A 144,179-nucleotide genomic window follows, 5' to 3' on the forward strand; every position below is an offset into this window, starting at 1 on the left:
AGGGGGAGGGCCACGATAAGCTATGGTCGCCACAACGTCTCCCGCACATCAGTCCTCTTTTTATCTATCCAATGGAAATGCAATTGCCGATACATTTGGTGTCAGCGGTGTCACAGGTTCTGCCAATGTGAAGCACCGTGTGTCGCAAACTACCAATGAGTCTCCGGCTCCTGTTTGTTTCATCAGTGTAGACTCCCAAAGTCTTTCCACGTTTGTGTATAGCATGAAGGCAAAAGAGGTTTGAGTTCGGAGTTTTCCTTCTCCTAGATAGGTAAACAACCATAGCTAGGAAGCCCCTCTTGCCAGAAGCTTACTGGTTTAGGAATCAGTTACTCGCCTTCACCGAGTCCCCTGTTACGGAAAATAGTTCCGCCGGATTGACGGTCCTTGACTTGCAGCACCAAACTGCTGGCAGACAACTAAACCGCTGAAGGCATAAATATTTTAACTTGTAAATCTTGATATAACTTGAATAACTTATTTTAAGAATAACACTTAATATAACTTCTATCACAATATAAACAAATTCAACTTGATATCAAATGCAATAAATATAGTAGATTTTATTAATAATATAAAATGGTATTTTGAACAAAATCTACCTCACTACAAAAGAAACAACATATCTTTTCAGTCTGGCGTTCTGAAATCGTCTGTCCTGCTTAAGACCACTGAGGTCTGAGGACAATGCGACTTATCTTGCATCATTCACACTGCACAGCTAACCTCTTTCCACCGTCACTATAGAAACACATACAAACTCCAAAACACGGATTCGATATTCGAGTCACACGTGACGGCCAGGAGTTGGACTGGTTGTCAGAGGTTATTGAGACGCATGCCACTAGGAAGCATTAACGAATTATTGGTATTGTAGTGCTTATATCCATTACCACTTCCGGCAATGACAATCTTGCAGAACCTGGATAAGTATTCTTTTTTGAAGTAACGTCTGTATTTTATAAGATAAGTATTAAAAAGATCAAAGCAGCCATTATATACTTGAAGCAAGTTGAAGGCATTTACTCTGCTCTATAAGTGTTTCCCGAAATGTGTTCCGCGGAATCCTGGTGTTCCGCAAGGCCTGAATAGTTTTTCCAGGAACAACTGGAATAATTAACCTGTAGGCCACCCGTAGGCCACCAGGTGAATTAATCTCTCTAAAAAAAATAAACAAAATGTTCCGCTAAATACCCAGAATGAACGACGGGTTCCGTTAGAGGAAAAGAAATTTTGGGAAACACTGCTTTATAGGTATCTTCGAATTAACCAGAACGCCAGGATAAGCCCTTACAATTTTAATAGAGAACTTTCTTGGTAAATAGAAGCAAAGAATTACACTAAACTGTCTGGCTAGAACTGAACTGTATATTACAGGGCTGTCTCAGTACTATTTGTAATTTCGTTTTTATTACAATGGAGTGACACCGACCTACATAATATTGACAGGTTAACAAGAAAACTTATTTACAATCAAATTTCGATTTTTAAATCCCAAGTTTTACATTAAAGGAGAGAGTGGGGAGATATGGGCCACCATTTTTACATTTTTTACTAAAAGTTACATAAAAAACATAAACAACAACTCAGAGATGTTTTTTTTTATAGTTCTGAATAAAGTAGTCATTTATTTCAATATATAGTCTATAAAAAAATATTCATTAGAAAAAAAAATTAAAAATACCACCCCAATAGGGGGAGAAATGGACCACATGTGAGGAAAAATGGACCACCTGCAGAAGACACAAGAAGTTTAAAGAAATTAATTATTCTTTTTTTATTTTTCAAAGATACATCAAATGAGATATATCTTTCAGTTCTTTTTGTACTTTTGCAATTTACTGGTGGTGGCAAAATTGTTTTAACTTCTGACTGTCCCAATGTCTTCTACTGTCGGCCCAAAAAATAACAACTTGTCAACCATTTTCCCCACTCTTTCGCAAAAAATAAACTTCTATATCGCCATCCTCATCATCTTCTTTCATAACCTTTACCAACTCAATATTTTGTTTTCTTTCCCGCCTCAAGCTGACACCAAACATGAGATGGCTTGCCTGGACGTGCGGCTTATCTCCCTTGGAGGGGTGGTGGCTGTGCACTACAGAGCATCAAACAAATTGTGTCAAACGCACGTTTTAAAAAATAAGATAAACATTAGCTCCACTGAAACTGAAAAACGAAGAAAATATGAAATTTTTAAGTTTTGAGATTAGGAGAGCATGGAAGCTGCCTACAGTAACAATACACTCTGTTGTTATATCAGACAAAAGGATAATAACAACCGACTTATGGCGTTCAAGGCCCTTAACATCCCTGAAAATATTCCGTTGGCTGCCAGAGGGCGGTGCTGCTGCAGGCCTGCCACATCACCAGGAAATTCCTCAAGGGACACTCTTTAAAAGACTACAACAAATGTTGATCCACTTCAAGGAAGCATGTTATTATTTTATCTATATTTATTTTTATTATAAAAGAGACTTTAATGCATGTATTACATGACCCAAAATTTTTAAAATCACATTTGCCAATCTCTGACCCTTGCGAAAGAGATGCTCTGGCTATCGTTAGAGCTCTGCAACAGATATGATTAATTTTATACAGGTCATGCATGCTTTCTTAATAAACGCCATTAAATATTTATGTTATTTATCCGATTACAATGGATAAAAAAAAATACGATCATGACTCTTGCAATTTTTTCCCTCCCTATTAAAAAAAACTGCTTAAATATTCAAATGAGGAAACAATAGAGACACGCTCAGATATCATGGAATTTTTTTTTTTAAAGTATGAAATCACTTCGTTGTCATATTTCATAATTTCTCAATTTAAAAAATGCGACAGTATATACTATTTATAGTGATCAGTGTGAAACAAACATACACGGATTGTCCTTATGTAAATACATTCGAAATCAAAATAGAACTATATAGAGATAGAATTGGCAAATGGACACCTAGTCGAAAAGTCCAGCAGGGAATCGGCGCCGAATGCCTATATCCAATTGACCAATGAAAATGATTTTATCTAATTGCTAGTCGTGGACCGGAAGCTCTTAGACCCTAGTCCTGTCTGAAAGTTCCGCAATAGCAGAGACAATCGCATTCAATTGGGTCGTGCCATATACGTGTAGGCCGCGCTGACCACAGGGGATTTCTTCATATTCCAATACTGTTACCTCCACAATGTCATGTAAGGACCACCATACCAGATTTCCTACTTTTATACTTTCGCATTCAACTTTGGCTAAAATTTGGCTACTCAGAATTCAGGGAACACCCCTTGTCTCCCTCCCTGCTGGCGCCCATGCATGATGATAATAATAATAATAATCTTTAAACTTACATGAATAAATGCATACGTACGTACAGATAGATAGGCAGATGGATAGATAGATAGATAGATAGATGGATAGATAGATACGTGATAGATACTTGATAGATAGATAGATAGATAGATAGAAAAAGAGAGCACAACAGAGCAGTGGCGTAGCAAGGTACTCGTTGGCCCGGGTTCAAGTATGACGGTGGGCCACCTTCACCTTACCCAAGATTATGACAAAAGCATATCTAGTGGTCTCGAGTGCATCAGTACATTTTATAAACGTCATTTCTATGTGGGTAGGGTTAGTGCCTTCTGAAAGTTATGGTGTAATGACAGTTTACTATGAAAATCACGTAAAAAAAGATGAGTATTTTGGTCATTTTCAGCAATTATTATGACAAGGTTATTATTAAATGCATTTTTTACATAATAAATAATATTTTTAAATGTTACCATTGAGTAAAATGCGTGCAAAATACGTTGAACTATTTGAAACATGTAAAAACTAAAAATCGTTTTTTTTTGTGTGTGTTTCATCAGCAATTTTTGATAAATAGGGTTGGTTGAATTACATCATGATACTAAACGCTTACCGTATACCACGTCTAGAAGGTAACTATCGTGTGCTTAATTTTAACAACAAAAAATGTTTAACATATATTCTCTAATCCAAGTAGAAATGTCACATGGTTAAGGAGAAGCTCTGAAAATAAGCAGAGATATAATAACATCAGGAATGACCGATTTAATGGTTTTATAAAAATACATAAGAATTTAAAATATTCAAATTATTACATTCAACACATTTTGTTTTTAGTGCTCTCATGAGCCCCTATTGGTCATTGGCCTGGGTTCATTGAACCCCTTCGCCCCATGGATGCTAGGCCACTGCAACATTAAATACCACTAGGTCGTGGAAACGCCTCTGTATTCTTTAGAAAATGTTACTGCAGGAAGTAATTAAATACTGCAGCAAGCTCCTAAGTTTCAATGTATTTGTTCCAAGCATGAGAAGAATGGCCAGATTTGTGTTTTTCTTATCACTTTATCAGTTCATCTCATCTTCAATGGGTAATACATTTTTTTTTTTGGTCTGATTTTTGCCTCTGTTCGACTCAACTCTTTCTCTCCGTAATTATTCTCCTCTTTCGATAGTATCATTCATTTCGCTCATTTGTATTGCAGTATCCTGTTATGATTAAACTTATATAACTTTTTTATCTGTTATCAGAAAATGTTATATTTGGTATTAACTTGAATCATGCTCTTTTTACACAACACAATTTAAATTTTATGAATCCAAAGATCCATTTAATTTAATGGGGATCAGATCAACGTTGTCATCGTTAATTAGGAGAAAAAGAGTTAGGGTCTATTCTACACAGTAAGATCCCGATAAGGTATTCTATAAATACATTAGATATATGATTAATAAACCAAACTATATAGGTTATCATCTTATAACTTGTATTAACCGATGTTGTTGCGACGCTTAATTTTTACATTTTGGTTATTGTTGTGCACTATGCAATAGGTGTCTTATTTAGTGTTACTGATAGATAATTGGTTTTGCAATTATGCATAAATTCTTAATAACAAACTTACAAGATATATTTGTCTTACGAATTTGTGAGATGTGCTAGGACGAGGCTTTAAAGGGATTAAACTCGTTTGTTTTCCTGGTCATCAACTCATTGGATAGAATTGATCTATCTGATGTAAACATTTCATATGTAACGTTTGAGAGAAAATAGTGCGAACGTATGATTTGTTTCTATAGTTATAATGTAGGCCTATTATTAATGCACAAATTGTAAGATAAATTTTGTCATGGATAATACAGATTAACATTAATATTATTAATTTATTATGCTCACCTATCAAGGGGGTACCTCATGGGGGCTCTAGTTCGACATTCGACTCTCGCAGAGTTGTATTTCTGAGCACTTAAAAGAAGCACGGAAAACCTCCCAAATACACCCTCCCTTTCTAGACTTGGTCCATTAAAGAGATTGGATCCTAGCGCACTGAACACTGTCACATATAAGTACGAAAGTTCCGCTACATAAAAGCTATTTTAAAAAATACTTGTTAAGAAATGTTTTCTATATTTTTTTTCTGTTATGTAGCGACGCGAAACCACACAGTGTTATTCTAAAAGACACCTTTTGGTATTTTTCAATCATCCTTATAAACATGGATAATTAGTTTTGAGTCGAAATATTAAACGCTTCTTGGTCTATAAGAAGGTGTGGTGGCCTAGTGGTAGAGCGCTTGGTTTACGAATCGAATGATCTCGAGTTCGAATTTTGGTGAATACTAAAATTTTGAAGGCGCAGTGATTGAGTGGTAAAGCGCTTGGCTTCCAAACCGAGGTCCCGGGTTCAAATCCTGGTGATTTTTTTATTTCGGGATCTTTGAGCGCCTCTGAGTCCACTCAGCTCTAATGGGTACCTGACATTAGTTGGGGAAAAGTAAAGGCGGTTGGTCGTTGGTCACATGACACCCTCGTTAACCGTAGGCAACAGAAACATCATCATCTACCTTATAGTCAGCAAGGTCTGAAGGACGAACTTTATTTTACTTTACTAAAATTTTTAAACTTCGGGATTCTTAGGACGTTCCTTGCCCACCCAACTCTAATGGTACCTGATATACTACTAATGGAATAAGGGCGCACGGTCGTTGTCCTGGCCACATGGCATCATCACATTGGCCATAGAAAGAGATATACTTTACAGTATCAGCCCTCATATGTCGCTAGATTTGATTAATGTACCTTTTTCAGTCTATCTAACTGTTATTAAATTTTTACAATACATTTACATTCACAGGTGAAACTGTAAACCTAGAAAGGAGTGAAAGAGCTTCATTTGTTCCTAATTTAAATGTTTCCTCTCAAAAAATGTTGGAAGTAACCCGAAGCCAGATAAACGCAACATTATCAAATCTTGAATCAAATGTTCTTTCCTCAAAAGAGGCTGGTTTCAAAACTTGCAACCTCTCAATAAATTTTATGAAGTCTTCAGGGCGAAGATGTGGATGCAGCCAGAGCCTCGATCTCGATCCAGACGCAGACGGCAACATGTACAGCTATGCTGAACGGTGCGATGATAATACAAACGACTTTCAACATCCGGCTGTTTGCCGCTGTGACCGGATGTGTTGGCTGTACGGTGACTGCTGCCCAGATTTTTTCGGTGTGGGCTTGAAGAAAGATGTCACGGACTCAGAGGACTCTCTTCTCAAATCTGAACTCAGTGCTGCGATAACGTTTAGCAGATTTACATCTTTTTATGAAAAATTTCATTGGTTTCGTTTGTCCACGTGTGAGCCTATCTGGCCCGACTTCCAACACAGCTTTTACCTCATCACAAAGTGCAGCGAGGAAGTTGAAATTAAAGAAAGATTCGATTTGGTGTTTAGAAATGTGAAGCAATCCTCTTCTGTAATTTCTCAGATATTTCTAGAACTTTCCAAAGATGAGATAGTAGATCGATGTGAAAGGAAAAAGAAAAGCTTGGATGATCCCTTTAACTACATCCCCATAGCTATTGATAAACTTATGGGAATTTATTATTATAATATATTCTGTGCCATCTGCAACGCGAATGATATCAATAGGTCAAAATTATGGACAATTGAAGTGATTTCTGACCAGAAAACTAAGGCACAAATCTCGAAAACCATTTACACGTTATACGAATTCAATCAATTCATGCGCAATAACTCGATTCGCTTAACAGAGCCTCATTTTGCCACAGCATGTTTTCCTGTTCCACACAAAGAAGAGTTCCCTAACACGGACTTCCGCCATGCTGTCAACTCGTCTCAGCTAGCTACGTCTGTAAATGTCGAAGAAGGTGGATTGGGTTTACTCTGTAGTCGATATCGCTTGCTGATAAAAGAAAACGGCATGTTGTTCAACAACCCACATTGCTATGCTCTACACAGCGGCCAGAATGCAACAGATTTTAACATTTCTTTTGAGTTTGTGGTTAAAATGGCCAGTAACTCCTCAGTCTGTTACCCTAAATTGGCGAAAGAGAGAGAACCCGTGTCCTTACTTTTTTTGCTGCACAACCGCAAAAGCAATGACGATATGAGCACACAAATTATGTTTAAGGACAAGACGTGTCCTGATAACAAGACGTACGTCCCGTTTTACGACACATGCGTCACGCCGTATTGTCCTGACGGTACCTGGTTCATTAACAACTCATGCCGAACACAAGGCAAGGTCAAGGCTAAGGAATTAGAAATTGAACTTGAGAACTCGTGGCCAGGCGCTAGCATCAAGAAATACCAATTTACACCCCTTAAGAATACCCATCGACAACTCACGATAACTTACGCACTGTTAAACACACTTAACAGTCAAAGATATCTCCTAAAACTGGAGAGCTCTTCCGAAAGCAGAAATCAAAAAGTAAAACTAAGCCGGATTAGCCGGAAGGGGGAATTTCTTTCGGAATGGTTCCAGCTTGCAAAGCCAAAATCCCTGGAAGAATTAAAAGACATTTTTACAGAAATGATCAAAATATTTTTAATGCTGTATATTGAAAAGAAAAGGACACTTATTACAGACGTTGTCATCTACGCCTATATAGACTCCACTGACGCACACTTTAAATGGAATCACGGTCAAAGTATCATGATAAGTGTACAAGGTATCACCACACGCGTGATACTAGTAAACGAAGAGATAATGTTGGCGAAGCATATCACGATGTCCGATGATGTGGTAGTGAATCCGTGTGCTGTGGTCCTGGGTCGAATCCCCACGGGTCAAGGCGTAGCGTACGATACGTGCTTGTCAATAAAGGCAGAGCTTAAAAGGGAAGTGTACTTCGACGACTTAGTCTCAAACACCATTGAGGAGGGCGGGGATGTTAAGGTCTTAAGCAACTTTGTGATTTCGTACAGGTCTATGGCCAACATGGTCCCTCTCAACAGGAGCATTCGTCTAACCAAGACAAGTGCAAAAAACAAAATGGCGAAACATTTGCTGGAGCCTGAACTCTTTAGTCAGCACGAGCTAGGGGAACACATGTGCAGCCAGGGAGACAAACTCGTAACCAAGGAGACGCAAGTGTTCACTAAGGGCCAGGGGTTCGAACTCTACACCAAAGGTCCAGCGAAAATAAAGTTACCTAATGTCGAGTATTGGATTGAGTATTTAATGTCCAAGCAAAACAGCTATTATATACACACACTGACCTATGCTTTTTGTGAGCTATTACCTTTGCAGAACAGGTGTTCTGCTGGTCAGTTAGTAAGCATTGACCGCTCCAAGATATTGCAACTCGGCGGTAGGCTGATTGTCACAAGTAAGGCTGACGCGTTACTAAAGTACATTAACCGACTGAACCGCTCCATCGCATCGTTAAATGAGACGAGAGTCAACGAGATTCTCGACACGTTTGCCTCACAGCACGCAGAATCATTGGATGTGTATACGGAGAGATACTACGTGATCACCTCAAGTGACGTCACAGTGTGTACTACTTTCAGACTGACATTCCCGCAAAGGAATTGTGGGAGCATAGTCATTGAAATCTATTCGCTACATAATTGGCTTACAGTTACGTCACTGTTGATGTTTTTATTAATAGACTTATGCACGTTTCCGCCTTGGTAAATGTAAAAATCAAAACCGGAAAAGGAAAAAAAACAGATTCGCTGTAGTAGTATAAACATATTTGAAACTATGTCAAATTAATTGTATTGTTATATGCTATTTCTTTTATTCTGACGATTAGATTATTGCTTTATTATTGAACATACAATTGAATGACCGAACACTAGAAGGGTCAACCATAACAAAAGATGGTGAATCAATAAAAAAGATAAAAGACCCATGGTATGAGCAAACTGTGGAAAATCAGGAAGATTGACAGTAGCTTCCAATTAAAATTAAAACGGCATTCTTTACTAGTGGTTACCTGTTCTCCCATATAGTTGTGAATCTTGGACACCGAACACTGAGGCTGACAGAAGAATCCAAGCCTTAGAGCAGGGGTTCTCAACCTGTGGATCGCGACACCCTTGGGGGTCGATTGACGATTTGCCATCGAAAAAATGGATTGTAATTGTCTATTCTTCTGTTGCTGTATGTATGTGCGGGGGGAGGAGGGGTCGCGGCAGAGTTGGGGATTGTAAAATGGGGTCGCCGAGCCTAAAAGGTTGAGAACCGCTGCCTTAGAGAGTAAATGCTACAGAACAATGCTGGGCATCAGATACTAGGAAAAGAAGACAAATGAGTCTGTACATTTACTTTCAACAGTGGTTACCTGTGCTCCAATATAGTTGTGAATCTTTGACACCGAACACTGAGGCTGACAGGAGAATCCAAGCCTTAGAGAGTAAATGCTACAGAACAATGCTGGGCATCAGATGCTAGGAAAAGAAGACAAATGAGTCAGTACTTTTACTTTCAATACTGTGTCTGGTAAAAGGAAGAACTCCTCAATACTGTGAAGAGACGAAAACTGAGCTGGTTTGGTCCTGTTGTAAGACATGACTCACTGTCTAAAGTCATCCTTCAAGGTACAGTGGAGGGGGCACCAAGAAAGGGACGTCCAAAGAAAAGCTGGACAACGTCAAAGAATGGACCGGCCTCTCTCTTGATATCCGGCTTAGAACAGCTGTTGACTGGGTATTTTTGTTGATTGATTCAAATTTTGTTCGGAAATTGCGTTAAGTATCAACTTGATCGGAGAATGCGTGAGGGAGAAATAGCGTTAACAATTATTTAAGGGGACTAAACCAAACAAATTTAGCCATGTCTGTGAATACTGAAGTATTAGTTTCCCTTGTCGCTATTAAACAAAATAATGAATTACCAGTAATTAATTGTCCAATTTGTTACTTTTTTTTTATTGATTCATGTCTTGTCTATGTCAACCTCGTCCGAGAATGAGTGTGCGAGAGATAATGTGTACATACTTCCCGACAGACAATCAGGAATGGATTGATTTAAGCTTTGTTTTAAAAAAGTACATCTTTATCTAGCTTCTCTCATTTAGACGAGCATCAACATTCTTATAGTTCAGTCTAATCGCATCTCACACTCACCACCACCCCCCCATCTCAATTTGCTCCCTGTGGCGTAGAAACCATGGTGCGAAGGGGCTCACTGCGCACGGGCCCCACGACCAATAGTGGCCCAAAACGATACGGAGGTGCCAAACGGGCTCTTGTGAGGGACAACAAAATTCAAAAAAGCAAATTAACAAAATCGATTATTTCAGTATGAACTCTGTTAAATTGAGAAAACTCTTAAATTGTCAGTTCCGCGTTTCATTACATTTTAACTTGTTAGTTTTTAATAATATTATTATTATTATTCACGGCCGATTTGTAAACAATGTGAAAGTACGATGAGAAAAATATGTTTCTTTTTTCATATGTAATATTGTTTCTTTAATATTACAGAATGTAGCCACTAGTTAAAATACATAAATTAATTTTATGAGAGGACAGAAGTTTGAGAATTTTTTCAAGCATCGGGAAATAAATCAAATATAGTTGGATGACAACACACTATCCATAAAAACGTTTGTGTGTGTATGTGTCCCAGAACTGTTGGACTTCAAAACTTCTGAGATCAGGCATTTCGTGTGAGATGTAAGTCCGTGTGGATTGTATTGCTTAAAATGTATGCGGACTTTCATGCGACTAGGGCAGGAAAAAGGACAAGCAAATGAAAGCAAGAACTATGAACAATTTCTGAACAAAGCTTTTACATTTTTCAAAAACATTAATGTTTCTTGGAAACTTCGAGCTTCCATAGAAACTAAAGACTAAAAAAGGAGAAAAATCTGACCCAGGAAACTACAGACCAGTATCACTTACCAGCATCACATGTAAAATTCTAGAACACATAATATGTAGAAACATCATAAACTACTTAGACAAACATAATGTCCTCACCCCATACCAACATGGCTTTTGGAAATATAGATCATGTAAAACACAACTAATAGGACTAATTGATGATTTTTCAAAAGGTTTAGATAATAGTGAACAAATAGATGCTATCTTACTAGATTTTTCTAAGGCTTTTGACAAAGTTCACCACCATAGTTTGCTTAAAAAATTAAAATATTTCGGCATTAATGGTCCACTGCATCAGTGGATTAAAGATTTTCTGATAGGGAGAGAACAAACTGTAATAATAAATGGCTCTAAATCAACACCGATAACAGTAAACTCAGGTGTACCTCAAGGAACAGTCTTGGGTCCACTACTATTTTTAATTTACATAAATGATTTACCAAATTGCATTACTTCAGGAACAAAAGTCAGATTATTTGCAGACGATTGCATTATATATATAACAATAAAAACAACACAAGACACATATATTTTACAAAGAGAATTAGATGAATTACAGAAATGGGAATCAAATTGGAGCATGTCTTTCCACCCAGAAAAATGTCAGTTGTTAAGAGTAACAAAAAAAACTAAAACAAATTAATTCCACTTATCTTATTCATGGCAAACCAGTAACACAGACTAAAAACGCAAAATACCTAGGTGTTATAATAAATGAAAAACTGTCATGGAATCCACATATTGATGAAACTACAAAAAAATCAAACAAAGCATTAGGATTTATTAAAAGAAATTTCTATAAATCAAATAAGAACATAAAACTAAAATGTTATTTAACCTTGGTTAGGCCAATAATAGAATATGCATCCTCCGTTTGGGACCCCTCAACTCAAGAAGACATCAGACACAAAATAGAGCAGTGAGATTCATAACAAACGAATATTCACATTTGACTAGAGTAACACCTTTAGTAAAATCACTAAATTTAGAAAGCCTTCAGGACAGAAGGCTCAAAAGTAAAGTAGCAATCGTACATAAAACACTGAACCATAATCTTCAAATACAAAAACAAAATTTAATAAAATACTCTGAAAGACACAAAGATAAAGGCACATGCCTCGTCCCATATGCTAGGACAAATTTGTACAAATACTCCTTCGTCCTTAGTGCTATTAGAGCATGGAATGGGTTGTATGAGCTAGCCAGGAAACGTCTGTATTATATAAGATAAGATAAGTTCCCTTCGAAAGAATCCCAATATCAAGGACTTCGACTGTGTTTACAATAAAAGACAATAGTCAACTTAATGATCGTCAAGTTTGCATAATTTCTGAACATATTTCAATGAACAGTGTCAATGATCATGAACTATGTACAATTTCTCAATAACCTTGATTGTTCGACAGTATTATATGGTCTGGGTGTGGATGCGTTAACCTGTTTGTCTTGTCTGTTATTGTAAGTGAAAGTATAATATGAATAAACCACATTAAAAATAAATTCTCTTAGGTTGAGTGAAATAGCAACAATTATTTGAAAAAAAAAGTTGTTCTGATCTGATAACATTTCATCTTTTAAATCAATAATACGAAATAGGATAATGTCTCTTACATTAATTCACGCTATTTTAGAAATGTGTCTTTGGACGCTCTACTGAGAGGATAAAGATCTTAACAAAGGAGCCTTAAAAACTTGTCTCCTCAGAAGTGGATGCTAACATTCTGTCAGGACAACTGCTCCGTGGGACGGGACGTCCTTAGGACCTTGATCTTGTTGTCCTGAGCCCTTTAGAACAAGTTTACTGATTCCCAGTACGAACTCAAAATATTGGAAGATTCAACATGTGGCTCGGAGTACAAGCAAGTTACATTGTTGACTAAAGACATTAACGTTTCAAATGGCCCGGAAGTTTAAGAATCTCGTTCTTGCTTACACCGATGAGGAAAGGTGTGTACCTTAGGTATTGTTTGTCTTATTTATTGTCTGTCTTATGTAGTGTCTGTCTGTCTGTATTGTCTGTCTTATGTGTTGTCTATCTTATGTATTGTCTGTTTTATGTATTTTATGTTGTGTGTACCTATTGTCTGTCTTATGTATTGTCTGTCTTATATATTGTCTATCTTATGTATTGTCTGTCTTATGTATTGTCTGTCTTATATATTGTCTGTTTTATGTGTGGTCTGTCTTATATATTTTATGTTGTATGTACCTATTATCTGTCTTATGTATTGTCTGTCTTATGTGTTGCCTGCCTTATGTATTGTCTGTTTTATGTATTTTATGTTGTGTTATGTATTGTCTTATGTATTGTCTATCTTATGTATCTTCTGTCTTGCATATTGCCTGATTTATGTATTGTCTGTCTTGTGTGATGTTTTCTTGGAAATAGGTACACTATGGCTCAATGTGGGTTCAGTCACACTCATGCCCTACAGTGACTTGCTACGCCACTGTTTAGACTTACATCTCTACCTAGGAGACCTACAATTACTTTGTACTCTTGTTTCCACAGTCCTCTTATGAATCAATATCAACATGTACATATTTGTTTTGGTAGCAGACGACTTTGTCGGCCATGTTAATTCACAATGTTAGTTTGCTGTGCATGTAATTTAGACTATTTATTTGTTGCTAATTTAATTTAAAGATGGTCATTTGCTGAGCATTCATTTAAAAAATGTTCATCTACTGTACATGTGGTTTAAATTTTAATTTTAAATGTTCATTCGTTGTGAATATATTTAAAAAATTGTTACATTGTTGTGCATTCGTTAAAAAAAAATAATCTTCATCTATCGTGCATGTAAATTAAAAATGTTCAATCGGAGTGAGGAGGCGCGTTTGTTAAGCGGTAAAGCTCTTGGCCTCAGACCCGGGGGTCCGTGGTTCGAAACCTGGTGAAGAATGGGATTTTAATTTTGGGATCTTCAGGCGCCACTGAGTCCACTGAAGAATTGTGAAGGCGGTTGGTCGTTGTGCTTGGCCACATGACATCTTCGTTAACCGTAGGCCACAGAAACTGACCTATAGACCACACGTTCTGAAAGGGGAACTTTACTTTTTCTGAATAAAGAATACAATTTTAATTTTCACTTTTTGTGAATTCAGTTAAAAAATGTTCATCTGTTGTGCGTATAATTTGAAATGTTCATTTATTGTGTATGTAATTTAAAAATGTTCATTTGTTGTGAATGTTTTTTTTTTTGGAATAATCATTAGCGGTAAAAAAAAATGTTTATCCCTTGTTAATTAAATATAATAATTTTTATGTTATTGCATGACAAGCATGTTTAATATAGTGATCAATGTGTTTTTTTTTCTTCTTTATATATAGAAAGGAACATCCGAAACATGTAAAAATTGTTTTAAAACATTTTACAAACAAAATAAGAACAAAGAGGTCCATCCACCGGCTTGGCTGAACAGATCTTCTGTATATAAAGATTGGTCTCAATCAGAGCAGGGTAAAACTCTCAATCATAGAAGGGGAAATACTCTCAATCAGAGCTGGGGGAAACTCAATCAGAGCTGGTGAAAACTCTCAATCAGATCAGGGGAAAACTCAATCAAAGCAGGGGAAAGCTCTCAATCAGAGCTGGGGAAAACTCTCAATCAGAGCTGGGGAAAACTCTCAATCAGAGCTGGGGAAAACTCAATCAGAGCTGGGGAAAACTCTCAATCAGAGCTGGTGGAAACTCTCAATCAGAGCTGGGGGAAACTCAATCAGAGCTGGGGAAAACTCTCAATCAGAGCTGGTGAAACCTCTCAATCAGATCAGGGGAAAACTCTCAATCAGAGCAGGGGAAAACTCTCAATCATAGAAGGGGAAATACTCTCAATCAGAGCTGGTGAAAACTCTCAATCAGAGCTGGGGAAAACTCTCAATCAGAGCTGGGGGAAACTCTCAATCAGAGCAGGGGAAAACTCTCAGAAATAGAACCCCATCCCCATAACTTTGTTCAGGAACAAAATGGAAACCTGTACCACTGTACAATTCTTTCACACTCTCGACTTTTTCTGAGATAAAGTTCAGTCTTTTGTTTTCATTTTAAATTCAATTAATTATGCATGCACTTTAAAACTAGAGAAAAGAAAATGTTTTCATATTATTTCCTCATCTTTTGTTTCCAGCATTTGTTTCTTCGCGAATTCAGTTGTTTTCTTTGTAATACCGCTCGAATCTTTATATTAGTAAAGGTTAATTATGTTTATTGGCCTTGTTTACTCTGGTCATTTCTAATATTTGTTTTCAGAGGTTCTAAACATTTTGGATAGCTCAGTTTGCATTTGTGATTAATTAGATTCATAGCGTATTTCAATTAAGGCGAAAAACATGCATCGCGCACAACCGCAGTTTTCTTTTTAGTGGGCCCCCGATAGGGGAAAAGACGCTAGTTTTGTGTGGCCTATTTGTCAGTCCGTCCGTCCCATTTAGATCTCAGAAACTAGAAGAGAAAATGAAAATCGGAAATCATAATATTTTATTTTTTTACAATGGTATTGCTAAGCTAAGTAAGTTCTGTCATACTAACTACTACATTTACACACAAAAAATGTACTATTTTTTAAAGAGAAAAAAAAGTTAAATGTATATAAATGGAACTTATTTTTAAACAACAATTAATAAGTAGTTTTTCATATTGTTGCGTGCATTGCAATATGGAAAAAGAGTATGGAACACTCAACCAAAGGGAAATTTTTTTTTTTTCGGAAATGTTTTTTCCTAAGGATTTAAATAACAATTAGATCAATTAGATATTCATTATATCATTATATCAGTTAGGCCAGGTTCACATCTAACCTTATTTTTACCTATCCTCTGGCCTGCTGGATCGCTAGGGCACCACACAAGACCTGACAACCTTCTTTCTCCATTCTTCTCTGTCATTTGTCTTTGATAGAATTTCATTCTGATGTCCTTTCTGAAAATATTGAAAACTGCCTGTTTACTTGTCTGGGTGGACACTTCGGGGGGCGATTTTGACTTTGTGTTTCCACACAAACTGTCTTTGTAACAGTAACATTGTTTTCATGCTTTTGGAAGAGATGATTTGAGACTCTTAAACCCTTGCTCAAATGGAATTTAATGATAATGATGATAGTCATGATAATATGATATTATTATGATGATAGCAAGATGATTACTATGTGCCATCACGTTTATCAAAGCATTGGCACAGCACCGCGCCATTTACCTGAAGACCCTAAAAAGCGCAACTTTGACGTGAAAGTCATAAGAGTTCACATCATGCCACAAACAAACTTCTGTAATCCCATTTTAGACACACCTAAAATACTTAAATATTCTGTCCTCTGGAATGGGGTACGTCCTTAACGATATAGCTAACAAAGAGAGTGAGAACCGTTGAAATAAAAACATCGCTTGGTTCAGGCTTGATAATAAGCGATGATGACAAGATAAAGATCAGGGTCAACAACTTTGAAAGGAAAATTCTATAAAATACTAGAATTAGATCGCAAGGTCTGAAAGAGAACTTAACCTTTTTTTTTTTTTTTACAATGAGATATCTGAACAAAAGAAAAAGTCAACATAATTAACTTCGGTACTTTAGTTCTATTTAATAGAAGAGCGGGGAAAAAAAAGCATTGCTCCCAACTTTCAAAGTAAAATCAGTGGCGTATTTGTATTGGAGAACCACACATTCATTCATTTCAAATCAATGCATTGATAAATTTAACAAAAATCTGATAAGTAGTACATCTCCAGTGTTCAAATACTAGTAAGGGTTACTTGTTTGGTAGACTTTGAAAAACGGTTTTGAAATGCTAAAATTTATTTTGAGCCTCTGGCATCTGAAAGTTTCTGTTCCACTTCCATCAACATCTTCCAAAAACTCCCCATTACGTCATCAAATTGATAGACACCAGAGTTCATATCTTACCGTTAATAATTGTTTAACTTGGAAATTCAGCTTTAAAGCCATTCGCTTCAAAATCCTTTAATTATTTCGTAAATTGTGTTTAATAGTGACCATCCACAGACATCTTTCGTTGACCAGAATGCTTTTCTCTCATCTGTAGTGGACTTCGGTGTTAAAATCTACCAGAGTCACTGGCTTGGATATGAAAGTCCATCATCTAAAAGGTATTAACAAAAAAAGGAAATATAAAATTGTCCCATTGGAGCTCTTTGTTGGGAAGGTAGACAACGCCTATTCTTCTCATCATGAATTATTCAAATGTTAGTCACTGTCTATTGGTATTTATGGAGAGAATAGTCAAATATATAAAAGAAACAAAGTATAGGGAGTTTAATGTGACATCATAGTCGTGATGGATGTGTATTGGTCTTTGGTGTTGTTATACTGTACAGTGTGGAGAGTATTAGGTAATTCTTCCTTTTTATCTTCCTTACCTTTCCTTCTGTCCCTTAATTTTCTCTCTTTCTCTTCACTCCCTCTTTGTCTCTCTGTCTCTCTCAGCCTCTCTATTTCTCTCTTTCTCTGTCTCTCTCTTTCTCTCTCTTTCTCTGTCTCTCTCTCTTTCTTTGTCTCTCTGACTCTTTTTTATCTATGTCTCTCTTTGTCTTTCATTCTTTCTCTCTATCTCTCCAGGCTTCTGTCTTTCTATCAAGTAATCACACATATCCAATTCATCTTTACTAATGCTTTCTTCTCTTGCCAACTCGAAACTTATACAGCGGAAAACTCAACAAATAAAACTTCGCCGTACAACAAAGACGAGGACACATATAACAAGGAATCTTGGGATGCCACCGACGACTCACACAGCCCTTCAGATCTAGCACAAGATTTGAACCATTTTTCTGAAGAGTTCCTAACTCCTAATAAAGCCACAAACGGTTTTGAAGACTTTGGTCTTTCCATCAAAAGTTTGAAATCCCAAACACGTCAATGTTCCAGCTTATTTAATCCTGAAACACAGGCAACAGTTAATACTCGGAAAATGTATTTTGAGAATTGCAGAAATCAACTAAATACTTTCGAAACGCAGCCCATCTGTCTTTGCGGGTCCCTTTGCTGGTTGAACGGCGTCTGCTGTGCAGACTACTTCAGTTTAATTTTAAAAAGAAATGCGTTTGATTCCGAAGACGAACTTTTAAGAGCCGAGGTTCAAATTTCTGAAATTCGCAGCAGTTTTCGTGGATTCCGTTCTTTCTATGATTTGATTAGCACGCTTAGATTGGCAACCTGCGAGCCAATCTGGCCAGATTTTCGGCGCAGGTTTTACCTGATTAGAAAATGCAGCCAGGAACTCGATGTAAAAACAAGGTTTCATTCGCTCTACAGGCAATTAAAAAAATCCCCTTCAAAAACGTCAAAGATATTCATTGGACTATCAAAAGATGAAATAACTGACTATTGTGAAAAAAAGAACAATAACATGGACCCATACCACAATATACCAATCATTTCTGGGCCATTTAATGGTATTGATTATTACAATATATTTTGTGCAGTCTGCAATGCAGTGGAAATGATGGTAATGTGGTCAACGAAACTGATTTCGAATGATGGAAATAATGTGAAGAAAACTTTGATAATACAATCCCAGCACGATTTTGAGAAGCTTTTAAATAATTATACAATAAGGCTTCAAGAGCCCCATCCTTCGTCTGAATGTTTCTTGGATGCATCTAGTTCTAGTGCTCCAAGAAGTAATAAGAAACAGAGTTTCGCTGCCCGCAAATCTCAGGCTACAGATCGTCAAAATTCTACAGTTGATGAATTACTTTGTACTAGGTATCGACTCTTGATTAAAGAGAATGACACCTTTTACGACAATCCACATTGTTATGAGATAGAGAACGACTTGGTTTCTGACATCAGCTTTGACTTTATTTTGAAAACGACAAACTCATCTTCCGTCTGCTACACTCATCAAAAAGAAAAGCAGGAATCCGATCTGTTTCTAGGGGAGAGTATTCTGTTCAGAACCCAAGATGCTGAGGATGTCCATGTGTATTACATTCGAAACAAAACGTGTCCCGAGTCTGCAGCGTATGTTCCGTTTTACGAGGAATGCGTCACGGCGAAGTGTCCGCACAATACAGTATTTGTTGATGGTCGATGCCAAGACGTTTTAGTCTCTTCAGAATTTGTCGTTGAGGTCAACAGTTCAAAGTTCAAGCCAGAAAATATTGAAAGAACGTCTATGAAAAACTTACGCTCTGAAATAACAATCACCTACATATTGCTGAACACTCTGAATAGCAAGAGATATTTACTGGCTACTTTTAACTCGTCTGCTAAAGTAAGTCAAACTATCAAGCTAAGTCGAGATAGTAAGCAATACGAGTTTCTGTTGGAGTGGTTCGAGCTAATGAAGCCAAAGTCTTTGAGCATACTAATTAAACGCTACCAGAGTTTAATTAAAGACTTTATCTTTCTTTACAGTCAGCAACTGAGACAGATCAAGGAAGTCGCGGTCTACGCTTACGTAGATCCAAACTTTGCTGCATTTGGAACCAAGCCATGCTATTCACAAGTGCTCAACTTAATTGTAGACGATACCCGAACACGTCTGGCATTGCTTTGTGAAGAGCTGCAAATGTCAAAGTTCATCACAATTAACAGCTCAACAGTGATAAATCCTTGCGCTGTGATACTAAAGAACTCTACCAAAAAGAAGAATTTTGTATACGATACGTGTTTCACTATGACAGCTGAGCTACCAAGCTACAACTTCTTTGACGACTTAGTATTCAAAGGACTAAAGGAAAACTTTATGGACCAAATTTCTGCAGAACAAAACAGTTTTCTGATCTTGCACAAATCTATTTCAAGCTTTATGTACGGCAAAGTTCCACTCAACATCGAAAGTTTCAGAATGTCTCAGGAAAACGAAAAGGCCAGAATATCTCAGAACAATGAAAAGGCCAGAATATCTCAGAACAATGAAATGTCCAGAATGTCTCAGAACAATGAAATGTCCAGAATATCTCAGAACAACGAAATGTCCAGAATATCTCAGAGCAATGAAATGTCCAGAATATCTCAGAACAATGAAATGTCCAGAATATCTCAGAGCAATGAAATGTCCAGAATATCTCAGAACAATGAAATGTCCAGAATATCTCAGAACAACGAAATGTCCAGAATATCTCAGAGCAATGAAATGTCCAGAATATCTCAGAACAATGAAATGTCCAGAATATCTCAGATAAATGAAATGTCCAGAATATCTCAGATAAATGAAATGTCCAGAATGTCTCAGAACAATGAAATGTCCAGAATATCTCAGAGCAATGAAATGTCCAGAATGTCTCATTGGACTGAAGAAACTAATACAGTTGATAACAAACTTGCTGCTTTTAACCCTAGAGATTTGCAGACTTTGGTTTGTTCAGTGGATTTCAAGTTGGAACAGATAGAAACAGACATTTTCGCGGGAGACACCAAAAGAAAAATATACAAGGAAGGAACTGGGTCGTTACTTGTACCAAACGACAACTATTGGATTGAGTATTCAATGCGTAGACACAATAACTCATACCGACACACACTGACCTACTCCTGGTGTGAACTGTTGCCTTTACACGACAGATGCTCGGTAAATCATTTACTGAACATTAGTCAATCTAGGACAGTGCATCTTCAAAACTGGTTAATTGTCACCGCCAGCTTCGCCACGGCTGAAGCTTTCTGGGAATTCGCCAACAGCTCCCACGATGCTGTTACGTTCAATAACAAGACTGCCTATGAAGGCGTGATCACTAAGTTTTGTTACCAGTATGGCGTGGATGTAGATGTGTACTTGGAGGGGGATTATATTAAAACAGATGACGGTCTCACAGTGTGTACAAGTTTGAGACATTCTTATCCTCTCAGAAATTCTGAAGTTGGCAGCGCCTTTAGGAATTTCTATTTGATTAGTTTGTGCTTGTTATTTACATCATAGGCAGTTCTACTAGTGTGAACTATAACATAGACGTCATGGGCGTAGCCAGAATTTTTTCGGGTGGGATTATTTTTTTCTCCCCCCACCCCCGCGATATATATATGTTGGGGGATTTAAACTAAAAAATCTCTAGAGTTTTTTCTAAACAAACTCAAAACCACCTTAGCTAAGCTCATACAATTTGCTGACTGTAGTTTGCTTTAGAATAATATTGAAAAGGGGTTTTAAACCTCATAACTATTTGTAAGGGGTTTTAAACTTAAAGCCTCTGGAGGAGTGGGGTTTAATCTCAACACAACGCTCATAGAATTGTTTGTGTGTCGTTTGCTTTTTTTAATATTGAAGAGGTGGATTTTAGCTTCATACCCCGCTGGAGGGGGTTTTAACCCAAGACTCGAAACCCTCTGAATGCGGTTTAAACTTAAGGCCCTCTTGAGGGGGGTTTCAAACACAAGCCCCTCTTGGTCACGCTCATATAATCTAGTGACTGTTGTATGCTTAAGTCTTATATTGAAGAGGGAATTTTATTGTAAAAAGAATATTCGGAGGGGTTTTTAAACTCATAATTCCTTTGGCTATGCTCTTGGAATTTGGGGATTGTCGATTGCATTTTTTTTTAGTTGTATAGAAGATGAGGTTTTAACTGCAAAACCCCATGGAAGGAGATTTTAAACTCAAAACCATTTTGGCTCATAAAATCAAAGCATAAAATCAGTCACAAGATCCCCCCCCCCCCGGACCTCATTTCATTTCTATGTGTTTTCAATTTGTTAGAACTAGAACTAGAACTATATTATCCTTAAGAGTAACCATCCATAGCTCTCTTGTTTTATTTGCAACAGTTGTCGTTGGAATTACCAGCATATGTGAGTTCAACAAAACAAAAAGTCCAACAAAAGTAAAAATTTTAATTGCTGTATTTAACTCTTTCTCTCCGTAATTATTTAACCACATTCTGGTGGAATCAACGCTGATATCGTCAGTTAGGAGAGAAAGAGTTAATCAATTTTACACGTTGATAGACAAATATATCATGTAAAGTGTTTGTAAAGGAACGATAACAACGATTATGCCAATACGAAATTAGATTAAAAGAGTTATCTCCCTTGTACTCTACATTCTGCTTTTCAGATTAGCAAGGGACTTAATCTAGTCATACGCCTTATTTATTCACCAGTGAGGAGACAGTCATGACCCTAATCCCAAATTTCTATGCGGTGGTATGTTGGAATAGAAGTAAAACAGTCCTGTTAAAAATCCTGGTGAAGTGAATGTATAAATCTGCTCTGAGTCTATAAAATTCTCATTATGACCCCATAGACCCAGACTTACAGGGCGGTTCGCAAAATGTGTCTAAGCGGCAGTGGCGTAGCTAGGGTGGGGGGAGGAGGGGGAGAATTTGAAAATCCCCCCCGGGCCCCACTAGAGGAGGGCCCCAAATGAGTGTTTTTTACACTAAATATTAAATATTATGTAAAATACAGAGGCCCCCCAAATGTTGGAAAATTCCTAACTACGCCCTTGCTAAGCGGCTTATTTAATTATTTAAACTCTTCAATGTATACATGCGGGTATACTCGTTGATAAATATTGTCTTATTAGATTATTGTACTTCAAAAAATTATAGAGGCCAAACCAGAGTTTTTCCCATGTGGCCATTTAGCTTTCCCAAAGATATACATAAACTATAAAATTTCTAGGAAAATCGTTATAGCTCTTTACAAGAACCTTGTCCAGGCAAGTCTTAGTTTCCACTTTCCATGAAGAAGTTGCAATCTGAATAGAGGAACTGTAATAAATGAATGGACGTTCACTCTCATTTTGTGCACCATCTTAAGTAGAAGTTAGTAGGGTTGTAATAGATGAAACTGGTTGTGCTTGTTATGTGCATTTCAATTATAATTTCAATCTTGATGGATAACAAGAAATATATAGAATTTAGAAAGCAAATTGTGCCATTTAAAATTAATTATGTCACTAGTTAATTTTAAATTAAATAATTTAATGTTTGTATGGTAAGGGAACATATGAATATATTGTTTTTATTGTTGAGCGTATGGAAAAAAAGTGTGTGTGTGTTGGGCAGGAGCAGTAAAAGGAATTATCTCCCCTGCAGTCGGTTTTCCCTCAAGGTTTCACTGAGAAAATATTTACACAATCGCTTTAACTCTGCCGGATGTTTTTTGTTGCTCTAAAATACAAATGTGTTATAACTCTAGGTTATCATTATCTCCAGGGCCGGATTTACCTATAAGCAACATAAGCTATGGCTTAGGGCCCTTAAGAAATATTTAGCACTGAGATATAATATCTGGACTTTTAAGAACCCCATAACTCATTTTCATTTTTTTTTAAAGTGTAAATACGGCACTGATAAAGACGAAAGAGAATCACAAGTCTGCTGCCAACTCTGGTTATAGGAGAAATCCACCATCTCTCTCTCTCATTCGCTGATAGAAAAAGAAAAAAAAAGGATGTAATATTTCTGATTTAAAAAAAAAACAGCAACAACAATAACAAGTTGTTACTAAATTTAGACATACACTGGAGCGATTCAATGGCAAGTTTGAATCTTGAACAAAATAAAATTAATTTTTAAAATAAACTTCCTTCGTCCACAGTCCTTTGATCAACTTGTTTAAGTCTCATATGACATTTAATGACAAATTAAAACATTTGCTCTTGCCCATAAACTTTCTTTTTGAAACCCAAAAGTCGCTTGAAATGTCGTGAGATCCACGATAAAGATGACGAGAGTGCCCCTTAACCTCCTCCCCTCCCGCACCCTATAGAACAAAACTATTTGATTAACCTTCAAATTTGTGTTTCAAAAGCATCTTTACATAAATTCGTTCCTTATATCTGCGAATTTAGACGTCCTGTCGTACTTTATAATCCCATTCATTTAACATTTCGGGTAAACATGTTTTAATTGTACTTTATATCCCATTCATCTCGCGCTTCTTTCATTTAAATAGCTAAATTTAAATCTTACAGAAGCGTTTAACAAATCGGGTAAACCCGTGTCTATAGTATTTGATGTGGAGAAAAACTTGAAAGGAACATTTAGATGTAAATACAATCCACTAGATTAGTAATACACAAACTAAGTCCCGCAGGCCGCGGGTAATGTCCGGCTAGTATATATATATAAAGTAATAAACAATTCAGACACCAACAAAAATGTGTGTGTGTGTCAAAATGTCTTGTTTCTGTTGCAAACAGTGAAATAATATAAATATTCCCTCCTTTAATGCGACGACCCTGCTTGATAAACAAGTGTTGACCTCTGCTTCAACTCTTGCTCCCTAGCGGAGCTACTGGCCAGACGTTGTCACAGCGAACAAGGAATGACTTTCTTACTTACCTGTACAGTTGTATGACTTTTTTTTTTACTTACCTGTATACTCAAATGCCTTCTTAACAGAACGAATAAAAAAATCGTCCCCATAAATCAGCAAAATAATTGTACTACAGACTCAAGAGTGTCACCTGTTGCCTCCGTCTCTCCTCCCTTTCCCCGTGTTTTACCCTTTATAAGTTCTTTCTTTAACCCCTCACCAACGCTCCTGTTCTTTCCCCACTCATCCTAGCCAGTAGAATAGGAGGATACTTCTCACTGACAACCTGTGAATGGCTGTGACCGGCCAAGGTTGAAATCTAATAACTCTATCTTTAGATCCGAATCTCCCCCCCCCCCCCCACACACACACACATCCACTCCCATACCTCTGGTCGATAAAAAAAAATTCTAGCCTACAAAAATTTCCATATCAATCCACTGACGGCTTTCTAACTAGGGTCACCAGTATTTATTTCTATGGTGGGAGAGTTCAAAAACACCGGAAATGGAAAGTGCAGCCGACTTTCGGCTAGCAGACGAGAAACAAATGGAAACATTGTCAAGATAGTGAGGATTAATAATAAATCTAGAAGATCTAAAACTACATCTAGACTTAGAGTCTAGATCCAAATATCTAGAGTTGGATCTAGAGTTTCTAGATAATGTCTGGGTTTTTTTTTTTCATATCGGATTAAAACAACAATGAGGTAAATAATACTTAGTAATACTAGACTTAGAAGTACTTTAACTTAAAAAAAAAATTAAATAAGCTCTAATCTATTTATATCGAATATTTTTTTACTTGTTGAACTAATCTGCATAAGTACATTTAAATTTATATTATTATATGTTATTATTATAGATCTATATCTACAAAAATCTAGAGATCTAAATGGGATCCAGATTTAAATCTAGATTAGATTTAGAGCTGATAAATTTGTAGCCTAGTTGTAGCCTACTAGACATCTAATATTAAAGAATGTAGGCAGTGGCGTAGCAAAGGATTTGGGGGGCATGCAGGGCTTGGCCTCTTTAGATCCCCCTGCATTTTGACATTCGACATCATGACATGAGATAATGACGTAGATCTAATACTTAATGTTTAATGTAAAATTCAAATTCCTCCCATCCCCCCATCATAGCTACGCCACTGAATGTAGGCTAATAACATAACAGACTTAACTGACTACTAACTGATCTGCATTATCAAAATTCTAGAACAAATAGATCTACGACTAGATGTATAAAAATATTGTAATTAGATCTAGATCTAGATCTTCTTCTTATAGATTTAGTATATACATTTCTCTCACAAATGCCATTTAAGAAATACTGTCATGCAAGCTGCATATAATATGGATTGATTACTTTTGTTAATTAAAATAGATATTACTATGGAATTCGACGTTCAGAACAATGCAATCCAAAACTTTTATGCGTTATCTTCTTAACCGAAATAATTACATCTACGCATATCCATGTATCAAACTATTCGTGCATATTAATTAGAGACCCATAGTACTCAGTTAAGTCGTTGGTTTCCAAACAACCCGACCAATGATCTAATGGCAGTAGCGAAAAAGAAGCACTTGTATAAATTTGTCCTAGAAACATGGGATAAGAATGTGCCTTGAGTCTTTCTTAGTATTTTATTGCGTTTATATTTGTAAATTATTGTTTAGTGTATCAGAGCTACTTTAATTTTTAGTCTTCTGTCCTGAAGAGTCTCTAAGTTTAGGGATTTTACTTATATAGTGGGAGAAATAAAATGCACACAATTTGTACCTGACAGACGGAATGAGTTGATATAAGCTTTGTTAAAAGTCGGATGGGAAATTCTCGCGTATTTCACTCTTTCTCTCCATTATTATTTTTCCACGTTTCGAAGGAATTCTTCATTTTACTTATGACTATTTCACTCCCCTGTTATGATTAAGCTTCAATAGCTTTGTTTGTTATCAGAAAATGTTTTATTTGGTCTAGAATTAAAAGGGAATGCATGCTCTTTCTATCTAACACATATTCAAGTTTTAAAAAATTAAATTTTAATTTAATTTAATGATGTCAAATCAACGATGGGATCGTCGATGAGGAGATAAAGAGTTAACACGGGAAAACCAGCCAATGGTCTTCGCTGTGCAGACGATCTAAGAAAATCTCCACCTCGCGTTTTTAATTGTTGCAACACAAGGGAACCAATTAAAAGTACGCTATAATTATAGTCGTATCAGTGAAGATTGCAATATAATAATAAGACATCTTTTTAGGTCAGAATATAAAGAAATAATGCGGTATCTATACTTGGCTTCCGAGACCCAGCGGCGACCTATATATTTTGCAACAAACGAGGAGGCTGAAAAAGCAATTGCACGCGCTCAATTGAGGTCCTCTTATCGCTGTCTTCGCCGATAGGACATCTTTTTCGTGTGCCTAGTTGTTTTTTTTTTGTGGTGTTTTTTCAGCATAACAAGTATTACTGGAAGGCATAATATTAATTTAAAGGACATTATAACGTATTCGTTGTCTAGAGCATTCATTGTTTATGTGTACAAGATACACCACGATTTCAACTGGTTTACAACTATATGTATCACGATGTGTACGGGGTCATAACTTTGTGTACAAGATACACCACGATTTCAACTGGTTTACAACTATATGTATCACGATGTGTACGGGGTCATAACTTTGTGTACAAGATGTGTACGGGGTCATAACTTTGTGTACAAGATAAATCACGATGTGTACGGGGTCATAACTTTGTGTACAAGATAAATCACGATGTGTACGGGGTCATAACTTTGTGTACAAGATAAATCACGATGTGTACGGGGTCATAACTTTGTGTACAAGATAAATCACGATGTGTACGGGGTCATAACTTTGTGTACAAGATAAATCACGATGTGTACGGGGTCATAACTTTGTGTACAAGATAAATCAAGATGTGTACGGGGTCATAACTTTGTGTACAAGATAAATCAAGATGTGTACGGGGTCATAACTTTGTGTACAAGATAAATCAAGATGTGTACGGGGTCATAACTTTGTGTACAAGATAAATCAAGATGTGTACGGGGTCATAACTTTGTGTACAAGATAAATCAAGATGTGTACGGGGTCATAACTTTGTGTACAAGATAAATCAAGATGTGTACGGGGTCATAACTTTGTGTACAAGATAAATCAAGATGTGTACGGGGTCATAACTTTGTGTACAAGATAAATCACGATGTGTACGGGGTCATAACTTTGTGTACAAGATAAATCACGATGTGTACGGGGTCATAACTTTGTGTACAAGATAAATCACGATGTGTACGGGGTCATAACTTTGTGTACAAGATAAATCACGATGTGTACGGGGTCATAACTTTGTGTACAAGGCGTAAAAATTAAGAAAGTTAAGAGTTTTTTTTTTTCAAAGTAAATAAAATCACACCAGAGAGACCTTAACAGTGTGTTCAGCAGACGTAGAAGAAACCCCTGTCTCCGAGTCAGTGGTGACAAGGATGGTCAGTGATTAGGACGTGTGTATGGTCAAAAACTTAGTGGACATGTGACCATTATTGTGTCACAAATAAATAGACCGACAAAGGTTCTAACTCTTACCCTTTGGTTCAGAATCATCGACTATAAAATCTAACTATTTCTACAATAGTAGGACCGTAGCGATAATAATAATAATAATTGTAATCAGTGTTTTTTTTTTGTTAAAAATATAAGTGCCGGTACTCAGTGATGGATTGCCTAACTTTTAACTACTAATAAATTAATAATAAACGTTAAAATACAAGAAAAGTCTTTTTTTTTTACCCACATTGAAAACGGTGACGGTACGCCGTACCGGTGCGTACCGTCACAAAAAAGCACTGATTGTAATAATACAACATAATAGTAATAATGGTGGCGAAGTGGCTGAGTGATTAAGCGTTTTGCTTTTGAACCTGGGGTCCTGTTCTCGAATCTCGGTGATGACTGGGATTTTGAATTTCGGTATTTTAGGGCGCCTCTGAGTTAATGGAAGTTATCTAAAATAACAGTATACATGGGTGTTATATCAACCGAGGGACAGTGAGAACTGACCTCGAAAACACATTCGAAGCTCTAAGCAACTCTAAGAATATCCTCGTTACCTGTCATAGGGCTGATAGGGCAGTACTGCGGCATTGTCAGAAATTTCCTCAGGGGACACTTCAGGGGACTACAATGTTTCCCCTTAACAAAGCTCGACCCCGATGGTACCAAAGAATGAAAGTTAAATCCTATACTGGGACAGGCCTAACTTGACCGACAAAACGGTAGATTTTAATCGCCCTGATCTGCTGCTCGTCGATAAAAAAGAAAAAGACGCTACCATTATTGATATCGCCGTACCATTGTCTTATAATTTAAGAAAAACTGAGATAGAAAAACAACGAAAATATGGGAACCAAGGCTTGGAGATTGAGTTTATGGAAATTATCTAAAACAACAATATACCCCATTGTCATATCAACCGAGGGGAAAGTAACAACTGACCTCACAGATACCTTCAAGGCCCTTGGCAATCCTAGGAACATTCTCGTTGCCTGTCAGAGGGCGGTACTACTGCAGACCTGCCACATCACCAGAAAATTCCTCGGTAGAAACTGATAAAGGGACTACGATGAATTTTGTTTCCCTTTAACGAAACTCGACCTTGGCAGCGCCAGAGAATGACTACTCGTTCATTTCTAACATAATAATAATAATAACTGACCTCACAGATACCTTCAAGGCCCTTAACATTCCTAGGAACTTTCTCGTTGCCTGTCAGAGGGCGGTACTGCACCAGAAAATTCCTCAGTGGAAACTGAAAGGGACAATGAATTTTGTTTCCCTTTAACGAAACTCGACCCTGGCAGCGCCAATGAATACTCATTAGTTTCTAACAATATAATAATAATAATAATAATAATAATAATAACAATAATAATAAACATACTTGTTTTGTTTTTTAATTCTAATCAATAAGAAAAGTGCAGTATTTCACGTAGATAAGCGAACCGAGCTGTGACCTACTTACTTTGAAAAAATCAACACTGACAAAGGCTTTGTCTGCAATTTTTTTTTTTGACACGGACGATTTGCCAACTTATTGGCTTTTTATGTAGAGACTTCGAGCCTCCATTGAGTTGATTTTAAAAAAGTACCTATAGAAAAAGCTCCAGCTTTCATTTCATCACTGCGAGTGTAGGTGGCCTTTTGGCATGCATGGGTCAATACCACTCTTTTTAGACCAAATATCTTCTACAGTTGTACAATACAATAATTACTACGTAAAAAGAAATATAATTAGCATTTATACTAAGTCTTTTAACTCTTTCTCTCCTAATTGACGATACCAACGTTGATTTTATCAGAACGTGTTAAATAATAACGGAGAGAAAGAGTTAAGTAAAAGGTGTTTCTGAATCTACTTAACTCTAATGGTACCTGACATCAGTTGGGGGAAAGCAAAGGTGGCTGTTCGTTGTGCTGGCCACATGGCACCCTCGTTAATGGTCTGAAGGTCTGAAAGGGGTACTTAAGTTTAAGTGCACGTTCACACAACTGGGGCACTCACAAACACGAATAGGGCCTACAGTGAGGCCCCTAATAACATAGCATGCAAGTGCTTATATGTCAGGCTAACACGAGCCAATCAAATCTCTGCTCCTGTCTGCTTACAAGCTACAACATTCAATAATTCGCTCGCAGAAGTCGTTCCTTTTTTGTTTTACATAGTTACGATTTTCTTCACCCGACGACGTAGATTTAGAAATTGTGCGAGAGCCAGACAAGGAAATTTGGAAAGGAGTTGTCAAGAAAGGTAAAGCAGGGGCAGGACCGGCCGTGGGGAATTGGAGGCCTTAGGCAAAATTAATTTGGTTTCCTCAAGTGAAATATAAAAATAAAAATAAACCCAGAAAACATAAAATTAAATTTTAAAAAATCAGAAAAAAACAACGACAACAAAAGTCTTCTGTTATAAGTAGCCTAACAAGTAGATGTAACCATTTGTCAATAAACATTGAGTCATAATAGAGATTTAGAGCTAGCCCCTACTAGACGTAAGTGTCCTACTGTACTGCTACATTTGAGATTTGAAACAAGTTTCTTAATGTTTTTATCATGTACGAGCGCCCCCCCCCCCACCAATCTAAGGCCATAGGCGACTGCCTACTTTGCCTTTGCCCAAGGCCCTGGGTCTTGTCAACATCGCTTTGATCTCCTAAACGTAATTCATTAGTAAAAATACATAGACCGCCCGCAGCTGTTTATTATGTGCAGCCCTGCAAGCCCAATGCAAACAGCTAGATTTAATCTAGGTTGTAATATACAAGTGCAAGTGCAGGGTCTGTCAAGTAAAAAAAAAAAAAAGGGGGGGGGGGGTAATTCCGGTAACATTACCTGCTCCCCCTCCCCCCACTCCCATTATACGTATTTCCCTTGGGGAAAACCCGTATTGTTTCCTTTTATGTTGAGCGTATTAATAAAAATATAAAGAAAAAATAGTCGGGACTAAATAGAGTGTTGGCTACGTTGATTTGTAGAAGCCACTGGAAAAATTGATGAAAAAACAACTGTCCCGTAATGATGATATCAGTCTATCCTTCATGGTTTAAACAAAAAAAATAATTTGTTGCAGTTGTGTTCACTTAAAATACCTCTAGTTACATTATACATATATTTTCCGTTCGTTTTTAAGCGTTTAGGATTTATTTTCAACAGAATCAAATTTATTTATACAAATTATATATATATATATTTTTACTGATGCATAGTCAAGGTTATTGAGAAATTGTATATAGTTCATGATCATTTACACTATTCATTGTAATATGTTCAAAAACTTCCAAGAAACATTAATGTTTTTGAAAAATGTGATAGCTTTGTTCAGAAAAAGAAATTGTTCATAGTTCTATACATTATATCTTTTTCATCATTTCCTCTTTCAGGTGCTTAAAATTTTGATTGACCAAAAAGATGTCTTTATTTTAAAATGGGTATAAAAAGAAGACTTTGTTTTAAAACGGGTGTACATAAATTGAAGAGAAACGCGTAAAATGCTGGATTGGATCATCTGAGCTATTTTTAGCTCCGTTTCCCATGATGTCATCCTCATCGACTATGAAACCAAAGACAAGGATAATCAGGGCTCCTCCTTTAGACCTTCCCTTCGACGTTCCTTCTCTCTCCTTCTCTCTCTCTTTATTTCTTTTTTTTTTCTTTTAATGAAGGAGAAAAATGAACAAAGAACTGGACAATGAAGTCCCTGTGCCGGACATCGATTTGTCGTGTTGAGGCTGTTCGCATTGCTCGCCTGCCCGCTGCTGCCAGCCTCCACCAACTAATACTACAGAGACTACACACAGCGGTATTAACCCCCTCCCCCCCCCCACCCACACACACGCGCACCGCACATCTTTTTTTTTATTTCTCTCTTCCTAAATCACGTAATGATTTGAACAAAGACTTGGTCAATCGATCGTGTAAACCCAGCAAGTTATTTTCTGTGCTTGTGCTATATCTTTGTTGGTGAAATTTTCAAATACATCTGTCTCTATTGACTCTCTATATATTTACGTGTGTGCGTGAACGTGTGATTTTTGGATTATCTCCCCCAGTTTTAAAGGATTTCAGCTTCTCGCTCAAAGGTATAGTATTATAGACCTCCAACTTGTGCATAGCAATTTTTGGCGGGATCTTTTTCATCGAGAATGTTACTTGGATATACTTTATATGGTATTTTTTCACGGGAGTGTTGTAGGAATTTCATAGATATCATAGGCGCGGTGGCTGAGAGGTTAGGCACTTGGCTTCCGAACCGGGGGTTTGAATCCTGGTGAAGACCTGGATGTTTAATTTCGGGATCTTCGCGTGCCTCTGAGTCTACCCAGCTCTAATGGGTACCTTACAATATTTGGGGATAAGCAAAGGTAAAAAAAATGCGGTTGGTCGTTGTGACAACCAGGGGCGTAACTATTTTCCATCACTTGGGTGCCCGGGGGGTTTGACCTCTTTGGGGGCCCTTGCATTTAGCATAACATTTGATATTTAATGTAAAAAAAACAAATTCATTTGGGATATCCCCTCAAGTGGGGGCCCGGGGTATTTTCAAATTCTCCCCCTCCCCCCCTCCCCACCCTAGCTACGTCACTGATGACACCCACGTTAACCATAGGCCACAGAAACAGATGACCTTTACATCTTCCGGGGCATAGATCGCATGGTCTGAAAGGGGAACATTACTTTTCTTTCTCATAGATACCGTCTTGTTATGTTTTCCAGATATTTGTCTGAATAGACGCTCAAAATGTATATATAACTATCAAGTAATGTATAAAATATACTATCCTTGCATCACGCAATGCTAATATGTTTCATGTAGTAATTTATAGTTGTATATTTTTTTGACATCCTACTCAAATCATGCCATTATTAAATATTACTTGACTAAAAAAGATGTGACTTGCAGTGATATAGGACTTTTTGGTTTACCTAATGTGACCATTTCATTTCAACTCGGTTTGACCCCTCAAAAAAAAAAAAGATGACTTTATCTCGAACTTCACTACATCTCCAAATGGATCGTTATTGTATACCCTATTTTTTTCTTACATTCCTGCTTTTGTTCTAAAGATACGTGGCGAGGCCTCTTGAGTTCCTTTGACCTGTGGAGAGGCTTTCTCCCAAAGACCAGTTTTGAGAGATTAGTTATTTACTCATTTCTCTATCTGAAGAATCCTACTTGAAAAGCCATTTGAACAAACTCGTTGGTGTCTGGACTCCTTGATCCCCTGCTTTGTGCCCTCGAGTTATGCGAGGCCTGAGTACGAGCACCCTGCGGAGACATTCATGCTGTTATCATTACACATACAAGTAAAACTCAAATATTATTAGTTACGTTATTATTGCTGAGTGATCAAAATATCATAAACAGACAGTGAGTAAATAAATGCATGTGATTTTTTTTTTACAAAGCTTATATTAACTTACTCTGTCTGTCTGTCTGGTAAAAAGTGTATGCTCGTTATTTCTCCCACACACATTCTCTGATCAAGCTGAAACTTCGCACAATTATTCATTGACATAGACAAAACACGAATCTTCAAAAAAAAAAAAAAAAAAAAAAGACAATACTTCAGTATTCACAGATATTGCTAAATTTGTTGAGTTTAGTCCCATTGAATAATTGTTAACGCTATTTCTTTTTCACGCCTTCTCTGATCAAGTTGATACTTTAAACAATTATTTATTGTAGCTAGCAAAATATTAATCAATAAACAAAAATACTCAATTAGTCAATTAATTATTGGTAATTAATTATTTTGTTTGATATCGAATTAAGGAAATAGCGTGTATAATATTGGTAGACAAAGTTTTAAGGACAGAGTTCTTCCCCTTTAGATTGCTTTGTTGTTGTTTTTTTAAAAGGATTTTTTAAAAATTTTGCTTATATTTTTTTTATTCTTCTTCTTATGCATAGACAATGTATTTGATTGGCTATGACAAAGTATATCTTTCTTCAATCAGCTGGCTCAAAATGAACCTTTACATTTTGTTTCACTACTTCTTAAAAAAAATAGTTTTTGTAAACGTCATAAAATATTTTATTGTTAGTATTAGTTTTTAACACGTGCCCTTATGATTTGTAAGAAAAAGTGGTCGAGAGAAAGAAAGAGAGATAAATAGAGAGGAAAGAAGGAGAGATAAACTAGTAGTGTGAACAAGAGAATATATTGGAAAAAGAGAAATAAAACATGTAGAATAAGAGATAGAGGGAGATATAGAGAAGGAGAGAGAGAGAGAGAGGGGGGGGTGGGAGAGAGATTCTTCTTTGTAATTGTCCTCAGGGTGGAGTCGACAACTCTTGGAACACTATAGCCATGGAGACCCCCCTCCTGCCTGGACTATTCTCTGGGAGGGATCCAAGCAGAAGTTTCGTCCCTTTGACTGATGGCTCAGATGCTAAGACGCTCGGGTTAGAGGCGAAGCCGAAGGCCGAACACACCGGGGTAAAAAATCCACATATTTCTTCTCTGTTCCACATTAGCCGTGCTGGTATCAACCTTAAAACGAACCATTTGAGGAACGGTGTGTGTATAGTGACATTGTTGTTGGGTCTTTCTTCCATCCCGCTAGTGACCTAGTCTTTGGGTACTTCATTCTTCGAAGTCAAATGTCAGTGAATATAAAAATCTCCTTCGTTTAGTCGTAACAGCATATTTAAGGGATGTTATGTTGTGGATTTATTATTTCAGTGGTTTTGTAAGAATATAGACCTATGTCAAGTAGTGCTGCAGTGAATTATTGAATTAATGTTTTGAAGGCATCCATGCTGCATTAATTTTTTTAAGGCATTCATTAAAAGAATAAAGAAAAAAAGAATATAGAAGTTTCTTCAAAGTGTTTTAGTCATTTTAGTCTGTTTTTGCCACAAAGCATTGTATATGTAAACACAATCATAAAATTGTCACAAATCGACACTAAAAACAGAATCGTCACAACTTGATCCAAATGAGTTGGGCAGGTCACACATTACAAAGCTATTTATCATTAGTTCTAAATAATATTCAGTCATTAAACTGTATCCGTTTTCTCAGCATCAGTAATCGCCTTTCAATCCGAAATCTCAGCCTATCGATTCTATTCACTGATTGGCCAAACGCCTCTAACTCAAATGCTTTCACTCACATATTGGGTGATAGTCAAAAAAATTCAGATGTAGTCTCCTACAAGTCCGGCCCTACCGGTAGTTGTCGCCCATTTAGGCTATACGTATTGCAACTGTTAATTTGTCAAATATTCAGCAAAGAGTTTGTCACTTTGTCCGACGATGTAATGTGTTGCGTGTCGTTCTAGTTGAAACTGGGTCTGGGGTGTTATTCTATCTTGGTTTTTACTATTTCTTTACTTCTATACCATTACCGACCACATAACATTAATTATATAGTAGAGTCTCTTATCTTGTCTCTTTTTTCGTCTCTTAGCTAATTCGAGTTATGTTTTTTAATCTATCGTCGCGTCACTACAGAAATTCCCGATTAAGCTACGCGCCAGCCTATTGAATCATTACATTTGTATTCGTCAGTTTGCATAATAGATCTCTATTATTTTATACAACTATTGACATGTCAATGTATCTTGTTTATATTTCGCAAATAGTTTGTCAGTTTCTGTGTCCGTTGATAGATTGTATTCGCGTGTTACTTGTATCACTATTCTCTAATAATATCGTATTGACGTCTAGTTATCAGACTAAGGGACTTGACTATTAGTCACTTATTTTTATTGCCAGTTGCCAGCAGACGAGAGAAATCTAAAAGCAGTGTTCACACATAATCTTCATACAAGCTAAACGAAACAATACATGCACTTCTATGCTATACAATGAAATGTGGAAATGAACCTAGAATCTGATAGACATAATGCATTTTATTACACAATTTTAGAACAGCGTATCACACTGTAGTTACTTTTTTTTTTTAAACTCCATTATCTATTTAGTGATACTTTGGAATTAATTGTTGAAAGAGTTCATGCTCGTAAGGTTCTAGATCATGTATATGGGTTCTTTGCAGTGAATGTTAAAAAAAAAGGTCAGATTAATACAAAGCTTATATCAACTCAACTCTGTCTGTCTGGTACAAATTTTGAACACGTTATTTCTCCCACTTCCCATTCTCGGATCATGTTGAAACTTTTGCACAATTATTCATTGTCCCTGACAAAACACGAATCGATCAAAAAATAGTGATAATTAATTAATTTTGTTTGATATTAAAAAGGAAATAAATCTTACAGCATTGAGATATATGTAGCTGTAAATGTAGAGCTCTCTCCCTATGATAAGCCCCCCCCCCTTTTTTTTTTAAAAGTATTTCTTATATTTTGCTTGTTTGAGTCTCTTCTGAAAGAGACATCCAGAGAACTCTTAACAAAGCTCGTATCACTCAGATCCTCTTAAAGACCCCAAGAGTCACGGCCTGGCCTCGGTAGCCTCGTGAAGTACTTGCACTGTTCTTTTCATCTTTGGCCTCACACACTAGGCCGTATTGTTATTGGTATTGTTATTAATACATGTAATACATATGAGTTTACGTATATGTACATTCCGAAGAAGAAAAACAGGGAGGGGAGGGCCAAAAAAACCCCCAAAACTATTGATCATTGAGTTTAATAAAAACCAGATTAGAGGTCACTTTATTGATTGGACTCACAGAGTACAATGTATCCGAGTCCCGTTTTTTTTTTATTTATTGTAAGGTTTGCTTGATCGGATTATGTTGAAAGGAATGTACAGATGCAGCACAGGAAACATTTCACGATTTGTTTTCAAATAGTCTGCTAAAGAGCCAAGCTCTAGGCGTGACTGTTTTGAATCACAGTGTAATAAAAGTTTTTATTCTTCTTTGATGGATTCACAATCTATAAAGGTTTCGCTTTAAAAAAAAAATGTAATATTCTTTGACAGCGTAGCTACAAGTCAGTAGTTTCCAACCTATGGCCCGCGGGCTATATCCGGCCTCTTGAAACGTCTTCCCTCATGGTTCCAGTTGGACTTTTTTGGTGAAGAAGTCCGTGAGACGTTGGAGATTTATATGGCGCGAAAAACGAAACAAGTTGTCCACCATGCCCTGATTTAATAATTTATCAAACTAATGAAATAAAAACTGAAATGGATTTTCATTTGATCTAGAGCTCATTAACAGCATGGACAGTTTGATTAAAAAAAAAATAAAACAAATTATATAGATTGAATGAAAAGACAAGATGTTTCATGGTGGTACGGCCGGCCTTACATAATTTGAGGCCCTAGGCGTTATGAATTTGGTGGTCCCAATTAAAAAAAAAAAAAAAAAAACAGCCAAAAACTGAAATTACGCTATAACGTTGGGCACACGTTTCGCTATTTCTTCTCTAAAAGATTCGTCTTGAGTCCTGTTCGAGGCCCCAAACAATCGGAGGCCCAAGAAGGCAGCCTAGTTTGCCAATGCCTAAGGCCGGCCTTGATGGACTTCCATCTCCCCGATCGTAATCAGAAACAATCAATATCAGATGTAGATGTCCACCTAAACAAAACGGTATAAGGCTGGAAAAAAACAAAATGAGGCATGAAGCCCCCTCAAAAAGAGGCGTAAGCCCGTAGAAAAAGCATAAGCTCTCCCCAAAAAAGTTTAATGGTGTATTACTATTTCTATATCGCTTTTAAGATTGATGGGCTTGGTGAATCGTCTCTTGGTTTATCTTTGTACATTTTTTTTTTCAAATTTATCAGCGTAAACAGCATTAGTCACCATAGCAACCGATTCGTCCCGTCTCAGAGGGGAAGCCACTCTGAGCTCCAGCGTTCAAACACTCGACAATTGAGGTATGTCACTGCAGGCATGTGTGTACCAATTTTTTTTTAACGCGGGGTGGGAAGAAAAAAAAAGGGGGGGGGAGAGAAAATGATAAGTACATCTTCAATAACGAGACCCCCCCCCTTTTTTTCCCCCTCTCTTAGTATGCTTCTAAATGACATGTTAGATGACACTTGTGTAGAGTGATTCATTCTCGGTTTGGACAGAGCAAAAGGTGAATGACATTGTCGTGACATTGATACACAGTCATGGCTACTGACACCTCACTCCCCCATTCACCCCCCCCCCCCCCACGCCAAGTGGTGAGGGTTGTCTACAACTGCCGATATGTTATGAGCCTCGTAATGCTACATTATAATGGCACGTTTCATATGTATAAAGCATACAACCATTCACAGTGAAAGCCTCAACAAACCAAGAGCTCTTGCTTTGATCCTACAGTGAGTCAACCAGTTCAGAAAAGAGACGCAAGGTGGGACACCACAATTTCTTACTAGCGATTACCTACCGCGCGAACTATTCACAAACCGCGAATTGACAATCTCTTTATCACGCTTGCTTAGTCATTTATCACTTTTTTTTCTCTGTTAACGAATTCATATTTTGTCTCGCAACAGGCAGAGAAGAACAACTTTAGGAATCACGCAGTACAAGCATTAAGACCTGATGTGACCGCCTCCTATTGACTTCGTTTTTAGTCAGCAAACACACAAGCTGACCTAAAAAAAAAAAAAACAGCTAATCTTAATCGTAGAAGGAATGTCCCTAAAACGAGAAACGCAAATAATGTGTTAAATAGTCTCCCAGCGAGAGGCAACTGACATCCTTGGGACGGATCTACCTAGCAACTAGTCACGAGGCCATCGTTGTGTCGGGGGCACCCTTGATGTAAGCCTACCATCTTTGTTAACAAAAGTGTGAAGGTTGGAAAAGAAAATGATTGGCTGTCATCGAATCATAGCGAGCTACTCGCTATCAAGGAAAAGGTAAACTGAGAAAATAAATAATGACGTCATTAAAAAATAGAGTGATTCAATTTACTCTCGACGAAACTTTGTTATTTCTTCACTGTCCTTCAATTGAAAGATTGGAACAGAAAGTTACAGAAGAATAGATCAAAGGGTTTTCACATGGACTGTTTTTATTGGCTTGCGGGCAGATTATAAGATTGGTTTTGATATCATGAATATATAATCAATTAAGAGGCGTTTTCCAGTGTTTGATTTTCCACAAAGGATTAATGGTTTAAGCTGAAGCGAACCTGACAAGGAATTTGGAAACAAGTTTTGCTTGACCACTCCCCGGCGTCTTTACCGGAATTGAGATGTAGCTGTAAATTGTAATACGCGTGATTTCACCATTGTGATGTTGTAGATGAGGCTTACACAGGCTCAGCACTGATTGGAGCGGAATAAGTCGCAACGATGACATCTATTTATACCACTCCCGTCCGGCCGTACGCCTCCATTATGGTGAGGCCCGTCAGGTCCGCAGGGGACGGTGAGTCTGCGACCTCCTTCGGAAACAGTAACGAAGATGTGAGGGTGAGTAGAAGTTTTTTTTTTTTCTTTTCGATTTATTTTTTAACCGTGGGGGCGTGATGGTTGAGTGGTAAAGCACTTGACTACTGAGCCGGGATTTCTTGGGTTCGAATCCCTGTGAAAACTAGGATTTCGACATTCGTGATTTTTAGGGCGCCCATGAGTCCACCCAACTATAATAGGTACCTGACTTTAGTTTTGAAAAAGCGGTTGGTCGTTGCAGTGGCTACATCACACCCTCGTTAACCATGGTCCAGAGAAACAGATGACCTTTACATCATCTTCCCCACAGATCGCGAGATCTAAAAGAGGTGCTGTACTACTTATTTTTTAAAACAATGGCTGCGACTTGACCTAACTAAAAATCTTTTGTTTTATCACACCGCGCCTTCTCTTTCAGTCTCTTATTAGATCCACGTCCTGCGGATAATTATTATTATTGTTGCTGTTATATAGCGCGTCTTATATATATATATATATATATGTGTGTGTGTGTGTTTATTCTTTTGTGGTCTTGTTGGAAAGGAGTATCTGGGAGAAGGTTACCGTGCTGCCTTTAGGAAATACAACTCTACTTGGGTGAATTTCTCCAATTGAAAATTGGTATGCATTCGAGATTCGAACTCGAATCTTCTAATTTTCTCATTTATGTTGCCAAAGTGATTTATACCACCCACTCATACATAATATATCCTGCAAAATTAGTATTTTATATAACACCATACAGTTGGCCATCATACACATTTTATTCTTAATTTCTTATGTACTTCTTGAAAGGGGTGAGGCTTGTGGATGTTTATTAAAGAAAAAATGAACAAAGGGAGATGATACCTAAATTTGATTAAATGAGGGGGGGGGGGGAGCGACCAAAGGGTTGTTACTCTTGTAAGCTGTCACCCCTTTAAAATAGATAGGCTATGATCGCTTACACCTGAGATTGGTCATTTATTATCGCAGTCAAATAAACCTACTTGTTGTTAAATAAACAAAGGGGGATAATAGAAGTTAACATATTGTTGAAGAAACCTGTTTTATCTCTTTGTTTAGGCAATGTGCATGCTTTTTCTTGGACATATTTTTTTCGGTTCTTGCTAAAAAAAAAAAAAAAAAACATTTTAGGACACAAAAAAAAAAGAATTGACCTATAGGTTGAAGGTCATGCTTAGTTATTAGTTCTCCTGTTTCTGTAACCAAATTTAACTAGAGTAAAATATTGCTAGCATAACGATTATATGATCTTGTTACTGCTTCTCTTAGAAATGAACGCAAATTCTAAAATAGATTCGAATTCGAGATACTCTCTCGACCAACCGACCACTTGCATATACTTCTTGTTAAGTCCCGTGTCCAAACCTTTAGTTCTACATGCATAACTAGTGTCTGCACGGGAACATACAAATATGTACAAACTATTGTCAACGCTTTGTCTGCATGCATGCGAAGAAAGTTTGGAAACAGAAGACAAATGACAAGAAGTCCCGCCTTATATATTCTTATGTAAACATAAACACACACAGATGTAATATGTTTGCTTTTCTCTCCCTCCCTTTTTTATATCTTAGTGCTGTCATTGGCAATAGGCCTGAACAATGTTAATCTAATCTCTCTCTCTCTTTCTTTCTCTCTCTCATTCTTTCTCTCTCCTTCTTTCTTGTTCTCTTTTTCTCTCTCTCCCTCTCTTACTTTCGCTCTCTCTCTGTCTATCTGTCTCTGTCTGTCTCTGTCTCTCTCTCTTACTTTCTCTCTCTCTCTCTCTCTCTCTCTATCTGTCTCTGTCTGTCTGTCTCTGCCTCTCTCTTACTTTCTCTCTCTCTCTCTCTCTCTCTCTCTATCTGTCTCTGTCTGTGTGTGTGTGTGTCTCTCTCTCTATCTGTCTCTGTCTGTCTCTCTATCTGCCTCTGTCTGTCTGTCTGTCTGTCTGTCTATCTGCCTGTCTGTCTGTCTTTCTCTCTCTCTCTCTCTCTCTCTCTCTCTCTCTCTCTCTCTCTCTCTCTATATATATATATATATATATATATATATATATATATATATATATATATATATATATATAAATATATATATATATCTATATATATATATATATATATAAATATATATATATACATTGATTGGTTGACTTATGTATAGAATTAAAGACATAACGTAATAAAGACAAGTGGTAGATCTAAAAGTTCATATGTTGAAGCCACTGATACAACTTCGGTATTAACAACATCTCTAATCATGGTGTTGACGTTGTACGTCTATAAAACAGTATTCGGTTCATATTCGATCCGAATTAGTCAGCAGCCATAACAAACTAATGCTCCTCCACAAGGTTTACCGAGCTTAGCCTCTTGTGGGCTACCGCAGTACCGAGCTCATTGCACTTGACGGGAATGTAATTAAAGGTTCTCGTGCAACAATGGCAGTTATGAAGGAATACTTTGAGGCGTCCCTCGTCAAGCCCCTTACCAGTCTGTGTTGGGGTCAGGGTCAATGGAGGCGTTGTCTCCGAAGCGACCGTATGTAAGTGAGCCTCTTGTTAGATAATGGGTGGGAGGGAGGGAACTCTTTATGGAGTAAGGGAGGTAAATGAAGAGCCAATTACTGGCTCCTGGCTTTCTCAGTAATCATGAATCGTTAGGTGCTTCGCCTCTATTTTATTTGTTAGACACTCAAGGATCCTAATCTAATGATATCAAAGATATAGTACAAATCTTATCGTTAATTACCGTGTGCATTATATTATGATGTATGATTTTGTGCAGACAAATGGAATATGTATCTACTTTTTTTTAAAGTTAAAAATGTGGTTTACGAAGACAGTAATATATTTTGAATGCATGTAGTAAAAATAACATTTATTCAGACTATAGAACTATTGCATCATTACATAATCTAAATTTAGAATACCATAATACGTACAAATGGAAGACAGTATATACAGAATTATTTTTTCAGCGATATAGTGGAGATAAAATACAATTCACAGAAAAACTGGATACAAAAGAGGAGGTGGGGAGATATTATGGGTCGCCTATGTAGCTTACTCAAAATCTATCTATCTATCTATCTATCTATCCATCTATATGTCTATCTGTCAATCTGTATGTCTATTTATCCATCTATTCATCTATCTATCTATCTATCTATCTATCTATCTATCTATCTATCTATCTATCTATCTATCTATCTGTCTATCTGTCTGTCTGTCGGTCTGTCGGTCTGTCTGTCTGTCTGTCTGTCTCTCTCTCTCTCTCTATTTATCTATCTGTCTGTCTGTCTGTCGGTCTGTTTGTATGTCTGTCTCTCTCTCTCTCTCTATCTATCTATCTATTAGTCTGTCTGTCTGTCTGTCTGTCTGTCTGTCTGTCTCTCTATCTATCTATCTATCTATCTATCTATCTATCTATCTATCTATCTATCTATCTATCTATCTATCTATCTAGCTATCTATCCATCCATTTATATATCTATATCTAAAATATCTATATCTATAGTTATTGTGTTTTGCTTGGTGTAATGCACAAATTGTAAAACAAATTTTCTTATGGATAATGAAGATTTTATAAATTTACATGACACGACAAAAGGAAACTTTTTGAGATACGCTGGTTTAGAGGTTTCTTCTGCCCCAAATCAAGAGTGTGTAACCTTGACCCACAAACCTAAACAAGAAGCCATTGTTTTGTCATTAACAAAGGTTCACTATGTCGTCTGCTATGTGAATTTTTGGCGGGCATTTAAATATTAGGTACGTATTTAATTAACAGATGAGATGGTCTCTTACTTGAACTTGGAATGCTGGGAAAATATGGAAATCAAATTCGATGCATTTTTTAAATTATTATGTACACGTTAGTTTACAGCCATCTGTACTAGGTTTCTAGTCTTAACACGCTATATGGCCTATTGGAATTGGGGATTTGTGTATAATGCAGAACAGAGATTTAGAATAATCTAGATCAGTGATGCCTAAAATACGGCCCACGGGCCATATCCGGCCCGCGACGTGGTTTCATCCGGCCCGCCGAAACGTCGGTACATATTGCTTACAAAGTTTTTCTCTGATGGATTGGTACCAAAACATTTAAAACTTGTAGGTTTATGCAATGGGGGAGCCGAAAAAACTAAAAGTGGAGTCTGAATTTAGAATCTACCAGGAAAAGTGGATGGATCTTTACCTATTTTTTTGTGGGACATGATAATAAACCAGCAAATTTATTTTGTAAAGTGTGGCTGTTATGAAGCACAACATAGAAACAGATTATAAAACATTCTTAGTTGGACTTCGAATTAAAGATGATTAAACTACGCCTAAAGGATCGATGGGGATATTTGCTAAGAAGAGACAAGAATATGAGTCGTTTGGTAAAGCTATCTACAATGTTGCTCACATTTTAAGTAGAGAAATGAAGCCAGTTTCAGACGCTTTATGATGATAGACTTCCAATATCCCATTGATTAATGTAAAATGCAAAAGTTTCTAATAAACTTGTTTTAGGTCAATTTCATTTCATTTTTGTACTTTTTCGGTCATGTGGCTCACGACAGAGGTGTCGGAAATCAAAATGGCCCGCAGGTCGAATTAGGTTGGGCATTACTGATTTAGATCAAGACTAAATGCTTGGAGATTATTTGAAGGGTATTAGAATGTTTTTTTTTTTTTCTGTTATGTCATTTGTTTATTTTTAAAAGCTGTTTTAAAACCATAACAAGATATTTAATTTATTTTATTCGTTTACTCTTTTTTTTTTTACTCCCTCCTACTTGCTATCTCACTTCTCATTTGCATTGTCCTCGACTCTCACTTTTAATTTTCTCCCTTCTCATCTCTCTAAGCGCTTCTTTCTCTTTACATCTCTCTCTCTCTCTCTCTCTTTATCTTATCTCTTCTCTCCTTTCTCTTTACGCCTATATCATTTCATTTCTCTCCTTTCTCTTTACATCTCTTTATCTTTTTTTCTCTTTCTTCTAGGGTATCTCTCTCTCTCTCTCTTTCTCTCTATTATATATATATATATGTACATATATAACAGTAGGTCAACATACATGGTCAGCAGAACTCATGCCATAAATAGCGTTTAGGATCAGATTAACTAACTCGGTTACCACCTGTTAACTGTGTCTATGTTGGGTTTAGGATTAGCCCAATTATCGTCCACCAATTTATTGCCCTCGTGCACGCCCCAATGTCCCTCTCAACGAAGTCCCACTTGAGCCTCGTCATTAGACACAGCCACCCATCAAACCATTGAATCTTCCCCCCCCCCTTTTCCAGATGACACACGAGAGGGAGAGTACCGTTAGCTTCGATCTCAAGTGGTCCTTCTGTCCAGTGGGCTCGGTTAGGTCGACCCTCTGTGGTCAAGAATCATCATCCGGGAACAAAACGTTCTCAAATGCTCGGCTTGCTCCAGGCTGAAGTAAATCGGCAATGAAAATATTTGGGCCCTGGTGTGATGGGAGGTAGAAGCTATACACCGCGTCCTTGAGACACAGCTACTATGAAAGCGTCCCAGTTATTGCGTTACGCAGACGTGACTCCACTTAAGTTTTTCTTTTGTCCTCCTAAACTTCCTGCTATTTAGTATTGCTACCTTGAGAAGAGGGAACACGACCGGGGAGGGGGGGGGAACACGACCGGAAAGGTGGGGGGGGGGGAGGGGGGAGACTGATTCTTGCTCTATTAATTTAGGGCCAGATATGCATTTTATTAATAGTTTTTTTCTCTCTAAATATTGTAATTAACCAATCATTTTAACGTGATAGTTGACTTATAATTCACTGAATTGAGTTTTATATTTAACATTTGTATCAAATAGCCATCTAGATGTTTGTTTAGTTGTGAATGTGTGCGTGCATTTCAGGGGCGTCGACCAACGACAAGTTCATTAGGTAATAAACAAAAGCGTTTCTCTTGTTTCGTTTGCTTGTTTGACATATTTTTAAGTGTTCCTTCAGAATTGATGATTATTACATCCTAGCTGAACCTCCCGTAGAATGGCAGCGGGATGGATGCAGGCAGGATTCAAACGTGGGACTATCGAGAGGACAGTCCAGAGTGCATACCACCTGACCAGGCAGTCATCTTTTGTTAGTATATAGGAAAAATCGCAGTGTATGACTCTTATAGTAACGTGCGTTTGTATTGAGTGAAAGAATCCATAACATCTGACGTGAAAATAGAATGGAACACATTCTGATGAAACTTTACATAGATCTTTCAGAATCTCGGTATGTACGTTGTGTCTACTTCATCGTTACGAAACATGTCCGAATCATGTAAAACATTTTACAAACATTATACAAATAATGGAGAACGAAATAAAACCTAATATCCAGAGTAAAATACCCAGCGTTAGCAGCACTGCTCTTTTCGTTCCAAAAAAAAGAACTAAAATTTGAATTTCCCGCTGAGCAGAGTTCACACAATGACCCCCGCCTGTTTAAACAAAGAGGCAGACGACAATGGCGACACGTGTCAGCTGCTAGACATTACATTTATACCTTTGAGAAATGATTTTATTGAAGAATGAAAAAAAAAAAAAAGCTGGGGTCTTGTGGGGTCACGAGAAGACAGTGTGTACATCTAGACACATCTGTGTGTTGACACATGGAACACAGCGTGTTGTCAACACTACGTGGAGTGTTATGTGCCGGTGAAAACATTTCTTGAAATTGTGTTTCATCGCAAGATTTTGATATGACTTTGTGTATAGGGGAAAAAATTCTCAAATTGTTCATGTAGTAAAAATTCTGTTTGGTTTGATGTACAGACTACAGGCTGTGAATTGTGTAATTTTTAAATGACTTTTATGCGTGTGTGTGGAAATATTTTGCGTAAGTTCTGAACAACATTTCCAACTTAACTCTTTCTCTCCTATTTGACGATGCCAACGTTGATTTGACCCCGTTAAACTAAATCGATTTTTTGGATTTATTAACTTTAATTTGTATTGATAAAAAAAAAAGCATGCATTCCTCTATAATTTGATACCAAATGCGACATTTTCTGATAACAAATAACAAATTAATTGAAGTTTAATCATATCAGGATAGTGAAATACAAAAGAGCAAAATGAATAATTCTATCGGAACGAGGAAAATAATTACGGAGAGAAAGAGTTAAAACATCGTGTTTTCTTTTTTCGTTTCGTGTTGTTCACTGATCTCATTTTTGAAGGGATTTATTTAAAGTTGTAATTAAATTATAATAAACCGACGAAACAGTTAAACAAAACTAGACCTTCGAATTTCTTTAAGTCATTCAAGGCATTGTCTTCGAGTTTAAGATTAACGAAGTGCAGTATTTCACGTGGATACACAGACCCACATCTGACCTACTTATTTTGTTACATCTCAAGTAGACAATCATTAACTGCTACTAAATACAAAACCTGATTTCCTTTTCATACAAAGGTCGTAGATAAAAATGGAGAGAGCTTTAACATCCTACAACATGTCACATCAAAGCCCTAAGCAAAGATATGCAGTGAGTCCCGTAGCCACGGTGGCATACATCCGCTCACAAATGAGGGGAAACAAATCTAAACAAGATCCCGCGAAAAATGTCTGGAAGCAAAATTTAAGCGGACGTCAGCAGAATATAAATAGCCGTGATAGAATCGATTCAAGAAATGGATTAGTGAATGAGTTATCGATCCCGGCAATGGATGAAACCAATCCTGTGTTTGGAATCGACGCCAGCAGATGTCCAGTATTTGAAAGAAAACTTCCCAACTCCGGAAAAAGTAAGGATTATAGGTTAAACGATCTTGACCGAGAGGAGACAGCTACGGGAGATGTTTATAAATCCCAGTCTCATGGGTCCTATAACTCACAAACAGTAAATCAAGACTCACCGAACAATATAAAACAGAGAAAAATTTCTGACGCTCAAATTGACGGCTTAAAAGAAACAGAAGCACTACAAAAGGTGAACAAATCTGAGACAAAGGAATTTGTTCAAAATTGTAGAATTCAAGAAGCGTCTTCTGCCCAACAACGCATGGCAACCAATCGTTCGGCTGAATACAGGGAACGCCAAGCAAGCGTTAGATTCAATAAAATCACTGCACAACTAAAACATATCTTTAGCCATAGAAATCAACCTTCCAACAAAGTGACAGACAATGAAAAAAGAAATTCAACTTACGGACACTTTGATGGTACGTTAGTCCCTAGAAGCCAACAAGTTTATCCAGGAATTCCTCCTGGAGACCCAACTGCAAACCAAACGCATCTTCCGCGTTCTTCTTTGGAGGTACAGGAAGTCACCAGAGAGACGTATTATCCTGATGCTAAGCGTATTAAAATTGAACCGGAAATCTCCCACGAAGAGGTGCAGCTACGTCGCTTTAGTCAGCCTTTAGGCCAGCAGTTACATTCTTGGAAAGACAACACAAAATCGGATTGGTGTGATCCTCAAAAAGAACCAAGCCGAAGATGGATAATGAAAAAGGATGCAGCGCAACAACGAACTGTTGCTAAGGACGAATATGGCCAAGTTCAAAGGTCAACTTTGAGACGAGATGGTGCAGAGGGAGGCACTTTACGAAGCAACAAATCAACCCATCCAGCTAGACCTAACACTGATGCTCTTCCACCTGTACAACCTGCATCTGGTGTTGGAAGAATGCCGAAATCTGGTAAGATCATTTTGTTTTTGCGTACACTATTTTAGTTCTATTTTTATAAAAAAATAATCTATACACACTTTATTTAACATATACTTAAAATTTAATTATAAATAATGATGATTCTATCTTGTTACAATAAATATTTATATTGTCTTTACAGAATCTCTCACTTGGGATCCAGGACAAACTGCCCTGACGTCTACACCTATGAAACCCCTACCAGTTCAAGCTGCACCTTCCGTCACCACAGAGAGCCAGAGTACAAAACTTAGTGCCGACCAGCGTGGCAGACCAGCAGATCACATTGTAAGATACGAGAACAAGAAGGTCACTTTAACACAGGCTGCATCAAAACCACCCATCTGTGTCTCAAACTCGGGCAAGGTAAAAATAACCAAAATATGTAAAGACGAAAACAACTACACTCCAGATCCCCTGCTGCCCAGACTAAGAACCGCCCTGTCTAATGCATACACACAGTTTCAGAGAAGGGCGAGAAACCCAACGATCCATCTACCTAATTCTGTGCCAGCTGAGTTTGGAAGAACTAAACTTCAGAGTAAAGAAAAGTTAAAACCAGTCAATTTATTTCCAGATCTACATGTACAGGGTTCTGCCACTACACAAAGTGATAGATTTGAACAATCGAATGCAGAGACCCATTCTCGCGAGGCGAACAAATTTGGAAGCAAAGAAGAATGTAAACCAAAAGCAATCTTGCTAAGCAGAAGCAATGTACCACAATTATCTACAAATAGACAGCAATTATTGTCAGGATCCATAGCTGAAAGACACTTCAAGACATATCATGGGGATAGTCTACGGACTAAAATGGTCAATGCCGTGAAGAAACAATCTTACATCGAGGCTGGACATTCAGAGGCTGGACGGTCAAATCGCTTGCCTTCACCTCAGAGACATAGAGCTTCACTGCCTCTTGGCAACAAGACATCTGCTCGTGTCAGACACGCCAAGTCTGTGGACATTGCTGCAATTTACAGTCAGCTCCCTCGCAGTACAAGAAAATCCAGCGACCTTGACTCGCTTAAAGAAAATCGACATCGAGCTCAATTAGAACAACAGACTCGTCAGCCAGATATTCCGGAAAGCAACGAAACTACTGGTAATGGCTATAGTTCTCACGAGAAACAGACGCCAAATGATGGCAAATACAAATTTTCTCTAAATGACTATTCTTCTTATCAAAACGAAGAATTCAGACCTGGAATGGAGTTTCTTAAAGACCTGGAGAACACTTACGGAGATAGCGGAAGCCCACTGAACGCGATTACAAGACAATCTCCGCTTTATGTGAGAATCAACCCACAAAACAATAATCCTGATCGACGCAAAAGTTTACCACTTTCCAATTTACAAACTACGCAGCGGCCAGACTCTCATCTCTTACTCCCGTCTGCTCTCAAGAGGTCAAGTGAATATCTCAAAAGGTCAAGTGAATACTTTAATACAGGTATAAGCAACGTTTCGAACCAGTCGATCGCATTGCATAAAGCAACGCCGTTGAACATCCCAAAAGATTCGGTGAGTGCACCAAACTATGACTTTAAAGGCTCTAAACAACATGAGGTGACAGAAAACTCACATTTGAAGCATGCGCAATCTGTCCGATATTTCCAAAGGCAGCATCCAATACGTGATGCCTTACATTCACAGCTAAACATCATCCATGAGCAAAATCTCCCTCAAACTTTTCATGTCCAAAACAGTCCGACAGATTTTAAATCTTGTAATGGCCCAAATTCATACCAAAAACCAGCGGACAAGGTTTCAACCTTCTCACCGTCCGCTCTTCAACTTGAAAATGAATGTTTCTATGAAGCGGATTCACAAACGTCTCGGGTGTGTGAGAAGGCTAGCGGACGTCTTGCATCTCGCAATGATTTTCCCAAAGGGATATCCCAAAACCTGGACGGCAGCCTCCATCAGAGTAAATCTACAGTTCACTTGCTATCTACGTCGAGGCAAACTTCCAGCGAAACTTTATCTTCGGGCTACAGATCTCTAGACAGAAAAGAGAATCGTCGACGAAGTAATCGACTTCCAATGCTTACTACGGAAAACAATGGCAGAATCGAAGCCAACGATTCTTCGAATGACAGAGTGTTTGAAGGACCAAACTACGTCAATAAGATAGGTCCTTATGACATGCCAACTAATCTCGTTGACGACCCGGGAAAAAATAACGTCAAAACTTATAAATTTGATTCCCGGGGAAAGACAAGAACATCAGACTTTCAGTTTGAACGAACTGAGAACTATAAGGATAAAAATGACTATATTAGCAGCACAAGACCATACCGTGCAAGTCTTTCCACCTCGGTATCTAACACTCGAAAGACGGCTAATGAAAATGTCGCTAAAACACAAATGCACGAGAGTGCACTTCCGGTGAACTATGATGAGCTACCAAGGTCTATAGACGTAATAGTCACGGACCCAGCTTTTTCTAAGTTGGAATCGGATGAGTTGGCATCTCCATCGGTAATGTACCGCAGTTACTTTATTTTATTTACTATGTTTTACTATGCAACTTGTACATAAGTAATTTCATTTTGTAATTATGCGTTCGCGAATAGAAGATATTGCGGTTGTATAACTAAAGTGTCTGACTATTATCAAAGACAACTCGTAATAATTGTGTCATTTGCGTGAACAGAAGAAAACAAAGAAAAAATTATGAACACCCCCCCCCCCCCAAAAAAAAAGGGGGGGGGGTTTCAAAAAAATACTGGGGAGGGGAAAACACAATACGAATTTTTTTTTTTTATGTTAAGCAATGATTTTAAAAAGCTGGTTGGAAAATATGGTTCAAATGTCGAACAAATTACTTTAAAAAAAAAAAGAGAGGATTTGAAGGGGAGGGAATGACATATTAACAGTTCACTGTTTGAGTTTTTTTGTTTTATTTTTTGCTGGCCACTTGCGTTGAGGGTTCATAGGCGATATTATTTGAAAATAAATGGTGGGGTGAGCTTGAAAATGCTTTCAAACGTTTAAGTACCATCTGATTTTTTTTTAATTTTTTTAAAAACCTTTAGTCATTGGAGAAAAAAAAAGATCAGGGAAACACTTTGTTGTTACGTGTAACAAATGACACAAAAAAACTGCGGTCGTACGTTTTTTACAAAGCTGTTATCAATTCCGTCTGTCTGGTGCTGATTTTGAACACGTTTATTTCTCGCACACCCATTCTCGGATCAGGTTGAATGTTTACATAAGTATATTGTACCTAAAAAGACAATAATAACAATAATCTTTATGGTCCGTAAGGAATTGTCTTACTATTTGTGCATTACACCAAACAAAAAACATTATAACTATAAGAAACCAAAGTGTACATTCACACCAGACTCACTCATAATTTACATGTGACAAAGTTTATACCAGATTGTTCTTATTTAATGATTTGATTGCCAGGGGAACAAAAGAGTGTTTGTGTCTGTTTGTCTTTGCTATCTGTGTCTTGTTTCTCTTTTGTGATGGACAAAAATCCTGACCGAAAGGGTGATTTTTTATTTCTAGAATTTTTTAGCTTTTTTGTGGATGTTTGTCTTTAAAACTTAAAATTTTGCTGAATCAATATGAATCAATAAAAAGAAGCAATTAGCCAATTAATTAGGCGTACTGGTAGGTCTTAATGTTCTCTTGAAAGTTTACGCTAAAAAACCCAAACCAAGTAAAAACCAATCAGTTAATGGGCACAGATATAGATGACCTTTACATCATCTGCTCTATAGATATCAAGGTCTGAAAGGGGAATTTTTAAAATATTTTTTTTTTTACAATTAATTATTGGTATTTAATTATTTTGTTTGATATCGAAAAAATGGAAATAAATTCTACCGAAGCAGGACGTTTTGGCGCCGCCGTTTTGGCCCCGCCGTTTTGGCGCGAAGGTCGTTTTGGCGCGAGCCGTTTTCGCGACGGGACGTTTTGGCGCGAAATACATTATGTACGTTTATTGTATTATTTCTTTTAAAAGAATTATTCATATCTATGCATTACATGAGTGTTTGTGTTAAGACATATTTTTCACGTACTAAATGTAAATGTGTGTTTGTTTTTCACATCATTTTCTATAATAAACATTTTGGCTTGTGTATGTGTGTTTATTAAGAGGCACACTTTTATTTTCAAAAACGTTTTTTAAGATATTACTTTAAAATTAAAAACAAAATGAAACGATGATAGACTAAAAATTGATGCAATTATTTGTTTACATTAACATTGGTTTATTTAATAACTGTATGGTATCTCCAACTATACATACCAAACACTTGCTAATATAAGTAAAATATAATACATGTACCATGTTTCTCAAAATACTTCAAGTTAATTATACATAGACACCATGGTTATTTGCCTAAGTCGCTGGATCGCTGGAATTCAAGGGTTCATTAAAAAAAAAAGCTACGTGCTTATTAAATTATCGTCAAATGATATCTCGCGCCAAAACGTCCCGTCGCCAAAACGGCTCGCGCCAAAACGTCCCGTCGCCAAAACGGCGGGGCCAAAACGGCGGCGCCAAAACGGCGGCGCCAAAACGTCACGTACCGAAATTCTACATTATTGTGCAAATGTGGAGTTCTTCCCATTTGATAAGCTTCTTTTTTTTTCAAGTATTTAACATTTTGCTGGCTTATTACTTAAGTGTCTACGTGTGAAGCTTTGCATTGCAATAAGTTAACTTAAGCACATTCCGAGTATATCTTTGCGCAGTTTTCATATATTACCGTCGTGCAGCTTTAGAATATAAAATCACGGTTTTATTAAGGTTCAACTGTATCTACATTTGTAAGTATTTGTAACTTCTAGTCTCTGAAAAACAAAGAGATACTCTCCTGGAGTTTGTGACAATGTCTGTATATCAGTGACGGTGACTGACCTACATTAACCCCTGGGATTTCCCTTTCGCTCTGTCCCCCATGTCTGACATAACGCTTAGCTTGTACTCGACCCTGACATTTAACCTTTACATGCTAATGTATGCCACTCTTTATCGTTGTTGGACCTGATGCTCTCCCTTTCAAAGTTGCTTTCTTTTTGTTTTATTTTTTGTTGTACTATTATTTAAAAATAGAAATCTATAGTATAGGAATATAACAGTGTTGAGTGCCGAATTAGGAAACAAATTTATCACACAATAAGTTATGTCATCATCTTGGCTTGACTTATTCCTTTTGACTCCAAGTGGAACATAGGGGCCACTACAGCACTTCGCCATCGGGCTCTGTTCTGGGCGATTCCCCTCAGATGGTTCCATGTCCTTTCTGTCATCTTTGTCTTTTGGTCTACTGATCTTCTCCATCTTTGTCTTTTGGTCTACTGGTCTTCTCCATCTTTGTCTTTTGGTCTACTGGTCTTCTCCATCTTTGTCTTTTGGTCTACTGATCTTCTCCATCTTTGTCTTTTGGTCTACTGGTCTTCTCCATCTTTGTCTTTTGGTCTACTGATCTTCTCCATCTTTGTCTTTTGGTCTACTGGTCTTCTCCATGTTTGCTTTGGTCTTCCAGCCTTGCTTTTCCCCTGTGGGTTAAGTGAGTCAAGTGCTCGTTTCGCAATGCTTTCTGTTTGTCGCATTGTATGCCCAACCCCCACCCCAAACTCATTTGCGTTTTCTGATTTCTTTCTCTGTCTTTTTTTTTTTCCCTCAGATTTTGTTTGAAATATAGTCCGGCCGTCTGACACCAATTATGTAACATAAACTTTTGTTTAGTAAATGTTTGGAGCGTGTCCGTGTTTCTATTTCGCAATAGTTAATGTACCATATGAATGAATTTTCACGTTTGCCATCCTCTATTGGGATGTAAATAGATTTCTCCCTAAATGAAGTGACTGGAGGCGCGGTTGCTGAGCGGTAAAACGCGTGGCTTCCAAACCAGACGTCCCGTGTTCAAATCCCTGTGAAGACTGGGATTTGAGTCCACGCAGCTCTAATGGGCACCTTACATTATTTGGGGAAAAAAGTAAAGGCAGTTGGTCGTTGTTCTGGCCACATGACACTCTCGTTAACGTTGGTCCACAGGAACAGATGACAATTACATGACCTATAGATCGCTAGAACTGAAAGGGCAACTTTACTATTGAAGTGACTAACAAATGAAATGTATTTAAATCTAGTTACTCCTAATATTGATTGAAATGATTCTGAACAAGCAGAAATTCGTTAATTAATGGCGCTAGTATTTTAAATGATTGTTAGATGATTTCTTAGACAAATTAAATGGTATGAGATGAAAACTGACTTGATGCTAGTTGAAAGAGTCTTCGCTGTGAAATCCTTAAAACTTGTATATAGTTCCTCATCGTCGTCTCCAATGACGATTGTGTCGGAGAAAGTTTGGCGTCACTAATTACGCAGACGTATCTTTCCCGCCACGGTAAAGGGGAGACGAGCCGCTAATACCTTGTGGATAAACCAGTAATGCTTGGCTTCGTTAGCTTGTCTTTCAGCGGTTCTTAACTTTTCGAAACATGCTGATCTTTAATGCAAACTCGTGCCCCCAATGCTAATTCATTGTTTTATTTACACTCACTGACCTAGAAATATTTTACTACAATGCTTGTCTATTAAATTTTTTTTTCAACTCTTCGGCGTTCTCATTATAAAGTTTCAGGCTTCTGATTGCTTCCGTTGGTATATTTCATAGGCAAGGGTTTCCAAGTCAGGAATCTCTCCATTATTTTGTTTTAAAAAGGGTGTTCTGGTGCCAGAATTTGTTTAGGCTAATCATTTCAATTTACCTTATTAATTTCTATTTACATGAAAAGAATATTGTGGTATTTAAGAAAGAATAATGTAATAAATACTGATAATCTCTAGGTCTAATACATTAGGCCTGCCAGCATAAAAAAGTATATCACATCCACAATATCGTGAAATAATCACTATACCTAGGTGTAATTTCAAATATCTTGTCATACACATTAATACGTTTTCAAATAAAATGTGCTGCTTTTAACTATTTAAATGACATTTCTTATAAACCAAATTCACATTTCTTTTCGCCAAGCTCCCTCCCCCCTCCTGCCACCTACTTAAAAAACTTTTTTGGGGTTTAAACTGCCCCCCCCCCCTTTTCCTACCAGTTGCCAGACATCTTGCTAATTATTTTTACACGATAGTGAAGAACTTACGGTTCTTTTAAAAATAGCATATAAATGTGTGAATCCAATTACTACACTAATAATTATTTTTTTTTAATTATTATCTTTGATTGTAAACGAGTATCAGCGGATGTTCCAGGAACAAAATGTTTGGGAACCACTGGTTCACTCTGCTAAACTTACGTCCTAGACTCTGGGAGACCGGGATTAGATTATCACACAGTTTCAGAGAGGGGGGAAACAAGGAAGGGGTGAGGAATGGTTTAGACTTGGTGACGATGAAAGAAGAGGGGGAGGGGTGTTATAGTGATGTGATACCCCCCTATCTAAGGATGCGGTCCCCTGTGTGTTAAGTATACGTCAGACCTTTTTATACCACCGTTCGTAAAGTAGGCTACAGGGCCGAGTCCACCCGGCTTCACCAACAAAACAAGCCAGTGATTCAGCCATGGATCTCCGTGGAGATAACTAGACGGCTATCTGTTCATTGCTTTCTTTTGCCTTCTGGATATTTGGAAAATGTTTCTCTCATGTGTAGAAACACGGTGTTTGGAAGATGGAAATAAAAGAACCTAGACCAGTTCACTAAAGTTTTCTCGTCAGCCGTATGTAGACTTGATTTTGTATACTCATTTAAAATAACAAGCGCCTGTGATATTTTAATGCTTTTTAGTATAACAAAGGCTAACAAAGATGACTTTTAATACATGTAAAAAAAAATCTAATTTATTAACTGAGTGATTTTACATTGATGTCCATGCAATTCAATTCCTCGTTCTAAAATGTTTATACCAGGAATATCATTAACGTAAATGTGGTGAACATCTCGAACTCGTTTCGGATTATAACTCCTATACAGATTACCAAAAGTTGTACTATATTTACGCATTGTGTGATCAGTCATTGTTGAAGAAGCCAGTTCTGAATTTCCAGTAAATGATTATTTATAGGTTAAATTCAATGTAATATGTTTTAGGAGGCGCTCTAAAAGTTGTATGCAAAATGACTATAAATACTCTATCAATAAATCTCAACAAATGGCTGTAAACATGGACTGTTGTGGTTTGAATATATATATAAAAGAAGACATAAAAGTTGATACTGTGCAAGGTGCCCAGTAGTTTAGGTGAAGGAGGGACCATAAAGACAGTAGTAGCCACGGGCGCAGGTCGTAAAAATATCAAAAGGTTCTTGTAAATGTAAAGCCCTGGTCCAACTTGTCCAACTGGCTTACTACATGACTTGATCGAACGCTGTCATGTCTTGTTTATGTTACGAAATTATTTAAATTGACTAGATAACTTGTTGTCTATAGTGCATCCTAGGAAGTTAAGGCAACTGTTGCACATTTATACATTTATCTATTGTCTAGTTTCTGTAATTGCAATTATCAGAGCGAAAAGCGAATCACAAAGACTTTATCCTGAGAATGTAGTCTCAAATGCCTACTCCCTTTTGTTTATTTCAAGTTCCGTATGTTCTTGGCTTAACCTCTCGCAGATCGACGTGGGATGCAGCTGGCGGTGTTCGAATCCTTGAGCATTGAGACGATAGTCCAGAGCGCATACCACTCTACCAGGCAGCTAATCTTCAAATATAAAAACAAAATGTAATAAAATACTCAGAAAGACACAAAGATTAAGGCACATTCCTCGTTCCTAATGCTAGGACAAATTTGTACAAATGCTCTTTCTTCCCTAGTGCTATTAGAGCAAGGAATGGGTTGCCTGAGTCAGTCAGGAAAACCAGTGACTTGGCATAATTTAAGTTGTTAGTTAACATGCATGACTAGATGCATGACGCGTAGAACGTAATAATCTTCTTTTTCGAAGTAACGTCTGTATTATATTTTTTTTTCTCGTAGAGTTAAAGACTTTTTAATAAAGTCAAAACCAGTGACGTAAACTTTAAATGCGTCTGTTTGATGGGTTGGATAGTCATACTGCCTTGAAAAGGTAGGCAATGTAGGTCTATTGTAGATTTGATAGACACCTTGTGTAGATCTAAATCTCACTAATCAATTAGAAATTATTAGAATTTTTAGCTTAGAGCTTTGAGAAAAAAAAAAGGGAGAGGTTATTTGTATGAGTCTACGTTTAATTATTCGACCTTTAGAGTTGCTTTGAAGAAAAGCGCAGATCTACACACTTAGCGGGGATGCATAGGATGGGACCGTGAAATAGAACTTGTGCTTACGTACGGACTTACCGAAAACCTAATGATTATTTCCTCATCGTTTTGACATACCACTCATACAGATTTCTAATATTGACTCATCTAATTAGAGTCTGAACATTGGGGACGAGTGCTTCATTTTATGTTGCCGTGGAAACACCCCCCCCTCCCCCCGCACTGATTATATAAACGTCAAGACCTCTTGTCAACTTTACCTCCATGTAGATTGTAGATCTACATAGATCACGTGACTTAGCTCCCATTGGCGTGTTTCCTGTGTATTTGACTAAACTCGATCCACCCTTTTACCCATTTCAAGTCACTACAAGGTAGTAGATCTAGTAAGTTGACCGTCGTGTACTTCTCGGTATAAGCCCTATTTATTCAATGGATGACTGCAGTCTGTTCGCAGGTCACAATTTATAACAGGAGGGACTTGGTGTCAATAGTTCTGTTATCAGTTAAATTAGCTCACCTGGACGCCAACGTCCTAGACACTTCTGTTGATACAATGACAGAATGCTCCGTAATAGAATCTAGAACTGTGGGTAATCAAAAGATTTCATGCAATAAAACCCCCGAGCAAATGCTAGGTGAGACCCAACTATACTTCAAGGCTGTTGTATTACAGGAGGGAGCGGTGGCTAAGGGTTAAAGCGCTTGGCTTACTAACCGCTGTGTCGCCGGTGAGGACTGGGATTTCGTATTTCCAGCTCCTCTGAGTCCACCCGAAGGCGCCGGTCCACCCAAACCTAGCGGGTACTTAACATAAGTTGGAGAAAAGGAAATGCGGTTGGTCGTTGTGCTGGCTACATAACACCCTCGTCAACTGTGGATGGATCAATACCTTTACTTCACCTGCCCCATAGATCACAAGAACCTGAAAAAGGGGGAGCTCTTGTAATGTAGGCTGAGATTGATTGTATTAAACCTTAAGAGTTCTGTAACGATATTAGAATAAATTACATCAAGAAACTTAAATTCTATCTAATAGTTATACTCGTGTCTGTTTTTTAATGACTAACTTTCTCTCTCGTGTACCCGATGTTTAGCGAAGCGATAGACCATGAACTATCAAAATGTTGAATGGAAGTGAATGCTGAGAACATTATTTGAAATGGTTCCCATAACTGCCTGCGTAAAAAAACGAATTGGAACGAAACAGTACACGACTCTTAGAATGTTTCGTACCGTCATTACGTAACTAAGCCTGTTATCTTATCTTATAAATTACAGACACTGCTTCAAAAGAGATGATAATTACGTTATTCCAATTCCTCCATTCATCTTGCACATGCAAGGGCTTAAATGTCTGATGGATGGACGTTATTCTTGAAAATGTAGACATTCACTTATAACCAAGATTTCTTCTAAAAGTGGGTGGGGTGAGTCGGGATAATTATTTTGTTTTACTTTAACATTTATTAATTATTAAAAGCAAAATGATCGCTCTATAAGCTGTATAAAAGAGGAAAAAATATAGTTTTTGTTTCTATAAAAAGATTACTAGTTATTGTTGTCTTAGAGGCTGGGTGGCATAGCGGTAAACCGCTTAGTTTTCAAACCGGGATCCCGGGTTCGAATCCTTGTGAATACTGGGATTTTTTATTTCGGTATCTTTCGGGCACCTCTGAGTCCACCCAGCTCTAATGCGTACCTGACATTAGTTGGGGAAAAAGTAAAGGCGGTTCGTCATTGTGCTGGACACATGACACAATCGTTAACCGTATGTCACTGAAGATGACCTTTGCATCATCTGCCCTATAGATCACAAGGTCTGAATGGGGAACTTGTACTTTAGTTTACTTAGTATTGTCTTAAATCGTCACGGACGTCTCTATTGCATCATCATGACAAGACAGTGGGTGTTGGTTCAGCGAAAACATTACAATGAATTCATTGATCATTACGATCTGCTCACGTGCATTTCAGCATTAATTTAGACCGACTTCAGAATGTCAGAAAGACAGCCTGGTATTACATACATAGCATTCACCACAAAACCTTTAAATGAATCTGCTGTCACAGAAGAGCCTCTCTAAATCACGTGGTAAGAGTTACTTACCTCCAACGCCTTTGTCCTGACTGGTTCTGCAGACTTGCTCTTCGAGCTCATTTTCTATTAATCCATCTGTTTTTGGCTGCTGAGCTGTTGGCTGTATTGCTGAGTGCACCATTGGAAAAACAACAACCCATTGTCCTATTCACGTAATCTCTCTAGCTTAAGACCTTTACATCTTAGTCTTAGTGATCCAGTGTTAGTTATAATTATCAGTTCATTATTTTTTTAGAGTCAGGTTTGCCTTGCCACGCAAAGGCAACCATCAAGTTAAGTTTGTGTGTAGTAGAGCTAATTTCTTATAAAGTTTGTGGCTAGTAAAGTTATTGTCTGTTACAAAGTTTGTGGATATCATGCTATAGTTTGTCATAAAGTTTGTGGATATCATGCTATAGTTTGTCATAAAGTTTGTGGATATCATGCTACAGTTTGTCATAAAGTTTGTGAATATCGTGCTATAGTTTGTCATAAAGTTTGTGGATATCGTGCTATAGTTTGTCATAAAGTTTGTGAATATCATGCTATAGTTTGTCATAAAGTTTTTGGATATCGTGCTATAGTTTGGCATAAAGTTTGTGGATAACGTGCTATAGTTTGGCATAAAGTTTGTGGATATCGTGCTATAGTTTGTCATAAAGTTTGTGAATATCGTGCTATAGTTTGGCATAAAGTTTGTGAATATCGTGCTATAGTTTGTCATAAAGTTTGTGGATATCGTGCTATAGTTTGGCATAAAGTTTGTGGATATCGTGCTATAGTTTGTCATAAAGTTTGTGGATATCGTGCTATAGTTTGTCATAAAGTTTGTGGATATCGTGCTATAGTTTGGCATAAAGTTTGTGGATATCGTGCTATAGTTTGGCATAAAGTTTGTGGATATCGTGCTATAGTTTGGCATAAAGTTTGTGGATAACGTGCTATAGTTTGTCATAAAGTTTGTGGATATCGTGCTATAGTTTGGCATAAAGTTTGTGGATATCGTGCTATAGTTTGGCATAAAGTTTGTGGATATCGTGCTATAATTTGTCATAAAGTTTGTGGATAACGTGCTATAGTTTAGCATAAAGTTTGTGGATAACATGCTATAGTTTGGCATAAAGTTTGTGGATGACGTGCTATAGTTTGTCATAAAGTTTGTGAATATCGTGCTATAGTTTGGCATATAGTTTGTGGATATCGTGCTATAGTTTGGCATATAGTTTGTCATAAAGTTTGCGGTCATTGTGCTATAGTTTGGCATAAAGTTTGTGATTAGTAAAGTTATAGTTTGTTACAAAGATTGTATAAACTACTTTTATATTTTATAGTTTGTTCTAAAGTCTCTGGCAAGCGGAAGTATCTACGTGGACGTCTATTGTCTCCCTTGTTTCAATGAATCTATCACTTCCCCCAGTTTTATCAATGAATGATCTCCCATGGTTTTATTCTTTTAACATTGAATGACAACTCCCACAATACTTAGCGCCAACCCCCCAGGAGGCTTCAGTTTCTTTAATTAACTTTTCTGTTCTCACAGTAGGTGAAGCCGTAAATTTCTAAGCGTCTGTTTAATTAAAACTTTTTTTTTCTTAATGAACGAACAAGAGGATTGATCGGAGCAAAGAAACGAATTAACTTTAGGGAAAGAAGAGCTTAAGGTAGACCAAATGCCTCGTAAGAAATGATTAGGGCGAAGGTACCCTGCTTGAGGGCGGTGTTACCCCCCCTGGAACAATGGTTACGTCTTCTGTGAAAGAAAGTCACAGTTAGAATGGAACCCATGACATCGAGAAGGGTGTTAGGAGCCCAGCTTGGGAGTATATCCGTTTCATCTGAGGTAAGTCTGTCTTCTTTTCACCTAGTTTTTTTTAATTCCCATTCGTATATTAGAGACGCCCCTGTAAATCACACATCCCGCCATCAAATGTCAAATGTTTCTGTTTTGAAGTGCCAGATATGAAGCCATGAAAGTAGATTCACACAAATTTACACGTTCAAAATTATTTGGCCAAAATTTAGAATGTTATTTGGCCAAAATTTAAAATGTTATTGACTGTCTCTCACTTTTTTAATTACTCACAACAAATTAATTAATAGAAATATTTATTATTACATCAACAAAATATAAATATACATATATAAACATAAATATATATTATTCAGCCATGTTTAAGATCAGTCAAGCTTTTTACAATTTACAAAACTGTATTGGAATGTGTAAAATAAAGTTTTCATTCCTATAACAGGGTTAAAATCGAAAGGATGAACTAATGTACAAAGTCTTTGTGTAATTCCATAATTTGAATTAACAGGTAAAGAAATGTAATATCTTGACCTGCTTACATGAGATCCACTATTGTAAACCCCCATTCACATCTCAAAGAACCCCAATTCATTTTTGTTCACTTTTTGTACTCTATGGAAGTCGTCGTAGACCCCCCCCCCCCCCCAAGGGTCTATATTAAACCACTTTGGGACTCACTGATCTAGATCTATATTGCATAACGTCAAATGAAATAAAGATCAAGGGAGATTGCTGTATATTTTTGTTAAATCATACCATTTTTTTCTTAGGAAAACACAAGTTACTCGTCTTGGTGTAAACATTTTTATTTATATCCAGACGTCTGGAGATCCCAACAAACCTGGGCTTAACACTTGGTTTTCAAAACTGTTTATAGTCCCTTTAATGTTGACATTCCTTGTAGAATTGATATCACTCAAGCCCTGCCTGGATTAGTGGCTACTAATCCTTTGATCCTCTCGGGTGGTAGAATCGAACCGTAAACCTTTCGAAAATAAGTCTGAGAAGTACACAAAACGTTTTTATTTACAAATAGGAGAAAAAAGCTGAATTAGCATATATCCATGTAACGTTTGACATCCTTGTAGGCTTAAGTGCTCGGTGTATACTTAATATCGATACTCAGTGCCTGAACATTTTGATTCCATGTTTAATTGAATCCATTTTTACAAAGCTTATATCAACTCTGTCTGTCTGGATAAAAGTTTGTACACGTTCATTCTCCGACATCAAATCTCGGATCATGCTGAAATTTTGCACAATTGTTTCTTTTATCTGACAACACAAGAATCAATTACAAAAATGAACCAATTAGTTTATTAACTATTGGTAATTAATTACTTTATTTGGCATCTCAAACACGTATTTGAGAAACACATTGCTAAGAAAGCTATAACAATTTTAAGCATAAAAAGTCAACCTCTTTCTTCATGACTTTAACATTTTACCATCACAAAGAACATATAAGACACCTATAAGACACCTATAAGATATAAGACACCTATAAGCCACCTATAAGATATAAGACACCTATAAGACACCTATAAGATATAAGACACCTATAAGACACCTATAAGATATAAGGCACCTATAAGACACCTATAAGATATAAGACACCTATAAGATATAAGACACCTATTAGACACCTATAAGATATAAGACACCTATAAGATATAAGACACATATAAGACACCTATAAGCCACCTATAAGATATAAGACACCTATAAGACACCTATAAGCCACCTATAAGATATAAGACACCTATAAGCCACCTATAAGATATAATACACCTATAAAACACCTATAAGATATAAGAAACCTATAAGACACCTATAAGCCACCTATAAGATATAAGACACCTATAAGATATAAGACACCTATAAGACACCTATAAGCCACCTATAAGATATAAGACACCTATAAGACACCTATAAGCCACCTATAAGATATAAGACACCTATAAGCCACCTATAAGATATAATACACCTATAAAACACCTATAAGATATAAGAAACCTATAAGACACCTATAAGCCACCTATAAGATATAAGACACCTATAAGACACCTAAAATATATAAGACACCTTTAAGATATAAGACACCTATAAGATATAAGACACCTATAAGACACCTATAAGCCACCTATAAGATATAATACACCTATAAGACACCTATAAGCCACCTATAAGATATAAGACACCTATAAGACACCTATAAGATATAATACACCTATAAGACACCTATAAGATATAAGAAACCTATAAGACACCTATAAGCCACCTATAAGATATAAGACACCTATAAGACACCTATAAGCCACCTATAAGATATAAGACACCTATAAGACACCTATAATATATAAGACACCTATAATATATAAGACACCTTTAAGATATAAGACACCTATAAGATATAAGACACCTATAAGACACCTATAAGCCACCTATAAGATATAAGACACCTATAAGACACCTATAAGCCACCTATAAGATATAAGACACCTATAAGATATAATACACCTATAAGACACCTATAAGATATAAGAAACCTATAAGACACCTATAAGCCACCTATAAGATATAAGACACCTATAAGACACCTATAAGATATAATACACCTATAAGACACCTATAAGATATAAGAAACCTATAAGACACCTATAAGCCACCTATAAGATATAAGACACCTATAAGACACCTATAAGCCACCTATAAGATATAAGACACCTATAAGACACCTATAATATATAAGACACCTATAATATATAAGACACCTTTAAGATATAAGACACCTATAAGATATAAGACACCTATAAGACACCTATAAGCCACCTATAAGATATAAGACACCTATAAGACACCTATAAGCCACCTATAAGATATAAGACACCTATAAGATATAATACACCTATAAGACACCTATAAGATATAAGAAACCTATAAGACACCTATAAGCCACCTATAAGATATAAGACACCTATAAGACACCTATAAGCCACCTATAAGATATAAGACACCTATAAGACACCGATCACAAAAACAAATGGACACAAAAACTCTGTTGTTCCTTTGCTGATGAAATCGTTGACCAAACTGTCACTTACTGTTGTAAATGTGTATGTAATGTTCAAGAGTTAACTGTTGTATGAACGTATATATTGTTTGCTCTAATCATGTTATGTTTTTTAATGCACTATTGTAAACCACATTTCCTCACGGATACTAAAGATTATTATTAGTATTGTCTTGTATAACGTTCAATGCTTGACTTTGGATATCTCTTAAAGAGGACGTTTGAACCTAGCAAAAAAAAAAACATTTAGAATTTTAGATGATGAACAATAGACTTAAGAGTGTAACGCGATCTAACCTATCGTGTTCCTTACCGTTAGGATCATGAAAGTTTAGCTCTGTTAGTTCTGCGAGAAGGGAAGTCTTTGGAGAGTCTTAAGAAAGTCGTAGGCGTGTATCAGCGAGGAGGGGGGAACTGGGTGGAAATGGTACATTTGTTTTAATGAATAAAAAAAACACAGACCTATATATATATTATACCTAGACTTGGAAACGGAAACAAATGCGTATCCAATCGTTATGTAACATTTTTTCAAGCTGTAATGGCAGTCGCCTTGTATCTTGGAAAATCGCTCTTCTGTCTTAGTAATGATCACATACCTATATATTTATATATTATATCTAGACTGGACATGGAGATGTTTTAACACTGCAAAAAATGTCGTGGAAAAAAAAAAGATGAAGGCGTTTTTTTTTATTTTATTCCAAACCTATGTAACAAATAATTTAATGTTTAGATCTAGATTTGATAATTAAACATCGAAAAAAAAAAGAGCACTTTCGTCTCATAACTATTATTTTGCAATTTTTAGATAAATGAAAACAAAATCAATCTATTTAAATGTACATAAGATGACTAAAATCAATAGACGTGAATTATTTCGATCTAGGACTTTGGGTCATTGTCTTAATGGAAACTAACAGGAAATGGCTTTGTTTCATGAATTTGCGTGAATATATAGTTCTGTGATTAATAAATAACATATATATATATATATGATCTTTTCAGAGTTTAGAACACAGACCTATATATATTAAAAATACTTGGTGCCACAAGCGACGAGTGTTTAGAAAATTGAAATTTCAATAATAAAAAGGGGAAAAAAATGTTCTTTTAACAATGATCTGTTATTAAACTTTTTCATTTCTATTTTTAAATTATTTTTTCAAACTGATCTTTTTTAAATGATCTTTTTTTAGTGATTTCTTTGTTATGACCTTTAAAAAAAAAAAGCTAGCTTATCAACATTTTCGATACTTTGTCAACGGATGCCATAAAAAGCTATCTATTTTACTTGTCCGCCATTGATGGGACTCTCTATAGTTACAATTGACTAAATATGTTAACTAGAACGCATGTAATGATATCTCTACAGCAATATTACTTCCCCTTTATTGATGTACGTGTTTGCGTGCTTATTAAGCTTTGAGGTGGCTTACAGTTGGTGCGGAGTCTAAAATCACAGGATCAAACAAATTGTGTCATCTGAGACTCTTGACCTAGTTTCCACGCACACCATTGACAATCCGTTTAGAAATGTACATTTGCCATTAATGTGTCTAACGTCTGATAACAATGAGACCTTTTTTTTTATTTTTTTAAAAGTTGGCAACAACCTGTGTATCCTGTCTTTCGTTTGCTATGTACCCTGCAGAGCTTAGTAGGTCAAGGTAGTGGCATACATTGGGGGGAAAAATGCGAGGGTGGTACTAAGTTCAGGAGACATTTAAAAATACTAAGGGGGATAACTGAGCATAAAAAAAGAAACTGGAACACCGTATTCAGTCTGCAAAAAATCAATAAACAGAATGAGAAGGTGTATCATTATCAGGAGATAGACCATTGACTAGTCTAGTCACTAAAGTGTACTATTGTATTACTATGTATTGCATTGCTAATGGGATATATTCATATTTACAACACCACTTTTTAAAAAGAAATATATTCACAATATCTGATTTATTATGTTTATTGATATTTGCAAAGCGGAAACAATAATATGACACACAAATTGGCAACATTGTAACATGTAGGAGCCTACATATTTTAAAATACAGCTTCAACAATTATCTTATCTTCTTATCTTTTATAATACAGATGCTACTTCAAAAAAGAAGATGATTACGTCCTACGCGTCATGCATTTAGTCATGTATGTTAACCAATGACTGAAATTCTGCCAAGTCACTGGTTTTCCTGGCTAGCTCAGGCAACCCATTCCATGCTCTAATAGCACTAGGGAAGAAGGAGTATTTGTACAAATTTGTCCTAGCATATGGGACGAGGAATGTGCCTTTATCTTTGTATTGTTTAACTATCTTTTGGCCTAATCGTTTCCTCTTAAGACCGTTTCCACCCGGGCGCTACTATGAGGCAGGGCAGCTTGCACGTGACCACGTACTATCCAGCCCGTGACCTGACGCAGTCCAGCCACGTGCATGATAAAACAGGAAAAGGGTCGGATCCAGTATGCCTGAAAACTGACCTGTGACAACAATTTCTACATTTTTTTTTGTTTTGTCACAAAGCACTAGTGCTACAAAGGCAGGTCAAAATGACAAATCATAACAATATACACATAATTGATCTCCACTACCCACAGATTGCGACGTCACTGGTCAGTGTTTAGGCCTACTATGACGATTGGTCTCTACTCGACGATACATATCTTGGTGTCCTTAACAAACGTTTAAAAAAAAAGTATAAATGCGTCGACTCCAATGCGATTCCTCGGGAATAAGTTGTTTTCAGTTTGACTGAATTAAACCGGTAAAACTAATAATTCATTATGTCTATCAGAGGCAATTATTTCATGTCAGCAATGATTCAGCTAAAGAGTTTGTAGGTCAAACAAATGTCTGAACGGTGGTGAGGTTGAAAGTTAAAAATGGAGTTTAAGCGCCCCGTCCCCCATTTTTATTTTAAAGTTATTTGTCGATAAATCAAATTATCGAGGTTCGACTGTGTAGTTCATCCATTTAGAATGTGTCAATCACGACTAAGAGGCTTGTGTGTCATATTAATTATCTCTAGTGTGTGTTTCAGTGGGGCCAAATAAAAACGTATCTAATGAGGTCAACGCTATCAGGGTGGAGAGAGTGAATTGCCATGTTTTTATATCCAGCTCTCATCTGATCTCAAAGTTTTAGACTTGGGGTTTGCTTGCCATATGACATTCTCCACTGAAAAATGTTTAGTTACTTCGAAGGTAGATCCCTGTTTGACTGAAGTTTAACACAAGTGCTAACCCCTAGTCACGTCATTTAAACCATAGCCCAACGTCTTTAAACCAGAGGCACATGTCATTTAAATTATAACCACTTGGCTTCTAAGCCATATCCTTACATCATTTAAACCATAGCCACATGTCATTTAAACCTTAACCACGTGTCATTTAAACCATAGCCACATGCTATTTTAACCATAGCCACATGCTCATTAAACTTTAAACCATAGCCACATGCTCATTAAACTTTAAACCATAGCCACATGCTCATTAAACTTTAAACCATAGCCACATGCTCATTAAACTTTAAACCATAGCCACACGCTATTTTAACCATAGCCACATACCATTTTAACCATAGCCACATGCCATTTAAACCATAGCCACATGCAATTTAAACCATAGCCACATGCCTAGCCACATGTCATTTAAACCATAGCCACACTCCATTTAAACCATAACCACATGCCATTTAAACCATAGCCACACTCCATTTAAACCATAGCCACACTCCATTTAAACCATAACAACACTCCATTTAAACCATAGCCACATGCCATTTAAACCATAGCCACATTCCATTTAAACCATAGCCACACTCCATTTAAACCATAACCACATGCAATTTAAACCATAGCCACATTCCATTTAAACCATAGCCACATGCCATTTAAACCATAGCCACATGCCATTTAAACCATAGCCACATGCCATTTAAACCATAGTTACATTCCATTTAAACCATAGCCACATGCCATTTAAACCATAGCCACATGCCATTTAAACCATAGCCACATGTCATTTAAACCATAGCCACATTCCATTTAAACCAAAACCACATGCCATTTAAACGATTGCCTCATGCCATTAAACATTAGCAACACGTCCTTGAAATCATTGCTACTTGTCATTTAAACCATACCAACACTTCTTTTAAGCCATAGCCACATCCATTTTAAACCATAGCTACTTGTCTTTCGAAAATATAGTCTTGTGTCATCTTTATGGGCCGTGACTTCACTAAAAAACATGAACACCCAAACCAATTACACATCGTTATTGAAGTCTACATAAACTTGAAAAACAGATTTTTGATTAGTAGGTACCGGTATGCATGAAAAGAAAAGAGAGAAGAAAATAGAGAGAGATACTGCACATGTTACTTAGTTTGAGAACCACCGATGCCTCATCAAATCACAGTGATCACTGCGTGGCCTACAGTTAATTACAGCAAATCTCCACAGCCCTGGCGCGCGCATCCCTGCAGTGACCTACCTGGCATCCCTGTCTTTCTGTCCCGTCAACTTGAAACATTTGGCCATGTTAACCTACCTGCCCGTGTCTCAGTGTGTGCGCGTGTTTGTCAACCTCCCGATGGAAGGGAGTGTTGAAACGATGAATTGACTTGAGCCCTTGGAACTTTCATTAGACCCAGTGTACAAATTTATAGTGATTTTTGTTATAAAGTTTATTTCAATATAGGTCATCAAGTTGTTGTTTGCTATTCTATTTTAGGACCTCCGGCAGATTTTTAAAAGAATGATTTCATTTATTAAAGTGTCTAATTTTTCGTGGATATTATAATAATAAAGCGAATGTCTTCGACTACGAAGGGGTAGTGATTTATTGTATATGGATTCGCAGACCCATCCATGACCTATATATTTTGTCATGTAAACGCAGACCAATCCGTTGTCTTTTTTGGTATCTATATAAATTCTCTTCGTAATTGTCTTCGGCATTTATTTGTGTGGTTTTTTTTTTTTGTGGTTTTTTTTTGTGTTTTTGTGTCGCGAAGTTTTTTTTAGAGATTATGTTTATCGCGGAAAGTACAATCCACTTTTTGACTGCTTGACACTTCTGGGATGTACTGTGCACTCATTACATCAGGCACTTACCAGAAAGGTGTACGCAGGGATAGCGTATTGAATTATGACGGACTCTGGTCATCTGGTGTCCAGCTCGCAATCGTCTTCACTGGATGCGCTTCATATCCAGTGGAAGTGGCACCATCACTTTGGAACTTTACCCGTGGTAGGACATAGATCATATCTTTAATGACACTTTTCAGAATGTGGTTAAAAATTTATATAACCATTTGTAGTTTAATATTACTTTTAGTACGCAGTGAAAATTTTAAAATTACTTTTAGTTCGCGGGCAGACTTTATAAATTACTTCCAGTACATGGTTTGGCTTTTAAAAAGTAGGTTTTAGTCAATACATGTACCATTTAAAGTTACCTTTAAGTCCAGATGACTACGTTTTAGCACTTCTTGTAGTTACCGTTATTTTATTAATGTATTGGTTTGGTTGTATTTTTTTTTACCTGTGTTTCGGGGTTTGGAGTCATGGCTAGGTCCAGGAACATAAAACATAACATGTATTTCTTAAGTGACCCAAAATACACTGAGGTTATAAAAGACAAGGGGGCGCGAGGGTGAGTGGTTAAGCGCTCGGCTTCCGAACCTGAGATCCTGGGTTCGAATCTTGGTGAAGGCTGGGATTTTTAATTACTCTTGAGTCCACCTCACTCTAATGGGTACCTGACTTTAGTTGGGGAAAGTAAAGGCGGTTGGTCGTTGTGCTGGCCACATGACACCCTGCCCGTTAACCGTTGGCCTTAAAAACAGATGACATTAACATCATCTACAACATAGATCGCAAGGTCTGAAAGTTGAACTTTACTTTTCTTTTTACTATAAAGGACAAATATGTCGGCAAAATGTAAATATGTTTATACTTTCTGTTGGAGCTCTTTTCTACATAGTATTGGACCATGTTTTTAAAGGTCGAACGCTCCTATGAAATACCTCCGAGTTTGTAAAACAATATCTAGTTATGTGGACATACATATATAGATAATGCGTTGACAATGTATTTCTTTCTTTTGATTTCTTTCTTTCTTTTTTATCCTTTTCTCTCCAACTTTTATTTTTAATGCACCCAATACGTACGTTTCTAAATTAAGTATGAATGCCAAAAAGTATAAAACACCTGGTGTTAACTAGTTTATTTTTTTACTTCCTGAGCATTGTGCTGACACTATCGTATTCTCGTGTTTTAATGTCTGGGATATGTAAGGTGCTGAACTGTTGTTGTTGTTTTTTTTTATTCCGTGAAACCAGATTTCAAAGTCACCACAAATTGCTTTGTTTCCCTCCCCTCCCCCGCCCCGAACCTTACAGCCACGTGATCAAAACATTTCGTTTCTTTGATCTTACCATCTAGTTTTCGAGTTGACAACTCCAGTTTATTATTTTTTTTTATGCATGTAAACCACTTCATATGTTCTGAGCTGTCAGGAAATCTACAATTTTAGCTCTTTTTATATCTGGTGAAGCCAATTAGAATGTTCATGCTTGGAGCTCTCTACACGTCTGTAAAAAAGTAAAGTAAAGTTCCCCTTTTAGACCTTGTGGTCTATGGAGCAGAGGATGTAAAGGTCATCTGTTTCTGTGGCCTACGGTTAACAATGGTGTCATGTGGCCAGCACAACGACCAACCGCCTTTACTTTTCCCTAACTAATGTCAGGTACCTATTAGAGCTGGGTGGACTCAGAGGCGCCCCAAGATACCGAAATTAAAAATCCCAGTCTTCACCAAACCCTGAATCCTTCACCGAACCCCTGCCCCCGGTTCGGAAGCCAAGCGCTTTACCGCTCAGCCACCGCGCCTGCTCCCCTACACGCCTGTAGTTGCTGCAAATTTCACTTTTTATGAACTATTTTGACACTGAAAACACAAAATGTCAGAAGCATCGGTATCGAATGTTACAATCTGATAGTTTTATTATATTTTCTACACATAAATAGATATACATATATATGCTTAGAACAGTTTCTGTTTTTATTGCTGTACGCCCAAGAGCCGCAAGCATGTAAATCTAAGCTCAATAATGTCTTCAAATAGGGCTGGCTGCAAGGAGAGTGTTTGAGCGTGGGTGTGTGTGTTTCTTTGTGTAGATATTTACGTATGTAGCTCTAGATGTCTGTATGCTGTTGTGATCACTGAGTGTTTAGCCTCGGGCCCTCGGATGTCTAGACGAGACACTAGACAGAATCGATGCTCGCCGGCTGACATCAATTTCACCTTTAAGGAAAGATTTAGTGTTATTCTCTTGGGGGGAGGGGGGGGGGATCACGCGGAATACACGAACTTCCTCTTACTGCCTCGACTTTTTATGTTTTATGTTTTGAAGTAAACATCAGGATGAGCCGTATATTTTCGCTCCATAATAACATTTTATAAATTAGGGGATTTTAAAAATAAAAACTATGAAAAGAATGTTCAGATCCCTCCGGCAGGTCTACGTGTATCTAAAATTTTAAAATATGTCACAATGTAATTCTTCCACAAAGTAAACGCACGATATAGTGACATTTTTCATCACTGCAATTAGCACAGTACTCTCTGTTGATGTGTGTTTTATATAGGTTGCACCACTCGGTGTTTGGGAGTAACATCCCTTGTAACTGTTGTTGTCAACCAAAATGGCGTTAGATTAAACATCTGATTTCATGTCTTATAAGTTATATCCAGAGTCTTGTTATTATTCGTTTATAATAATCAACACTCTCTTTGGTGACTTTGGTCTTTTTTTATATTTCACTATCTCCAGTTTAAATAGAATAGAAACACTCCTCATTACTTGTGAATAAGTTATACGATGTATGTTTATCTTATCTTATAATTTACAGACGTTACTTCAGAAGAGAAGAAAATATTACGTCCGTGTGTTAATCATGTCGTGTTTGCTAGAGACAAACTCTGCTAAGTCTTAGTTGTTGCTGGCTGATTCAGGCAACCCGTTTCATGTTCTAATGGTACTAGGTAATGCGGGGCACTTTTCCTAGCTTATGGAATAAGAAATGTGTTTTGTGTAGGCCTATTACTTTCTAAAATAAAACAAACTACATGGCCGCTAGTTCTAGCTCAATTACCCTAAATGTCCAGAGGAAGCTTCCTTTGACTTAGTTGACACTACAACTGTTTAACAAGGCCTAGGATATTTTACACTTCTCTGCAACCGAACCAGGGGATCGAACCCTTAGACCTCAGTTTAGCAGCCAGTTTAGTAAGTCAGTATTGCTTTGATTATTAGTGTCAGCTATCCATTTTTGAATACTACATACAAGAAAAATATGTATGGCTTGTCATGGGACGATTTATTTTCAGTACATAATAATCTATAACCGAGATCTACATGTAGTCATAAAGATTCGGAGTCAATAACAACGAATCGCCAATACTAAAAAATCGCCCTTAACAATTGCTCTATATTTTTGTAATCGATTATGCTGGTTTTACGGGTCAATGAATTGTAAAAAAGAGAATCGCAGCTTGTGTTAGTCAAAGTTATTAAACCTCTATATGTATGTACCATTCCCCTTTTTCCCTTCTGTTTTAAGTGTACCGTTGATCAAGGAGTGGTTCTCAAAAAATCTGGTATAGGCTACGTTATGATCTTAGATTATGAAAAGCTTGCTTGTTCCATGGGTCCCTTTTTTTTTTTTCTAAACTTTAATACAAGTTTTGATTGTGACCACTGAGAAATCTCCGCAAAACACTATATAGAGCACTGGAGTCTGCGTATCTTCAAGCTGAGAACCGCTGCCTTAGGCTACCGCTAGTTAAACCACACACGCACACGCATACATTTACACACGTGACCTGTGACCTAAGTTTCTCACATACCAATGTAGATATTTGATTGAGAGCTTGGCGGCCTTTAAAAAAACACTGCATGTAGGCTGTAGGCTTTGTGTGTGTGTGTGTTTGTGCCATGGTGTAGCAGACGACAAAAGACGGGGAGAGATATTTGGAGGAAAGGACCGGGGGAGTTCACAAGATCCCCCCCCCTCCCGATTCCCAGTTTTTTTTTTAAGGGTGACGGTCATGAAAAGAATGCCATTTCACAGCAAAAACAAGCCTAGCCGTGGCTTTGTCCCCCTCGGCGTGTGTGTGTGTCGGGGGCTAGTTTTGTCATGTCTGATCGGAAGCCCTTCCAATAAGGAAATTTGAACTATGTGCTAGGGTCGAATGGCGAGCTGTTCCAACACGGACATGTGTTGTTTTGCTGATCTTTCAAGAAAATGGATTATCTGACCAATTAGTGGACTATGTTTGTGTATGTATACTTTGTTATCTGACGCTTAAAATATTTAATCCTTCATAAACTAAGATCTACATTCAGTGTATTTTGTTATAAGGGTATTGACATACGATAAGTAGCCTATTTGTCTGTCGCCTTAGCCTAGATTCCTAGATCTATATAGCCTGACAAGATCATATGTGTAGCTATATAGCGAGCTGTTATCTGCTGCTTGTGTAGGCCTATACATTAAATCTTCCTTTGTTTAAAAATGAATTAAACATTAATTTATAACCTAGATTTAGATCACATTTATATAGTTATCAATAGCTATATACATAGGTACAGAGCCATACACATATATGTATGTATGCATATAAGAGCTTTTAAATTAAGTAATACTTCCAGCATGTTGTCATGGAAACCTACATGTCCGTCAGTTGACCACACATTAGACTTCTTGGGGATGTCCGCCATGTACTCTACAAACTTAGTGTTGTGTGTGTGACCGCCGCGTTATCTACTAACTTACTGTTGTGTGCGTTTACTGTTTGCATGTATTTCTCTGACGTACTATTAAACTTACGTAACTGACTTGACATACTCTTGTACTCATCACAAAAAAAAAAAGGGTAAAATTTCCAGTTTCAGACGCTGCGTTCCTTCGGGCACATGATGTAAAGCTCATAGGTTTTAATGACTGACCGTTAACAAGGGTGTCTTGTGGCCAACCGCTTATCAGGGCCGGTCTTAGGCCACTGCAAACTATGCGGCCGCAGTGGTTCCCGCACTTTCATAGGCCCCGCGCGAATTCTAGGTGTAAATTATTAAATTAAATCATTTTAACTTATTATTAAAGGGTTCCTGGAATGCACCCGAAACTGCAAAATATACAGACAAAAAAAAAAAAAAAAGGCACGGAAATCTCCTGAAAATATCAAAATCTTCTGAAAACTCATTCAAATCTCCTTAAAAAACAGACAAAATTGTGCTTAAAAACTATAGGGCATTGTCAGCTTTCATTTAATAAAAATGTAATAATAAGTTGAATTTAACCAAAACAAGAAGTTCAAATAACTAATTTACTTTAATAGTCACTGGCATATAAATATAGATCTAAATCTATCTCGACCTCTTGAAAACACACGATATTTTGCTAGTCGATAGCATATGTAAAAAGCAGATCTGTATGTTTTATCAGCTTTTTGTTGGAAAACTACTATCTATTGTAGATGGCTCGTAAAGTTAATTTGACTGTGATTTTGTACTTTGTAAAATATGAATTAAATGCAAAAACGAATTTATTTTCTAATACAAATCTTAATTTTCACTTAGGCCTATTATCCTTATCCCTACCCAGACTGGGCCCCGCGCAATCCGTTTCGCATAGGACCCCGCAATCTGTAGGACCGGCCCTGCCACTTATATATATATATTTTCCCCCATCTTAGGGACTTTCTAAAAATTTCGAATTCAAAATCCCAGTCACGTGTCGAACTCAGACCCCCTGGTTCGGAAACCAAACGCTTTACCACTCGGCCACCAAGCCATTTTTTTTCTCACACTGTTGTAAAGTTTTCTTACATTTGAAACAATCCTCTTTTCACTAGAGCAATAAAGACGGACTATACCGAAGCAATTAAAAAAAAAAAAAAGATAGCCTAATAATGGTCTTACACTTTAAAAAAAATTCAATGTCACCGCTTTGAGTTGGACCTAGGAGTAAGCTGGGTGGGACATTTGACTGACCTGCAGTGGCCGACTCTTTTTACAGGGCTAATATCGACTCACTCCGTCTGTCTGTTTGGTATAGGATTTCTAAACGTCATAGACTTATATATAATATCTAGACTGGAAATCGGAAACAAATTCTTATCCGCGATTGATATATATATATATATATATATATATATATATATATATATATATATATATATATGTACGTAAATCTTTTTCAAACTGTCTTAGAAAAGTAAGGATCTTTAGTTTTCAAATTTTAGAAATCATTTCTCGGATTTTCTTTAGAATGGGCTATTAATCACAGAACTATATATTCACGCAAATATATGAAAAAAAAAAGCCATTTTCTTTTAGTATCCATTGAGATAATGTTTCAAAAATCCTAGATTGAAATAATTCATGTCTGTTGGTTTTAATCATCTAATGTACATTTAAATAGATTGATCACCTAGATATTTCTAAAGTATGTGTTTATAAATTGCAAAATAATAATTATGAGACGAGAGAACTCTTTATTTTGATGTTCAATTAATAGATCTAGATCTAAACATTAAATTATATGTTACATAGGTTAGGGTTGAAAAAATAACAACGTTACTTCTTATAACTACTTTACAAAGCAACGCCTTGTTTCAACTTTTTAAAAATTTTCACGACATTATTTGTAGTGTTAAAAGATCTCCCATGTCCAGTCTAGATATAGTATATACAATTCTATGGTACACGTTTTATCTCCCATTTCCTATTCTCGGATCAAGTTGAAATTTTGCACAATTATGTCCCTCATAGAAATCAGAACCGTTTGACCAATCTTGATAAAACTTGGCATAAATGTTCCTTGGATCAGGGCGGAGACCATAGTGTATGTTTAATATTCCATCAACAACAGGGGGCCCCAAAAATAAAGAATAAAAAAAAAGATAAATGTATCTCTGTTAAAGAAATAAACCGTTTAACAAATCGGATAAACCCGTTTTCACACTATTTTTATATTTGATATGAATGTATCGGCTTAACGGGTAAACCTATTTTCTCAATCTACTTTTATTTTCGTGGGGAATGAAACGAACTTGATGATAATTTAATAATAATAATTTTATTTATAAAGCGCTGTTAACAAACAAAATGTAAGCTCAAGGCGCTGTAATAACATTACAAACACAAACACAACAGCTAAAATGACAAACTAATCTAAAAAAGTTTTGAACAGATAAGTCTTCATGTTCTTCTTAAAAGTGGTGTAGCATAAGTTTGGCATAGATCTAAATCCAATCCCCTAAATTAGTAATACACAAACTAAGGCCCGCAGTATTTTATATAAAAAAGTAAAAAAAGTTCCCCTTTCAGATGATGTAAAGGTCATCTGTTTCTGTGGCCTACGGTTAACAAGGGTGTCATGTGGCCAGCACAACGACCAACCGCCTTTACTTTTCCCCAACTAATGTCAGGTACCCATTAGGGCTGGGTGGACTCAAAGGCGCCCGAAGATCCCGAAAATAAAAATCTCAGTCTTCACCAGGATTCGAACCCGAGAACCCGGTTCGGAAGTCAAGCGCTTTACCGCTCATCCACCGCGCCTCCAAGTATTTTATATATTATATATTAAATGTGCAGTTCTTTCTCTTATATAAGCTTTATTCTATTTTGCTTGTTCTAATTTTAATTTTATATAGGCATAGTTTTTTGAAAAAAAAAATAATTGAAAGACTTCTTTCTACAGCCCTACATAACTTACTGGTATATTGTCTATACTTACTATAAGAGTGGCTTAAGAGTGCTTATTTCAACAGTCTTTTAGAGTTGATGAGTTGGGAGAGATTGGACAGGCTCATTAAAATTAAAAACCCTGGAAAATGGTGGGTGTGTATGTGGGGGGGGGGGGGAACAAACCCACAAAGTTCTACTCCCCTCTGGCGCAGTAAACATTTAGAGGCCATCACGAAACACGAGTTCACTTTTTTTTCTCTTTTGAAATAGGATCCAAACATGTTTGTAGTCACAAACTGTTTTAGATTTGCCTCTCCGACATGCACAGGCCTCTTGTCACGAACGTTCGACCCTAAGGGCCTCTGCTACCTATAGACATGACTTTGTTTTTAAAACACATGTAGAACAGCCGCTCTGTGACTGGGTCGACCTGCCCCCGGTTTGGTAATTGATAAGATATGGTGGTACAGAGAACGTCGTGGGGGGGGGGGGTGTTCAACACACGCGATCTAAGGAGAAGAAAAGAGAAACAAGGGGGCACCTTACACACACACACACACAAACAATAAGAGGGTGTTTTTTTTTTGTCTGTTGTAGTAGTGGACAACAAAGTACGACAGAGCATGTAACATAGGAAGTCAAGTCATGCTAGAGGGACGGGGGGGGGGGGAGGGTGTTGGGAAAATAAAAGGGACAGGTTCCTTTATAAACAGTCAGCCAAAAAAAAATAAATAAAAGGGTTTGGATCTAACAATGAATTCGTTTGCTACATTTCGGTAGCACTGACCAAGGCTGCGTTTTGTCTACAGGCAGTGAGTTTACGCACATTACAGCGTTGCGGGCTTTGTTATTTTTGTTTCTACTCGAAGTGAACATTGTAGATATGTTTTAGAAACATTCGAGTCTCAAGAGCGAATATGATCAATTCAGGAAGTGTCTTGAGCTATGAGGACATGTGTCTTGAGCTATGAGGACATGACTTGAGCTATGAGGACATGACTTGAGCTATGAGGACATGTCTTGAGCTATGAGGACATGTGCCTTGAGCTATAAGGACGTGTCTAGATTCTAGATCTATGAATGAGGGCATGTGTCTTCAGGTATGAGCTGAGCTATGAGGATATGTGGATAGAGCTTGTAGGACATGTGTCTTGAGCTATGAGGACATGTCTTGAGCTATGAGGACATGTGTCTTGAGCTATAAGGACGTGTCTAGATTCCAGATCTATGAATGAGGGCATGTGTCTTCAGCTATGTGCTGAGCTATGAGGATATGTGGCTAGAGCTTGCAGGACATGTGTCTTGAGCTATGAGGACATGTCTTGAGCTATGAGGACATGTCTTGAGCTATGAGGACATGTCTTGAGCTATGAGGACATATTTTTAGAGCTTTTTTTCAAGAATTGCTGTACTGTAGAGTAAGAGGTGTGTTTCTGGATGCTATTCGGTTCAAATTGTTACTCGTAGTTCCTAATCACGCTTGGTATTAGTACGGTATTTAAATGATACTTTCGCAGATGTTTGGCGGACGTAGAGTAATTAAATAATACTGGTACATATATTTGGCGGGCGTAATGTCACAACTTTTGGACAGTTTCGACCAATAGCTCGTTGCCACGTCGTCAAGAGGTTTGTGACGTCACATGTCAGTGTTCAGGCCTTCTATAACGATTGGTCTCGATCCATCGCAGACGTCACGACCTGCTATGTAGCAACGAGCTATTGGTCTAAACTGCCCACAGGTGGCGACACCGCAGGTCAGTGTTCAGGCCTTCTAAATAGTATGGTCTCGGTCCATCTAAGCCTGGGTCTGTCTTGTAGTCCTCGTCAACAGAAGGAGGATTAAACGCTGTGCGGAAATTAGACTTTTTTCTTTTAACTCTTTCACTCCTAACTCTTTCACTCCTAATCAACGATACCATCGTTAATTTTGACCTCATTAATTAAATTAATGTTTATTTTTTAAAACTTGGCTTTGAATTATATAAAAAGAGCATGCATTTCCCTTTAATTCTATACCAAATACAACATTTTCTGATAACAAACAACAAAGCTATTGAGCCCAATCATTACAGGGGTGGTGAAACAGTAATGAGCAAATGAAGAATTCCTTCAAAACGTGGAAAAATAATTACGGAGAGAAAGAGTTAATGCAATAACGGGCAGAATTGGTTTGGTGGATATTTATAAAAAATGTTAATTTATAAGAAACTTTTGAATATTATGATTTTCTAGGCCCTAATTACATTACAAATACAACCAATGTTTATCCCTAGGATAAAAAAAGGTGCCTTCAACCAACCCCTGTCAGCAAAATGCGATCCACAAGTTGAGAAAAAGCGAAATTATAGGGAAACTTAAGTGTCACCCCCGAAAAAAATTGTCTTAGAAAAATAATATTTTAAAAAGATGTTCATATTTAAGTACAGGTATTTGCTTTTGTTAGTTACTTTGGTGTGTAGCTTTTTATTTCAAACTATAATTAGTCTTGCAAATCTCTGGAAAAAAAAGTAGTGTTTTTAAACCATAGACTTATATATACTATACATAAGTCTATGGTCTAAACATACTTTGATTATACATAGGAAAAATCTGAACTTGAGAAAGTTGGGTAATGGTGACTAGGGAAAAGTATTTTGAATCCAGTTTTACTTTAAAGTTTCTTATGAATTCTTCAATCTTATAAACGAAGTCTCTGTTTAAATCATTGCGATAAATTCATGTCGGAGAATCAAAATGTTAAAACCCGAGTAATTAAAAGAAAACTGTCTCCTGTTTTAAAGGTCTTGTTTTCTGTGGAAAAGGTGAGAATGAATGTGGTAGAATGAAATCGATGAAATCAGGTACGGGTCCTCTCTCCATTTTATATTGATTTCTCTGGTAATATATAGCATTATACAGTGGCGGAGCAGACCCCCGTAAGGCCGGGTTGAGGAATAGAACGCTAGACCCCTCCGGTAAGTTGAATGTGACTGAACCCAATTTGAGACCTACTGTATCTAATGTGAGAATACATGCCCAAGACAGACAACACATAAGACAGACAACACATGAGACAGGAGACAAATAAGACAGACAAGACATGAGACGGACAAGACATAAGACAGGAGACAAATAAGACAGACAGTACTCAAAATGTACATGTTACTCATGTCGAGGTCCTCAAACTTCGGGTCTTTCAAAAAGTCAACGTCATTGGTCAAACATGTCATTTGCTAGGACTGCGAATCATATGCTGAATGTGTATTGTTCGTCACAAAAAAAAAGGAACTCTTTAGAAATGGTTCTAACGGGCGGAAGGTTTTTGAAGCACATTTGCTTAGGTCGTCATTTGTCCTGCTCAGTGGAAGGTAGAATTGTAAACTCGAGCTTGGATTCCGAAGAATAATTTCTAAAATACTTTGATTAAAAGGAGACATCGTCAAATTGTGAGTGACGTTAAATTATGCAACGTCTTAGGTTTGAAATTTTATATGCAATCTCCAAGACTATTTTTTTTTCTTCAGGAAACTTCAATATTTATTCTTTTCACTAAGCTTTTTCGGTTAAACTTCCGATCAATGGCCCCTAGTTTTTCAGATGACCTAATGGATAGATGCGCGGCGCTGCCACTTGCGTAACATTCTTCAAAAGGGGCCTTCGATCGGAAGTTCTACCACTTTTTCATCATGGGCAATCCTACAGGCTCGTGGCCTCTTTAATTACCCTCTTAATGGGCTTTCCGATTATTATTTTGGGGCTTTTTTTAATCCATTCAAAATTATTTTATGAAAGTTTTGAAAATACTGTTAATGTGGTAATAGAGAAAGTAAAGTAGCTGTCAACTCATAATATTAAATCATGTAACTTAACCGGTTCATACCCACCTTAATATTTATTATTATTATTATTATTATTATTGGCGCTGCCAGGGTCGAATTTCGTTCAAGTGAAAATTTATTCTAGTCCCTTACTATTATTATTATTATTAAAAATCTAATACTTTACAATTCTTCGTGAGTTTATATCAATTTTGACTACTGCTAGATCTAGATCTAAAATTGATCCGATACTCTGAAATGTATAATACAGCATTTGGAGACCTGTCTTTCCTCTTCTGAATTAGTAATTGTTTCCTTGTGTTTAGGTGTATATTTCTTATAACTCTCTCCAGTGTCAAATTAAAGGATATGCATGAAAGTGAGTCACCTTGTTTTAATCCTAAATGCTAGGACAAATTTGTACAAATACTCCTTCTTCCCTAATGCTATTAGAGCATGGAATGGGTTGCCTGAGCTATCCAGGAAAACCAGTGACTTGGCAGAATTTAAGTCATTGGTTAATTTGCATGACTAGATGCATGACGCGTAGGACGTAATCATCTTCTTTTTTGAAGTAACGTCTGTACCATATAAGATAAGATAAGATAATTCCCGTGAGTGTTCTCCTTGTATTTTGACTTTACTTTTTGAGTTGTTTAATGTCATATGTATAAGTCTTGTCGGATTGTTGGGTATTCCAAAATCCAGTAGTGTGTCATACAGATATTTCCTTTAGATACCGGTACTATCATAAGCCATTTTATAATCTATATAGAGTTGCTGGATTGGTATTTTGCATTCATTCAATTTCGTAGTATGCATCATCAATATAGATATACTGCTGCTAGCTGGTGTATAATACAACAACACTATCAGGCAAAATTAACTATTGACAAAATCTATAAGTTGGTCCATTCTAAAAAAAAAAAAGGTCTATGGGCGTAACCCTTTTGCAAGAGAGAGTGGGACCCCAATATAAACTTGTGTATCTTCTTTGGTTATACCACCCCCTCCTCCGACCCTTCATCATTAAATCTCATCGGGGAAAAGGGGGGAGGGGTGAAGTAAGGGGCGACCAGATAAGCTCCAGTAATGTTGACACGTAACCCAACTTCAATGCTTTCAATGGAGATATGGATCAGTGTTATAGGGGACGAGAAGATAACTCTGAGCATTCTCTTCTCTAGATTGTACACTCTTTGACACGATAAGTGGAAATGATCACTATTCGTCATGGTTTTGGCCTGCTTGGGACGAATGTAATGTTTTAACATAAATCGATCATACATTTAGTAAGGACTATATAATATAGAATATCTGTTTATTTCGAATTGTTTGCTGTCTAGAAAAAAAGTTTTTCCTAGTTGGATATTATTGTCTTTTTTTTTTTTTTAACATAATTTTAAAACCAGATTTTTTTGGACCAATTTGAAAAGGGGGATAATTCAACATTGGATACCAAATAGACTATTAATCATCTGTGTGCTATCAAAAAAAAATTTTGTTTTGACTATGTGAGCATTGTAAGTTACTTTTAATTAAAACCCGTTTCAATAACTCGTAGTTTTGCTTTCATTCTGTGACTTGGCAAAAAGTGGCTTTTCTAGTGAAAATATCGTTTGCTTTATCTTCAAATAAGTCAAATAAGTCACATCTTGAATCTTTCATTGAAGGCTTTTCATTTGTAAGTATGAAGTCTATCAGTATTGGTCTCTTCATCACTTTCTGTAAGTTTATTTCTGTCTCTGATCACCAAGATCTAAGTTTATTTTTATCTCTGACCACCAAGATTTAAGGTTATTTCTATCTCTGAGCACCAAGAGCTAAGTTTATTTTTATGTCTGAACACAAAGATTTAAGTTTATTTCTATGTCTGAGCACCAAGATCTAAGTTTATTTCTTTCTCTGATCACCAAGAGGTAGGTTTATTTCTATCTCTGATCACCAAGAGCTTGCGTCACAATGCCTGTGTTCGACACCAACGCATAGTTTTTCGACTCAGAACCGGGCACAACAGAATGAGACAACGTATGTTCGGAAGCTAAAAGTCTGGACTAGCGAGACTTGCCCATGTGGAACATCACCAGAGAATACTGACCATGTCCTTCAAAGCAGCTTACTCTATCAAGAGGCCCGAAGAGGACTCTGGTCCCAAAGCCCTCCTACAGAACAAAAACTATACGGAGAATTGCCTGATCTGGAAAGCATTGCGCGGTTCATCTCAGATATAGATATAGGGTTACTGATCTGAACTCTCCGACATGTAAAATGAGAAGAAGAAGACTATACTAACATCTGAACATTGAACAATGGTATCCCAAAACACTGGCTGATCAATGACTCAATATTAAGAGGCCCGAACATGACTCTGGCCCCAAAACCCTCCTGTAGAAAAAAAAACAGCATTACAGAGAACTGCCTGATCTGGAAACCACTGCGCGGTTCATCTCAGATATAGGATTACTGATCTGAACTTTCCGACATGAATAAAGAGAACGAAGAAGAAGAAGAACAAACTAGACATGGCTTTTTCACTGGGCTCACCGAAACAATTATTAGACAACTCAATGCGGAAGTACAGTTTGTTACTGTGTTAAGTTCTCTGTCTTCACGTCAGATTGGGCACACACTGTGTACTGTTATGGCAGGATTTGGAATTAGTTGTTTCATAAATAAGAAGTTTTGACTTAGAGACAATGACGCGACTAGTAAAAACAAGACTAGACTTTGAGTAAGGATAGCGAAATGTAAACAGAAAACTTGTGAAGGCTTTAGAGAGAGGCAGTTTTTATGGACGTAGAGATTTAGCTTGGCGACATTCGATGGTTCCCTTCGTTATGAAACTTCTTGTTCGACATTTACTATCAGCGTCGACTAACTTACATTGTTGGTCTGTCTTGTTATTGGATTTTGTTATTTGAGTGTTACCTTCGTTTGATTTATCTGCATAAGACACAACGCGGAAGCGCCTAACAGTACACACAGCGTACAGTCAACTCAACTCTCCTTTACTTAACAGATTTACAGCTTTACTTAAGATGTAATGTAAAGCTAATCAGGGACATAGTGGGTTCTTATATTTTTTTTTTAAATCCATACATTTTCTCTTATATTACTCCCCTTTTATATTGTATACGTAGGTCCTATACAGCTAATAAACTTACACGTGTCTTAAATGCTTACTTCGTTCAGGCTAGAAGCGATGCCACAGGCCTCATAGTAAAATAAAAATCCGCTGGTCAAATTAAGTCTAATAAGGCAGCACTGGCCAATACAATTATGAGAGGAACATTTTAGATACATAGAACGCACCTGAGTCTTATCGTCATGAGATCTTCTTGGTGTTAATTAAGACTTCCGCTTCTTGCAGCGGACTACAAAATTCAGGAAGAATCACGTTAGCGGACACATTTTGAAATGATTACTTAAAAAAATTTTTACAGTCTATATTGTTGCTGAGTTTTTTTTTTGCGAAAATAGAATACATTTCAAAAGATGAAACATCTTTTACTCAAAATTTAAATTTTTTGAAACACTGGTTATTTTACTTGGTTAATATTCAAACATGGACTGATAAATACAATTAAAATACAATTTGTTTTTATCATTGAAATATAAATTGACCGCTTTCTTTTCCAACCCCTCCCCACTATTGCTTTGGTCAGAATTTCACGCCCCACTGGGGACGACGCTGCTCCACCAGCCCCACAGTTTGAGAAACGCTGATCCAAAACATACAGGCTTTATCGAGATTGTTCAAATATGTAAAATGTTTGTTGTGTTATGACATGATTAGAATTTAGTATTTGTTTCTGGAATAAGGGGAAAGTTTTACTTAGCGACAAGTGACGTGACAGATCTTTAAAAAACAAGAACGCTCTATTCGACACTAGAAACACCACGTCTTTTGAAGATACTGACGGCTAATAACGAAGGACATTGGACGGATCCCTTTTTTCAGTATTAAAAGTGTTTATTTTGTTAACACTCGTGTCGACTACCTAATTTGATTGTTTCGGCCTTTCGCCGGTGTTTACTGAGTTGGTAAAGGTTACCTCCTTCTTTCTTCATTATTTGGATTTGAGACGGCGGAAGAGCCATACCATTTCAATTGAAAGTCTTAATACACCTTTCCATCATAAAGCATACACACACACAATCGCATTTAGGGCTCTTGCAAATTCTGACATCGATGTAACTTTCTGATTTTACTTAGATCGTATAGCTCCATTGATGATGGATATTTGTATCGAAGCATTTTACGTCTAAAACAGACGTTACCTGGGGCAACTTAAATCTGTGCGCATGACATTTTTTCACATTAGCAAACAATATGTGAGTCTTTTTAATTGAGAAATTCGCTTGCGTTTCAATTCAACATTTAAATGTCAAAAGCTAAAAATCCCTCAATCCTCCCGAAATAAAAAGTCCTAGAGATAAACGACACGACATGGAAAAAAAAATGAAACGAAATTTACTCAGCAAATAATGGAAGCTGTTCAATTTGTTAGCTCAGAAAAACCTGGCTAATGCTGAACACACACACTTTCGATGTGCCATTTTGGCATTCTTCGGCTAAGGAGGAGAAAAGAGCTTGAAGGAGTATTTACTGATTTCTGCCACCTCACCTGACTCGTGAAGCGCCATCTGTTGATGCTTTTATTTTAATAGATCTAAATCTTAGGATATTAATATGCCAATTCTTGACTTTTCAATTGTATTCACCTTTATACTCTTTTTTCTTTTTAAACTCAATTATCCAAAGGTCTACTTCTTGTACAATTCTCAACAATTAACTAATTTTTACCTGTTCCAACATTCCTAGTAGCTGCATTTGGACATGGAAACTATAATTAACTTGAAAAGATTGCGCCGCGTTAATTCATATTTCATAGCTCACTGACACATATTTCCGATTGGTCCTTATTTTAAATAGCACCTCAAAATAGATAGACCAGCTTAGCTTGCGACTAATAGTTTAAATTTTTATTGAATTGCAGCCGCCGATGCACATTTAGCACTTGTGAGAACTTTTTAGGAATGTGTACTTTTAGGAATTTGCACTAGTACTTAAGTAATTTTGATGATCAGTACAAATGAGCAATTCAGTACACCTGTTTTTGTTTTTTTTATAATTAAATAATAAATAGCAAAGTCATTTATAAGTGTCTGTCTGTCTGGGTGGGTTTTTTTTTCTCCCACTTATCACATTCTCGGATCAAGTTGAAATTTTGCACTAGTATTCATGGTTGATGACGACACGTGAATCCATTGGAAAAAAAACACACCAAACAGTTAATTATTAGTTGTATTTAATTATTTTGTTATATAAATAAATGGGAGATAAACTTTGCAATATTGAGAGATTTGCAGTTATTTGTTGCCTCCCTTCACTCAATAAGAGCTTCTTTATTTTTTAAAGTATTTTTTTTTAAATTTCACTTGTTAAAAATACTTTTGTTTTATACTTACACATATTGAATAGACCCACATAATGAGTCACTATAGATCTATGTCCTTTCAAATTGTTGAAGGTAAAAGTAAAAGTTGCATTGCTTCTACAAAATAATAAATTCGAATTAAAGGGTCATATTTTTTTTTTAGTCTGCCAAAGATGCATTTGGTTATTAAAATATTGTCTAGTACAAGGCACACAAAAAAATCGTTTAGCTAACTGTTCTCTGCAAAGTTAAATATACTTTTTTTTTTGTGAATGTATTCTTAACGGATTCATTTTGTGTTATTGGTCAATTCATTGTTGACAATTTCAAATTGTGTTATTTTTCAGATGGTCAGAAAGAAAGGAACACCAGGCAGGAACAGAAATGTCTTCAAAGGAACTGTCCTCGTTTCCATACTGGTAGAAAGTCACCCAAAACTATTCACTGACCGAGCGTCGGCGTGCGAATTGGGCAGGAAACTGTTTAGGTAAACATATCGTTAGTGACCATAGGTAAACATTTTTGAAGCTAGGTAAACATTGGTGATGACCAAAAGTGAACATTTTAAATGCACCATCACCAGCGATTCTCAGGACGTTAAAACGTTGGGATTGGAGATAGGTCTAGATATTGCTTTATACTTATAGGCAATAGGCAATCTCCCTTGGCTAGTTTAGACTAGTTAAGTGAAGCAGTGTTGGATTTACACAACGCACTGTTTCTTTCCTATAAGCAGTGATGCCCAACCTAATTCGACCTGCGGGCCATTTCAATTTCCAACACTCGTTTCGCGGGCCACATGACCGAAACGTTACAAAAACTAAATGATATTGTTCTGAAACTATTTTACCAAAACCGTTTTGATGTAGTGCTACATTTATCACTTATGTGATATTTGACGATATTTTTTTACGCGTCAGAAAATAACTTCATCAGTCTACTTAAAATGTTAGCAACAGCGTAGGTCTCTTTTTGGTGAATATTCCCATCGATCCTCAAATCTCAAGTTGTAGTTAAACAATCTTTTATTCGTGGTTGAAACCCGTAATGCCACCATCATTATTTTATAATGCCGATATATATGTTTTTTTAAACAGCCACACTTTCTTTATAGAACAAAGATGTTGGCTTATTATCATGTTCCACAAAAAAAGTAAAGATCCGCCCACATTTCCTGGTAGATTCTACATTCAGAGTCCCCTGTTCATAAACGCATAAACGTTTAAGGTCATGGTATCAATACATCAGAAAGAATAGGAGAGTCCTGAGTAGGTAAAGATACATTTTTCAACCTTTTTTTTTTTGGAGGGGATTTTCTCTACTTTTTGTCAACGTTTCGACTGGCCGGATATAACCACGTCGTGGGCCGGATCTGGCCCGCGGGCCGTATTTTGGGCATCACTGCTCTAGTTATAGCAACTTATTGAGCATGAAAATCGTGTCTTAAGATGGGGACATTGGAGTACAAACACTGCCATCCAAAGGGGCTATCACTTCAAATATATTTTCTTTTTATAACTTCTCCTTGACCCTTAACTAAAAATTATAATAATAATTATAGCTTTTATATAGTGCTACTTTCATTCTTATAGAATGCTCAGAGCGCTATGGTCCAATCTAATTTGACGACAAGTGGGGAGAGGGGGTATCTGGGAGAAGATTTTCCGTGCTGCCTTTAGGAAATAGTTGGAAAAAAGGTCGAGCTTATAAAACTTGCGGTGACTTCAATGTTTTACCAGCTTCAGAAATGTTCCTTCTTCCCTAGTTAGCATGGAATGGGTTGCCTGAGCCAGCCAGGAAAACCAGTGACTTGGCAGAATTTAAGTCATTATAACATGCATGACTAGATGCATGATAAGATAAGATTATTTTATAAGATGTAGCAGTACAAGCAGTCTTTCTTTTCTTCCTTTGCAGTCTCCTTATTTCTGGTATGTACAGTTTCTGATTAAACAATCACTCCATTGCAGGGAAGGCCATATTCGCAGTATATTTGGCGCTAATGTGTTTGAAGATTCTGCTCAGCTCTATGTCTGGACAGAAGACTGTGGAAATAAAAATGAAGGTTCTCACACTATGACTGGCAGGTTGGTTGTGGACAAACAAATTATAGTTCTGTTAATGTATTCAGACAGTGTTATATTTAATATTTTAGCTTTGTACTATTCGAGTTGGGGGTAACAAATTGTACACAAAATCTAGCACCAACTAAAGATGTCCTGTAATAACAAATCTATTAATTTAAAATAATTAGACCCCCCCCCCTCCTTTTTTTTGTCCACCTATGTTTAATGGTTACCTGAGATAATTAGGGGGGAAGGTAAAGGCTGTTGGTCATTGTGCTGACCACGTGACACCCTCATTAATCCTCAGTCCTATAATAGAAACATGTTTTACATCCATTGCACCATGCCCATGTGTCCAAGGGCTTAAAAGTGAACTTAACTAATTGAGGTAAAATCATCATTATTATTTGCCACAGAATGACCAAAAAAAAAGCAACAGAAGATATCAAATCACAAATCTAAAAAGCTACTTTAGAATTAAGAGTTGTTTTTTTTAGAGCTGTATTACAATTTAGTATGCTCTATCTTTTCTGCTGAGTCTTAGAAAGCTTGGCTGCCTAGCTGAAAAGAGAAAGGTTTTATTCCACAGTTGCATTAGATCTTGACACAGTGGCCAGCTCCTCTCCATTAAAGCAAAAACAGAAAGATTTAAACAAAAAACAAAAAAACTCCTCAATTCCACTTTCAGTCAGAGTGTTTCAATGTCATTCATAGTCAATGAGAAGTACATACAAGTCTTTATTCATAAACCACTGGTTGTTTGTGTGTTTTATGCAATAGTATTGCTCGTGCTTGTATCTGTTATACTGTTAGTGTTACTGTAGAAATGATGAGGTGGACTGTTAGGTGTCAGTACATATCTCTGTAATCAAGTCATTCTTAAAGGTTTCCAAAATAAGAGTGCCCTGGCAACAAATAATTTAGCTATTGTTTTTTTTTTACCAAAAAAAAAAAACCTACAATTTTTTCTGTTGTATGGACTAAAATATTTTATTCTATTAAGAATTTAAAGCTTTTTTTTTCTGTTACTTTTTGTATACATTAGTTATGTATTATTACAAAATAAATCAAGTTATTAGCTTATTTTTGTATGTTTGCTTTCTTGCAGCAATGAAAATATCAACTCAGGATCTAACAGTACCCCATCTCATAGGAAGGCAGAGTATCAGTTGATAGAGGAGATCAAAGAAAAAGTTCTCAATAGAAGCGAGGCTTACAATATTGTTACCTCCTATAATTCCTTCTTCCAGGAGCTTGAGCAAGATTTTGGTTTGAGTGCTGGCTCGAGGAGCCAATATTCTTCTGGAAGTGATGGCCAAGTTGGTCAGTCTAGTCAAACACCCTACACCAGCACATTAGAGCATAAAAAAAGTCACATATATTCCACTGACAGCTCACTGGAGGCTCAGAGCAGCTCAAGGCAACCTAGAGATGCTGCTAAAACACAAGAGCAGAAATTACCCTCTCGGGGCCAGTTTCATGAGAAAGACATATCTCCAGAATCAGCTTCAGCTATTAGCTTAAATCATTCCCCTTCTCAACAGTCTACAATAAAAAAAGACACACATACCTCTGAGCATCCGCTGATGGGCCAGGACCCATTAAGTAGTGGCAGACTTTCTTCTTTCCAACATAAACGATTTCAATCAAGAACTAATCCACAGTCTGGTGGTAAAATGATTCCAGAAGAAATTGCCTCTTCATCTAAAGACTCTCAGATGAACACAGTGTCTCCAGTTGCTGCCATAGACTATGATACTGGTTCCAACCAACAGAGCACCCTAAGTAGTCAAATGTCATCTCTTGCTCCAGAGAGTTTAGATCATAACATTGTTTCTCATTCCAGCAGCAGTGACCCTGCACTGCCCAGGAACACTGAAGTTTACCCCCAAAAACAAAATCAATCTCCCGGAACAAGATGGGTGGATTCGAACTTAGCCAGCACCTCAGAGCTTTCCCAGTCCAGTTCTGGAAAACCAGTAGCAAAAGAAGAGGTGCCACCAAAAAGAGCTCTGTGGGGTGATAATGATGGCTTTGAGAGAAGTCGCCCTTGGCCAGAGAACACTTATTCCTATTCAGACAATGAGAAACAGCTCCTGGAAGAGATGAGGAGAATGAAGAAAGAGCACCAGACCACTCTCAGAACATATGAAAGCCGCATCAACAAACTTATGGCCAAGATGCATGAGCTTCGAAATATTGCAGAAATGCTGGAGAACAGTTCCAGTAAATCCTCACCATATGGAGTTCTTCCTGGGAAACTAGCTCTTCTCAACATCCTGGGTAAATCAATAACTTTTTTTTTTTACATTGTCTGATAAATTGTTTGATATTTTGCATTCTTACATGGCTCTACCTCCAGACTTATAAACAACTTTTGAGTGCTAAATTAAAATACAAGTTAAAGTTTGTTTTAATGTTGACAGGTTTTGATATAGATTCTGATTTCAATGCTGGCAAATCAGTGCCCAATCTGGATGTGGCCTGACCATGCTAAGTACAATTGCCTACTTAGAAGGAGTATTTCCAGTAGCTCTGGTAGACAGCAGCTTTGTTTATGTTACAATGTTAATCTTTTTGAGGCATAAGTGTAGCCATATGAGAAATACTGCACACATCTTTACTCTTCGGATTTGAAGACAAGTCTTACTTAATTATAACATAAATAAACCAAATGTGCTAAAGAACCACCACATAATATATCATTTTCATCACTGGAAGATAAGCCATGCCAATGCAAATGCCTTGAGTCTTTGCTTTTACGAATATTTTACTTTCTTGTGTAACTAATGAATTTAATGTAAACAAAACAAACAATGCAAATAATGAAACTCTTGATGCAAATATAATCTTGAATTACAATTTTATCTTTCTTTTTAATGGGAAAAATATTTTGTATATTAGCTGTAGGTTTAGAAAGATGTATGAAATATTTTCATTTCCTAACAAAAGGCTAGTTTCTCTTTAACTGAATCTGTTCTTATTCTTAAGTTCCCTTTTTCTATTTTTCAGACTTTACTGTTACTAAAACTAAATTTTTTATTTCATTATATTTATAAGAAAAAAAAATTCTTATTAAATTTGTTAAATTAAACCAGGTTTTGTTTTTAAATTACCATTCTATCCACAGCTGATAAAGATCTGGATGTCAAGAAACTCACTCCTGTATCAGAAGTGGAGCAAGTGCCTCCTCCACTGCCACCTCGTCCAGGGAGAGGTACCAGAGTCTATCCAAACAAGCCGATAATGCATACAGGTGTATCATTGAGGCCTCTTCCCTGGTCTAGGATAATACTTGAAGAGAATGGTAATATTATGTTCATGAAAATTTGATATTTTAACTTTCTTATTATTTAAGAAAATGCTTTTTTTTTTTTTTTTACTTTTGTTTTGTAATAAATTTTAGATTTAAATTTAAAATATATTTTTTAAGCATTTAAAATTAAGAACTTTAACCAAAGCTAAATGCATTGATCTAAAATTTGAGGCAAATATTTTACAGGGGAGTTAACTAATACAATATGGCATGGAATGATAGAACCAAAGTTTGACACAGGGGAACTAGAAAGGTAGGAGCTATGTGAACAACTATTCTGTAAATTACACACTTGCTCTGTGACTACTTGGTACTATAATACACTCCCAAATGGCCACTATGCTACTTGTTTGTCTCTTTATGCTTAAATAGTTCCATTATTTCCACCATTAACTCTTTCTCTCCTAACTGACGATACCAATGTTGATTCCACCAGAATGTGGTAAATAATTACGGAGAGAAAGAGTTAATTTTAAATAATTTTATGATTTTAAGTTTTGGTAATTCAAAATAAAGATCATACATAAGTTATCACAGCCTATTATTATCATGTTTTATAAAATACATTTACAAAATCAAATAAATATTTCTGTGTCTTTCAGAATGTTTTCAGGCAATGAGAACAGCAAAGCAGACAAAAGTCTTTATGATGACATCTGTATGTTGCGTGGAAGAACAAAATCAGTAGGCTATTTTTTTTAATTTTAAGCCTAAGCTTAAACAAATTACATTTGATATTCAGTAAATTACATTTGCTATTCTGTTTTTTACAGGTGATGTAGATTATTTACAGTTGCTATTCAGTAATTTACAGCCAATGATAATTTATTCACAGTTGAAATTAATTAACTTAATTATTCACAGTTTAAATTAATTAACTTTCAATTTTAATCTATATACAGTTGCAATTTAATAATTTACAGTCGCTGTAAATTATTTAGAGTTGAAATAAAAAGAAAACCTTTTCAATGTTTCATTACATTTCAGTTGGTGTCTATGTATGACACAGACAGATGTCAGAGAATGATTTCTGAAATGAAGTCTCTACGCTGCTCCCTAGCTGACATTGTCCAAGCTTTCACAACTCTAGACTGTAGTGATCTACACATTGACAGTTTTGCTGAGCTCTTGGAACTGTTGTCCTCCCAGAAAGAGTTGGACAAGATCCAGCATCATGTGAGACGTAAAGGAGCTGGTGAGTTTAATTATCTTTGATAGGCAACATATTTCAGTTGGCTACATCTGAATCATATTCAACCTAACTATTAAAGATTTGATGAATTTAGATGTGTATTTTAATCCAGAAGCAATATTACAGGCATGAAATGGGTTGCCTGAGCTAGCCAGTAAAACCAGTGACTTGACAGAATTTAGGTCATTGGTTAATATGCATGACTAAATGCATGGCGCGTAGGACGTAATCATCTTCTTTTTTGAAGTAACGTCTGAATTATATAAGATAAGATAAGAATATCTTATCATTTATCATATCATTTAGACTAAAGGACAAGTCAGAACTAGACTAAGAGGGGAGAATGTGAGAGGATGTCCTGTTAGCAGTTTATAATAAAAATATAAATCAGCTACTGCCTTTGTTGTGTGACTGTTAAGCAGCAAATACTCCAAGGTTTATTTTATGTATAGGCTAAAAAATTGTATTCATAATGGTCAGGTATTTAGTGTTTAGTTCATTTAAAACAAAAAAATTTTTTTTCTCTTTATCAGGCCAGTTGGAAGCTCCAGATTATCTGGTGTGTGAGTTATCCAAAGTGGAACACTACAGAGAAAGATTAGAATTTTTGAGATTTAAAAATAAACTTCAGATTAATTTATTTGAAATAGGTAGGTGTGAAAATTATAATTTTTTTCCAGTTCTTTGAAAATACAATAAGACCTATAATTCTTTGTGGGTGGCTGATTGTATAAATAATTCTTTGATTTTATATTGGTAGTTTTTTTTTTTCATTTATGGCTTGCAGGGAATAAATTTATCACTTCAATCATCATAGTTAATGGCTATATCTTCTGTACAATGGACATCTATGTTTTTGGACTTCTAGGACTAAGCCATTATGCAGAAGTTATTAAACTTGATCTGAAACCATTTAAAAAAAAATAAAAATTGTTGAATTTTGTTATTTTATTGTTTTTAAAATCAGACGAGTTGATTATTTAAACCAAAATGATCACATCTCAATTTGATAAAACAAACAAACAACAGACTTGACAGTACATTTCAATGTGCAAGAATATGATTGCTGCGTCATAATGTAGTTTTCTTTTTATCTTTAAATGCTCACATTTTTGGTTTGCTGAAATAAAATTTAAGAAAATGAAAGAACAATCTTAACATTTTCTTGTATTCGTTTATCTTTCAGATCAACAATTAAGAGAGCTACACACAGCCTGTGATGAAATTACCACAAGGTAAAAAAAGCTTAGTTCAGGAAGATTAAGCTCTTGAAATTTAAGTTTAATGATACATCAACTCTTGAATTAAATCTTCAAAAATCAAAGAAAAATAGAACTATTGTAAAATCACCATTTTTCACACTAAGCATCAAGTCAAATCATTTTGACCATAGCTCGCCAACTGCCATGTCCCTTCTCTTTCTAACTGTTCATAATCTCTACACACACCAAATATCATTTATATTTGTACAACTTTAAAAAAGAAACACTAGTATTATCTACTATGACCTACTCTAGCCCTAAGGCTAAGGTCTAGCTATATTTAGTTGAAGAAAAGTAAAGGCAGTTGGTCATATCTGGCCATGACATCTCATTAACTGTGGACCACAGAAACAGATGACCATATATATTGCAAGGTTTGAAAAGGAGAACTTTACTGGACTCTAAGAGACAACTGTCAAAACTATGAAAATGTATTCCTTTTTTTTTTAAACATTATCAACAAAGGAAGACAATCTAATTATTAATTAAGAAAGGCAGCCATATGAACATATATGTATAAATATGGACAAAATACACACTAAAAATAATTTTATAATTTTATATTTCTATGCCATATCCATTCTTGCTGACTACTGATACAATTAATTTCAATCATTTCCTTTAAATTTTCTTTCAGTCTTTCCCTTAAACATGTCTTAGAGACAGTATTATCCGTTGGAAACTACATGAATGCTGGCACAGAAAGAGGACAAGCCGATGGTTTTAAAATTGATGTCCTCAATTCATTAAAAGAAATGCAAGATTTGGTGTGTTGAAGCCTTACAACATCAGAATTGGATAAATCCCTTATGACTATGCACTATGAAATAAATTATATAAAATTTATGAAATAGATTAAAATTGTTATAAAAGAAAAAGAAAGTGTGGTGCACAGGATTTTAATAGCAATTTAGTGCTATTCATTTTTTATTATATACAATTTTATTTTCCCTTTTACTAGTGCACTTAAATAAAAGTGAATTTATAGACAAATATTTGTTAATGTATTTTTAACTAAAAAGAACTGTGTAACTGTAATGAAATTACAATATCTCTTTATCTTATGTGATGTTTTTTGTCCTTTGTACCTATACTTACATGTTTTGTAACACTTTGTTTGTTTAGTCTAAACATGGAAATCTTCTTGACCTAATAATGAGGACATACTGTCTCATCTTTGAATCTGATATGGACTTTGGCTGCCCCACCAAGTTTCATTTACCAGAACCTTCCAACATGAGGCATGCAGCCCAGGTAACATCTGCCAGGTTTTTATTAGAGTTACATTTAGTTTTTGTTTTTTTTTATAGCTAACAGGAATGTTTTTAAAAAAATAAGATATGAATGATTAAGACTCCCTATGGAAAGGGAGATAATCTTTTCATTATTCATTTTGGAGCAAATTCTTAAAAAAAACAACCTTTATAGCTATGGAGTATTGGTTTCTAATGCTGACAGTTAATGAGGATGTCATGCAGCCAGCTCAATGACCAACCAATTTTACTTTACCCAACTTATATGTCAAGTATCCATTAAGAGTTGGGTGAACTCAAAGACGTCCTAAACATTTAGGAAATTCAAAATATCAGTCTTCACCAAGATTCAAACCTGAGCCCTCGGTTTGAAAGCCAAATACTTAAGCAGTCAGTCACCATACCTTCAACATCTTCTTCCTTATTTTATGTAAAGACCTCTTTCAAATATCTGCTTAACCTGCAATGTAAAACCTATTCTGTTTGCCATCTTGCTGTTACATTCTTACAGTAGGATTTTTTAAATAGTTAATATTAATATTATGTACAGGTTTATAGATATACATGAACTTCCTAAGTAAAGAATGAATTATTTTTTTTTATCTAAAAACTAAATATATATATATTCTTCAGGTGTCATTTGAAGATATCCAGAGAGCACTAAAGGAACTGAAAGAGGAACTCTTCTTTGTCAAAAATAATGTAAGTTGACTTTTCTTTTCAAATTCTATGTAAGAGAAGTTATTTATTTTATAAGCAGAATTATTGTTTAAATAGAAGTTTAAGTTGAATAAAAATGCTTTTAAGTAATGCTAACATCTAAATCCATTGATTAAATGTGCATATTAATTACAGCTGGATTCTTTGTCAAAAAGAGAAGGAAATGCTATGACACTAAAGATAACCAGCGATAATTTCCTTACCTCTGGTTAGTAGACTAAAATTATAACTAATACTAGTCAGTGTGCAATAGTGCAGTTGTAAATTAGAAGGGGAAGCTTAAGATGCAATTATATACTAAATATAGATTGGAATTGAGGACCAGGTTCAAGGTTTTTGAGTTTTTTTGTTTGTTTTAATTCTTGGGGTGTTGGAGAATCTTAATAAGCTCAGTCTTGTACAGGAATGACTGAAATTGATAATTCTCATAAAACCATTCATATACTGGTACTTATGGAAATAGATAATAGATATATTTTATTATGCTTTAAATACCTTATTAGATAATAAACTTCATATTTAGTTTCAATAGTATTCTAAACTCTCAATAAGTAAAGTTATTTTTTTATTATTTTGTTCTAAAAAAAATAATTTTTTCATAGCACTGGAAGTTTTAGCTGAGGAACAGAAGCTCATGGAAAAAACAAAAGTGCATTTCTTGAAGACTGCTTCATACTTTAGTCATGAAAACCAAAGATCATCTCCACAAGAATTTTTCCAGGTCAGTGGTTATTTGGCTGTTAAATATTTTGGCTAGGAATAATTCAAAGCAATAACCAGTCAGATGGAGATATTATTCATTTAACATCAAAAGTAAAATGTATTAGAACTATTTAAAATTTGGACTTATTAATTGTGCATACAGCATTTAGCCACATCACAGCACTTTGTAAATTCAATTATCATTATTATTATCTGTAGTTTAGATTATTTTAACAATATTTCTAGGTATATTCTTGTTATATATGTAAAAGAAATTTTTTTTTATCCAAAATACTTTTCTAACATTTTTTTTTTTTTTAGATTTGGGCTTCATTTCTCCACGACTGCAAGTATTATTGGAAGCTTGCACACAGAAATTTAGCTAAAGTTAAATTTAATGCAGAGCTTGCAACCAAAAGTCAAATGGTGAGTATTGTTTATTGATAATTTATTTTCTGTACACACCAGTTTTTTAAGGTAACAGTTTTAATATAGTTATAGTTTTTAGAATTTTTAATATTTTTTTCCGTATAATTCTAATTTAAACATATTATGTGAAGGTTTTTGTTTCCAATACTTGATATAATTAAAATGTAGAACACTGAATTAATATCAGTTAATTTAATTATCCACATTTCATTTTTTGTTATCTCTTTCTCTCTAATGCATTCATTAGAAACACATTAATTCATTTATTTTAACAAAAATATGGGAAATGAAAACCTTTTTTCAACATATGAAATAGAGAAAGAATCTTTTTTGTGCTTTGCCTTTTTTTCATTGCTAGTTTTTATTTTCCAGTCCACCTCCTCAGTGGCAGGAGTCCACAAACTCAAGTCAGTAATTGTCCAACAGATGCAGATATCCCAGGATGACAGTGAACTTCAAAGCAGCAAAGCCCAGCAGATGCAGCATATCAACTCTTGGATAGAATCTATTGGAAAGTATGCTGGCCACATGGAGGTTGAGAGTTTTGTCAACATACAGCCTGAAGACAGCCATCAGGGTCCAGATTATTTCCCAAAACAAAGCAGAGCTGGAAAATCTTCTGGTGTGGAAGGGACATCACCACCCTATATAAATCAAGCATTGCATGTTGATAAAACCAATCCTTTCCATTCTAATCAAGGCAGACATGGGGCTGGAGATATAAAACCTTCCGATGCTTACAATGGCAGGGAGTCACCCAAACCGATGAAAGCAACTCCGCCGAATGTTATAAAACCTAAACCTTTAGTCCAAGCCAGCCCCACATCTTCTCCCTCACCCAGCGCCACCCACCTCACTCAGCCATTATCTTTAGTGCCATATCAGCAGCAGTTCCCTGTTGACAATAACAATAACAGAAATAAACAAAGCCACAAGGAAGATTCTAGTTTGGAGCCCTTGTATGAAAGTCTACCTTCTGAACACAAAGGTAAAAACCAATCCCTGACTCAGTACCCTCCTGTCTCTGATGCATCTAGTTTTAGTCCTTCTTTACATAGCCCAGAATCTGAACAAAATCAAAAGAAAAATAGCAAGTTCTTCAAAGCTCTTTTAAAACGTGACCATCATAAGAAGTCTCCTGATGACATTCCACCAAGCTCTCAGTCACCTTCAAAGCATGGGGTTGTCCAAGCTCCAAAACACAAACTGCGCACCACTCTTCTCAACAAAATATCAGGCAGCGGGCAATCTAAAAAGGCTGGCGGTGATTCCCAAAGGACACAGCCATCGACAGATGAGAAAGATTCACCTCCAAAGCCATCGAGAAGCTTTCAGCATGACCTCCACCTTGCTGCTCCTGCATTATCCAGTCGAGAGACTGAGTTGACAATAAATGAAGAAAAGATTATTAATAACTATTACAATTATGTTCCCCCAGAAATCTCCAAAAGTTCAGAGATGCCACCTCCATTACCCTATAGACCTGAGAACTTGCATGAAATTGCTTCAAGTCAGGATGAAAATAATGGTCATTATAAAACTGATAGTCAAGACAACAGGGCTGGAATACATCAACCCAATCAACCTTCCCAGAGTAGGAAAACTAATGCTATTTCAGATTCAGCTCATTCTGGTAAAATTAGGTCACGTGCCCCCATTGCCTTGGGAAGCAACATGAGCATTTCTGATGCTTACAACAAACTAGATTCTGGACAACCCAGTTTATTCGCACAGCCCTACCTCCTAGTACCATCAATGGGGGGAAAGGAAAAAAGTGAATCTAGCTCAAGTAACACTCTAACTGGAGCATCTGGAAGCTATGATTCTAAATGGGTCAAGGCCAACCCTGTGCCAGTGTATAAGGCAAAGCTGATTCCAAATTATGAAAACCAGACCAAATTAGATCCAAGATTGGATGTTGGTGTCAGAGGTCAGGCAGAGCCAGCAGTTCCAGCTATGCAGGACTACTACAGAAAAGAGCTGCAGAAGAAGAGTGAGCAGTATGTGGGTGTAGGAAGTCATCCAGCTCCTGGTCTGCAAAACTTGGGACTCCCTGAGAACAATGCAAACAGAGACCAGAATTATTCTGACATGTCGGTTAGAGGCAACCAATTTCATGCTTCCCCTGTCATTCTTGCCAAAGATTCCATGCCTTCTAGTAACTCACATGAGAATAACTCCAACTATAAGCAGACAACTGCCTTTAGTCATCAAATGATCAACTCTACTAGTCAGAATATGAAAATTTATCCAGAATATAGTGAAAGGTTGGGGCCATCACACACACATAAAGAGCATGGTAGAGCCAATTGGGAAGATGGAGACTTCATCAAGAAGCCTCCTGGATGGAGAGCATCTGAGAAGTCCACTAACATCTACCCTGAAGAAGGAAACAGAAAACATCAGGAGCGGAAGTCACAGCGGAGCTCCAGTGCTCATAACATGTTAGACAGAGATTATGAAACTAGTAAACCAATGAGGCAGGCTCAGTCTGCCAAAATGGATGGACCCAGGGGTAGGGTTTCTAGGAGAGATATGATGGACAAAAAGATGACACCAACATCTCACAGAGATCAAGGTGACGTCAAGCCATCTGTCACTTCCTTAATAGACAGATTTGAAAAAAAACCTGATGGCCTTCAGCCAGGCCTGCTGGATGATGACAAACCTCCATCAATGACCTCAACTCCTGTTGCCCGCAGGAAAACCCACAACAACAATTCAGCTTTTAATGACAGACCTTTGGCCAACAATCGAGCATTCAGTGAAGGCAGGTCACGATCAACTGGAAGAGATTTAGACAATCAGCGAAATACTCATGAAAGAACAGAAAATCAACATCAATCCTCTCATCCAAGCATGCCGCATCATCCACAAATGCAATATTCCTCTAAGTCCCCACACCAAGCAGTGGCACCATTTTTAGTGCATCCTTCATCCTCAGGCTTTTCTCAGTCATCAGTCAATCACCAACAGAAAAGGACTGATGGCTACAGCATTAATGACTGGAGAAGCAAGAATGGCAGCAACTACCCAGAGTGTGTTGATTTATGGCACCAATCTTACAACCCCAGCGTGGGCCACAACCAAAGAGATAATCTCAGCACCAGTGTTAATGCCAAATACATCCAGTCCGTAGATCAGTCAGCCAATGCTTTCAATAACCAAACTTCCAGTAAAGAACGGGGAAATCACTTCCATGACAAGGCCTCATCAGACCGCAGCAGAGCCAGCAAGAGTTCTTCTCATAATTTCCAGACTCCACAAAACAACCAGTCTGCAGGGACCAGTCTTTCCAGCCAACCTTACCCACAATTCTCCAATGTCCTACACAAGCCAGAACCACTGTATCCTAATGCTCAGCAAGACTCTCACAGCCCTCAGCATAATTATGACCAGCATTCTTCCGCAAGACCTTTGACAAACAATCAACCAGGAGCTATGGATCTTCAGCCACATCATCGATCACCATTTTCAAATTATAACAGTATTCCTCAGCAGCAGTTGTCATCTTATTCCTCACAGTCCACATCCCACCAGCAACAAAACTACAACAGTCCAACAAATAATCCTTCCGTGACTCCATACAACAACAATAACATTTTGTCTCACAACAATAACAATAAACTAGGTCAGACCTCGGCTTTTGAACGCCCTTTAAAACCTGGCAGCTCATATACTCGACAGCCTGGTGCCTTGGCAGTGGTCAAGCCCACAGTGCTTCATCTTTAAACATTTATGAATATCTATTTATGCCCACAAAGTAAAAAAAAAAATAAATTCCTATATTTGTTGTAGAGTTTTAAAAAAAAATGCAACATCTTCTGTCACAAAGATATTGAAACTGATTTTCATGTGGTTATGAAAACATAATACAGACAGCATTAAGAAATATTATATGAATTTTATTTTTGTTGTAATTAGTTTGACATAATGCATTTTTTTCTATCTTATGAACATTTGTTTTGAAGACATAATAGCAAAGTAACATTTTTGTAAAATGTTTGACATGTTTTGAATGTACCTTTAGAGTTGAGGTTAATCTGCATTCTAGTCCAAACCTTCCACAGGACAATGGTATTGGGTAGAGTATGAACCCAGGGCCATTGTGATGACCAAATGACCAGGCAGCCATCCATCCATGAATTTACAATCATTCCATTCTATTTAGGGGGGCTCCAAAAAATGCTACTGAACTGACCACATGCATTTACAGAATATTAGATACTTAATCGAAAAAAATTGAAGTTATTTTTTTTTTAAATTCACATTCATACTAGGCTAATCAATGGACAATGTTTTTATTTTAAAAGTTCTCATGTTTTTCGAGACTGTACATTTACATAACATTTCAAATAATATTGGTCAAGTTTGGGTTTCTTATTTAAACAGTTTGGTTCATTATTTGTCAGGGAATATCATCCCACCTCTCCTCTTAAAAAAAATTAAGATCTTCTCCAAATGCAATCAAATTAGGGTGCAAGTGATAAGAAGTTTTCACTTTACAATACCTGTAATAATAACAATGTTCTTAGATAAAACAAAAATATTTGGAGTGATTTCTTTTCAAGTGTATTACAGAGAAAATTTGTAACTGAGTGCTGTCATTACAAGCTTTAGAATATTTTTGTTCCAAAACATCATCTGAATATTCTCTGAGTTGCTTGAATATTTATTTTTGTTGCTAATTTACACAATTTTGAAAAATAAGATTATGTACAAAGATAAGTACCTTAAAATCTTCTTATGGTCAGTAGAAGGGAGATTATCAGCATAAGAGTGATAGAGTTGGTAATGAAGGGCATTCTTTCTTTTAAATCGGCTGCATTTCAAACAAAAATATGAAATAGCTTTATCCCTTCCATATAGATCTGGACTAGATGTTGTTTTTTTAACAGCTCTTCATTTTTTCCTTGTGACATCAGTTGTCTAGCTGTTTCAGCATATAATCAATCCATGAATAGTATTATAGAGGAAGGTTTGTTGAAGGTATTTTACTTTTTCTAATTTTGGTGAACAAAAGAACTAAGAATTGTATGGCAGTTTGTATGACCCCAAATGAAAATTTGGTGATTAAATTTTTTTATTAAATTTAATTAGATTTGGGTTATTCAAGTTTATCACCTACAACTTACATGATACTACATTGAAACTGGATTGATGTTTTTTTTTCGAACATTATTTACTTTCGTTAGATCCAGATTTTTAATTTTTTTATCTGTAAGCTGTGATGATAGTCAGATTTAGCATTCCATTCATTAATGCCATAATAGATAAAAAGAAAATTTGTTAGTTGATATTTTGATATTTCTTAATTCAATGAAACATAATTCAGTAATGACAAATTTGTCTCTGTTAAACCAAATACATTGCTAAATTGGTGGGAAAAAAATAAAGGCTTTTCGTTAAACCCCTAATTTATAACTGACAGCATGAATTTAAAATGATTATAACGGTATGCGATCTGTTGATCTGTTTTGATAAATATTTATCTTGGCACAAAATTCCAATTTTTATTTCCTGTCACCTAGGCTTATGTTGTTGCAAAACAAATTAATGTAAAAAAAAATATTTTGTATGCTAATGAAAATATACATTAGCAATTTAAATAAAAACACATTTATTGATATCTGGTTATGTTAGCATTTGTTTGTTGTCTGATATAATTATGTTATGTTGTTGTTATTTGTATCTAATTAAATGTTTTATGATCGTTTTTAAACTTCTTATAATATAACTCCATATAATACTCTGAAAGACACATTCCTCATCCCATATGCTAGGACAAATTTGTACAAATACTCCTTCTTCCCTAGTGCTATTTGAGCATGGAATGGGATGCCTGAGCTAGCCAGGAAAACCAGTGACTTGGCAGAAATTAAGTCATTGGTTAATATGCATGACTGAATGCATGACGCTTAGGACGTAATCATCTTCTTTTTTTTTTTTTTTTTTTTTTTTTTTCTTTTTTTTTGAAGTAACGTCTGTATTATATAAGATAATACGAATATTATTTTCATATGAACTATATAAGCTAATCTCCTATATTATCCTATAAATTACAAACATTCTTTGAAAAGATAAAATAGTTGCTTTCTATGCGTATCCATGTGTCAATCTAGTCATGCATATTAAATAGAGCCAAGTCATTCGTTTTCTTGGCTGATTTAGGCAATGCGTTGCATGCTTCCATGGCACTAGGAAAGCATTTGTAGGAATTTGTCCTAGCGTATGGAATAAGAAATGTGCCTTTATCTTTGTTTCTGAGTAGTTTCTTGTGATGTGTTTTTTTTGTATTGAGAAGTTCAGCACAATTTATAGCTTTTGATAAAGAACACAAAAAAAGGGGAGGGGGACATGTTGACAACCTCATTGGCTAGATTTCGGTATCTAAAATACATATTCAGTTTCTTTAATTTCTGATATTTATAAGACAGTTTGGATTATCCCCTAAACCTGCCGACCGCCCGACAAGCGTTGTTCGAACTGAGGGCCAGTGTGGCCACAAACTAAAGCGACTTTCGAACTGAGGGCCAGTGTGGCCACAAACTAAAGCGACTTTCGAACTGAGGGCCAGTGTGGCCACAAACTAAAGTGACTTTCGAACTGAGGGCCAGTGTGGCCACAAACCAAAGAAGATATTATGGTGTTCTGTAGTAGCCACAGGAACATACTCTTTGTTTAAACGGATCTTTAAAAACAAATTAATTGTAACATTTCCAACCACTGTTAATGTTGCTCAATGAGCGATGTAGAGAGCGGCTACAAATAAGTAATTGATAAATTTACTGAATTTTTTCTTTGTTTCTTGTCTTGTTCCTTAATTTGCATGTTTAATAGGAACACAATTATCATTTGTTATACTGGTATCGCATAAATTATATTCCCATGTGCCAAGTAAGCTGTAGTAGTAATAGCCATTGTTAAGCTACTAGGCAGCACATTCAACATACGCTTGGTGACTGGCCGAGTTCAGATTAGAAATTTTTTTTTAGATTTGACAGATCTAGTTTTAATGCTCGGAACATTCTTCTGTCTTCTTGAGCTGGCCGGGTCCTTGACATCTAGTGTGTGCATCTTTTCTGCATCAATTTGGGTTGTCTTCCTTTGGTAACAAGAAGGGTGCCTCACCATTTAATATTTGTGGGTTAATGAAATGGGAGAGTCGAAGAAACGAAAAGAAGACTCTGAATGTAGAAACTACCAGGAAAAGTTGGAACAGATTTTTTTGTGAAGCATGAAAATAAGTCAATATGTTTAATTTGTATAGTGCTGGTTGTGGCTGTTTCTATAGAACGTAACGTTAAACAGAATTATGAAATCAAAAATATAAACAAATATGAAGCATTCGTAGTATGGGCCGCAAAGATTAGATCTCTAAGTTACGTCTAGAGTGTAGAGGATTGACGAGAATATTGTCAATGAGTCTGCGGTAAGCGCAGGCTACTGAGTTGCTCACATTTTAAGTAATGAAAGGAATCCATTTTTTCCATTTTTCGACGGCGAATGCGTTAAAAGGGGGGTTACTACCAATGATGGAAGAAATATGTCATAAGAAGAAAAATGCAGTTGAAGCCGCCACACTTTTTCCCATGACAAAATTGAAAAGTTAATTTAAAACTAAGAGGTAGAGCAGCTGGGCTTGAAATGTTTTATATTGCCGCAAACAAATCTGATGTCGCTCAACTCTTGCTACTTATTCGCGGCAATTTTAAAATCACAGAAGATATAGCTACAATGAGGTTGGTGCATCGGACCAGCACTGGTAAAGAACTGTTCGTAGACGTTTCAGAAATCATGGAGGATGTTTTTCTTCTTTGGGAGAAATTAGTTGGCGTGGCTACTGACACCACCAGAAGTATGGCTAGATGTCATAGCGGACTGGCAACAAGAGTTATTAGAAAAAAAAAATGTGAAGTCAAACTGAAGCTCTGTGTTGAATCAGAACCATGTGATGATGTGCTCAGTACTGTACATTTGATAACATTTCAAGCGTTAAACCACAAAATTTCCAAGAATTTTAGGACATAAATAAATTCTGTAGACGTCTGGTTCTCGCAAATATGAAGACGTTTTATTTGACAGTGTAGACATGAAACTGAAATTTTTGTGACGGGGAAATGAAAACAAGTGCCTCAGGGGGAATTTTAAATTTTGGACACCCCCCTCTGCCACCCTAGCTACGCCATAGGCGCCTTTATGGGCAATATCCAAACACGGGAAAGGCTTTGGGAGTCAACCCAGAGGAAAAAAACGTTTGACCCATACGCAGCATGTATTACACAGTGCTACACCCTGGCAGAGCCTACCACGCCACTGATCACAATCGTTATCGGTACCTGCCGTTCCTTTGGACACATCAGCTACATGGAGAGGGTAGAACTGCTGTGTAGGCAACATCGTTTCGACCATAGTCCAGTGACAATGCCCAGAAATTCATCTCCTTTGTCTACGAATCAAGGAAACACACAGTTTAATTTACAACATTGATGCTCAAGTTTTTATTCTTATTCTAAACCTTCCGGAATTCGCTCTCAAAGAGGTCAACACTAGAGATACATCAAGACGTTCTCATTAGCTCTTTCTCAAAGAATGTAAAATAGACATTCACTGCTTATGAAATCCTTGCCCTTTATCGCTCCCAGTGGCGTGAAGCCTAGAAAGTCGATATTTCAAGATACGAGACAGAGAGAACAGTCCCCAACAAAGCATCAAAAACGGCAAAAGACACAACCTTCGTCCGTTTTTAAAAGCAAAGCTCGGACTTCCTTAGGCGTTTTGGAGTTTATAGGAAATGAAATTGTGCTATTATGGACCACGAGGGAGGAGCTATAATATATATATATAATGAAATACTCTGGTCTTTGTACACTATTGACTTTACATATACTCCTGCGTCGTTCTGATTGTTTAAAGGTCTAGATAATTACTGTTATCATTGTAAGCTTTTGTAAAAAAAAAAAATAATAATTTTAAATTGATCCCTGGGTCTAGGTCGTAAATGCATTCGTTTCCTCAAGAATAAAAAGAAAATGTAAAAATAATGCATTCTAAAATATGCAACAAAAAGCTACCACTTTTTAAACTTTGCGTGGTTAATTTTAAGTAAACTTCAATTCCCTTTTTTTAATTACTCACTAATAGATATTTCGGTGAGAAACCATCATTCATTAATTTGAATTTAACGCTACTGTAAACCAGGTTTAATTTGTAAGAAATAGCAGCAAGACTCACTGTAGTCGCTCTACTATATAATTCAAAAACTTATGTCTCAGGTGAAGCAGATATTTTGGAACATTCCATTATGACGACTGTGTCTTCGGATGCCTTCGACACATTTTTTTGTTGTCCTTTTTGTTGTTTGTAAGATATTGATGTAATATGGCTTGTCTTCGCGTCCTAATTTTACAGAGAAATGCAGTATTTCCAGTGGCTACGCAGCCCCAGCTGCGACCTACATATTTTGCCACGTCCAGCGCAAACGTAAGCATTATCTGCCGGTGGTCGATTTAGATTTTATTTTGGCCGACTACGTCTGTCCTCGGCAGTGGTTTATCTTTTGGTCTCAAATTTGTATTACGCAACTTTTGATCTACGTTCCCGGAGCTGCCTTCAGCCAGGTGCCCTCATCAATCATTGCGCAGTGTAGAACAGGGAACTGCTCTGTTGGTGCTTACTTTGCCCGGTTCCGGCCAACTTTCGATGCCCGTTGCCGACACTTTGGATAGTCGGTGGAGACAGTGGCGTATCACTTGCAAGAGTGTCCGCAGTCCGAGAGATGCGGGATAGTTTGTCGGCAGAGTCACTTGACCTGTATTGTAGCATAAAGGCACTACGCCTAACAGCAGAGTCTCTCGCCAGGGCTCTACGGGAGGACTAATCCTTTCAGTTTTGTTACCAATTGGAGTTCATCTCAGGTGTGAGTTAAAGCAAGTTGGCGCCTCAGCTCGACTTCAAAGCTTTGTCGTGGTGCACATCTGTTACGTCGACCCCCTTTTAGCTCACCAAAAAGGACTGCTTGTAGCATACGTTCCTCCCCCAATACGGAATACACGCCCTGCCCAGCGTAACTGTCGGACTATATAAAAAAAAAGTCCCTCTATAAATGCGTGGTTCGTCTAAACTCTAAGCCGTAATGCCAGAATAGTTTTGTAGCGACCAGACTTAAGTTCTGGCTAGAATTCAGCGGTTCTCAACGATTTAAGATCGGCGACCCTTTTTACAATCCCCCACTCTGCCGCGACCCCCTCCCCCTTCCCTTACACAGATACAGCACTAGAAGAGTAGACAATAACAATCCATAGTTTCGGTGGTCTTAGACGACCCCTGGCAAATCGTCAATCGACTCTCCAAAGGGTTCGCGACCCACAGGTTGAGAACCCCTGAGCTAGATTATTGGTTATTTAGGTCTAACATTAGTTTGATTCAGTTCTGGATTGCAGGAAAATGGGAAGATAAGCCTACTGATGTAACAACAATATAACTAGCTCCTAGTGAACTCTTTGTTCCACACTAAAATGTCACTGTAAACTTTTCTTGTTAAACCATAGCAATAGGAAACTCTGTAGTTAGAACCACAATGTGACAATGGTAGCAACTACTCTCCACCCCGGGTACCAGTCGATGTATGCCAAAATCTCACTCATTCAAAGCTTGCATGTTTTCCGATTCGACAACCCGTAAGCTAATATTTAGCTTACTTTTTTTTTTTTTTTTTTTTGGCGGCCAGCGAAACTATTAAAGATATTTTAGTTAGTTAATATCAGAGGCGGACTGGGTGTCAAAAAACGGCCCGGGCATTTCTATACAATCCATCCAAAAATTATATAACACATATGGACATCCAATTATACCTGTCCTCACCAGTGGCGTAGCAAGGTACCCGTGGGCCCGGGTTCAAGAATATGTTGGTGGGCCCCCCCCCCTCCCCCAATAAAATGAATGTAAAGGGAGACAAAACAATGGAGTAATTTGAATGTATCGGTACATTTACTAAAAGACATTACAATGCAAGTAATGTAATTTTTAAAAAAGCTAATTAGTAACAATGTCATTACATTTGATTCAGTTCGAACTCAGACAAGTAATATCGTCTTAATAGTCAATGTTTGTACAATTTCTTAACAGAATAAACCGACTTCAAGATGTTTCAAGAGAATAAAGAAATGTTTTATGAGTTCTACATTTAACACATTCACATTTCTAAATAAAACTTTTAGGTGAAAACTTTTAAATATTGATACTAACTATAATTAAATTCTACTTCCATTATTTAACAGAAAATAGATCGAACATTTTTCTGGCCTCCTAAGTAGAAAAGTCAGTAACCAGTACAACTATTTCTAAACTTGTGTCTGTTTCTCTCTCAATGGAAAGAACACCAAGTGAAGCCAACCTGCTCTCTCTGTGTCATAGGAATTGATATATACTTTTGAACAATCGAAATACTGAAACTGAAAAAAACAACTGATACAAACAAAGTGAGAAATAGATGCATGCTGGGACATTGTTTTGAAAACATGATGATAAAATGTAGCTATGTTAAAAAACAGCCAAATCTCATGTAGCTGTCTATGATAAAAACAGCCAAATCTCATGTAGCTATGTTAAAAAACAGCCAAATCTCATGTAGCTGTCTATGATAAAAACAGCCAAATCTCATGTAGCTGTCTATGATAAAAAAAAACCAGCCAAATCTCATGTGGCTATCTATGATAAAAACAGCCAAATCTCATGTAGCTGTCTATGATAAAAACAGCCAAATCTCATGTAGCTGTCTATGATAAAAACAGCCAAATCTCATGTAGCTGTCTATGATTAAAAAAAAACAGCCAAATCTCATGTGGCTATCTATGATAAAAACAGCCAAATCTCATGTAGCTGTCTATGATAAAAACAGCCAAATCTCATGTAGCTGTTTAAAATAAAAGAAAATAAGCAGCTAAATCTCGTGCAAAGACTTTTTAAGTCGTTATGGAAGGTTTCTTTAAACAATTGCATCTCTGAACAATATCCTATGGCGATATTATCTGGGTCAGATGCGACTAGAGAATGGTGGCAGCAATCATCTCTTTGTCGTTTGCACTTGAAATGAAACTGGGAATTAACGAATCAAACATCATGACAATATTTTATGTCCATGAAATCAATCACGTAATTGATTTTGAAAGTTGATTTTGAAAGTCTTCTCTTAAATCTTGAATCTAATTTTTTTTCTTCACAGTAATTAGTGGTAAGCTCATCAAATTCCCTAAAGGCTTTCAGTAATGGTGTAGTGTGAAAAGACTGTATCAACAGCCCAAGATCGAGCTACTTTAGTTCAGCAGCCGCATTTCTTACTTTTTAAAAGTCATTTCTTGAAAGATAAACTTCAATCTAGTTCTTCAATTGACTTCTGTTTTATGTAGATCCTGCTGCTCACTTTCAAACATTTTCGACACAATTTTAAACTCAAAAATAAGCAGAACAATATTATCGAATGTTTCTAATTTACCTCTACTGTAGTTTCTAGGCGTTTTTTTTTCCTTTGAGAAACACAAAGCAATTTGTGTTAAAAGATTTAGGACATCAAAATATCTCAATCTCATAGCTTTTTGAAAATCATTCCTTGATGATCCCCTTGTGGACAACCTTTTTTAAATAAATATGGGGATTATTCATTCCTTGGAGCGTTTGTTTAGCCAATTCTGTAGACGTCTGGTTCTCGCAAATATGAAAAGTTAGGAATGACTCTTCAATTTTGTTTTCCCACATCAAAGATCACAAAAACAAAAAAAACTTTCTATAGTATCAGTATTTTTGTCAGCACTGCACGGCCCAACAGGTGTGTTATTTCTTGTTGAATCTGTGGGGCTTTGTTTTCATGTCAGATTTCAATATTCATAGCAATTTTAAATAAAGTCTAATTAGAGATTTTTTGATAAATATATTGGTATTAACTTTCTTTAAGAACTATGAACCAAACTAGTATTGGTCAAAGAAAGACATTTTTTTTTTTTTTCCAAATCTTTTTGAACCAAGTAGTAGAAAAGAAGTAAATGTTTACAATTTTAAATACAGAACATAAAAGAAACAGATTGAGCTTTGAAAAAAATGAATAATTAGCAGATGTGTCGAAATATAAATTCGTGACCATTCCTATAGACTCCTATATAATACATTCACATAAAAATCCTCCATCAATGAACATATATGATATAGTTTCACTCCTTGCCATTTTCTCGGTCATGGGGGCGCGGTGCTGAGTGTTTAAGCGCTAGGCTTCCAAACCTGGGGTCTTGGGTTCGAATTTCGATGAAGACTGAAATGTTGAATTACGGGAATTTTAGGGCGCCCGTTAATGCCACCAACTTTAACGTGTACCTGAGTTTAGTTTGGGGAAAGTAAAGGCGTTTGGTCGTTGTACTGGCGACATGGCACCCTGCTCGTTAACCGTTGGCCAGAGTTACATATGACCTTACCATCATCTTCCAAGGTCTGAAAGAGGAACTTTACTCACAAGGTCCCATACTGCTTTCTCAATAGCTTGGAAAGCTAGTTTGACGGTCTGCATCTTAGAGCTGACTACACACACAACTGAACGTTTTATTTCGACTTGTCTTATGGCGTTGAGCGTGTACATTCATAAATGCTTTTTTTTTTAAACAGGATTCCAGTATTGGGTGCCTTTTATCTGACATATTTTCTGCTCCTTCTTTTTTCGATTCTTTTGATTCCAGTCAACGCATTGCTACATCGTCAAGATAATAATTGTGATTTGTGAAGGACTTCGTAGCGGATCAACTCGAGATCATGCGACAACTCCACAAAACCAATAAGAATTCGTATCTGACTGGACATGCCATATATAGGACGTTGTTGTCGGTCCCTTTAAAGAGTCATCCGAATATATTCACTCTAACGTCGATCTCTATAAGAAATAAAGGCCCTAAGTGTCTTGTTTGTCGTTAAGTATGTGTAAACAATAGACGCCTACTAGAAAACTATATACGGCGCTCAAAGTGCTGCTTTATTATAAAATCTTAATACGATTGGATACCGGCCCACCGAGCATTGGCCTAAATGCCCATATAGCCAGTCCTGGTTAATACATTATATATTCATTGAAAATTTAAAAAAAAAAGGGGGGGGGCGCCAATAAATTATTGTCAGTTATGCCCACTACACAAAACCTACTCTGAATTCGCTAAAATAAAAGCTATACAATGTCATTGTTTTATAGCGCTATCAACGCCGCATTGGCATGTGCGTACAAACTTCCTAGATTCTCCCAATCTTATCTTTAAGCCTGTAAAAAAATTAATAAAGCAACATAATAAGGTGGCTCACATTACAATCCAGTCTCCTGAACTTACAAATCTAAAAACAGAAGTCCAGGACTCTGAAACAAATAAAAGTGAGGGAAGGTTTTTCAGTGATCTTAATAATTACTACCGCCGTTAAAACCAACAACATAATTAACTCCAATAGTCAGGGGAAAAAAAAGCAAGATTACATTTATGATTACGATGAGATTGTGAAAATGTGGGTGAGTCAATTGAACACATAATGGCAGGATGTTCAGCCCTATCGGAAATGGCTACCTAATACACCAGCACTTGGCTTTGACACACAATTTGATCGGTAAGTATACTCCTCATTATTACAAATACTCACCTGGTCTCACCACAAGAGGTTCTCGAATGTACGGATCATATACTGTACTGGGATAGGCCTATTTTGACTGACAAAACGGTAGATTTGCTGCTAATCGAGAAAAAAGAAAAGGCCGCTACCATTATTGACATCGCCGTACCACTATCTCAAAATAAAAAAAAAAACTGAGCTGGAAAAACAACAAAATTTGGAAACCTTGGCTTGGAGATTAAGCGTTTATGGAAATTATCTAAAATAACAATATACCCCATTGTCATATCAACCGAGGGAATAATAAAAACCTCACAGATACCTTCAAGGCTCTTGGTATTCCTTTGGAACATTCTCGTTGCCTGTCAGAGGGCGGTACTACAGCACACCTGCCACATCACCAGAAAATTTCGCGGTGGAAACTGATAAAGGGACTACGAGGAATTTGGCTTTCTTTTAACGAAACTCGACCCTGGCTGCACCAGAGAATGAATACTCGTTCTTTTCTAACATAATAATAATAACAATCTGTATTATCCATAAGGAAATTCGTCTTATAATTTGTACATTACACAAAAAAAAAACCATTATAACTATAGAAAACCAATATGTTAGAAAAACACAGTTGTTTTAAACCATTCCTACTTTATTTTCTTCAAAGAATACAGTTAACTAAATATTCTTTTTTAAGAAAAAAAAGAGGAAAAAATAGTTATGGACTCGAACCCACGACATTCGAGTTATCACCTCGACGCTGTATCAAATTTGTTGTCCAGCCATAACTTCTATTTGTGAGGTTTCAGGTTGAATGCTTCTTTGTGTTATTTGATTTTTAGACTGCTAACCATCTTTCACACATCTTCCACACATCTTTCACACATCTTTCACACATCTTCCACACATCTTCCACACATCTTTCACACATCTTCCATGTTTCATCAATGAAATAAATGTGTATGTAAACAGTAGGAACTGAAAAAAAAATAAAAAAAAAAACATTAAAAGAATGTTGCCGTTGAAAAATGAAATAAAAACGGCATTGATATCTAATTGGGTCAAGAGGAAGAAAGCAATAGCAATGTGAAGAGTTCAATTCTGACACAGAAACTCCAAGCCTCCTTGTGGTAGAGGATATATGGCTTTGAAAATGCTCCTTGGCTTAGTCTTATATACAAATATACATTAATTATATGTGTTATCGACGGTCGCTGACTTGTAGCAGCAAACTTCTGGTAGTCAACTAGGCCGGAGGATTTCCAGCTACCCGTCGCCTCAGCGTGGCCCTCCGGTGGAAACATCCAGAGGTCGATCTGGACAGGCAAAGAACGAGTAGCGAACCAGGCCTTCTAGCAGGTCTCCCTGGGTGAGCTTTTGTTTTTTTTTTATCTCACTCGGGGTGGGGATGGAACAAGTAACCTGCAACCCAGTCCAAAAAGTCCGCCACGCCGTTCCACAAAGGGGGTCGTCATCAGTTCCGGATTGCTGGATTGGCGGCCCTTGCACGGAACAGTGGCGGTTACAGTATAGGAATATGAGACAAGCTCCCCGCAGTTAGCGCTGTCCCTGACACTTATAGCGGGTGACTTAAGACTCGGGGACGGTGCGCTGTGTACACGGCACGGCCCGGTTTAACCAGTCAGTCAACCAATATGGCCGCCTACCGTTGGGTGCCCTCAGACAGGACAGGCCTGGTGGTTGGATAAAAGCCTTTCTAACCATCAACGGGATAATGGCGCCTCCGGCGCCGATTCCCTACTGGACTTCATCGAAGGTAGTCAACTAGGCGTAGGTGTATTATTATTTCCACCAATGAAACTTGAAATAATTCGAATAACTTAATTGTGAACAAATATATATATATATATAGATATGTTTTATTACAATATAGACAGATTCAATTTGAAATGATGAAATGAAGTATTCTAATACATAAACAAATCTAACTCGCTATAAAAACACGTCTTTACTCTCTGGCTTTCTGGAGTCGTCCGGCGTACTTAGCACAACTTACGACAGCGCCGCTTATCTTGCATCATTCTACAAGACTAACATTAATGCTCTCCCTTTACAACTAACAATAAACACCCCCTTTCATCACAATCCCCTTGGAAACATGCAGACACTTCATAGCAGTGTGAAACTTAAGATAATATAAACCTTTCAAGCCGTTTACTAAAACATAATTAAACGATGAGGATAATAATGACAAAAAAAGTCCACAATTTAACATACATATTATTAATGTCTACTTACTTCAGATAGCTGCCAGGGCAGTGCCCACTTTAATACATAATACAATGCACATAGGACAACAGAGCGCTGCATACAGGCTAAAAGGAAGAGTTTGATTCTGGAATAGATAAAGACATTTATCACTTATTCGACTTTCACTTTGAAAACATTTCCTTTAGAATTAGAGTTGTTTGATAATGACTTGTGTTTGTGAGAGTGATTGGTCCTCTACTCAGTACAGTTGTTGAATTATTAGTACTCTCTACTCAGTGCAGTTGTTGAATTAGTGGTACTCTCTACTCAGTGCAGTTGTTGAATTAGTGGTACTCTCTACTCAGTGCAGTTATTGAATTAGTGGTACTCTCTACTCAGTGCAGTTATTGAATTAGTGGTACTCTCTACTCAGTGCAGTTATTGAATTAGTCTTAATTTATCTTAATCTATTGTCGAACCATAGTGCAGTGAGCTAGTAACCCACATTTGTTGATTGTTGCACATCTGTAAAATGAAAGTTGTACACTATTTATTATACAATTGCATTGTTTATGATTCTTTATCAAACTCTCTTACATTTATCGAAATGTCAAATGATTAAAATTGGAACCAGACTGAATATTAACTGAACATATTTTCTTTGTTAGTCTTGTAGTCTTGTTTTAACATGTATTAAAGTATTTCTCAAACTGTTCATAGTGACGCTCCCCTCGATCAGCTTGTTGCCAGACCTTTTCGCCCTGAGGCTACCTACATTTTCGACACGCCCATTGTTACCTGCGGCTTTATTATGCACTGTGGTCAGAAATGTCTAAAGCCTGACAGCACTACAATAGTTTGCTCGCGATCCCCTTGTCAGCTAGGATGTCTGCAAACTGAATGGTCCTCATTCACCAATCGTAAACAAACAACATTTAGCCACGTGATTCTCTATGTCTTCAATACAAAATATTAAATCCATAAAGGCTGTCACGTGACACGTTTTTTCCCATTGTTTTATCAATGTTATCACGTGGCTAAATGTTGTTTGTTTACGAATGGTGAATGAGGTCCATTTGCAGTGTCCGAGGCAAAGCCCAGGCCGCCAAACGTCTATTCTGCGTTTCTGAGCTTCAAAGATTTATTCTCCTGGGGTGTACAACAATGGTGAGATTGCAGACGGGCCGATACTGAAGTTTGAGAGATGCACGAGGCACCTCTGTTGACGCTAATCACGTGACAGCGTTATCACAAAAAAAGCATCCAAAAGTCTAAAACGTGGAACATCGGAAAATTGTGATGAGTTTTAATCCATCGGCATCGAGATTGAACGGTACGATGCAAATGTCGCTGGAAATGTCGCTGGAAATGTCTCGGGAGGACCATGAAAGTTCAAGTGCAGTTCGTCAGGAGAACATGTCAGATCACACTGGATAAGTTCTTTAAAAATTGTGTTTCTTATGCCTGTTCAGTGCGTAGATATTTGTTCGGTTCCGAAAAAATTCTTAACAAATTATTTTGTTAATGAACCAAGTTCGTAAAGCGACAGCGGATATTGTTTGTACTCTCATCCTTCATGTATATCGCACATTTAAATAAAGTTATAAAACCATTTGACGTTACACTATCTATAGCGCGGTCCGTGGTGTAAATAAATTATTAAATTATTGCTTTTATATTACGCTACTTTCAGGCTTATAGCATGCTCAGAGCGCTATAGTCCAATTTCATTTGTGGACCAGTTGGGGTGGGGGGTGGGGGGTGAGAGGGATGGGAGAAGGTTTTCCGTGCTGCTTTTAGGCGCTCATCAAACACAACTCTGCTCGAGTCCGAGTGTCGAATCTCGAGTCGAGTATCGAACCTCGAGCCCTCTTCATAGGTAGCCAAGTTCAAGCCTCTCGACCACGCTAACATAGGACATGTTCGTGTAATCAGACTAGCCGGTTGAGAGGACTCAAACGATCGCTTCCCTGTGAGATGCGATAAGTAAGATTCGACTCTATCATCATAGGAATTTTAAAATACAATGGAAACAAAAAAAAATTAAATAAATCGCCTGCAAACACCTTGTAGCTTAACGTCTGGGTATTTTGATGGAATTTCAATTCAAAGAGTTAAACGTGCTACAGTCACAAATGAAAAAAAGTTCTTTTGAAAAAGTTTACATTTTTTCCACTTTATATGAGTGTCACCCGGTGAGGCCCGTACAGCCTAGTGACGCCACATCGGGTTTTCAACATCTTTTGTAGTTTATAAACGGGACGGACGGACGGACATACAACTCAAAACTAATTATGGCTTTTACCCTTTCGGGGCCGCTAAAATCTATTCAAAAACTAAAGACATTATCAATATTAAGTAATGCACACAATTTTAATGGCTAGGAATAGAGCTTAGATTATGTATTTATTCCGCACCATTATTTGTTTTAATATTTTCTGTATGTATTAAAATTTAATATAGTTTCTTTATTCTTAGAAAATAAATTATACTAAAATTGGAACGATAAAGAGAAGATTAGCATGGCCCCTGCTCAAGGATGACACGCAAATTCGTGAAGCGTTCCATATTTTTTTAAAAATTGTAGATAAAATCAAGATTTGTGGTATTGTCTATACATGTAATCCTTTGTTCTATTTTAAAGACCAGTGGGAGAATATTTTTGTCAAAGCCTCAAACTTGATTAAACTTTATCAGCACACAGGTTCAAAATATTTGGTAGAGCTGTATTGATAAATAGTTTGGTCATTCCAAAGATTGTCTATTTAGCTAACATTACAGAGCCACCTCCTAAATTCATAAACAAGCTGAACAAGTTAATTAGAAGCTTTATATTTAAAAACAATATTAGGAGCATTAAGCACACTACACTCATTCAAAACAAAGAGAATGGGGGGATAAACTTGCAAGATGTTAAAACAAAAATACATTCGCTAAGGCTAAAATTTGTAGGTCAAGTAGTTAGAAACCCAACAAACTTTCCCTTGACAATTTACTATTATGGTTTAAGATTAAGTAGTCTTCTTCCAATACACAATGATACTCCTCACTATTTTGGTACAGTCACTCATCCATTTTACAGATCTATTTCAAGAATTTTACCTGGTAATGAACATTTAATACACAACAAAACCAAAGAATCATACACAACACTTAAAAAGCTGTTACATGAAAGCCTAGTAAATAGGATTAAGTGGGGGAGAGTTCTTGGGGTGACAGAATTCAAGGACACATTCATAAACCTATACAGTAAACATATCCCACCAAAAGCTAGGGAGATAAGTTATAGACTTATCTTTGGGATGACCCCTATGGTTAGAAAACGGGCAAATGACCGTGAATGTATATTATGCCATCTTTAAAATGCTGATAATGAGAAACATATGTATTTGGAATGTCCATTATTCCTTCAAGTTAGTAGTACTGTAAGGGACTTATTAGAAGCAAACTGTGGCAACTATGTAGATGTTAACTTGTCTATTGTTTTAAACAAGCTGCCAAAACTAAAAAATAAAATGGTACATTACTATAACTTGATTATTGTTTCCGAATACAGGAATCTTGTTTGGGCTAGCTGGCTCAAATGTCTACATAATAATAAGGTGTTTGATCCTAATCACTTAGAATTGACATTTAGAAAAATAATGGATTTTAGGGTAGAGAATTATCTAGTTTAACTTTCATATACCTGTACAATGCTCAGGTAGTTTTCCAGAAATAGGGTGTTAGGGGTCAGGGATATCTGATATTGTGTTGATTGTTCTGGAGTAGAGGATACTTGTATTATTTTTCTGTCTTTAGTGGGTTCAATGGTTAGGATGGTTAGGTAGTATGTCTTTGATATTAAATAATATTTCTATTACTATTATTACATTTTTATGTTAATCATTTTTCAATTGTTTATGATTTAATACTTGTGAATTATGAGAACTTACAAATGAAAAAAAAAAAAAAAAAGCCCACAAAAGAGGCGAGATGGCCCATTAAAGAGGCACATAGAGCCCAAAAAAAGAGGCAAAGAAAAGAGGCCTAAGGCCCAAGGATTCCTATGATAATAAAGCTAAAATTGAATAGCGCAAATTCTGAGGTTTCCTTTTTTTAAAAAAAAAATAATAATAATAATTTAATGCTTGACCCAATTACTGTTAAGTGTCGTTTACTAATTAGTGGTCCGCGCTGGGGCCCATTAGTTTTAAAACATGGGACTCGTTTTGATTTCGCAGTAGCTAGTGAGTCAAATTCTCTTTAATCAATTTTATATTCTTAATTTTGACGATCGGGCATTTTTAATGCATTAGTTTAGGTTTCGGCGCATGCGCCATAGGTTGGTTATTCCTGTTCTAGGGTTTAGACCAGTGTTTGAAAAAAAGAGCCAAATATTTGAAAATATTTTAAGCTTATCGAAAGTAATTTATTTTCTTTTATTTGTAGTTGCTAGTTAAGTTAAAACATATCTTACATATTGAGTGTATTGTAAAGGAAATTAGAATTACGAATATTAAAAACAGTTATAGTCAAAACGAAAGACAGGCATGGAATACTATATATCAACTCACCATGTGCGAGACACAAGTAAACATTTAAGAGAAGAGACACACCTGTAGCAAAGAGCCATTGCACGGATGGTCGTCACAAACACGTGAAGCACTACCCTAATACCTTTCTTTGATTTCAAATCGACCAACAAAAGCATATGTTCATCAGATACACTTAAAAAAAAAATGAATTTATTGTTTTACAATTATTCGGTCGGTCTGGCGACCGGGAAATCTGTGGGAGGCGACTGCTATTTTTTGCGTGAGTTATCTCCATTAAAGGCCCTAAAGAAGAACCAATGGGATTATTTCCACTCAAAGGACAAACTCGATGAGTACCATCCCTTAGTCAGGCTTAGTCTATTGGACCGTTGGGGCACCATGCAAAACTCGTAGACCGCCTTCTCCATTCCTCTGTCTTTTGCCTTAGAACCTCTTTCAATGACATGCCCGTCCATTCTTTTATGTTGTCCTCCCATCGCTTTCTCTGTCTGCCTCCTCGTCTTTTTCCTGGTACTGTTACCTGAAGGAAGGTCTTTGCGAGCCCCGAAGATCTTGTAATATAGCCATAGATTTTAAGCTTGCGTTTCTTTTTTTTACGATAGTTAGTAGGTCATCATGGGGTCCAATCGCTGCTAGATATAGCAAATTAAGTAGCTTTAAATTCAAAAAAAAAATAATTCTCGATTTCAACCGACGAAATGAAAACTGAAAACGGGAACAAAAAAAGTATCGATAGTAAGAACAAATTTAACCACGAGATATTAACCAGCCATTGTAGTATTTATCAGAACGCACAATGTACACATATCCTGAAGAAGTTTACATCATCATTGTTATCTCTGCCTGTGGTCCCTTCTGGGGCTTAGCCCACCAACTAGCTTCCTCCAGGCATCACGGTTCTGGTCGAGTCTCTCCAGCTGTCCCCACGTCTTGCCCATCTGCATAGCATCTGCTTCCAAATCGCGGCGCCATGTATTCTTGTATCAAGTATTGTCGGTTATGCTCACTATGCCTCTGCATTCAATGCACAAAACCTACCCTGAATTCGCTAAAATATAAGCGTTACAATGTCATTGTTTTATAGCGCTATCAACGCCGTATTTGCTTGTGCGTACAAACTAGAGTCTCCCAATCTTATCTTTAAGCCTGTAAAAAAAAATTTAATAAAACAATATAATAAAGTGGTTCACATTACAATCCAGTCTCCTGAACGTACAAATCTAAACACACAAGTCTAGGACTCTGAAACCAATAAAAGTGAGGGAAGTGTCGTCACTAATTACCGGGCTCCCCACCAATGATCAGTATGAACCAAAGTAAAGAGTAGCAATATGTAAACTCTGGCCTACTGAACCTCGAATACCTGTCATCCAAATGAATAACAATTGTTCAACGTAAACAATATTAATGATAACGCAAGTTTACTTACATTAGTTAACAACAAGATTGTACGTTTAACAATTTAATGAATGTAATAAATGTTATGACATCAGTGATGAATAAAGGTCAATAGCATTTACAAAGGAAACACAAGGTATACATATTATGCAACGAAATATAGCACACCTTAAGCTCGGTGCCGCGAAACCCGCAACCTAAAATCACGTATGGCAAGGACCAAGCCATACAAACAGCGTGAATCAGACCTGATTCCAACAGAGTCCCAAGCCTGCGTCCCTGAACAAGAAAAATAATCATTTCTTGAGATCGCCATTCCCAAGATCATAGGACCAACGAATTTAGAGCTACACCACGAAGACTAAAGTAAAAGAAACTAACTTACCAAATACTGGGGAAGGAAAACACCAAAGGAAACAACTCCCACAAAAGATCCGCCATCGGCACAACCATAACAGAGGCAAACTGAAGTCATTTATTGTGCACAAAAGAAAACATCAAGCAAGATGCGCAAAACACTCACCATTATTTGTTTTAACATTTTCTGTATGTATTGAAATATAATTCACTTTCGTTATTTGCTCTGTGGTGTAAAAAGTTGATGTATACCAGTGGTCGCCAAATGCGGCTCCTTGGCTCCGGTTCTACCACTGAATGTTTTAAGACAGGTACGGAATAATATTTATCAACTCGCCATGTAGGAGACACAAGCAATCATTTTAGAAACAGCCTATAGAAATGAGACACACCTGTAGCAAAGAGCCATTGCAAGGATGGTCGAAAAAAACACCTGTAGCGTTATCTCCATCAACTGGTTAAGCTCCGAAATACCTTTGATTTCACATCGACCAACAAAGCATTATGTTCATTAGATACACTTTAAAAAAATGAATTTATTGTTTTACAATTATTCGGTCGGTCTGTCGACCGGAAAAACGACCTCGCTCGGAAGGCATATTTTTGCGTGAGTTATGTCCATTAAGGGTGCTAGATATGAGCTTATTGGATCATTACCACTCAAAGGACACTCAAAGGACATACGCAATGAGTAAGACGAGGTATAGTAAATTATATACGATTAAATTCTTAAAAAAAAAAAGAAAAAACAAATCTCGACTTCAACAGACGAAATGCAAAGTATAACAGGTGACAAATGTTCGTTTTATCGACATTAAAAACAAAATGAATCTCGAGACATTAACCAGCCATTGTAGTATTTATCAGAAAGTACAATGTGCACATATGCTAAAGAAATTTACAAAGTAATAAAATTGGTGCCATATTGGTGGTTAAGATTAAACCACTCCATTGTGGATAACATTCGTTTTCATCGCCAATTTAAAGTATTTCTGAGAGAGAGAGAGAGAGAGAGAGAGAGAGAGAGAGAGGGGAAGAAAAAGGAGAGAGGCAGACAGAGAGATAGGAGAGAGAAAGAGAGAGAGAGACAGTAAGAGAGAGAGGTAGACAGAGACAAAGAGAGAGAGAGAGACAGAGAGAGAGAGAGAGAGAGTATGCAGATAATGCATAACAAGGTTCTTTAGCTATCGCTTCTCTGCTTACTGAACTAAAAGTATTTCTTCTTGAGAATAATGTTCACTATTCGAAGCTAACGAAAGATAAGTGTTTCTAAAAAATCTATTTCATGGTATATGCTACTTCTCATCTAAGGAGCTCAATTGTCAGTTACAAGGAAAATGTAAGTTGTTTTTTTTGTATGTTAGAAGAATTGATCTCTTTCGAAAACAAATAGTCACTTTTTGCCGTAGATTTTGAAAGAAAAACTCTCTGATTCACTTTCAATGCCTAGTGAAATATTGTCGAGAAACTAATTCTACGTTTGATAATTGCTATTTTAGGACAGCACTGTTAGCTGTGAAGTACTACAGGCTGTTCTTGGCAGGTTCATATACAAGTTAAGGAGGTTGGTCGTTGTGCTGGCCATATATCACCCTCGTAAACCTTAAGCCACAGAAACAGATAATCTTTTCGTCATCTGACCTAAAGAAGACAAGGTCTTCACTTTTTACTACTCATGTACTTTAGAAACATCAAAACGACTTTTGACTTTGTTAAAAACAAAAACAAAAAAAAAAAAAACTCTGAATGCCACTGTAACTGAAATAACATTTTGACCTATAATATTAATATTTGCAGTTTTGAACTGCAGTTGCTAGTACTGAAAAAAAAAAAACATTATGGAGTTTTAAAATTCGAGCCTCATTTTTGTTGATTTAGAGATACTGTAGAGCATAAAAATGTCACTTAATTTACAGCACAATCTGTCAGCTTTGAAAGTGTACGATTTCTAGCCGACAAGCCCCTGTTGGCACTTTGGTACTACAGTTGGGATGCTTCCGATAAAGTCCATAGACAGCTGAGTAGACCAGACTGAAAGGATACGTGGTGGCAACTTAATCGTGCGGAACAGGCCATCCTAGTCCAGTTCCGAGTCGGACACTGTCCAATTCGTGTTTACTTCGGACGGTTTCGTGAATATTACGACACAAGGTGTCGCCACTGCGTAGAGAGGACGTAGAAACAGTGGACCCAATTCTTTACGAATGTCGCGTTCTGCATGAAGGACTATCGGGAACAAGGATTTGAAAGAGAGAGAGGACTGGTTCGTGTGCGGCATTAGGACTGTTCTTGTACGGGGACAAGGCGACCTTAAAACTCACTGCTCGCTTCCTTTCAAGTGCTCTAAGTGAGTAATTCTCATCACGTTTCGTTAGTAATGGGGTTTCTGATTCGGCAGCTTTGAGAGCTCTAGAGAGAGAGAGAAGGTTTGTGTTTTTAACATGTGGTTTAGTATTCGTGCCTAAAACAATGCACCGAAGAAACAAGCTGTTGCTGTTATTTCCTTATTGGGTTTCCATATTCAAACAATCATTTTCAAGCATTAAATTTATCGAGAGTAAATTAAGAATCGTACTTATCAATGAGAAATGTAAACTCGGCTTACCCTCACTATCTAAGAAAATCTAAGGCCATTTTGAACATTTGTTCTACTTTTTTTTTTAAAATATGTTTTAATTTGTTGCATTGTTTTAAAAATATTATCATTATGAAAGAGGGATACTAAGTTTTATGTAATGTACTGTTAACTAAGTGAAAACACTCAGCACAGGTAAGATTGTAATTTTCATCTTAATACTAGCATTAACCGGAGGCGCGGTGGCTGAGCGGCAGAGCGCTTGACTTCCAAACCGGGGTCAAAGGTTCGAATCCTGGTGAAGACTGGGATTTTTAATTTCGGGATCTTCGGGCGCCTTTGAGTCCACCCAGCTCTAATGGGTGCCTGACGGTGGGGAAAAGTAAAGGCGGTTGGTCGTTGTGCTGGCCACATGACACCCTCGTTAACCGTAGGTCACAGTATCGGATGACTCAATAGACCACAAGGTCTAACATTACTAGCATTAAGTACGTCTGCCTCTTTTGATAAGCTTGAAAAATTTTAAATATTTGGTTCTTTTTTCCAAACACTGGTCTAAACCCTAGAACAGGAATAACCAACCTATGGCGCATGCGCCGAAACCTAAACTAATGCATTAAAAATGCCTGATCGTCAAAATTAAGAATATAAAATTGATTAATGGGAATTTGACTCACTAGCTTCTGTGAAATCAAAACGAGCCCCATGTTTTAATACTAATGGGCCTCAGCGCGGACCACTAATTAGTAAAGGACACTTAACAGTAATTGGGTCAAGCATTAAATTAACCCAATATGACCTACCATTTGCTTAACATGTTACACATGAATAAATAGTGATTGTGCTGCCTAATTCTACTACAATTAAATAAACTTATATTTGGTAGAAAGGTTTTTAAATGCATTTGTCACTCATAAGAAGGAGAAAAAAAAAGCTACACTGAATACAGTGTGAAGGAATTGAATACAGAACTACAAGACGCTGTACAAGAAATCGTCCGGTTAATATAAAAATGCGTTGAGAACAAAACACAAACGAAACAATGAAATAAGATTTAAAAAAATGCTTCTACTTGGAAAGAACCAAATATTTGTATATGAGGTCGTGAGTCCCCAGATCCTGACAACATTACATCCTTATTGATTGTAATTTGAAACAAGTCTGCTTTTGGTTATTCCCATTCTTCCACCAACAATGCAGGAATATAAACATAAGAAAAGCAGGACATGTTTGTACAAATACTCCTTCTTTCCTAGCGCTATGAATCAGCCAGAAAAACCAGTGACTTGGCAGAGTTTAAGTCATTGGTTAGCATGCATGACTAAATGCATAACGCGTAGGACGTAATCATCTTCTTTTTTGAAGTAACGTCTGTATTTTATAAGAAGTGAAAAAGAAAGTGATAGCAAGCGTCTGAAATGTGGGGAAATTATTCTTATCCACTACGTGACCGTTAGACTAACCAATATCCATTGTTTTTAGCGCCATTTCTTGGATTTAAAAGAGGCGAGAGCTCTTGGTCAAGAGAAGTTGTGAAAGAAGCAGTACTTGTCTCAAAAGTGATAAAAGTATTGACAATAGATCAATGGAATCGCTCTCTCATTGCAGATATTTACAAGACAGATTGAGGAACGTTGCCATTTTGTATTTAAACATGCTCTTTTTTTTTTCATTTCTCTTGAACGAACCTGCTGATATTTGTAATGTTGCCCAGCTAAGCACTTTATAAGAGGAGTTAGTATAATATAAATAATTGAAACGTGTCTGAAGGATTTATTGCCCTTGATAAAAAAATAAGAGAACTCTATACATTTTAGAAAGCAGAGTCTCATCATCTCTCATGTTTGGAAAATTATCAATTACATTTAGTAAACTCTTAAGTGTCTGTACGAATGGAGCACCGCCAATGATTGGTAGAGAGACTTGAACAGTTACCAAAATTACGCCTGTCCATTCGGATCAACATACAGATTCTCGAGCAAACATTTTCATCCATGAAAATAATCAAACATAAAATAAGGTCGTGGCTGATTCAAATGTGAAGAACTGTCAATTGCATTCGAGCTGCGAATTTAACTTTTAATATTTCAGATTAATAGAAAACAAAACAAAGTCAAATCTTATTAAAGCTAATTAACTTGCCTGAATACGTGTTTTTTTTTTTTAATTTAAAACTTTGAACTGTGTTCATAATTGATTAGTGGTATATTCAAAAATAATCAATTAAAATTACGTCTACAAATTCAGAAATATCCATAGCGTAAGTCAAAAATTTAACATGTTTGTGTGTGTGTGTGTGTGTGAAAGAGCGTGAGATCCCTTCCTCTACAACTGCTACCTCTGTCCACACTATCACAATCATACAAACTATTATACAGAGTATATAAAACTGCAAACATGTCCAAACTACGTCTTTTCTATTGTATAAAAGGGAAATACAGAATTGTGTGGCGCGTTTGCGTTAGAAGTGGAAAAAGTTGTCGCACAGAAATAAAAGGATGGCCTCCCCTGCCGTAGACTTTCATAAGAAAAACAAGACGAGCTTCTGCTGCTACTCTCTTGCGCACACTCCATTGGCTTCCTGTGAAAGCGAGAAACGACTTTAAGGTGGCCACACTTTGTCATCAGTGCATATATAACAAAGAAATGCCCTTGTACCTTAGCGAACTGATCACTCTATATGTCCCCTGCGCTCAATGGACTCAACGCTTCTAGTGGTGCCATGTTTCTCCCTTAAAAGCTACGGTCTGCGGACTTTTTCAGTACACGAACCAAAGGTTTGGAACTCACTCCCCATTGATCTCAGACAGACAACATGCTACACTACATTCTAGAAGAACATTAAGACCTATCTATTTAAAACTTATTAGATTAGTTTGTCATTTAGTTGTCGTGTTTATGTTTGTAATGTTATCACAGCGCCTTGAGCCTACATTTTGTTTGTTAATAGTGCTCTAGAAATTAAATTATTATTATTATTATTACTGATTAAGAAAGAAACAAGTTCAAGCTCTTAAGGTCAGTGTTGTCAGGGCCGGCATTAGGAATAGGCAAACTAGGCAGCCGCTGCCATATTTAGACATGAAAGAGACCCCAACGATATGACATATGGGTCTCTTTATAAATTAAAATGTTGTACGTCAGTGCTAACTGTTTTAGGGCTCTAAGTTATAGCGTGTGCTGCCCATAGGTAACTCCGGCTCTGCCTATGATAATCTTTATTCTCAGCCTTACCGCGTAACTGTATTTTGCCTTCGCCTTGACCTTCTCAACTAGAATTATGTCGTCATCTTCCGGTGCATGGAGCTCTTGCTCGTAAGAGTGGAGAATTGCTTCCGTTCTATCGTCTGCGCTGTTAGGTTCCTCTGACGCCCAATTAATAATGACGTCATTCGCAACCTATAAGCAATAATAAGACATTGTGTCAGTGAGCTTTGCGCAAATATCACTATTATTTAAAAAAAAATAGTGATACAAAATTTCATAAGTGTGTTAGTTATAACATTAGTTATAACATTGGCAATAACATTTGCAAAATTGGAAATAAAACTAACTCCTCTACAAGGAGTTATAAAAATTATTCGTCTGTGACGTATATTTGGGGGCCTGGGCCTAGTGTAAAAGCGGTTGTGGAAATTGATAAAAGGTAAAAGACAAAGGAGAGAGAGAGAGAGAGAGAGAGAGAGAGAGAGAGAGAGAGAGAAAGTCAATAGACCTTTTCATATACTATACATTTGTTATGTGTAGACTTACAGTTTGTCTGGAATTAATTGGACTTTGTTCGTGACTTGCAGTTACCCGCTCCTGTTCTTCAAACCAAGGGGACATAATAAGGTCATCAACAAATGCAGCTGACGAGAGATGATTCTGAAAATTGATTGCTTCAAACTCTGGGAGCGAAAATGTTTCTCGGATAAGGCTACTGTCCATCTGTGTGATTACGAAACAGCCAGTGGCCAGTGTCACAAACAGGCAAACATAACTATAAAACAATGTGTATTCTTTAAAAGTGAAAAATTAATTAATCTCAACAGCATTAAAATATTGCGATTCCATAATGGACTTCATTCACCAATCGTAAACAAACAACATTAAGCCACGTGATAATATTGATAAAATAACAAAAAAAACCCCTGTCACGTGACAACCTGTGTGTATTACGTAATTTGTATAGAAGAGATAGAGAACCACGTGGCTAAATGTTGTTTGTTTACGATTGGTGAATGAGGTCCATTGGAACAAGTAACCTACATAAACAGTGGCGTCCAAACCACGACAGCAGACCTCATGTGGGCGCCATGGCGCTGCTATTCCGCCACTCAAAATTTCTACCCAAGTAGCGGAAAAAGATCTGTGCTATTGCTATTGGTTCCGGTAATGTAGACCGTCAGACAAGTTTAAAGAAATTTGAACGGCCCCAAAGTAGGTCCGAAAAAAAAAAAACAAATTTAGGAACCAATGCTCTATGTGTATTCTGAGGATTACAGCCTATTCGCTAAAATAAAATTGATTACAATATTGATATGTATATAAATCTGCTCACCGCACGGCTGAGACTAGATATGGATCTATTTGGCTGAGAAGTAATTGGATTGGTGAAAGGGCGGGTCTCTTGATGCGCTTCGCCTGGGACGTCAATGAGACAAATCTGATGGATGTCTCTCACCGCGTGCGCAGAGTTTGTTATTTGCCCTGCTTGCATTGAGTATGGAGAACCACCAGTGTCATGTTCCATCTATATGAATTAAAGAAAATAAGTTTCATGATTACAATACCTCTATTCCATTCATAACTTCGTGGAAACAAAACTTGGATGGAAACTGGATGGGTGGACGCGATTCTTAAAAACGGTTCTAACAATTTTCCCAAACATATGCTTATGGCCCGTGAATACTAGTATTACTGTTCCTGTTGATATTTACGCACAAAAAGAGTTTAAATTGTTCTGAAAAGCGGAAGACAGTTTTACTTTTTAAAATGTCGGCTCTAGGAACATATTGGGTCCAAATCGCGAATAAAAAAATCGCTTTCGGTAAATTTAACCGCTGTGGTTTCGATCGTGAGAGGTGTTTAGTTGTCCTAGGTCGACCTAGGCAAACAGAACGTAGTAACTGGTCAAATGTTCGTATTTATTCGTCCGCGGCAAGTGGGAAATAAGTGACATGTCAATCAGTAGAGCAAAACATAAATGAATCAGGGCCCTTAGACAAATATAGATGGAGAGATTCTATTAAGTCTAGTAGATCTATACATTCACTTACCCAGGATTCTTTCTTCATGTGGAAGGGGAGAATAGAACGGCTTAAATAATGATCCACTGTTTTTTTTAATCTAAAATTCAAAAGTTATTAAGACAAAAATCGCTTTTTAAGTTGTATAAGTTGATTGTCTTTTTTTTTTTAGTCTTTTTATTGTTTTTTTCTTGTTTCATGATAAATCGCCTTATTTTTATGAAACCATAGATGAGCCTGGATAAACTAAGGGGTCTTTAATTAGGTTTAATGTCCAAATCTAAATCGAGCAGTATCAAACTATATAAATGATTCCTGAATCAGCCCGGAAAACCAGCGGCTTAGAAGAGTTTAAGTCAATGACTATTATTCTTCTTTTAGCCAGCTTTTTGCTGCTGAGCTGTCATGATGAACATGCATGACTAGATTGACACATGAAATGCGTAGGACGTAATTATCAACTTTTTAAAAAAAAGTAATGCCTGTAATAAATAAGGATATACAATTCTCTCATGATTGAGGACTTTCACTTTGTAAATTAATGCAAGGTAATCACTTCGGGGCTAAGCCAACATGTGTAAAAAAAAAAAATCTAATAGTAATTATACGTGTACATATTTGAAATTAAGTAATAATGTACATAACATTCTTCTATTTTAACAGGAAACGCCCAGTTGTAACATTATTTCAGTTATAATCTAATTATTTAGAATTGTCTATGTGTTTACTGTAATGTAGCTGCGTATTTCAAAATTAAATACATTCAAATTTGAGTTCCAAACTAGGTTCTACAAATATTCATACATTTCTATTGCATACCAATATGAAGGCCTACCTTTTTATACTGTGAACCAAAAAAAAAAAGCCTTTTCTTTATTACATTGTCAGTGCTGTTATAAATTTCTTAGTTCAAATCTTCAGCAAGAACTACACCACGATATCTAAGCCAAATCTCAATATTTTTTGTTCACATAGTGTTAACCTTAGAGTGCTTAGATAAGCCCACATCCCCAATGCTCCATTACCCAGTATTCCCAACCAATGAAATCAAAGCTTATACTATTTATAGACTACGTTTCATGGAGTCTAGTTAATAAAAATCGAGGCTATTTTTTAAGGCAATAACATTATTTGTTTATGATTGGTGTATTTATGTAGATCCATGCTCCCTAGAGAAATCAACAATGTTTGACCAATCTTGTTCGAAATGTGCATAAACATTCCTCAGGATCAGACCAATGCGGAAGTCCTAGGATAGAGTAAAACATTCCGCCGCCTCCCTGGGGGATTAAAGAATTAAAAAAAAAGGTACTGACTTTCTAATTAGCTTTTAGCATGAGCACTAGTCATGTATTTCTGCTTATTGCAATACATACATAAACGGCAATGGTAATGGCTTCGATTCCGAAGATTAAGGATGAGTGCAGTGTTTCACATGACTACGCAAACCCATCTGCGACCTACATATTTTCCCGCGTCTCCTGCCTTTCTCACCCCCCCCCATCCCCCGCACACGGTGTTAAAGTTTAACAAAATTCAATTCCAGTTTTCAGGATAGTCTCTTCCATTGAGCTCAAGTGATTTATTAAATTTTGGGTTGAGTGAAATCTAATCGACATAGAAAAATTAAAGGTATTCTGAGAACTATTGGGCTTGATTATTTGCAAAGCTTTTTATTAATTCTGTCTGTCTAGTAAAATGTCTGTACACGTTATTTCTCCCACACCCATTCTCAGATCAAGTTGAAACTTTGCACATTTATTCTTTGGCGTATACAAGACATGAATTAAAAATAAAATAAATATTAGCCTATTTGAGAATTAATTACTGGTAATTAATAATTTTGGTTAATACCAACAATGGTAATTAATGAGTATTCACAGATATGGCTAAATGTGCAGGGTTTAGTCCCCTTAAATAATTGTACATGTAAGTTCTCCCTCACGTATTCTCCGATCACGTTGACAGTTTAAAAAAATTATTTATTGTCCCTAACAAAATATAAATCAATTAAATAATTAACCATAATAGTCAATTAATTATTGTTTGATATCGAATAAGGGAAGCAACTTCTACATTACTGATATATTCTTTTTTATATGTAATGCTCGTTTGTATTGTATCCTCCAAAAACAGACGATTTCGTATTGGACTTAAAAAATTAGCTGCAAAGTTGTTGTTTTTTTTTGTGCATAAAATTTGATTCTGGTATTTTCCAGACTTTTTTGGGAAACTATTAATAGTACTAAGACCATGTGTGTACTTAGATGCCCTACGCAGATGGTATTAGTACTTATATAATATTAATATGCCTTTTATATATAGATGGTATTACTACATGGTTTGCAGGACGTAATTATCTTCTCGTTTGAAAGAACGTCTGTAATTTATAAGATGTATAAGACAAGATGTTAGTACCTACTGGGATTAATATTTATATGACATTAGTGCTTAAAAGATATTAGTGCTTAGATGGCATGAGTAGGCTACTTGGATGACATTAGGGCAAGATGACATTAATAAGAATGAAATCAATACGTACTTGCCAAAAGTATATAGATGGCATTACAAAATAAGATGTTTTCAGTACTTGAATGGCGTGTGTAGATTTATTGGATGACATAAGTAGTCTACCTAGATGGCTACAAGCAACAGCATACTAAGTGAAGGCCAACGTAAACATAGAGTTCATAAATGAATAACAGCACCAGGGACCAAGTTTTTAAGAGAGAAAGTAGTGAATTAAAATGCTACGAAAATAAGGGCATGCGCCGACCGAGGCTCGAACCTGTGACACTGGATTCGACACCACCGCCTAGCGATAACGCACCAAGCGAAACTAGCCTCTAGACCATCGGAATGTCCAAAAAAACATTCTTCTGATCCAGAGTCATTTCGCTGGTATGCAAATTACCACCCCAGTGGTCAAAGGTCACAAGCCCCAGATAGCCCCTCCCCCACCCTCGCAGCATCCGTTCACTAGCAACTTCGATAGAGCCGACACAGACAGCCGTTAGGCATGTATTAGACAAACGACTCTATCGAAGTTGTTAGTGAACTTGGTCTCTGGTGCTGTTATTCATTTATGTTTAATATATGTAAGTGAAGGCCAATATGCAATATGTGTTGAGGGGGTGGGGAGGAATACCGAAGGAAAAAAAAGAAATAAAAACAGACTTCGAACGACTCAATCAACATTTTTATCAGTAGACAAGGTACCAAGTCAACTAGACAGTCTGGCGAAGATACACTATCAAAATATTTCATACGACTGGCAGAGTTACTTGCCCTTACACGTTTGATGCAAGTCCCCTCAGTTTATGGCTCTTGTTTTATACGCGGGAAAGCCTGAACAAATAACCTAGATTATCTAGGTCGACTTAGATTGTATTATTGTTTGAGATCTGTATTGTTTCTGCGGTATTGCTTAACCGCTGCCACACACTTCCTTTATAATGACAAATGTGCATAAGGGCTATAAAATATTCAAAGCAAAGTGAATAAGGTTCAGAACGAGGTCAAGGCGAAGCGCAAGATCAAGGTCATTCAAATCGGTGCAGGAAGCAATAATTGAAAAGCTATAATTCTGTCTCGGAACGAAATGCTTGGTAGCAATAGCAATAAAACATGACGTTCAAACGTCATACACCTAATTAGGGGAAACAGATCGTCCCTGTAAATCCCCCTCCCCCCAAAAAAAATAAAAAAAATTAGTCATACATCTTACTAAGAATGATACAAAGACGATAATCTCCCCTCCTCTTCAATCACCTGAGATGTACTCCCAACGGACTCCTTGAGAAGTGCTCTGCCAAGAGACTGGGCAGTACGGGTTAATGCCTCGTTTTCCCCTACCACCTCTAGCGGCGCCTTCGATATGGTAACGGAGGTCACACCTCTTGCCCCTTCCTTATCAATTCCCAAACCCTTAACAAACATGTTCTGCGTTTTTAGCTTCAGTGAATCATTCTATTGGCGTCCGCAATGCGTATGCTATGGTGATATCATCATTAAATTGAAATCTCCTCTTTATGCAACATTTGTTGGGTTTAAAAAAGCTTTTGATAGTATTGACAGTGAAACGATCTAGAAAGTTCTGATAATAATAAAATAATAACAATCATGAAATGACTTGATCCTAGTTTCACATGGACTTGTGTAGTGTTGTGTTGTGTAGTGTAGACACATATGCTAGGACAAATTTGTACAAATGCTCCTTCTTCCCTAGTGTTATTAGAGCATGGAATGGGTTGCCTGAGCTAGCCATGAAAACCAGTGATTTGGCAGAATTTAAAGTCACTGATTAACATGTATGACTAGATTGACCTACGAACACACGTAGGACGCAATCATCCTCTTTTTTTAAACAACGTCTGTATTTTATAAGATCTCAGTTAGCTCACGGTCTATTTTATCGTTTATGCGAATTCTCCGCTAAAATCGAAGATCTAAGCACTTCAGACCTTTTTTACAGATTTAAAACATGCTGAACTCTCAACATCTGAAACATTCAACATCCGAAACACTCAACATCTGAAACTCTCAACATCTGAGACACTCAACATCTGAAACATTCAACATCTGAAACTCTCAACATCTGAAACTCTCAACATCTGAAACTCTCAATATCTGAAACACTCAACATCTGAAACTCTTAATATCTGAAACATTCAACATCTGAAACTCTCAACATCTGAAACACTCAACATCTGAAACTCTCAACATCTGAAACTCTCAATATCTGAAACACTCAACATCTGAAACTCTTAATATCTGAAACATTCAACATCTGAAACTCTCAACATCTGAAACACTTAACATCTGAAACACTCAACATCTGAAACACTCATCATCTGAAACTCTCAACATCTGAAACATCGGATGTCTGCCTGGTCGTGCGGTTTGCACGCTGGACTGTCGTTCGGACTTATCGATGGTCCCGGGTTCAAACCCTGCCCGCTCCCATCCCCCGTCGTCCTGCGGGAGGTTTGGACTAGGAAGTAATTATCTTCAACTCTGAAGGAACATCCGAAATAAGTAAAACATTTTACAACATTTTTAGAACACTCAACATCTGAAACTCTCAACATCGGAAACTCTCAACATCTGGAACTCTCAACATCTGAAACTGATATTTAAACATTGTATTGAACGCACTTAGTCACTATCAATCATGGTAAATATGTATCACTCAATGTAAACTCATTATAAAACATCTCAAGTAGACAATGCTATGTGGACTTACACACAATTTAGTTTCTCTTTTCTAATAAAAAGAAGACAAAAAAACAGTTATTTATTATTCTGTTACCTGAAAAAATAATGGCGCTGCTGTAAAAAAAAATAATAAAAATGCGCTACAAGCTTAACTGTGCCAAGTGTCACTTAGAATGTTAGTGTCGTAGCAAGGGTGGAGCGGGAGATGCTGGCCGTATTAGTCATCATCTAATGAGGAACATTTAAGTTTCTCCCAGTAATAAGCAAAAATAGTTACGCCCTTATCAATGGCTGTAAATGATTACGTGATCAAAGGGAGAGATATAATTAACAGAACAGGAAGTCTTTCGATGTTATCTATTAGAAATCAATGTCTGGTATCGATTGAGAAGATATTTTAAGCTGCATTATATATTATGTTGGGGGAGAGGCGTGTCATTTAAAAATAGTCTGTGTGTGTGTTTGTGTATGTTGGGGGGAGAGGCGTGTCATTTAAAAATAGTGTGTGTGTGTGTTTGTGTGTGTTGGGGAGGAGTCGTGTCATTTAAAAATAGTGTGTGTGTGTGTTTGTGTGTGTTGGGGAACGTAATAATGCAGGCAGACGAAAAGGCTACAACTGATGGGCCCAAGAAGTGTGCACTTGGATATTACAGCCGTAGCGCAGCACGGGTATCTGCTCGAATAGAAATAGATATTGTTTAAAAATGTTATTTTCCTTTAATTAACATGGAGGCCCTCTTTCAGGCTGGGGGTCCCTGTGCTGCTGTAGTCTTGCACTGTCATTAGTCCATCCCTGAGCCCTGAGTTAGTCAGTGGTGAGAAAGGAAATAAAAAAAGTAAAGTTCCCTTTCAGACAGATGATGTAAAGGTCACCTGCTTCTGTGGCCCACGGTTAACGAGGGAGTCATGTGACCAGAACAGCTTCAACGCCTTTACTTCTCCCTAACTAATGCCCGGTACCAATTAGAGCTAGGTAAAATCTGAAGAGCAAAAAAAAAAAAAAAGATCAAACATTAAAAATCCCAGTCTTCACCAGGTTTCAAATTTAGGACTCCCGTTTCTGAAGCCGAGTGCTTTACCGCTTAACCACCACGCCTCCTGGTTAGTGAGAACTTCCGGTAAAAAGATTTTTCTTTAATTAAGACATGACACTTCCAATGTATTTCAGTTTGGGCCTTTTAATGGTAACGTTTTTTATTTATTGATATCTGTTAGCAGAATGTTGAACATGGAAAATAAAATGTGGACACCCCCCCCCTCTCCCATCCTAGCTACGACACTGGATTGTGTTCAAACCATTCAGTTCTCTAGGCCGAAATTCAGGCAAATATTTATTATGGCCGAGCTACCACTGCTTTACCAACATAATTGTTATGAGCATTTGATGAAATGGTCCATCAGACTTAGGAGGAGATTATTTTCAATCTATGTAAAAACAACAACAACAACAACAATTGTAACACATGTTGCGTCTTCTTGAATACGTTATTCTTTAAAAAATCATTATATAAAATGTAAATTTTAAAACTAATTTTCATATGTTTTCTATAATTAAATATTTGAATATTTGTTGTCAAATACTTCGCAATTTTTTTTTAAATTGATGACCATGGAATCGTTACGTTTTTTATCAAGTAATATTCCCTCTCAATTCAACATTTTGTACGGACGAAAATATATAGTAACAAAACATAATATTTCTAATTTTTAAACGCCATAATATAAATTGGCATTTATGAAATATATAATCGTATTATAACTTTGTTGCTTTCAATTTGTCCATATCAGTATAACCCTGAGAGGGAAGTTGTGAAGTGCAACTTTCAATGATAAAACAGGTAATTTCTAGCTGCTTCTCTGAGGTCTGTAACTTCACGAATGCTAGGGATATACAGAAACAGGAAAGTTCCACAGAGCCTGAGCTGGAAGACCATTCACAACGTTAAGAAATGACTCCACTTTCCCTCACCGTGCAATTCTTACAGGAAACAACTCCGTGGAAAGAGCCATTATTATTATTATTATTGTTATTATTATTATGTCAGAAATGAACGAGTAGCCATTCTCTGGCGCTGCCAGGGTCGAGTTTCGCTAAAGAGAAACAAAATTCATCGTAGTCCCTTTAACAGTTTTCACTGAGGAACCTTCTGGTGATGTGGCAGGTCTGCAGCAGTACCGCCCTCTGACAGGCAACGTGAATGTTCCTAGGAATGTTAAGGACCTTGAGGGTGTCTGTGAGGTCAGTTGTTATTATCCCCTCGGTTGAAACAACAATGGGGCATATTGTTATTTTGGACAATTTCCATAGACGCTTAATCTCCAAGCCTAGGTTCCCATATTTTCTTTGTTTTTCTATCTCAGTTTTTCTTAAATTATGAGACAGTGGTACGGCGATGTCGATTATGGTAGCGGTTTTTTCTTTTTTATCGATGAACAGCACATCCGGGCGATTGAAATGTACCATTTATGTCATTATTATTATTATTATTATGTTAAAAACGAATTAATATTCATTCTCTGGCACTACCAGGATCGAGGTTCGTGAGAGAGAAACGAAATTCATTGTAGTCTCTTTAACAGCGTCCACCGAGAAATGTTCTCTTGATGTGGCAGCTCTGCAGCAGTACCGCCCCTGACAAGCAACGAGAATCCTCTTCTTATTAATAATATTATTATTGTACGAGTGAATTACATTTTTACAAGCCTATGTCAACTGGAGGCGCTGTGGCTGAGCGGCAAAGTGCCTGGCTACTGAAACGAGGTTCCAGGTTCGAATCCTGAGATTTTTAATATCGGGATCCTTGGACGCCTTTGAGTCCACCCAGCTTTAATTGGTACCTGACATTAGCTAAGGGAAAGTAAAGAGTGTTGGTCGTTGTGCTGGCCACATGACACCTTGTTAGCGGTAGGCCAAAGAAACAGTTGACCTTTACATCATCTGCACTATAGACCACAACGTCTGAAAAGGGGAACTTTACTTTTTCTATCAGCTCACTCCGACTGCCTGTCTGGTAAAAAGCTTGTACACGTCATTTCTCCCACACCCAATCTCGGATTAAGCTGAAATTTGGCACGATTATTTCTTTTACTTGACAAAAAAAAAATCAAATTAAATAAATTACCAATTCACTAATTAAATATTGGTAATTAATTTTTTTTTGGTATCGTACAAGAGAAAGAAATTGTACTTGACAGATGTGGTAGTATGAATTGAATTATGTCGCTTTCTAATAATTGGTAATTTCAGCATTAATATTTAGTCCATTATATTTTTTTGCGCCTTGAATAAACGAATGCATGATAAATAAACACAACAAGGGCGTAGCCAGCATTTTTTTTCGGGGTGGGAGAATGTATGTGATTTTTTGTGTGTACTTGACAGATGTGGTAGTAAGAATTGAATTAGTATAAAATTAGGTCGTCGCTTAAAAGTTGCAAACTAACAATAGTTAACTATAAGACCTTCTACTTTCATGAGACCTTCGCTGGCACAGTGGTTAGTGTGTTGTCTAGAGAAGGCTTGAGCCCTTGAGTTCCACTTTAAGTTGAACAACTTTAAAAAAAATATAAAATCGATTTATAAAACGATCTTGGTAACATTTACAAATACCTCCCTTGTTTCTCGTAATATAATGTACAAATTGCCTCCCCCGCGTGAGTGCGGAGTGCTAGTTTCATTTCTTAAAAATTTCTATAAAGCATATTCTGCGTTTCAAAATAGGTCATGCTAGAGGCTTTCTTTTTTGTCAAATAACCACAACAATTTTATTCCTTATCAACATTCAGTGTTTGTTTTCCTTTGAAATCACCGCATGGGACATGTGGTCACCAAGGTGTAGAATCTGTGAGCCTTTATCTTCGTCCCCCCACCCCCCACCCCCGATATTTCTTCTATGTACCACATCAGCTCTGCGGCATACGGCGGCCCCTTAAGGAACCATGTGTGGATAGTGACATTTGTTGTTGGGGCTCTCTTTCATCCCCGCCAGTGCAATGAACTCGGTTCTTACCCCCCCTTGGACGTATTGGCCTGATTTTTTCAATTAAAGACATTTCCCTACAAGACGCCACGTTGAGGCGGAGAAACCTTGCTTAATAATAATTGGTAATTTCAGCATTAATCTTTAGTCTATTTTTTTTTTTTTTTTGCGCCATGAATAAACGAATACATGGATGGATAAACACAGATATATATTTATTATGTTATACATGATCATTTTTAACATAACACATTTTAGATTAATCCTCCTATTTAAATCAAATATTTTATAGAACAATTATGTCCATATTGAAATAGTTATTTTAGCAATTTAGCTATCCGTAAGTCCATCCTCCTGAAATGCATGTCCAGTTCAGTTGTCTAAAGGCATCTGATCAAAGGGATGCAACCACAAGAACTTTCACATTCCTTCTTCTAGTCCTCATTGTCTCTCTTGTTGAAAAAAAAAAAAAGTAATAATTTTTAGTACCTGTGCGTACCGTCACAAAACAACAACAACACTGATCAGGAAAGTAACATTATGATAAACTTACTATTCCATACCATTTTTTTTTTTATATATTTTGATACTATTATTAAATTAAAAGTATGTATCATTCTAAGTTTAACTGTAAGTAACTTATTTAAAAGAATAGGATAAAAAATTTTAACATCTTGTGTATGTATTTGAACAAGTGGTATTTCAAACATCACCAAATAAAGAACATTCTAAATCAGGGGTTCTCAGCCCCTTGGGGGTCGATTGACGATTTGCCAGGGGTCACCTAAGACTATCGAAAATATGGATTGTTATTGTCTACTCTTCTATTTCTGTATGTGTTTGTGTGTGTGGGGGGGGGGGGGGGTCGCGGCAGAATGGTGGATTATAAAAGGGGTCGCCAAGCTTAAAAGATTGAGAACCGCTGTTCTAAATAATGCAACAAATAAGGGATTGTAATTTATACGTAATCAAAGCACAAATGCAAAAGAAACCTAGCTATTTATAAACATGATTATAATTTATCTTTAATTTAAAATATGAGTTGTTGTTTTTTTAATATAAATACAATATATTAACGAACAAAGAGAGATAGATGGCTGCCTGGTCGTGCGGTTTGTGCGCTGGACTGTCGTTCGGATTTATCGACGGTCGAGGGTTCAAACCCTGCCCGCTCCCATCCCCGTCGTCCTGCGGGAGGTTTGGACTAGGAAGTAAACTATCTTCAACTCTGAAGGAACATCCGAATTATGTAAAACATTTTACAAACAAACAAATATAAGCGGGAATCACTCTACGCATTAGAGGAAACAAACAGCAGTTATGTCCCTTTTGTCATGACTAATGGCGTATAATGACATAATGGTAACAAGTTTGTAATGTCAATGCACCAAAATGTGACCAAATACTCCTTCTTGTGGTTCGTGATGGTAAAATAAAATAGTGAAAAGCATTGAGGTCAGTGGATGTCTCCAAGAGTGACATGCAGACATAAAAGAGAGACAGAGACAGACAGACGGACAGACGGACAGAGAAGGATAGAGACACATACACATATAGATAGAGATTTAAAAAAATATGTTTTGTTGCCTAACTCGACTATATGATATTTTCATTAAGAGAGAGAGAGAGAGAGAGAGAGAGAGAGAGAGAGAGAGAGAGAGAGAGAGAGAGAGAGAGAGAGAGAGAGAGAGAGAGAGAGAGAGAGAGTGAGAGAGTGAGAGAGAGAGTGAGAGAGGGAGAGAGAGAGAGAGAGAGTGAGAGAGAGAGAGAGAGTGAGAGAGAGAGTGAGAGAGAGAGAGAGAGAGAGAGAGATAGTGAGAGAGAGAGAGAGTGAGAGAGAGAGTGAGAGAGAGAGAGAGAGAGAGTGAGAGAGAGAGAGTGAGAGAGAGAGAGAGAGAGTGAGAGAGAGAGAGAGAGAGTGAGAGAGAGAGAGAGAGAGTGAGAGAGAGAGAGTGAGAGAGAGAGAGAGAGAGTGAGAGAGATAGTGAGGGAGAGAGAGAGAGAGAGTGAGAGAGATAGTGAGAGAGAGAGAGTGAGAGAGAGAGAGAGAGAGTGAGAGAGATAGTGAGTGAGAGAGAGAGAGAGAGAGAGAGAGAATACGAAACAGATGGAGGGAGGCTGCCTGGTCGTGCGGTATGCGCGCTGGACTGTCGTTCTGTTGTCTCGATGTTCTCGGCTTCATGCCCTCCTCGCTGCCATCTCACCGTCGTGCTGATGGAGGCTTGAGCTAGGAAGTAGATTATCTTCAACTTAAGGAACATCCGAAACATGTCAAACATTTTACAAACATAAATAAAAATTGTTAAATGACAAATGAAGTCAAAATTGAAACCGACATTTCTTTGAGTCTGTCAATTACGTCCCGATTACAAAAAAAAAAAAAAAGAACGCCTATTATAGTAAAAACAAAACCAACGATTATTTTTTTTTTACTCAGAACCGGAACACAACAGAGTCAACTTGTCAACGTATGTAGATAAAAGTCGGGACTAGCGAAACTTGCACTTGTGGAACATCATCATAGAATACTGACCACGCCCTTCCAAACTGCATATTATATCAAGAGACCCGAACAAGACTCTGGCCCCAAAACTTTCCTATAGAACAAAAACTATACGGAGAACTGCCTGATCTGGACACCACTGCGCTGTTCGTCTCAGATGTAGAATTACTGATCTTAAACCTCCGACATATAAAATGAAAACGAAGAAAAACAAATTAATTATGTTTTGTTCCGTGTAATTACTGATGTAGGTCAGAAGGTTCAATGGATACGGACCAAATTTGCAATGCTTGGATATCATGGAATTAATAAAAAGTTGACTTTAAAAGATGCTCTAAACATATTTGTTTCTACAAATCGTAATTTGTTTTTCAGTTTAAATAAATCCGACAACAAAAGAAATGTCTCAGTTGAAGATTCCTGATACAGAACTGTTACACTACTCCAGTCCAGTGTCAGCCCAAGTCGACAAATTAATAGAGGTTTGTGGAGCTTATCTAATATCTAGCATTACTTGGGAACATTGTGGCACTGAGTGAAACAAAGGGAAGAAATAATACATAATACGCTGAACATTGACTTACATAACGAAACCTTGAGAAATTATCATTAAAAATCTTTAATTAAAAGAAAATAATTCTTTTCAATAACATACTAAAGACACCAATTTACAATTATTAAGACATGAAATAGATTAAAGAAAAAAAATGCCGTTCTCATTACCATTTCTTCAAAAGATATCATTGTTACGCTCATGTACAAATCTATTACGTACGAAGTAAAGTACATCTCTCGGACATTATAAACACATTCAGACCATAGAGAATTCTAATATGGTAATATAAATAGTCTTACAAAATAAATAAAAAGATAGTGTAAAATAGACTACCGGATCTAGTTATATAGTATTGAGATTGTCCAGATTGTGTACTAACAAATGTGTATACATTGTTGTAAATTAATTCTTGCAGCCCAGTTAACGATTTCTACAAAACGTTCATAAAATGTATTTATTTAATAAACTCTTTATCTGATACATACTATCTTATCTTATATAATACATATACATATAATACAGTAAATGCAGAAATTCCTTGTGAAGTGTGTTCAAAATAAAAAGTCGTAAGCCACATTTTATTTTATGTTTGAAAAACTAAAACGGCCAAATAGAGTTTTCCATCTGTTGCCAATTAGCCCTTTTCTTTTTACCAAATAATATAAATGAACTGTCAAATTATTAAGAAAATGGTTAGAGCCTTTTTTCGAGATAGGTGTCTAAGTTTTAGGTTTACCCATGAAGAATGTGCAAACTGATTGGAGGAATTGTGAAAAACTATTCAGAAAGACATAATGATACATTTCTTATTTCAAACTTTTATGTGTGGAGTCCCCCTAAACGAGAAGAATTTCGTTTGCGTGCTGTAGGCTTTCATAATAATGTCGAAGGCGGGGTTATTGTAATGAAAAAGAAATATTATACAATGTTTATATTTATTTTGCATAAATATGCTTTGAAATCCAAAGTCATGAATTAAATGTTCATTAAAGCTAATCAGTTTTATCTCATTATTTTTTAAAATTGTTTATTTTTCATAGGTAATTTTTAAGTATTGTGTATACTTGTAAAGGTTCTTTCTGAAGATTGTATCGAAGAGGCAGCAGAGGGCTCTGTAAAACCTCCAATAGCGGCGAAAAGCGTTTTCCTGCAGTCAGAGCTCCCGAACTGACTTGTTCTCATCATTGAAAAAGCGCGTCTAAAAAAGGTTAAATTTTTAAAAAGTTTTGGCAGGCCAATATTAAAGCGTCCTTGCAATAGAGCACACAATTCATTCTAGAAATATATTGCATTTCAAATTATGTCTAATCAAAAAGAGGAGAGAAGTCTCTAATTAACATATACAACTAGACGAAGAAGCGTAGAACATTTTATTTTATTGATGGAGCGTCAAAATTTAATGCAAAGACATAACAGTTATGCATAGATCTACATATATATATATATATATATATATATATATATATATATATATATATATATATATATATATATATATATATATATATATATATTGTGAAGATTGAGTTATTTAAACTGTGACAAATTACTAAAAGTAATAATAGATTTAAACGATCTACGTAGAATAATTAGGAATAATAAGAAAGATTGAAAAGCTTAAAGTAAAAAACAAAGCACAAATAATAATAATTATTTAAGTGTTTTTTTTAAATAAATTTGATATACAATAAAGAATATAACCCTTGCGGATTTCTTTTATTGATCTATCGTAGTTTTATTGATCATAATCATCTAATATTTAATACAACCTTTTTTTCTGTTTCTTCCAAAAAGATAGATAGTGACACAAATGATGTCCCGTACAATGCACCGTTGGCTCAGTTACCAGACTCTGACGAGGACGAATACCACTCGTTGCATTTACCGCTGCGTTATTGTGAAAGTCAAGAACCATTACTTTTGAGTGACCAACAAGATCATACACAGTTATCTCAGCATGTAATATGCATAACTTATCACAGTGCTTTTCAAACTTTTTTGCTTAACTCTTTCTTTCTTAATTAACGATACCATTATTGACTTGACCTCATTAAATTAAATTAATTTCTCCTTTCATAAAATTTAATTTGTGTTATATAAAAAGAACACGCACTCTCCTATAATTCTATACCAAAAGAAATGTTTTCTGATTACAAACAAATATGTTATTGAAGTTTTATAACAGGGTAGAATGTACAAATGTGGAAAATGCAGGCCTAGCGGGACACGAGATGTCCGCGGAACACAGTTCGGGAAACACTGACCATACACATTAAAAAGCTAAATGAAAAAAGTATGCAATTATTACTCTGTTAGATCCTACCGCGCCGTTCGGCTCGTGGGAAGCAACCTCTCTCAACAGAAATCAGTTTAGACAGCTTCTTCCCAGCTAGTGCCTACAGATCATTGGTCTTCTAAGAAAGTGCGACGCCATGTTGCGTGTGAATGACCTTGTTTTGGCTCTTCTCTTTTCGGCCTCTATGCTATGACTGGCTTGAGTAAAATTGTTTCTTCTTGTCTAAGGATATGTTCTGCGAATACCACACTATGTTCGGTCAGTACTTTGCCCGTGCAGAAGAGATTGTTCTATTTGGGACATGATCTCAGTATGTTATTCCAAGGATCCTTCTGAGTCATCACTGCTGGGCCACGCTTTGCCTCTTTCTGACCATCGTGGACTACTTCCGTTCTAGTTTCATGTCTCGCAAGCAATGATTATATTGAGTGGATTGAGGAGGGTGGGTCTTGGTTCATTGATTTGTTTGGTCAGATAGACTGTAGTTTTTCCCTATCCGTAATTCAACATCTATCAATCAATCAATCAATCAATCTTTCTATCTATCTATCTATCAATCTATCTATCTATCTATCTATCTATCTATCTATCTATCTATCTATCTATCTATCTATCTAGTTCTCTCTTATTTTACTTCAAAAATAAAATATTCTTATTGCCTTTCAGATAGAACCGAGCCCTCATGTTAAAAGTTACTTGATCTGTAGCATCATTGCCTGCGTGTTCTGCTTCTGTCCTTTAGGACTTTTTGCTGTCCTATACTCATTAATAGTAGGTACCTATGTATGTCCTATAAGTAATAATAGGTACCTATGTATATCCTATACTCAATAATAGTAGGTACCTATGTAGGACCTATACTCAGTAATAGTAGGTACCTATGTAGGACCATGGGCGTAGCCAGGGGGGGGTTCTTGGGGTTCAAACCCCCCCCGAAATGAAATCCTCCCCCCCCCCCATTGGGGGGGGGGAGTCGGAATTTAGTGACTGATTTTTTGCTTTGATTTTGTTTATTTTAGGTGAGATTTTAATACTAAACCATCACTTGCCCTAGCACAACCAAAGGAGTTTTGAGTTTAAAAACCCCTACCAGGGGGGTTCGAGTTTAAAAACCCCTACCAGGGGGGTTCGAGTTTAAAAACCCCTACCAGGGGGGTTCGAGTTTAAAACCCCTACTAACGGTTTTGAGTTTAAAACCCCCTACCAGGGGTTTTGAGTTTTAAACCCCCTACCTGGGGTTTTTGCAGTTAACTCCCCCTCTTCTACACAACAAAACAAAAAAAAAAATGCAAACAAAAATCCCCTAATTCCAAGAGCACAGTTAAGGAAGATTTTGATTTTAAAACCCCGTCTAAAATTTACGATAAACCCCCTCTTTAATATAAAAAAAAGCTAATTACGCACTCAAAATGTTATGAGCGTAGCTAAATGGGTTTTGACTCAGTTTTGAGTTTAAAGGTAAAAGGTTTGAAGGTAAAAAATACCTCTTTAATAATAAAAAAAAAAAGCAAATTATACACTAAAAATGTTATGAGTGTAGTCTATGGGGTTTTGAGTTTAAACTCCCCTCCAGTGGAGTTTGACGCTAAAAAGTACCTTTTCAATATA

General features: G+C 36.7%; 3 protein-coding genes and 1 non-coding gene across 13 annotated transcripts in view; 3 read left to right on the forward strand and 1 right to left on the reverse strand.

Annotated features, from left to right (window-relative positions):
* Nucleotides 1-24,768: 24,768 nt before the first annotated feature.
* LOC106066251 (uncharacterized) lies at nt 24,769-102,727 on the forward strand. Of its 9 annotated transcripts, XM_056035119.1 has the most exons (19): nt 45,652-46,127; nt 46,551-47,935; nt 48,087-50,428; nt 86,498-86,637; nt 88,121-88,237; nt 89,325-90,499; nt 91,347-91,523; nt 91,719-91,785; nt 92,135-92,216; nt 92,520-92,727; nt 93,258-93,374; nt 93,911-93,959; nt 94,624-94,753; nt 95,112-95,240; nt 95,873-95,941; nt 96,095-96,167; nt 96,562-96,680; nt 96,983-97,087; nt 97,463-102,727. In XM_056035119.1, exons 2-19 carry the CDS (start codon nt 46,720-46,722, stop codon nt 100,820-100,822), a joined length of 9,675 nt encoding a protein of 3,224 aa, XP_055891094.1. In that variant the 5' UTR covers nt 45,652-46,127; nt 46,551-46,719; the 3' UTR covers nt 100,823-102,727. The 9 variants fall into 9 exon arrangements, with proteins under 9 accessions (XP_055891095.1, XP_055891097.1, XP_055891094.1 ...); XM_056035120.1 differs by lacking the exons at nt 45,652-46,127; nt 46,551-47,935; nt 48,087-50,428 and adding exons at nt 24,769-25,095; nt 38,376-39,302; XM_013225229.2 differs by lacking the exons at nt 45,652-46,127; nt 46,551-47,935; nt 48,087-50,428 and adding exons at nt 55,281-55,659; nt 60,805-61,104.
* A 9,613-nt stretch (nt 102,728-112,340) lies between these two features.
* LOC129927169 (uncharacterized) lies at nt 112,341-129,040 on the reverse strand. Its single transcript, XM_056034423.1, has 6 exons — nt 128,855-129,040; nt 127,332-127,523; nt 126,542-126,718; nt 126,023-126,187; nt 113,969-114,065; nt 112,341-112,687 (listed from the first exon to the last, which is right to left on the reverse strand). Exons 2-5 carry the CDS (start codon nt 127,521-127,523, stop codon nt 113,970-113,972), a joined length of 630 nt encoding a protein of 209 aa, XP_055890398.1. The 5' UTR covers nt 128,855-129,040; the 3' UTR covers nt 112,341-112,687; nt 113,969.
* On the forward strand, nt 116,388-116,494 carry LOC129927514 (U6 spliceosomal RNA). Its single transcript, XR_008779121.1, has one exon. It is a non-coding gene; the product is annotated as a U6 spliceosomal RNA (small nuclear RNA).
* Nucleotides 129,041-129,147: 107 nt separating the features above from the next.
* Nucleotides 129,148-144,179, forward strand: part of LOC129927178 (uncharacterized) — a 17,181-nt gene continuing 2,149 nt past the window's right edge. The window contains exons 1-4 of one of the 2 annotated variants that reach the window (XM_056034497.1): nt 129,148-129,327; nt 140,095-140,201; nt 142,070-142,234; nt 143,238-143,342. In XM_056034497.1, coding sequence (XP_055890472.1) covers nt 140,121-140,201; nt 142,070-142,234; nt 143,238-143,342 — 351 coding nt within the window. In that variant the 5' untranslated portion in view covers nt 129,148-129,327; nt 140,095-140,120. Of the gene's footprint in view, nt 129,328-140,010; nt 140,202-142,069; nt 142,235-143,237; nt 143,343-144,179 lie in introns of those variants that run through there. The other variant, XM_056034498.1, reaches the window with a different exon arrangement.

This window comes from Biomphalaria glabrata, chromosome 7 (genome assembly GCF_947242115.1).
Source record: "Biomphalaria glabrata chromosome 7, xgBioGlab47.1, whole genome shotgun sequence".
In the NCBI taxonomy this organism is placed as follows: Eukaryota; Metazoa; Mollusca; class Gastropoda; family Planorbidae; genus Biomphalaria; species Biomphalaria glabrata.

Bases quoted from the DNA above. Each gene is read 5' to 3' on its own strand.
- LOC106066251 (XM_056035119.1), top strand. From the start codon at position 46,720: ATGGAGAGAGCTTTAACATCCTACAACATGTCACATCAAAGCCCTAAG. The intron at 47,936-48,086 runs GTAAGATCATTT...TTGTCTTTACAG, and splicing joins TGGAAGAATGCCGAAATCTG to AATCTCTCACTTGGGATCCA. The intron at 95,241-95,872 runs GTAACATCTGCC...TATATTCTTCAG, and splicing joins ACATGAGGCATGCAGCCCAG to GTGTCATTTGAAGATATCCA.
- LOC129927169 (XM_056034423.1), bottom strand. From the start codon at position 127,523: ATGGAACATGACACTGGTGGTTCTCCATACTCAATGCAAGCAGGGCAA. The intron at 126,188-126,541 runs GTAAGTCTACAC...TATTGCTTATAG, and splicing joins CAATTAATTCCAGACAAACT to GTTGCGAATGACGTCATTAT. The intron at 114,066-126,022 runs GTAAGGCTGAGA...TATCTATTCCAG, and splicing joins AGGCAAAATACAGTTACGCG to AATCAAACTCTTCCTTTTAG.